A 121,896-nucleotide genomic window follows, 5' to 3' on the forward strand; every position below is an offset into this window, starting at 1 on the left:
GTTTTTCCTTTAGTCTCTGCGCTGAGGTACATTGGGGGAACAGTAGAGCAGGGATGACTGTTAACATAACACCTCTTCTCTCTTTCTTAAGAAGGACCTGTTTTTTGCTGAAGCTTAGGGAGACAAGTGCGGACTACAGCATAACCTATTTCTCTGCGAGAAGTCATTTTTGGCTATCTCTAACTTTAAACAACATTGCATATGGGAGGTTAAGGAGGGTGTGAATAACCTGGTTTCTTTTTTGGAAGAGTGATGCAGATGCAGCACGTTGGATGTCAGGACAGCTTTGTGATTAGTTATGTGTTATCATTACATCTGTACATCACAGTCACAGGTCAGCACCTGGTTCTGTCAGCACGCTACAGACACCATAGGAAGATGTCAGTTGTTGACCTGAAGATCTGTTTTACTCTTAGATTTTGAGAATAAAACAGTTGGATACAGGAAGACGGGACTGTGCAAGGTGACAATTATTGGTGAACAAAATAAGCAGTTCTCATGGTTGCAACCTCTCTGGTAGCAGAGATAATATAAGAAGAGGACTTGAAAGTGGCTTTGTGAATGCTTATGAGGGAGCTGTGCCCAGGTGAAACAAGCAAGTAGTAAAGAAAAGGGATAGATAACTCTTCAGATAATATGTGGTTTTTTTTTTTTAAATTTAATTTAGGTTGCCTCCCAAAAGAGTTGCTCCAGAACGCTGACTCTAAGTCTTCTGGGGTTAAAATTAGCATTTGAGTTTGGACCAGGAGTGAACTTTTGAAGCAAACCTTCTGATTGTCCCCACTTAGTGCACATTGGTTTACACTGCAGACTGGTCACAGAGCACATGAATTGGATTCTTTTTGAGTGAAACTAAATCAGAAATATGTTCCATCGGCCTGCCAATGAGCAGGTCAGATGTACAGAACCAGACAAGAGTTAATCTAAAATAATTTAAACACCCCCCCCCCCCCCAATATAGTTAGGATGTAGTCAAGGTCCTCAAAACCACATGCTTTACAGATCCTCTCCAATTGCACGGTACTACTTGCTAGTGTAGACATAAGTTATCTGGTTTCTTTCATATTTTTTGTTGAAAGGAATACAGCTTTTTTGATAGACGTTCAAGTGCTCTTTGCTTATATTTCAGAAGTATGCCGATATCCTATCATCTGTAACACCTCAGTGGCATTTGCTCAGGTAACATTGTATGCTTTGCTTAGTATTTGCAATGAAATTACACCTATTTTGGGACAAAGTTTCTAGATTCACAGTAAGCATCTTGTAAGCTAAAATGGTGTATAGAAGGTAAATCTGAAATGCCTACTCAGCATTTTGGCAGTGGCACATATGGAAACAAACAGTTAAAGATAGTAAAGGTCAGAAATTCTGTCTCAGGGGATTTTTTTTTTTTTTACTTGAAATGTGAGAATTTTAAAAAATATGTTACAGGTTCTAACAGAACATTTGGAAACACTTTTCCCTCTTTCCCATGTGTGGCCATAGAGTCATTCATCAGTCTCTCCTCCCCACTTACTTGGCTCCACAATGGAAATATCTAGGGGCAGTATACTGTTGATCTTGTATGTGTTTTATTAAGGCCTAACACATTTTCAGATCCTACAGAAAAGTTCAAAAGAGAAATATTCTGGTAACATGTGGAACACACAGAGGTGGTGGGCAGAAATGTGGAAACATTCCCCTCTCTCCATACGCTCAGGGAGAGGGAAGGGAGGAATTTACCACAAGTTGTTAAGGCGTAACGTAGCACACTCTCAAAATCAACCACAGGGAAAAGGAGGGCCCCAGAGAGGTGAGGCCTGGTTCTTCCCTCAGACGTTACTTGGACTGGTTCAGCTACCCACAGCCTCTCCTGTAGTCTTTGTCTTAAGGCTTATAAATGTATGAGATGGTGGTCAGAGAGGGTGGTCACAGAAGAATCACAGTTTATTTGGGACTGAACTCCTGCAAGAATTAGGGACAATAAATTTCACCTCCTGTCATCACAAATCCCAGGCACAGTTATTCAACAAAGCCTTTGAAATACAATATAAATAAATAGGAACATAGGCACTTAATAACAAGGGAAAAAAAAAAGTGATGATAACGTTAAAAGCACGGAAACCTCCTCCTAAGAAAGGATAAGAGAATACTAATGCGCATGTTACAAGTGCCAGGTCACACTTGTAATTAATTCTTAAAAGGACTTCAAAAATGTGCTATGAAGACAATAAAACTGTTTTAATAGAATAGAATCCTGAAAATACATTATATCTGAGTAGTATTTTTCTAAGCAACTGGTAATGGCATTAAGTGTGTTGTTCACCTAATAGTACAAAATTAAGTCTCTATGTAAAGACCAGGTAGGGCAGCATGTGGTTTTGCCATGACGACATTTTTTTTTTCAGACATCACCTTGCCCCTTTTTGTCTGGGATAAGAGCAGCTTGCAGGAAACCTGAAGAAGTGCCATAGTAACTACTGTGTCAGAGGAAAGCAGCTGTTGCCACTGAAGTCTTGCAAGTGCTGGGCAGCAAGCTGGTTTGGGAGTTGGTGCCATACAGGAAGGCACAACACTGTTCAGGATTCTCATTTCTTTGTGTTTAGAACACAGCAGGACCTTGATAATGCCTACTAGGTGATCTTTCTGCATAAGGCACAGGCTTCCAAATGGGTCTTGGATCAGACCCCTGCTAACAGGGTATTGTTTGGTCACTTCAGAAATTCTAACTAGCAGAGAGAATTTGTGTTAAAAGAAAAGAGAACGAACCCAAACCCTTTTTGACACAGTTGTTGCTGCTGAGCTAAGAGAAAAGAAAAAGAGAAGGAGACCCCTTACAAATGTTAGTGAATATGCTGTATAGCAACTAACTTTTGGTTTATTGCATAGAATAATGCTGAAATACACATAGGGGTTACAGCGTGCTGCAAACTAATTTTCTCTTTGGAAAGTGAAGGCTAGAAGTACTGAAGAGTATATCTCTGCCTGCAGCTGGGTGAAGACATATCTAACTAACCTTTACACTGGCAAGTGCCGTGGAGTTCTGTGAAGGTGGGCAATTGGCTGTATTTCTAGATTTTTTTTTAAGATATGAAATATATGGGTTTGTGCGTGTGTGTGCGTGCACATGCATTACTTTCCACCCAAGCTGTCCACTTCTCCCCAAAAAGAAGCGGATGTAGAAAGAACAAGCAAAGAAATGTGGAAGAAGCACAGCTCCCATAGCTAAAAGATGATGTTTCTTCTTGTGATGTCCCGAGTTACGTTTTGTTTGCTGAAGGGTGAACTATGAGAGAACCTCTGTGCCATTTTGCTCAAGAAAAAGAAAACCCATTGAATGAGTCCATAACACAATATTGCACAAGATAGCAATGCTTCCTGCCAGCATTTAGATTAGCAAGCAGAGGGAAGAAAGCAGTGTAGCAGAAAGATGAGGCAAGAGACTGTTGTAATCACTGTTTTTTTCCCAGGTATCTTGTTTGGTAGCTTTCAGGCCAGCAAAGGTTATCGTCTTTATGACTGGTCCTGCAGTACAGGGAGTCTGATGTTAAAGCAAATGATATCCATGGCAGATGCTGTCTGTCAAGTTGTCAACAATTGATACAGTTAGTTCATTTTCTGTTGGTCTTCTGCTCTTGTTCTCTACATCCCTTTCAGTAAGGACTCTTCCCTCTCTGCTTCTGGCAGGGGGTTTCAGGTACATCCAGGGACTCTCACTTGTCTTGCTATTTATATTGGAGAACCTCCATTCTCCCACAATTACCCAAATTTGAAATTGCTGAACCAAGCGTTGGGAAAACAGAATCAGAATTTTGGAGCCATTCTCCTCAAGAGAGTGGCAAACCCATTAAGTAAGTCCACAGCATAGTATCGCACAATGGGAGCTTCACGGTCCTTGTAGGTTGTTAGTGCAACAGGAGATAATACAAGACCTCGGACAGGCAGAACAGGATTTTAACATACAATCTTCTGAGTAAGTTGATTCTGCCCGTTCACACTGTCATGCCCCCATACTTGCAAGCACTAAGACGTGCATGCCCGAGCAATTTTGCCAGGATCACCTGTATGTCATATGGTTGGCAACAGCAAATAGCTTTCAGGTCGTCACTACATTTCTTGGGTTCCTCTTCATTGCTGATGATAAATTTGGTTTGGACAGGTTTTTATACTCTTTAGGAGACAACAGTTATTATGAGACAATCTTTTTGGTTCACAACCTTGTTTATTTTATCCTCAATAATTCTTCAGTGAGGTTGCTGCCTGTTCTGTTGGCTTCTTCATTTCACACACCTTTATGATTATGGTCTGTCTTAATGTTGAGATAACAGGAAGGGAATGGCTCTTCCACTGCGATGTTGCTTTGCCACTTTGCTCCATTGTTTCTTCTGGTGCTTTCACACGCACATGTCCATCCAGACCAATTCTAGGATTTCTGTTACATATCTTTACACCTTGTAATGGCAAACAAGTTTTTCCACCATTCACTGTAAAGAAACTTAAAGTCCATCTCGGCTTACTAGAGTACTGAGAATCCGGGGGCACGGCCTCAGAAATCTTGGGGCTGCATGCAAGTGTTGCTTTCAAGTGCATTGCCTCTAGGGACATCATTTGAGTGTAAATGATTATTACTGTGCAATGAAGTCAGCTGAAGGTCTTTTCGCATGCCTGGATACTTGCCTTTGACCCAAGGCTACTACTCCCACTTTCTAACCAATATTCTTCCCAGTATTACAAAGAAGAAAGTGGGGGAATGCCTCACAGCTTGTATGAAGATACAAAGCTTATATGAAGAAGTAATACTTTTTATTAGCATAACTGGGAATAAAAAAGAGATAAGCATTGAAGCTCAAAGCTCTTTCAGCAGGTCACTCAGGGTACAAAAACACTTTAATGATGACTAACATAAGCCTTGCAAATATGTATTCCAAGCTGTTTCTTCTTGCTGCATATATTCAGGGGTGCAGATGTACTAGGTCAGGTCAGCTGTAGAATAAGATGAAACATTTCATACCTTTTTCCAAGTTGTTCATTTTTAGGGCATGTGAAGAAATTTTGATAATGACCTTTTAAAATCGATACTGCCTTATTTTCTCCTAACATTAAGCACAATAGGTTTTGATGCTTTTTCAATTATTATAGGTTATTGACCATCTCAAGCTGACACTCATTATCTCTGGAAATAAAAGAGTATTCAGTTCCAATTCCAATAAATTTTACTCACAAGACAGCAATTGCCAATACGAAAGAGATCTACCTCTGAAAGATAATAATTCTAATTCTTTTTTTTTTTTTTTTTTTCAATTTCTTTGCCTGATGGAAAATATTTTGTCATCTGGAATATGGAATTTGTCGTCCTGGCTTGAATCAGTCTAGTGCAGCTCTGTCTTCATCAAATGCATCTAGCCAAGTAATGAAGGACTGTGGAGCCAAAGGGAGTAGTTTTTCTTTTATGACTCTTACAAATGATTGGTTTATTTGATTAGGTTTAATAAAGTGGCATGCAACCAGTTAGTAGCCACTAAAATTACACAGCACTTAAAAAAACGTTGGTGCAGTAACTAACTTGGTGATCAGCTGCAGAGTTTAACTCTGCATTTATTCCCCTTGATTTTGCAAAATTGTAGTTTAAGTCTTAGATACACATTCAGTAAAGAAATAGCTGCCAACAATATAAATTGTTATTGACCAGCTCTTTGTTGTTGTCCTTCTGCTAGAGGTGAACACAACCATATTTCCCACATCCTTCCCTGTCGAATCAGTAAAGCAAAATGGTCTTTCAGCCTGTTTGATGTGAAATCTAGTAGTCTAGTAATAGAACTCAAATTACTGTGAGAGGCAGTGGATGCTGAGCTTCCAGATTTCACATGATGTTGGCTTGGGAACACTTAAAAATTACTTGTAAGAGGTTTGGAAGAGATAACTGGGGCTGGGCAGGGAGGGGAGTAAGGATTGGCAACATCTTAAATCACTGCAACTGTTTCTTAAGTGAAAAAGCACACAAGCCTTGGAATTCTAGTCTACCATCACAGTAATTATTGTACAACCACTTTTTGTCGCCCTCTAAAATCCCTTGGAAGTGCTGATAAGAGTGTTCAGAATAGACAGGCTGCTTACTTACATCTGTTCCAGAAGTATGGCCATTAGTCACTCAGGAGACAGTTTAAGAAAAGGTTTGGCTTTTCCACTGTATTAAAAAGGAGATAGTATTTGATTTCTGCCTTGAAATGCAGCTTTCAAAATGTTGAGTTAGAAAATCCATGTGAGGAATGCAAGGCTAGAAGTTCATTGATTCCAAAATTTAACAGGCTATTTTTTTGTCCCAAAAATTGTCAGTTGTTCTCAATGTGAGGTAAAAGAATGTGTAAAGGCCTCCCTGGATTTAATACATTGTAATTGATAGCATGCTAAGGCCATAGAACACCTTCACAGAAATGCAGCTAGGAGCAAAACCATTCGCCAATAAAAAGCCACTGGGCCAAAGAAGTTTTGAGCTTGAGTGAAAAAAAGAGGTGCTACACTTCCCAATCAGCACAGCATAACATCCACAGAAATCTGAGGAGGAAAACTGTCCCGAAAAAAATAGCAGTTATCTTCCACTGTAATTTTAGTGTGGGAACATTGCCAGACAGCATCACTCAGCAGCCTCCCATAGCGTTCTTTGCTTCAACCAGACAATCTGAAAAACGAAGCAATGACTTTGCACTCATGCTTGTGCCGAGGAAGCAGCAGGAAGTTTTCCATCCTTGCTTAGCGCAGTTAGTGGTACTGAGAGCTGTATTTGTCCACAGCTTTGCGTTGCTCTTGGTATCACGTCTGTTACCCTTGCTCCCGAGGTTTCTGCTGGCAGCACTGTACATGCTAAAACTGCTAACAACACTGCAGCTGAATCACTGAGCAAAATTCTTTAATGTGCACCACGCTCGAGAGGACTCAAAATAGCAGTGATGCACTGTCATCAAAAAGTGTCTGCAAGTAGAAGAGATATCATTAAGGCTGGCCAGAAGCTGCCCAGTGTGAACGGCTATGCTTCTTGTGCCTAGATGGGGTAGATCGTAGAGTTCTCTTTTCCATACAGTAGCTTTGTCTGGAAGGCTGCATTTATTTGGAATATGCACAAGTACACACCATCAAGGGTGGAAACGGGAAAATACATTCGGTAGGAGATTTTTAGTGGTGCTGTAGTATTCACCTTTCCTTCACCAGCTGTAGGAGCACGGTCAGGTCACACAGCTCATGCCTTCTCTACCCTGAAGGCAAAGACATAAGCATAGCTAGCTTGAGGCTAGCTAGAGACACTATAAAAGGCGTTGCTCCATAGGTCAGTAGAGGCTGCAAAGCCTGTTTAAGTACCCAGGTAAAAGTTTGCATAGCTGGCTATACTGAGCTGCTACAATATCTTTCTCCAAACCACCTGCCCAGAAATTAACTCCAGACTGTCCCTGCAAGCTGCAGTCACATACTGATTGCAGTCTGGGCGCATATTCTATTTTATTCAGTACTTTTAGTGGCCAAGCTCTCTATGAGTTCATCAGGGTTGACTGGCAATCAGAAACTATTTGTTAATGAGGATTTTATATCCTCTCCCCAGGGGACTCTATTGACACAGGATTATTCTGAAACTATGTGTAGAATAAGAGTGCCGCCTTCTGCATTAGTATATTCAACTTCGGAGTAATACAACATTAGCAAGGCATTCATAATTCTGTAGTAGTCATGGAGTTCCTCTGAAGAACTAGCCTGCAGATTCTCACTCTGTTTTACTCCAGTCTCATTTGCAGGTTCCCTGGTTGGAAGGAGGTAGAGCACTGTTACTTCTCAACCAGCTCCCCAAAACTTTTTCATTTCTTCGAAAATACCTTGATATGGCTTCCTCCATATATCTCCCTCTTGGCAGACCCTGACTGAAGGGTCGTGTCTCTTTCTGCTGGGAATTCAGGACCATTCTTTGCTGTAGGCCCTGTCCAAGACTTTCTGTCTATGCAATTTATTAAAGACATCATTTGCTACCCGATTAAGACATTTGCCTGCTCCCTTACACCTGCCAGCAGTAACCTTTCTGTGCTATGTGAGCTTTAGTGGCTTGCTTGAGAGCCGAAATGTGTGTCTGGGTCGGAGCAGGCAGGTATTTTGGAGGAAAGCAGCAGGCTCTTATTTCACTACAGATCCCCTCAGCCTTCTTCCACCTCCAGAGAAAGACCCTACACTTTCATCCTCGTCCCGTGCTAGCCAGAGCCGGATTGGCACTCCTGCTCTGCGGCAACTAACCAAAGTGGCATCTCTCATAATGCTGCCAAGTGAGACAGCCACAAGGACGATAAATGCCTGCAGTTCATGCTCTGCCTCGGGCGGGGAGGAACAAGAATGCCAAGGATCTGGCTGGATCCTAACACAGCCCTGCCCAGGCAGGTGCTCCAACCCCCAGCCCAGGAGGTGCACCCGGGAGGTGTCCCCGCAGGACACTGGCCCCGCTGAGCCAGCTCTGGGGGCAACCCCAGGCCACTGGCAGGGCCTCCCCAGACACCCCTCGGTAGTGCTCGGGAGGGCATCCAGTACCACCTTACACTAAAAAATGGTTAGAACACCTCGTACGCTGCAGGATTTGATCTTAGCCATCTGTATAAACACGTGTAGTCTGTCCTTTTTCGCTGGCCATAAGCATTTGTAATTTACATACCTGCTCAAGTTTTTTTCCTTTGCTTTCCAGAGTATTGAACCCAAGTGATGTTTGTATTGAAATGATCTAAAGGGTAATGATAAACAGAAAGTTGCAAAATTATACCAACATTAATTTCCACCTTGTCACCAACTTCCATTAGCTGGGGTCTCAAGTGGAAAGAACTTTGCCTTCCTCCCAAAACCCTCTCACTGCCCTTGACAGGAGGCAATTTTATTTAATGAAGACAGCCATACTCCAGTATAAAGGTGTCAAGTGAATTATTCATAAGCTCCTTTATCTCCAAAGCATTCCAGCTGCTTGATTTCATTGTAAAATTTTAAAAGAAAATTAAAGTTTTTTGTGTAAGTGCAGCTGTTGCTTTGAAAAGCATCTGTTTACCAACTAATACTGGGAGGCAGTAACATCCTCAGCTTCTGCTGTCAAGTGGCAGAAGTAAAAGACCAACAGAACTGGGCAAACAGATACACTGGAGAGAAACAAGCATAACTGATAACATCAGCACTGTGAGGAAATCAATATTCAGATATTTTTAGGTGGCTCATTTTCTGCAATTAACGTCTTGAGCAGTGCTGAAAAAATGAAGCAGCTGAGCTTTTCCCCCCCTCTGTATTTTTTAACATATGATTGTTCTTTACTGTGAGGTATTTCATTACAGACCAGCCCTGTCATTAGTGCAGTATGTTGATATGTATCTTTACTCACGAGGAAACCAATATAGTCAGCGCGGCTATACGTGAGCACAACGGTCTTTGCTTTCCATCTAATTTCAGAGCTGAGATCCACATACGATGATTCAATTACAGAGTAGCTGTACACTGCAGCAACCATGGGCCTTATTCTTACTTCACTGGCTGCACATTTAAATTCGCACAGATGTGCAGAAGCGTTGCATAAGAAATGATCTTTTTTTTTTTTTTTTTTCATTGCTGGTATTTTAGTATTGTGGAAATAGAAGTAAGCTATATTTCAAAATATGGTTACAAAATCACCATACCCTTAGAAGTCAGACCAGGCTACATATAAGCAGCTTGCTGAACTTACTATAGCACTCTAGAGGTCCGTGAGAGCAAGCACGCTACAAGCTTTTGCCCTTTATTTCACCAACTACATCCTTCAATATTGTGGACAGAGTTCTGGTTTGAAAGACAAGTTACCCTGATTTATACTTTCACCTCTTCTTCTTTACAACCTTATTGTTAAGTATTTTCTCATAATCGTTTAATCATAAAGAAAGTGCACCTCTGTGCCTATGCATATTTTTACAGAGTAAGGTCGCGTGTACCTAATAGCAGATAATCTGCTACATTCCATCACTATTTAGCAAATATAGCTGAATATTAAAGGATTCATTTTTACCTTTCATTTATCAGCCTTTGCGCCTGTAACAGGACAAAAATAACATTGTATAGGCTATCTTGCTTGTGACATTTCCCAATCTTGGGGCACTTTATTTTTTAATCTCAATATTTATTTTTGTATAGGATGTTTTATCTAGAACAGTGCTAATACAATGGTGTCTATCCTCAGATACCATCTTCTGTTATCAAACCAAAGTAACATTTAAAAATGTGATCAGCATCTTAAAGGCTGAAACATAAGAAAATACATAATCATAAAAAAATTACTCTCTTCAGCGCAGAAGTAGATTGCAATTACTCCTAATTAATTCTGGTGCTGCTGAGATTGGTATCTGCTTTAATGTAGCTGCCTTGCCAACTGGATGCTAATTTCTTCCTCCTGAGCATGAAGATTCTCATAGCACATGATTTGGCTAATAGCTGCTATGGCAGCTATAGTGCTTTTTCTCCCTGTTATATATGATGCTAAATTTCACAGATGATCAGGAGAAGCTACAAGCAAGTGCTTCTTGAATTTGAGCAACACCCATCTGCCAAGCTTGCGAGACAGAACTTCAGGAAAGGAAAGAGGGATAAACAGGCTGATTCTTTTCCGTCAGTAATCACTGGACTGCAGAAAGCAAGGAAAAACTGATGGATCTACCAAGGAAGAAAAAACTGTTTTGATAATAATGTTAAGAGATTGCTGTGCACTGGCTTGAGCGACTGCACCAAGTAAAAGGTAACGCCAACGCCTTCAAGTCTTCAGAAGAGAAGAACCTTTTTGACTAAGGCTTTCTGCCAGTGTTGTGAAGATAGAGACAGACCAAAACAGTGCTCTCACTGGGGACAGCCTGTGGTCTTCCTTCAACCCCTTGTGGGCACCCACATATCTGGACAAGAGAGAAATGTGGTAAAACCTCAAAACTTCAGAAACTCTGTTTCTCACAATATATATATATTTTATTTTTTAATTAGGAATGCTGATAACAAAATTACTTTCCATTCACATATCTTTGCTGAGTTTTCTCAGGTTAAGATATTAGCATTTTCCTGCATCTATAGGATCATCAAGGATCACTAGAGCCGACATTAAGAAAACCACAAAAGGGAATCTGTCCTTCTTGCGAGCATCAGCAGCTATAACATTACTTGTATGGTTTTGATTTGTAAAGTACTCCAAGCTCAGACTGCCTCTGAACATCTGTTCACTGAATGGCCCAGAGAGACTGGTTTTGTACTGCAAATTTCAAGCATCTCGGATATTACCATGAAATTCCAGCATCTTTGCTCCCCTTGCTGAAACATTTTTAATGTAGATAAAGTACAAGAAATATATTTGTCTGAAAGCTGATAAATTCCTACATATTTTTTAAATTCCTACTTATTTTTAAAATTCCTGCATATTTTTGAAATCTTGAAGGATTTTGCAAAGCTCATACGCAGTCATCCTGCTTAGCTACTCTTTTTAGCTTTCTCTTTTCTTTGTATAATTTTATTTCCATGGCATTTCTTGTAACTGGAAAAGTTGTTTGACTTTTTAGATGATGACTTTTCATTTAGATGCCTGCTCAGGAGGCACTCTTTCTTTACAGCTTCAAAGACAATTTACTAAAGTAGAAATTTATATTTTAATGTTTAAGACCAGGCCCTATCTGGCACACTCATTTATTGCAAATCTTTACAGCGCTATCTATCTTACAGTAAATATTTAGGCCATTATCATGCAGGTGCCTAACTTTGCAACTGTGTGTGGCCCTGTGTAAATTCAGTGTTCTTTCATGGATTTTAAAGGCAAGGTAGTACAAAGAGATCTGGCCCTCAAGCCATGGGATTACCTGGCTGTGTTTATGTAGCAAGAGTTAGCACAGGAAAGACTCAGTTATACTACAAAGTATAGTAAAATTCCCCCCAAAACTCAGTGTAGCCATGCGCTGGTTTTGACGGTAGATCTTCGTACTTTATGAACTTTTTCATATTGTTTTATCTCAATACTGCAAGTTAATAAATATGACATCGATATCATAAACTTTTCTGGAAATGATTAGAATACACTCTTCTGTAAATATATTAGGATATAAACTTCAGAAAAATTTATCTTGTTTGCCTTGCATGACCGAAAGAAAAATAAATTAGCAATCAAAAAGGAAGAAACAAAAACCGTAGGAGCTCTCTCAACAACTCTTACTCCTTCAATCAATTACACTGCAAGTAAGTATGCTCATTAAATTACAAACAATACACTTGAAATGTTCCTCCCTTAAACTATCCTTAGTTTTAGAGAACACAAGACTTGCCAAATGTCTATTATTTGAACTATGTGGAAAGTACAACAGTATTCAAAAGTACAGCTGTTCAAAAATGCTTGTCCACTTGCTAAAAAGCAGAGGGTACATATTCACAATGAACCCAGGGATTCTAGAAGCGAGGGCTTTGCTTTTGAGCTGTCCTACTTCAAAATGGTTCTTCTCTGGCTTCATCAGATCCCTTTAATGCTTCCACAAGGCTGCAAGATGCAGACACTGTTTAACCGGTTCATATCTAACAGCAAAACCCTCGGACATCCCTAGGAGTTTTAACTTAGAATGGCAATCTTTTGTAAACCTTTTTGTCTATAGCTGTGCTTTTTTAGGACAGACTAATCCTGAGTTTCGCTGCCTGTTCCTGCACCCAAACAGGGGGGACTGCAATATCGGTTATGAGCAGAACTGAAGCGTTGTTTTCGGAAATATTTGTAAAACATCTAACTGACCAAGCGCAAGAGAGTAGCTACACATCCTGTGGCCCAACTCTCATTGTTTTTCTAATATTGGGGCCAGGAGCAGTTGATGTACCACACCCAGAGCAGTAAACAGGAAAGGCTGCATCTATCACTTTGTTCTGCAGCGCTGCGTGACAAGGGGAGACACGGGATACGTCCAGGCAGATCCATGCAGGCAGACATGAGCTTTTTCAGTGCTATGCTCAGAGCTGACAGAGACAGCAGGCAGGAGAATGGTTGCAGCAGTGCACCTAGGCAGCTTCCTGATCACGACTACTTTGTGTCCAGTTAACCTGGGGGAAAGGCAGAGAGCTTAAACTCTGCCTGCACCTCTATGCATAGATGTCCTTTCAGACAGACTTCTGTCCTTGCTTCCTCCTTCCTCTCTCTCTCTCCTCCCCTCCCCTCTCTTCCTCCCTTTCTCCCTTTTCCTTCTTTCCTTCTTTCCTGCCCTGGCTGATTTCCAGTGTTACAATTTTGCTGCAATTTAGAGCTGAATATTCAAAGGGGGCATCAGCCATAGATTCCAAGTGATGCACTCGGGCACAGAAGCAGGATTTTCTAATCTAAGGGGCTGTTTCCTCTGATAGATGTGAAGAGAGTCCCCTAGCGCTTGCAAAGAAAGGGAAGAGGAGGGAAGGTACCTTGTGGGGGGAGGTTCAGCAAGGGAAGGTAAGGAACACAATGGTAAGTCACTGGCAAGGAGGATGAGACAGGGATGGTAGGAGGGGTCCCAGGTCACTCACAGCCAGGGCAGGGGAGAGTGGGATCACTTAAAGGAGGGAGATGAAATAGGGCAGGGGAAGCTTGGGAGATGCTCTTCACTTCTTTTATTTGAAAGATACTTCTAAAACCTGATCTCTGCTTTTTACTGTGCCACTGATCATTCTTCCGTCTAGAGCTCTCCTTGTAGGTGTTGTATTCCCGTGCTTCTCCATGGGAAGCTTCTCCGGTGTGCAAACTACTCCTGACTCACATCTGTGTGACACTGCTGGGCAACACTGGAAATCCTGTAGCTAGCACCAAAGAGCTGGTATGTCACCACAGCCCAGCCCAGTCCTGTTCACAGAGGGCAGTTTGGACCCCGGCAGGGTAACTTAGCCATTAGCCTTCTTCACCTGGGCTTGCCATCTCAGGCACGGGCAGTTGTACCACTTTGCTCTGCAAGCTAGCGCATCTGGCTCCTGCACGGGATCTCTGAACTTAACTGTATCGTGAGCCTGGCTGGCTGCACAGAAAATGGAAATAACTTCTGCAGCATGTAATCAAATCCTGCGTTTCACCAACTTATTTCCAATTAGTCACTGTCATCACACCTGAAGTTGCTCCAAAGTCAGTCAGGAATAATCTACTGATTGCTAGTCCTACACGGAGTTTATCCGCTTCCCGTCACCATTTCAGAGCATCTGAATGCCCAACAATTGCCTGCTGTACGATTAGAAAATATTGTCTTTGTGCTACTAACAAAGAATGTCTGCAGGGCTGCATGGGAAATGTAGCAAAGGTAGGAGCAGTACCAGATTTTTCTGAGCCTCACTAAGATACATTCCTCCGTCACAAGACTGTAATTTATCTTCCTTACACGCACCTTCCTCCTCCACCATGATGAGATTTAATATCTAATCTCTATACTGAATAATAATGTATCAGCTGTCAACTGGAATTCTTACACTGGAGGAAAAAATGAAGAACATATATAACTGGCAAAGCAAATAGTTTTCTAACAATGTTTAGTCTTTGCCAGTCAATACTGGCAATCAGAACACATGTAACTAAAAATCTAAGGTTTTGTATAACAATCGACATGATGTTGTCTCAATAACATAAAATGTACATATGCACAGACTAGCCTTTATTTTAGGCCTGATCCTATTCCTGTTTTAAATTCTGGCTTTAGATACTTCTACAGCAAATCTATAAAGGACTCTACGCACAGTGAGTTGCAAACAACATAAGCCATTTCTTTTCTCACACTGCTATAAATGAAGAATAACTTTGGTGAAGCTGCTGTGGCAGCAGCAAAGGCCAGTGAGTGAGGAAGCAAGCCGTACTCTGGAAGGAGGCGGTCAGCCAGCCCTATTCCCTTCTGAAGCCTGTAAGCAGGAAACAAAGCTTGAAGAGGGGTCTGGGAAGAGCATCTTGCTCTACTCTGCAAGACGCTCCAAGGGGAGAGCAGCTCCCGGGGACATGCTGTAAACCCTCTTGTGCTCTGTCTTTATTGTGGCCCAGGTCAAGCTGTACAATCCATGTGTGATCTCTTGTGTTCAGCTCCACAGCTCTGCCTTCTGCGTGAGAGATGCGCAATAAATTACCTCTGTGGTACCTTCCCCTGCTTGCTGGCTGCCTACCAGGAACAGGCTGGTGACGTTTGGGCTAGCAGTGATGTTGAGAGTCCAGCTGTGGGCTGTGTTATTTTCCTTGTGCAGTCTCCTGTTTGTGGCTTCAGGGGCTCTGACAGTCACAGGCTACCCCTGCCATAGAAGGGCTCTACCGGAAAACGAGAAGACCTTCTCCTGTGCTGCTGAGAAACAATGCCTGATCCAAGCCAACATCACTCAGGTCTCTCAGGTTTCTTTTCTTTGAAAGCAATATCCCAAGTGTGTGTTGCAAGCCTGGGGGGATGGGAGAAGGGAAAGGAGGTTCCCACATGATGGAGCGGTGGCTGTGCCACCAGGCTGCAGCTGGCCCACCTCTGAGCTGTGCCACCCAGCCCGTCCCTGCTGCCAGAGCGCGTGCTCCACCACCCTGCGCCAGGCGCAGCTGCCCAGCTCCGGACAAACCCTACCTGGTGAGAGAGGTTATGAAGAGGTAGAGAGGCCACAGCGTGGTGCTGCGGATGAGGGAGGTGCGGCTCTGGCTGCTGGGGAATACGAGCCAGCTGTGCCTTTCTCCGTCTTTGCACGGGAGAGCTGAGGGCTGGAGGTTGCTATCACATTGCAGGCCAGGCTGCAGCGACAGCGGCTTTTGCATAACGAGCGATGCAGTGAAAGTACTGCCCTTCTCAAACTGATGCTGAATGAAAAAGCTTTGTCACGTGCAGGTTACAAGCTTTACGGCATAGTGCATGTTCCTGCAGAAAATGCCTTCCACGATACTTTCTGCAACTGCAAGGACATTGTTGTAGCTGTATTTGGTCTGAGAAAATCAGTCGCAAATAGAATTCACTGTTGGTTTATCCCCACTGCGTGTGCTAACAGCAGGAGCTGTAACATATTGCAGCTGATTTGTTTGTGGTTTATACTGAGTTCATGAATCAACTAGAGGACAAGGTGGGCCATTTGCTGTGTTAAAATGTAACTAGGAAAATACCATAAGGGCATACGATTTGCCTTAAAGGGAACTTATTTAGGTCAAAACTGCATATGAAGCATGAGACTGCAGAGGCAGCACTGAAAGCCCTTGTTTGGTCAATAGGTTATCTCATAACCGAACACTTCTTAAAATTGTTTTCCAAGTCTGAAGGCAAAATTTTTGAGAGGCAAATTAGCTGAAGGACACACAGAACAGTGAATGTGTTGCGATTTTTTTACTTAATTGTTATTTCTTCAAATGGAAAATATGCATTTCACTTTGCATTAATGGCTTCATTGTCGTGATTAATGTCACTGTGCCTTTCTGTGATTATTTTTCACTTAAGAGTGTGGTTGCCAGTAACAGTTTGTTAAAAGGAACAAGTGATGGAACATTAGCCGCCTCCCCAAGCACTGAGAAATTTTCTTTAATTATAATCTGCGCTCTTGTAATAGCCCCTTCTGCCTGACATGCATTTCCCTCCTTGTCCATCAGAACACAGTTAACTTCCAGGATATACTGCAAGATCTATCTCTTATCTTGTGTCTGTGGGAGAAGACAGTCACAGGTCCCTCTTTTATTTTTAGCTTTTCTGTGCATGACTTCCAGGGTCATGTAGACCTTCCTCTGGCAGCATTTCTTGGTTCAGGCTTTCAAGTCTGCTGCTGATATGACCTTTAGGAACCATTGCCCTGCAACACAGTAAGGTCGGGTGTATTCCGGTTGAAACTGGGTGTTTGGATAGTTGCTGAAGGCTTTGTGAAATTCCTAAGTTAAAGCACAAATGATAGAGGAATGATATTTTCTAATGCTTGGTTTGTTGAGTGACCTTTTCCATCTACGGAATATAAAAGTAAGTGGATAATCTTTCAAAACTAAAACTAAAAAAATAACAAATATGCACCTAAAATACTTTTTTTTTTTTTCAATTTCACGTGAAGCTTTTATTTTAAAAGAAATAAAATGCCAGGGGCTTTGATGGAAATTAATGGAAAAGAGGCTGTACTTACCTGGAAAGTTACCTAAAAAGCAGTATTTGATTTTTGGCCTTGCTCTTACAAAGATGCGTGCATGGGCTTAGCCTTATGCCACTAAAGCTCACACTACATGCATAAATCTTTATAAAAGGACTCGGTAAAAAGCCTCTTCAAAACCAACTGGTTGTGCTATCATTATAAGTTACAAAACTTCCCTGTAACTAAGAAACTGTACATACCAGTAAGTCAAAACAATTCAAGTATTTATTGTTTGCTAGAAAAAAATAATGTCGGTTATGTAAACTGGATTGAAATTTGACTTACGAAAGTATGGTTTAGAACTGTGTGTGGTCCTCCTTCCCTCCCCACCCAAATAATACATATATGGATATTTGTCAGATATTCCATGACACCAGCTGTTATTCTCTGTTATGTACTCAGTTGCTTACAGGAAAAACCTGTCAGGATCTGCATCTCCCACAATCTGCTCAGAGAAGGCAGTTTTCACCTATGATGCCATCTAATTTTTGAAAACAATGAATTGGTCAGAGCTAGGAAACAGCAACTATTTCTTAGAGGTTTCTCATGCATTAGAGGTATTAACAAGCTGAAAAACAGGGAATCAAATTTTACAGTTCAGTAACCATTTCTCCTGTTTTTCTTAGAGATGGGATATCTTCATGCAAGCAACAATGTGAAGAACAATAAGAGTATTCACACACTGAATCGATACATGAAAAAGACAAGCTTGTCAATTATATTCCAAGCATGTCTGATGGCATGGCTGGGAAACCTGCCTCACCAGTTGCTTGTCACCAAAGTCTTCTTTTATTTTGCAAAGAGTGTAAATAAAAAGAATTGTTATTAGGAACAATGATTTGGGAAAAGCCAAATCACACTTTTCCAGCCAACCATTTGCAAGTGTTTCTGAAGCTTCTCTCGGTGATATGTGGGGTGTTTTCACTGTCAATGGAAAGCAGCTGCTAGCCAGATCTCATGCCTTCTGGGCCAGGGCAAGTTTGACATGATCTAAACCATAAGACCAGTGAAAAAACAAACAAATTTGAGTGACTGGTCTTTGGTTGTGTTGCTCACATAAAAATACTTCCCAGGATCCCCTAAATACTAAAATATAGGGAAGGATATTTTATTGGTGATTATGTATTATAGGCCATATCATAGAATCATAGAATACCAGGTTTGAAGGACCTCAAGGATCATCTAGTCCAACCTTTCAAGGTAAAAATATGGTTTAAATTATATGGCCCAGCACCCTGTCAAGCTGAGTCTTAAAACTGTCCAATGTAGGAGAATCCACCACTTCCCTTGGGAGATTATTCGAATGTCAAATTGTCTTCATGGTGAAAAAGTTTCTTCTGGAGTCCAATCAGAATCTCCCCAGAAGTAACTCATATCCATTACCCCTTGTCTTTTCCACGTGACTCCTCGTAAAAAGGGAGTCTCCATCTTCTTGGTAGCCACCCTTTATGTACTGGTACGTGGTAATAAGGTCTCCCTTAAGCCTTCTCTTCTCAATGCTGAACAAACCCCGTTTTCTCAGCCTTTTTTCATATGGCAGGTCTTCCAGTCCTCTGGTCATCTTCGTGGCCCTTCTCTTGACCCTCTCCAGCTTGTCTGCATCTTTTTCATATAGCAGGGACCAAAACTGAATGCAGTACTCCAGGTGTGGTCTGACCAGTGCTGAGAAGAGTGGGATAATGACTTCTTTATCTCTGCTGGTGATGCCCTTGTTAATGCAACCCAGCATCCTCTTGGCTTTCTTTGCCACTGCAGCACAGTGTTAACTCATGTTGACCTTGTCGTCCACCAAGACCCCCGGTCCCTTTCCACAGGCCTGCTCTCCAGCCAGGTGGATCCCAGTCTGAGCTGCATTCCTGGGTTATATATTCCCAGGTGCAAGACCTTACACTTGTGCCCATTGAACTTCATAAGGTTCCTGCTAGCCCACTCTTCCAGCCTGTCCAGGTCTTCCTGGAGGGTGGCTCTCCCTTCTACAGTGTCAGCTACCCCACTCATTTCGGTGTCATCTGCAAACTTCATCAGGATGCTCTTGATCCCAACATCCAAATCACTTATGAAGATATTAAACAGCGTTGGGCCAAATACTGATCCTTCCGGGACCCCACTTGTGACTGGTTGACAGTTTGACAATGAACTACTTACTACCACCCTCTGGGTACGCCCTGTCAGCCAGTTCCCCACCCACCGCACAGACCACTTGTCTAGGTCGTAATGTGTCAGTTTTTCCAGGAGGAGGCTGTGGGGGACCATGTCAAAAGCCTTGGAGAAGTCCAGGTAGACAACGTCCACCGCTCACTCTGCATCAAATGAGCGGGTTACTTTGTTGTAGGAAGCGATCAGGTTTGTCAAGCACAATTTGCCCCTGGTGAATCCACGTTGGCTTTTCCCAAACACATGCTTCAGTTTACTTGTGATAGACCCCAGGAGGATTTGCTCCATAACTTTCCCAGGGATTGACGTGAGGCTAATGGGTCTATAATTACCTGTGTCCTCCTTGGAACCCTTCTTGTCCATAGGGGTGACATTAGCCTTCTTCCAGTCTTCAGGCACATCTCCCGATCTCCACGACTTCTCAAAGATTATAGAGAGTGGCCTCACAACAACACCAGCCAGCTCTCTTAACACCCTTGGGTGGATGGCATCCGAGCCCATTGATTTGTACGGGTCAAGTGCTTGTAACAGTTGACACACCAACTCTTCCTTCACTGGCGGCGGGTCTGTGTCTGCATCAATCTGGATTTTTGCTCCTGCGGCCTGGGACCCAACAGCACTGGTAAAGACAGAGGTGACAGAGCTTTTGCTTTCCTACCTGCATCTCTGCATACCCTGGCAATGCCTTTGTAATTTTCAACAGGTAATGTTCCACTTTTCCATTTCTGGTACGATTCCCTTTTGGTTCTGAGCAGACCCAGAAGCTCGCAGTTAAGCCAGGGGGGTCTCTTACTCCGCCCACTTCCCTTGCCTTTAGAGTGAATGAACTGGTTATTACACATGACAATTTATACCGGTGATTTCATCCTGAAGAAAAATAAACTTACTACACACATTACTATTATTCCTACTAACATGTCTTGGGAAGTAGGGGGGTGTTGTTATTATTTTTTTTTTAATACGACTTCGGTCTCACTCCCACACATGATCACACAATTGTTTGCAGGACTGCTGCTGGCTGGGTTTAGAGTAAGTAATTTCGTTGTTATTATTTGGGTGGGGAGCAAAGGAGGAAAAGACGACCACACACAGATCTAAACCATACTTTGATAAGTCAGATTTCAATCCAGTTTACATTACTGACTTCATTTTTTTCCGGCAAATAATAAATACTTGAATTGTTCTGATTTACTGATATGTTGCATTTCTTAGTTATAGCAAAGTTTTGTAACCTGTAGTGACATCACAACTTCCCTGTAAACAGGAAGGTTGAATCTCTCTTCCTATGATACTTGTATGGCTTCTGTTATCATGAAGTGCCTCTCAGTCTGAACTAGTGTACCCTCACCAGAACTTTAAAGCACGCAAGGACCATCAATGCCACTGCACAAGGTGCACTGGATGATACAGAAAGTGGCTGTGGCACCCAGTGTGGATTGAAGCCTCCTGTAAGTGGGAGGTGTCAGCAGAGTAAGTCAGTGTTGTCGGCACTGCTAAGTGCCGAAGGATGCCTGCAATTCAGAGGTGGCAGGCAGACTCCTGAGCCCCCCCACCCCATTCCCTAAAGGTGTGCTCATGCCCACAGGGTGTTCAGTTCACACCTATTACACACATAAGCTCACATTTATTTTGCAGAAATAAGAGGCACGGATTTCCCTGACTCCTCCCTCGGCTTGTGGGGGTTCATTTCTTTAGTGTCTTGGAGATGGCATGTTGGAGATTACAATACTGGAGGTAGACTGCTTTTGAACACAGCCACTGTGTCGTTTCTGACAAGAGTGGGATGTATGGAGTGAGGAATGCAAGTTTTACAGGTCAAGGAAGAAGAGAAAATTCTCCAAAGGAAAAAAAAAAACCCACAACAAAAAAACCCCAGCTGTGTTTGTTTGCAGTAAAAGAGGCGTGGCTGGTAAAACAGACTATTGTGTTCTGGGACAGTGGGTGTTTCCAGTATCTTCCTGCCATGGTCCACCTTAGAAAAACTTTACTGAAGCCAACACATCAACAAAGCTAAACAGGGTCTGCTGGCTGTTGGAGAAGGGAGTGTTTGTTGTGATGAGACATTAGCATCACAAGTATTGAGCTGGTCAGTTGTCAATGGGCATCTTCAGGCACAGGAAAATCCACAATTAGCACAAATTGTTGACAGTGTTTTCCTTTACTCGTCAGCATAACATCTCTCTTGTTCAAGTTCAGCTGTAAGACAGCTGTTCTTCCACAAGCTAGTCTGAAGGTATCACCCTATTTTCATGATAGTCCTATAGCTAAATATGGCAATAGTTAGGTGAGGCACTATGTCATCTCCATGTGGCTGGTACCATTTCCTCTGACCGGTATCTTGTACCTGACTGAAGATACAGAAAAGGTCCAGCGACATCTTAGGACTCTCCAGGTGAAGAACCTAGCAGTTGAGGTGTTGTTCACTTTCTGCTCTGCAGAGCCTTCTGAAAAGGACTCACAGCATTTTTCTGAGCTACTGCAGGTCTTTGACGCTTTAAGTTGGGCTACAACTTCTGAAATATACTGGCTCTCCTTTGAAACAATGCATTTAAAAATGAGAAAATACCATGACAATCCGCTGTCCCTAAAGGAACAAAGATTTCTCCGTAACACTCCATCCTTAAACACAATCATCCATTATTTACCCACCAATAACTGCAACTAACAACCCATTCAGCGTCCCTCACATTGAGAAAACAGGCACAGACCTTCATTTTGGATTAGGGGAATTAAAGGTCTGCATGTTTTGTGCAGATGAGAAGGAGACACATATACATAGTGTGGAGAGGATAAAGTAGTTTTAAAAATATTTTAAAAAGAGATAATGGATCTTGGTTAACAAGGACAGAGGCGATGAGCTAGTAAATTTTTTTTTGGCTTTACAGACCATAAATTAAACTGACAGCAATTTTAACTGAAGTAACCCTAACCAGGTATTTTCTAGTAAAAACATTTTGTAAAATTATTACGTTTGGATTTTATATTTCGCCAGAATTAATAGTTAACAAGCACATAAAAATTAAACTACATCGACTTCCTAAATGTGTTGTGTTTAGGAACACGGCTAACAACATTATCCACATGTTGCTAACAGTACAGGACTGCAAGCAAACAGCGGGTAACCTGGTTTCTCCGGGGCCGGGCTGTATCTCAGCAGCAAAGCTGCTGCAAAGAGAACTGTCGACTCTTCTGCGTGACCCCGGCATTGACAAGGATCACCTCCAGGTCGGTCACCTTACTCCTTGAAATGCCCCAAAGAACTGCCTGGAGGAAAAGCTCCGAAAACCAGCCTTGAGCCCACAAACATCCTCTTCGCTGGGACGTACTCAGCTCTCCCGCCTCGGGTCGTGACCTGCCTGAACTGTCGCGGTGGTGTGTGACCGGGAAGGGGCCGCTGCTGACAGGGGAGTCATAAAGAGGACTCTCGTCTCCATAAACAAGGGGCTCGTTGCCCTTCGTGTTAAAGCAAAACCTACAGACCGCACGGCGAGACGCTTCTCTGTTAAACTATCATGGCTGATCCATCAGGACTCACCTCCGGGTATCGCCTTTCCTCACTGCGGCACCCGCGCTGCATTCCCAGCGGCAGGTGGTACTTTTGGAAACGCTACTACTGACGAGGGCCCCGGGGAGGAAAACGAGACTGCCGAGCGCCCTGAGCGCAGCCCCCGAAGCCGGGCAGGGGTGGGGAGCCCAGGAGGGGCGCGGCAAAGATGGGCACCGGGTGGCCGCGGCGCGGGCCGGGCCCACAGGGGTCACCCAGCCGCCCGAGGGGCTCTGCCGCCTCGGCACCCGCCCGGCGGCGGCGCTGGGCCCCTCGGTGCCCGTGGGTCTGCCCCGCGGCACCCAGATCCCGGCGCTGGCCGCAAGCGCAGGCGAACTGTGCTGAAGATGAAAACCAAAAAAAAAGGCGCCAGGCGAGGGCCGGGGAGGGCGCGGGGGAGCCGTGAGGGGCCGCGGCCGGCGGGATCCCTACCCAGGGCCGCTGGGTGCGGGGCGGAGCGGCGGGTCGAGGCGGAGCCGGGAGGGGAGGGGAGGCGGCGGGAGAGGCTCCCGGCGGCGGCCAGGGCACTGCGGCCGGGGCGCCGCGCCCGCACCGGGCGGGGGCTGCACCTTCCCCGCCGCAGCGCGGCACCGCCTCCCGCCCGCCCGCCGCACCTCCCCATTCCCCCCCGCCCCCCCCCATCCCCCCAACCGGCGGCGCGGCACCCGGTGCCCCGTCGCACGGCTCTGCCTGCACCGCCCCGCCATGGAGCAGGGGCCGGCGGGGGGGTCCGCCGCTGCCACTACAACCAGCACTGCCGCCGGCCCCGGGGGTCTGCTCCTGCCGCTGAGCGAGAGCGAGCAGCAGCGTTACTCCGAGCTCTTCTCGCGGTGCTGCCCGCCCCCCGAGGCGGCCGCCGGGGGCAGCACCGTGGGCGAGCTGTTCCGGGCCTCCCAGCTGCCCCCGGACACGCTGCACCAGGTGGGTCGGGAGGGGGCGGCCGGCTCGCCCCGAAGTTTGCGGGGTGCGGTGAGGTGTGTGTGTGGGGGCGACGGGATGGGACGGGACCCGCTCCCTCAGCCCTACGGGTGAGGGGCTGGCGCTGCCTCCGCCGGAAAGTTCGGGGCTGCGCCGAGGGGGGGGGGGGGGGCGTGCGCCGGCGCCCCTGCCCTGCCGGCGGGGCGGGAGCGGGCGGCGGCTCCGTGCCGGGTGAGGAGCGGGGCGCTGCCGGCGCCCAGAGGCCGCGGGAGAGGGGCGCGTCTTCTCACGGCAGCGGCGTGGGTTGGCGGTGTGTCCGGGGCTGCTTTGGGTCCGTTTGATCCGCCTTTCAGGCGAGCTGCTGACAGTGCCGGTGTGCCGCGGTCGTGCCCCTCGCAGGTGCGTGTGTGAGGGACCGGCGGCGGTTCTGCTGGTCCGCGCTTTGACACGCCGCGCTGGGCGTGGGGCGGTGCGGGGTGGCCCTTTGGCGCCTGTGCGCGGCCTCCCGGGTCAGGCTGGTCATGTCATTAACTTCCTCAGAAGGGCCCCCGAGTGTCATAAAGACAGTTGTGTTCGCAGAGCTGTAAAGGACACGCGATGTGTTCGGTTCCTGGCTTAATACTGTTTTGTTTGTTGGGGTTTTTTTTTTTAAGTGTTGTTTCAGTGGGCAAAAAATCTGTAGGTAAAGTGAAGTTGTGGTGTTTATATGTCTGTTCTTGAGAGCAAATCCCTTTAGGTAAGAAGTAGGAGGCTCTCGCACCATCGGAGCAGCAGAGTCCCAGAAGAAGGTCCCCAACAGAGGCTGTGAGGCAAAACCCTGCTGAGTTCCGAGGAGGAGCTTGGTCAGGGTGTGAGAAGGCGTGTGCCATCCAGTTTCCAGTGGCAGGGGAGAACCAGGCTTGTGCTCTTCTCCACCTGTAGATTAGTAATTGACTAAGGCACTGTAGTTGCATAATACTTCTGACAATAAACTAAACAGAAGTAGGGTATTGCTGTTTTATTTTAATTTACAGGAATTCTGCTGTTCACTAGTCTGTCTTTATCAAGCAGAAAAAAAAGTTATGTTGAAATGGAGCTGAAGAACAGTTATACCACATGAGGGTACTAAACTACTCTACTGCTTTCCTCATAGCTGTCAGGACATCTTATAATGACTCAAATTCATATTTCACAGGTGAATCTGAACAAAAATGATGATATTTCAAGGAAATTTTTCCTCTCCTACTTGAGCTATTTACCAGTTCTGTAAAACAAAAATGTTACTGAGCACTGTAATACTACCTCATTCTGAGCCACATTGGTCTTGCAGGTGAATTGCACAGTCAAAGCAGAGATTTTGCTAGATCTAACACCAAGAGTACGTCTTTTGCAAAGAGGAAGAGGAGGGCATTTAATTTCAAGTAAGAAGGCATATTTAAGAAACTTGTTAAAGCCCTATTAGTAAATTTGTGTGACTTTGGTATTAGTCACTTAATTTTCCAAAGAAGTATTGAGAATAACTTTCTTTTGCTATGTAGTTCCTTACCCTATCATTGAAGCGAAATTTATTATCATATTATTATTGTAGTCTGTTTTGGAGGTCATTTTGGTAGTAATGTGTGACTTATGCCTGGAAATGTTGGGGTCTTTTTTAAAGTTCTTATTGTTTTTTACTATTTTAGATTATTTCTAGGTATATTTATGCTCTGAGGAGAATGTTACTGGCAAACAAGACTGTAATTAGCTTCAGGAATATTCAGATAATAAGGCCTGTGGGATCTGGCACTGTTTCTTTTTTCCTCCTTCCTGCCCTCCTCCTCTTGTTTATATGGCACTAACCACAGTGGAGTTCTGCTCTACGGCTGGAGTGCCTGTCCTCAAAACCCACCGCTGTCAGGTATTCTCGCTAACATTTACTGGGGCTTGAGAAAAAAAATTAATTAATGTAATTAAAAAAAAAAAATTGGAAATGTGGATGTTTTTGTAGGGAAAACCCCACAACGTTGTTTGAGATATTTGCTGGTGTATTTTTTTTATCGTCCTTCAAAATGCAATCTAATAATTTCTGATTAAAAAAAAACCTTTCTAACAATTCTGGGAACAAGGCATAGAGGTTCATGGTATAAGTTTTCTGCTGGTACAGGGAACACCTATTTTAGTCAGAGGCAGCTCATTTGGGTTAAGATAACATATTTGCTTTGAAATAATTGTTGACCATGAAATTTTTTTTTAAATGCTTTTAAAAATCCACGTCTGTCACAATTAGTGCTTAGTATGCAGGCATCCGTGCTGATCAACTGAGAAATGGTCATGCTGAGTTTTGCCATGTCAGAAATGGGGAGATTTGGATTGGCAACCAGTTCTGGGTTTCTACTAAACAGAGCCTGCACAGTCCAGAAGGTACTTAGCACCATTCCCTGGCCCTTGTGTGGGCTACAGCAAGAGGCAGCAATGGACCATTTTGTAAGCAATGTGTGATTTACAACGCTTTATTCTCAAGGTGTTCGTTGAGGAGCAGTTTTACAGATCAGTGTGCTTCCAAGACTGGCATTTAGTGCCGTGGCAAAGTCTCAAATCTGTGCTGTTGTCTTCAGGGATTTGTACTTGTGTAATAAGTGGGATAAATCTTTGAGAAAGCAGGAGCCTTTCCTTGTACAGTCTTTGAGATTTCGTGTTGATCAGGAAGATGCTCACAAGCATCACAGGAAACCTCCTTCTGCCTTCCTTAACTGTAATGGCAGGGTCTGTGGTCTAAACAAAAATCTTGTGGGTGCATCCCGGCTGGAGTGCTGCTGTTGAATATGTCAATCAGTTCCTGTGGGAAAAGCAGTGACATGTGCTCCCAAACAGCAAACAGGCAAGGGTTTTCTTTGGTTTAAAGGTTAGTTGGCTTGATCCAGGAGGTTATTTAGGTGAAAGAGGCTAGGTAACAGAGAGCAGGTAGGGAATGCGAGAGCATGTGCCAGAGGAGGAAATGCAGGAATAAATGGAAAAAATCCAAGAGCAGCCAGGTCAGTAGGAGCAGATGGTGTGCACCCGAGAGCCCCGGGTCTTGCTAAGAGTGAAGTGATTGAACACAGATTCATTACACCCAGGCTCATTAAAGCCAGCTATGCTGCTGGGCCATAGGGTACAGCAGAGATTGTACCTATTTAACTTTCCTTAAAGAAGGGATCAAAGAATGAACTCAGCAGGAGTTATTTCTGTTCTGGAAAAATGGTCGAAGTTAGCACTAAAATTAAAAATGTCAGACACTTCACAGGATGGAGGAGGGCATGACAGGGACAGGACAGCGTGGTTTTTGCAGACTGTATAATCATACCTCCCTTGTGCACTGAAAGTCTTCGACTAGCCATATAGTGTGGTTAAAGGCAGAACCATTAAGATTTTATTTAGACTTGCACAAATCCTGTGGCAGATCTTTCACTGGAGGCTTTTAAAGTGACTCTGTAAAATGTCTGTAATCTCTTGCCTGCAAGATCTGTGCTAGGATTATTTTTATTTTTTACAATATTTATGTCAAAGGAGGAAGGAGCAGACTAGTCATGCACCAAGCAGTTATGTAGACTGTCAGAAATAGAAGAAATGCAACAGCATCAGCCAGATTTATATTTACCTATGTTGGTCAAGTTGAAAGTGGTGTTCCCTATGCTTTGGCTCCTAAGAAAGGGAAAAAGAACTGAATTTCTGTGAACAACAACAAAAAAATCCTGAAAAAATAAACATTTTGAAGTCACCGGGGCTGCAAAAATATTGCTGAAGCAAAGGCAATCCCACATACTTTGTTACATAGATCAATATCGTTTAACACTTTTTAGGAGGGGAGAAGGCAGGCAGAGGTAGGCTAGCAGTTGGGAGGAAGGGGGAAGTGACTGCATCTTTGGGCTGGAGGCACCACTGATGGCTGTCTGTAGGTGACAGCGACCGGTTCGTGTGCCCACAAGGGCAAACTCTCTTTGGGGTTTCTGGCCTTCTCCTAGGAGGAACTGGTTTGATTATGCTCCCTGTGTGTATTGAGATGTCAGTGCTCCACACTAACCACGGTGCCACAGGTGGCGATGGCGGCTGGTTTGCCTTGTCTCATTTTGGGCAATCAGTTTGTGACCCCATTTTGAAGCTGGCCACCAGCGAGTAGAGTCTCTGCTCCTTGAGTCCGAGACACCAAAGTGCGTTGGTTACAGGTGCCAAGTACCAACGGGCTGGTGAATGCGTGGATGTCAGATAAAAGAGTGCTTTACAGAGTCATCGCCCACTGGTCAGCAAAGGAGAGGTACCATGTGCTAGTTCTAGTGTTTGTTGGTATTACTGTGGTCTCTGAAGATTTTGTCTTAAGAAATTAGGGAGCAGGATTGAACTCGAGATTTACACTGAAATACTTACCTCTTTTTATTAGTTTCTGACTTATTTGATTAATTCTCACTTGGTTATCTGATGCTATCTTTAATTCCTGGTTTTATAAACCTTAATCTTATTTGTGGACTTGCGCTATCGGCACAGAGGTCCAATTTTCTTAAGAAAATGCATTCTCTCCTCTGCAAACGAACACACTGCGTTATTTTGAGCTCCGAGGATGACAAGTACTAATTGTATGATGCTGGAGCTACACAGACGCCGCATTTTTTAGCTGGGACTTTCCTTCCAGCTCTATGTGAATAGGGAACACAGACTGGCAATCTTGCTTTTCTTCCACAGGCTTCGTGGGTTAATTTGTGTTTATCATTACTTGTCTCTATAGTTACAGCTCTACAGTTTAACTGTATTTTTGTGTTCAAAAAGCAGAAGTACAAATAGATTAAAAAAAATTTGCTAAGTTGATATTTATTTGGAATAAGGCCAGTACTTTTTTTTATTCCATAAGCATAAATTAGTACCTGCATGATAGCTGAGATGGGTTTAACTGTCTGCCTTAAAGAAGCAGAAAAGATTAAGAACTGTGGCAGTTAAACTAGGAACTTCTTAAGTGAGGAAACTCTGGACTTAGTGTTACTTTAAAAAAGATAAAATTTGCTCTGTTGTGCCCCTTGACAGAATTTGGCTTTATGCTAGTGCTGGAAATGGGATTTAGCTGACTGAATAAGAGTAAGTCCATCACAAAGTGATGTTAGGTTAGAGTACACATGGAGAAATTACGTCCTACTGATGTCTTCAAGTCAGGAAGAAAGAAAAGGAGGGCTACATCTTCATGTGACTGGTACAGCAAGAAGAGGGAAGGAAACTGGTGTTTCAGTATTGGTACTTCTGGCCACAATCCCCCAAACTGTCATTGCCTTTCTAGAGTCACAAACAAACTTGTGTTTATGTAGTAGGAACATGGAATATCCAGATGTAAAATACACAGTAGTATTATTTGTATATTAAAAAAATATCTAAATTATACAAAAGTAAAGGGTGAAACTTCACCTGAAGCAATCTTGATGATATATTCCATTAAAAAAAAATTTGTGGTCCTAGTACATCTTCAAACAATTGTTTAGCATTTAAACTATCATTTAGTAGTCACTGCTTACAAGATTAGTAGTTTTGAGTGCCTCAACGTTGAGATACACGGTAAAAGATTCGTAGGAGCTGTTCCTTCCTCCTTCCCAAGTGCGTTTCAAATCACTCTCTCAAAGCCAGAGACTCCTAGACCTGCTTGTCACAGACATTCAGTGGGATGGTCCAAATTAGCCTGGTCAAGGCCTGCAGCCTTCAGTAATTAACCCTCATTACAACCAAGTACGAATTAATTAGTTCATTTTCCAATAAAATAATGCTTTGTTGCGCAGTGATTTAAAATAATTCTACAAGAGGGATGGAGGGAAAAGATCATTGGGATGAAAATGAATAACTCTCACAAGAGATTGCTGCAGTATGAAGCAGTGATGATGAAGAATGGGTTTTTTGAATAAGTGGTTTTGTCATGTTACTTACATAAGCGCAGTGGGTTCGCTAAGCAGTTGAGTATAACCTCTTTTATTCATGCATGTATCTACTAATACACAGAATTCACCTGCTTCAGTGGGGGAATCTAGCGCAGGCACCCCCTGCAAAAGAGGGTTGGTTTAAACTCTGAAAACGTGAGTTTAGCTGAGCTGCAAAACTTATCCAAGATGGATTCATGAAAGGCAGAAGAAGCGTTTCTGTGAGAAGGAATCAGGATAAATAACCTATTTGAATTTAAAATACTATGAACTGAGAAATAAGTTTGAGATAATATTTGTAAAGCAAGATTCTTTGATGTATTAACATCTAAACATACCAACAGTATGGTAAAATAAAACATTAATGAGCGATACATGCTAGTTCAACTTTTGAAGACAAACAGTTGAACAGCTGAGTTAGTGAATAATTACCTAGAAGAGGTTGCTGGAGTAGAAAACCAGATGTGGACTAATAATCCTCTCTTCCTGAACAGAGGGAATATTTTCTTTTCTCAGTGTATTCAGGAGCATTATTTGGTGACCGCTGTATAAAATTTGAGAACTGTGTTGGGAAGGCTGTGGAGGGTTTTTTTTGTTGGTTGTGGGGTTTTTTGTTGTGGGTTTTTTTTTTTTTAATTGTTTTTTTTTTTTTTTTCCCTGCACTTTAGATAGGATGATGAGGTGGAAGGGTGGAGGGGATGAAATCCATTCATTCTGTTATCTGGTAGGACACAGTGACCAGATATAATCAGCTAAATCGCTAAGTTTATTTACCAAAGTGTTTAAAAGACAAACCATGTTTTTATAAACTTCTAAATGTTTATATACATAAGAAATGTGTGGGTTTTGTTTTCTAGCAGATGAAGGTGGTCTGTGCATTTTAAAATGCATTCCAATTTTCATCTAAATTTAACTTTGCGTATGTCACATGTACCTACACAAGCTGATAACAGAGCACATTTCTTATGAATTAAAAGTTAAGCTGTATATTAAGCTATGCAGTTGCTTAAATGTTATTTAAAATATTACTTGTTGGTAAACCTCAAAATGTTACCATATTTATTAAAAAAAAAATAAATCTTGCTTTAATGATGACCAGCTGATGAGACAGATCTTTAGAAAAGTACGAAATTAGGGTCTTGTCTCTTTGGACTTAAAAAATGTTTTAAATAGCTTATTTCTCCCATGAATTTGCCTTGCAAACATTAGGGTTAAGATGCTTTGTGCAGCCTGTTGTGTTTGACTGGGTGGTGTGTTTGGAGGGGAGTGTCGAAGCTCTCTGACAAGTGTTCCCCCAGCGGGTTGTCCCCCGTGCAGAGCATGCCTGTGGCATGTGGTGGGCTCTCTCCAGCTGGGACTAGGCCTGCTTAAAACTACCCCAAGGTTACACCCTGCCTGTTAAATTGTCTGTTGTACCTGGATGAGTCATTCAGTGGCCTTCCTAATGAACATAAATTTCTGAGCAGAGCTACAGGAGTGCCCTACTTAACAGCAGCAGGATAGGAAATGTCTTTAAAAAGAGAAAAGGGTCTTGAGAAACTTTAGATAGCCTGACTACCGAAGCACATCTTCAGTGTTTTCTTCAGCTTCTTTATTTTTGATCTCTGTGGGATTTTTTCTGCCCAGAGCAGTCTTTCCCCATCCAGAAAGGCTGCAAATGGTTCTTTTAGTAGCTTAGCCTTGCACCTGCGTAGTCCTGCAATCTGAACGTGCACCTCTGTTAGTCCTCTTCTCTGACGGGAGGTAGTGGGGAGCTACTCCTTTGAGCAGGGCCATACTTGAGATGCTGGGTTCAGACCTTGTAATTCCCACTGGCTTGGTGGTGGCACTGAAAATTTTGAGGCGGCTAATGGGGAACACTTGGCTGAGCTTGAATTTAATCTGTCTGAACATGGCCCATGGTGTCTGCTCACTCACTACGGTCTGAGTCATGAAGCTGAATTCTACTTTCAATAGCAAATGTCTGTAGCGTTACTTTATTATTATTATTACTATAAATTTCATGTGCGTTTTGGCATAAGCCTTTCAAATTCATTTACCATTGTTGTGGTTTTTTTTTTTTAAATCCTTTCTTCTTCTTAAAGTTTCTCTTTCCACACCAAGAAACATTAGATCAGCTTTGGCATAGGTAACATTTCACATTTCATGCATTATTTACTTCTGGCATAATTTATACAATGATGTCCAATGGAAGCCAAGATGATGGTCTTTCAGAATAAAACAATGTGTCTAATCGTTTGCAAAACAGGATGACTGCTATGAGCTAACAAATACAGTCAGAATTAGTTTGTTACCAACAGTAACAGCAGTGGAGCAGTAAAAGGTGAAGTACTTGGAGGTTTCAAATGCCAGAAATAACAATAAATGGGGCGGGAAGCAAAATGAACTTGATAGTGTGATTTATGTATTTATTTAATATTTTTTTGCTTTCCCTCCTCTTAATAATTGCTGTCTTTATAAGAACATCCTTATGATTTAATAGCCATAAGCTGCTTTTCCTTTACTATGTACAGATAGAAATGCAAATACAAGTTGTGATATAAAATGTGCTATAAAATGCTGACGTACTCTGCATGGGCACTGGAGACGATGTCGTCTTTGACTCTGTCTGACGTTGCTGCTTTGAAGTCCTGTGCTCTTTAGCTGAATTGAGGACAAATGCTTGGTTTAGATGCAAACAAGTCGGTTCTCACTGGCTGAATGACGCATTTCAACAGATAAGGTGCAAGCTTGTTGGGTGAAATGGTGATAATTTTAGGGTTTTGTTTAGTGATGTGGAAGAGGGGAAAAAACTAAGCTGCTTTTCCAAGTGATGTGTTGATTCAAACTAGAGGTAAATGGGGTATAAAATCAAGGAAGGGCAGGAGCAACGAAGTTAGCTACAAAGGTGTACCCTTAGTTAAGAAGTCTTTTGACAACTCTTCATTCTTATAAAAATAATCTGTAACTCTCAAGTAAACAAGGGTTTTAGTTTGTGTTATTAAGATAACTGCACAGCTTTAGAAGATGGTTTGGGTGTTTGCTGTGTTGCCTTTAAAAGTAACTGCTGTAGTTGTAAGTGCTAGGGAGACGAACTCGGGAAAGGTGCCAAATGTGATAAAATAGTGATGGGTACAGGGAGCATCAAGGTTTTTTTGGGGGGTAGCCAGTCTAGAAAATCGTATCACAGTAACTACTGAAGAAAGAAGCTCATTTTAGGAAAAAAATTATTTTGAAGAAATGGGAGTTAAGTCTCTAAGAAATTTCTGTTTGTGGCAAAAAAGCATCTTATGTCACAGAGTCTCTGTTTTCTTCTATATTAGTAGGATCTCAGTTTGTCTACAAAGTGGAACAAACCCCAGAATTGTGTTTTTGTGGGACGTGCCGGAATTTCTTCCAGTCTTCTAGGGCAAAGTTAGATGTAAGAAATGTTCACAAGGGAAGTTGATTTGGCAATTTAAAAACCATATAATTTGTAGAACTAAATCAAAACACTTTGTTTTGAACTGTTTAGGTGTTAGAGCTCTGTGACATCTCAAATAAATAATTTTTGGGAAAGAGGTCATTCATGTACATCATCCCTTGTTCCTTTATGTTAGTTAGACTAATTCTGCCATTACATGTACCAGTGATGGTGGCCAGGCAGCTTGTTCCAAAGGGAGCCCTTGGTGCCTCATAAATGTCATCTGCTGAGGAATTGCAAGGGTGTGAATCATCAAAACTACAGCTTCCACGAGACTGTATTGTACCTTTGTATTAAGGCAACCTGGAACAAAATATTTAATTTTCTGGCAGAAATTGAAAAAGGCTCATTAGAATCTGAGTGGGTTTTTCTCAGGAAGAAACTCGAGATTTTGTAATATTTTCAAATAATCAGTTCAGGATGACTAGATCTGGTGGCTGCTATCAAGCTGGGGAGGATTTGTCAGGGTTTCTGCATGTGTTCTTTATCACTTCTTGGATACTAACTCGTGATTTTTAGCAGCTTGAATCATTTTCTGCCACTGCTTTCAGAATGTCCCATATCTTTATTTTTTTTTTTTTGTTCTGCTGTTACTATTTCAGGTATAAAAGATGGAGGACCAGGAGACACCAAAAGTCAGATATGCCGTGCAGAGTTGTTCATAATTAATTCTCATTCTGAGAAGTGAGAAGCAAATAGTTTAAATCTCTGAAGAGTGAGTTTTTCTATCACTGTTGGAATTTGTAGAAGATCTAGAAGCTTGTAGCTGTTTTCCTATTTAGCTATGTAGACATGTTCCATATGCCCTGGCCATATATTCTTCTCTTCTGTAAACTCTGCATGCAGAAATAATGGTAAAAAGGGGTCATGAAAATCTTCATTTTGACCCAAACTACAGTAATTCTCTTCTTAAACACAGTAAGTGGAAGAAATGGAATACAAGGCTATTCCAAAGTGAGAGTACGTTTCTGTGTAGATCATTGTGGGCTGACTTCTAGGTTACTGGCCTGGTTACTTTGTGGGTTTAGTAACTGTGACATTCGTGCATCCCAGCAGCTTTTTGTGCTTCTGGTACTCACATGGGATCCTTTACAGTTCTAGTAGGAAACATAAAAGAACGGATAGGCTGAAACCAGTTTCCCATTATAAGAACTTAAGACAAGTGGGGACCTTCTGAGGATCAGGGAGCTGGGAGGTAGTAGAAGCAGGACAGCAGTGAATCTCATTGCAAGCAGTGGTTGTGAACGAGACTGGAGAAGAGGCTTGAAAGAGTCAGCCTGGTGGCCAGTGTGTGTTTTGGGGGATATCTGGTTTGGGAGAAGATCAGAAGGCAAAAATAAATAAATCCCCATTACGTTGTTAGCTGTTGTTCTCTGTTGTTGAGTAATAAAAGGCAGGAACCAGGAAGCTGCTTGTTTCTGGTTTTTATTAGATGCTTTAGATAGCATGGTGATGAGCAGGTTATAAATACAAATGCTGCAGATAGAAGGTGAAACAGGCTAGGACCTGGTAACCTTTAAAAAGGGGTAATGTAAGGTTTAAAATTATGCTGATGTCTGAAGCTTCCTACAGAGTCCTTGAGTAGTCTCATGAAAAGCCCGTCAATAGCAAAACACCCAACCCCCAAACAAATAAACAACCCCCAAAACCTCCACAAAACAAAACAATTAAAAATTACAAAGCCAAAATCTTACCTGGTTTTTACATTGAGTTTCTCATGAGATGCCACCGAAGTTGGAAATTACAAGAGCCTCAGCTTTCTGTTTTCTACACCTGGTACGTGATGGAGGTGTGCCACAGTAGCAAATAGTATGCTTGGGGTTTTTTTGCGCTTGTATTGTAACCTGCTGCTCCCTTGCTTAACCTCACTGTTTTTTAGAAACACCACTAAATTATTATTCTGGAGATACAGTATACTTATAGATGTGAAGTCATGCCTGTCAAAACATGTTTTGAGTGTTGTGAGAGGAAGGAACCAGGATGGGAGCATGGGGGTGATGATGTTACAGCACCAGGTACCTCGCAGCATGGCAGGTCCTGGGTTCACTGGTGAGAGCAAATATTGTTTCAGGACAAAAAAGAGCAGCACTGGGCAGTGCTGATGTCGGCAGGAAAATAATTCTCCATGTTATTTACATCAAGTTATCAGTCCCTTATTTTTCTTCTTTCTCTTTCCATCCTCCCTTCCACACCCCCCCCCCCCCCCCCCCAGCTACATTATAGCAATTATATCTTTTATTTGATCTAATCTAAATCAAGTATGTCTTGAGGAAGATATTCTCCAAAGGAATCTTTTTTCCTTAGGAAATACTCATTAGCTGTTTTTAGACTGCATTATTTACCATGCATATATTTGATTCCAGGGGAGGTGTGCAAGGGGTAAAGCTTTAAGTTAAGTCTAGCAAAGCACTTCATTTTAGTAGAACTGCGGAATGTAAGACATGCAACAAAATCGAGCACTCTGGAATTGGAGTAGAGGTCTTCTGTTCAGATACTGGACAGGTCTTAAAATAAATATCTCTGAGTAGGGGAAACACCCAAAAGGACAAAAGTAGAGGATAAGTTTGTGAGATTTATTTTCCCCCACCATATAGTTTAAATGATTTGGCAATATCTAAGTGCAGATGTTAGTAACAACCAAATTAATACTGAGACAGGCACAGTAATAATTGGATTGTCCCTTTAGTAACTTGGTCACTGAGGGTAAGTTGAGTTTCAAACGATGAGTGTTTGACATTTTGATGAAGAGAAAGAAGAGCAACGTGTCAAGGGCTGTACGTGTGAAATGCATTTAAAGAAGGATGAATAGTGCTGTCTAGTTTCCCATGTTCCTGATTCCCTTCCATGTGGAGAATTCTGGTAAAATACAGTGCCTTAAATAGATAGTTGCAGGACTGTCCTATGGTCAAATTTGCCCAGAACATCATTTCTACAGTTTCCACAGCATTCTCTAGTTGGGTGGCATAGTTCGTACGTGACACAACCGAGGACAGAGAAGAACTTAAATTGGAGCAGCGAAATTATTTGGGCCAGCTCGAAATACTTGAAATTGTGCTTTGCTTCCTGATGGCTATTGAAAGACAACACGTCTTGCAAGCAAAGCTGTACAGCGGTTTTCATTTGTAGAACATTAAGCCATTTCAAAATCAATTCACCATTGCTGTAAAATGGACAGGGCTATAGTTTTATAGTGAAAAGGCATACTGGAGTTGTGTAGTTCCAAGGACAGCCAGGTTTGAACCATAAACTAATACACATTACCCTAGTGAATGATTTCCCGAACTTAACGCTTAAAGAATTTTAACCTACAATGACTTTTCTATCTCCTGAAATGTGAAGTATAAAATGTTTCATTTGCTTTGCTGCTGATGTTTCTGTTCTGTTAGAAGTCTGTCCGTGCAGTTGATACCTTTTTAAGATATGTTTTGTTCTCTGTTGAGTTAACCTTTCTTGCAGACTGTCTGGGAGAACCGCTACAAGCGTAGTGCTAGAAGTACTCATTTGCAATAGTAACACTCGGTTTACCTCTCCATGGCAGCAGTACCTCATTTATTACCAAGCAGACTATGAAAGCTAGTTATGTCCTTGTGTGAACGCCCATCAGTCTCATTAACCATTAAATAGTCAAATGGCTGAAGCACGTTTGAGTTTCTGAATGTGTAATGTACATTACGGGGAAGGCATCCTTCCTCTGGTTCTCCATTAGGGGCTTGCTTAACATGTCACCCCGCTCTTTATGCAACCCAAGGTTTCATCTCCTGCTGGGAATGCCCTACCAACTAACTGTCTTTTTGTCGTCATTAAATGGCTAACCACAGGCTTATATTCCTGAAAGGCTGTGCCATTTCCTACACAACTGCGTGATTTCAGCTCAAAAATGAGCACAAAATTGTGACGGTCTCCTTTATTACTGCTTATTTCATTTCATCTTTCTTAATGTAATCTAAAATTTGCCAATTTCCCCTGTCATGGGTTGGGATTTTTTTTGGCCTGTTTTTCAAAAGAAATGAGGCTTGTGCAATGATGCTGTTAATTCGGCCCAGTAATAACTTCTGAATCTGTTAACTATTTCAACAACATTTCAAGAAAATTGAGAGACTTGGAAGAGTTCCTGAGAGTTATGTGAAAGACCTAAGTCGTTTGGTAAAAGAAAACCCTGTTAATTTTCCTGCTGAGGGAGAGGTCCTGGAGTGAACTTGGCCTATGTTAAACATTAAAGAATGCACAGAGGAATGTCACCTCAAGACAAGGGTCCAGAGAAAGCTGGGATTTGTCAGTTCTGCTGCTCAAAGGCAACTTCTTATTAGAACCAATGCAGTTATTAAACAGTGGCGTGAGCATGAGATAAAAGATGGATGTAGAGTAGCATTTTAAAAATTACCGTGATAGCGAAGGGGAGTTTCCATATCTGCTCTGTGTCGCTATTTTTGTGCCCCTCATTGCCCCCCCTGTCTCTTCCCACGCGGCTCCACCTGCGCTGCTCTTTGTTCCCCTTGGTTCCAGCTGGTGACTTCCACCAGCCAAGAGAGCTGCTGGTTCAGCACTTTTCTGCATCTGCCAGGAAATAAATAAATAGTGGGAAGAGAAACGGAAGGGATGTGCTCTTGTTCTTTTTGTCAGCTTTACTTTGGGCTTTTTTTTTTTTTTTTTTTTTTTTTTTTTTAAATTGTACATCTTGCAAAAATGTACTACTGTGAGAAAATTTCCTTCAAACCAGAGCTGAATTGTATCACCTCCTTGGTTTCCTTAGTTTTCTGGCATTAAGAAAAATGCAAGTGCTTCAACACTGATGCGTTGGAGTTCGATTCTCATTTATAGGGCTATTAAATGTGCCACTGCCATTGGGAGGTTTAATGTAGTTCCCTAAGGGCTTGCCAGGCGTTGTGTTTTGTTTGCATGCACCCCTTGCTCATGCAGTGCTTTGCAAGGTGTGCTGCACCTGCGTACCTGCAGGTAGCTGCAGCCCAAATTTAATCGCTGTGGGGCTTGGGAGCTGTTTGCCCCTCTGTCTTATAAATTCCCTTTAACTCCTCGGGAAGTAAAGACAATGTGCCGGCACTATTTTCACTCCTTTTGTGCCAGTACTTTCTCCTAGTGTTTCCAACCTTTATGGCTGCCAGCTGCCTGGGTGCTGGAGAGAATATGCACATTCCTTTTTTTTTTTTTTTTTTTTTTTTTTCCTCCTCAATTGTACTTAGGCTCAGGTTCGCTGTGACACCATGTGATGTCTCATCTTATGTCAGGGATTCAGATGAACAGGTGGATTATGCTTGGCACAACAAGCAGGTGAGCACCTGACAATGTGACAGCTCAGCACCTCACAATTGATAGCTGCTTCTAAATTAAATACCCAGCTTCTTTGCCATTTGCTCATTCCTCATTTGTTTGTGAAAGGAGGCATTAATTTCTTCAGCCATGTCTAAAAAGACTAGATCATTTAGCAGTGGTTTCCCTTCAGGAAGTTTCACTGCTTGTGGTGCAGGAACTGCCCTCGTTGCACTGGTGTGCAGGAGAGGCTGCCTGATTAGAGCCTTTACAGCAAGGTTATGTCTTTACACAAAATATTTCTCTTGCTGTGGATGTATTTCATTAATTATCTCCGTATCTATTACATTCTTAATTAAGAGGATAGTGTCACTTTCTGAAAGTATTTACAGGTTTTTGTTTATGCATGTTTATAAAACTCAGTGGGTTTTATTGGGAGTAAAAATGAGCAGTAGACTTTCCTTAATTTATTGCTATGTCTCTGCTCTCTGTTTTTTCTCAGCTTGGAAGGAAAATGTGTGTATTTTCAAACTTTCATTACAGAAATGTTTGCAGGGAAATACTTGTACAAAAACTGTACAACTGTTTCCAGTGGAATTTAAAAATAAACACCACCATTCGTCTCATTGCAGAAGCGTTTCTGCTGATACTAATACTTGGAAAAAGATTATTTAAAAATATCTAATTATGAGCTAAACTTTACTTGACCATGTACCTTTTGACTTTGTAAATGTGTTTGAGGTCTTAAGCTACACAAAATGTTTGGTATACCAAACTGTGATGTGGTTTGCTTGAAACACTATGTAGAATGCAAAATAATTTCACAGGGTGTGAAATCGTGTATGCTTGTGTTTAACCAGCTTGCCCAGTCTAGAGAGAGCTTCATGCACGTTCTAAAAACAGCAGAACACGAGCAATGGCCCGTACACACCTTCATCCCTGTAGTCCTGGCCAGCTAGGTTGAACATTTCTCTGCTTCTTTACTGACTCTGCTACTTTCAGAGCAAGAAACTGGTAGAGAGGAGCACCAGTCTGGAGTGATCCTGGATTCCTTTAATATACAAAAGGAAGAGGGTTTGATCATCGATGAGAGAGGCTGCACAGTGAGACTGGGCTTTGTAATTTTTACTTTTCAAGGTGTGACAGGGATTAAAAGAAAGGATAACCAGCAAAAGCACATCTAAGGTTTTCGTAGGTGTTAGGAGCCACTCAAAATTAATGATGTTTCTGTAGTTTTTTCATGAAACAGCAACTGAGGTAGGGACCAGTGGACACGGTCTTGTCTTACAGTACTCAGCACTCTTGTGCTGAGAGTTGCCCCTGAGGTGCCGTCCCTCCCCTGCTCCTGGCTTTGCACGCTGCCTTTTTTCCAGGAAAAAGGCAAGTGGCAGCGTGAGCACTGCGTAGCGCTTTTCGTGGGCCAGTGGTAGCATAAACATTAACTTATTCAGAAACAACCCGTGCCCTGACTCGCTACCTGATGGCTGCGTCAGCACGAAGAAGGGGCTGAGCTGCGTCAGCGATACTGATAAGACCTGTAAAAATCAGAGGCTGGGAAATGCATTTCTCTGACGCCTCTGCCCTTCTTTCAAACCAAATGGACCCCAAAGCTGATGGGCTTTGAAAAGTATTGGGGAGTGGGTTTGGTGCGGTGTGATCACATCAGCCTCATCTTTATAGCAGGCTGGATTATCTACAAGCGTGGAAAGGACCTTGGACCATCCCTAGACACACTGTCCTGTCCACAGCAAAATCCCATTTCTGTATTATTCTTGAGCAATTTGTTAATCCCTGGTGATAACTCTAACTTTTATAGGCAATGTACTGTACTGCTGCCTTGTCTTTAGATTTAAGAAGGTTGTTTTTAAGCCTTATGTTGTTCATGACCTGTCTACAGACAATATGAAGAACAGATTATTCCTCTCCCTTTTCAAGGCGACTGCTATCTTGCCTCCTTTTAGTTTAATGTTGCAAACTGTCATTTACACGTTTGGACATTTCTGCAGCAAGTCTTGGAAAAACGAAAGTAGAGAAAATTTTTCTTCAAGAATCTTGAGATATTATTTCCTAATAAGATAGATAACAGTAGAAATGGTCACATCAGGCATAAGAATAAAAGCCATATGGGCATGATTCTTCAGAGAAGGGGGAATTTCAGTGCAGCTTTCCTTTGGGCTCTGAACAGGGGCTTCCTTGTGCCTGAGGCGTGCTGGTATGTTTTCAAAGGCTCCTGGGAGCTGTGGTGCTGGCAGAGGCCCTCTGTATGGACTGGGCTATGCCACCTGGTCACGGGTCTGCTGTGTGCCTGGATGGCACTGCTGACCACGACCCCCAAGGCAGCAAAAACACACGGCCCGAGACCATCCTCTCACCCCAGTGGGCTAATCCATAAAGAATTGATGAAGATTTTGATGTTCATAAAAACATCTTAGTTTCCACCAAGGATTGAAGGTAGAGTTCCTACAGATGCGTCGAAATGGTGGATTGTATTGCATAGTGTGTTTGCCAGTGCTTTTTTTTCCTTTCATTTGAAGTCTAGTTTTAAAAACATGATTCCTACTGCTGGTGGCTTCCACTTGTGGTCACGTATGCTCTTTGCCCTTGAAACCAACCTTAGCTGTGGACCAGAAAAGAAGGCCTGTTATCAAAAGCCAGATTTCAAAGGACTCTTGTTGGAAATACTGGCACCACTCTGTACAAAAAACCAAAGAACTGCCCCCCCCCCCCCCCTTAAGGGAATGAATTCACAGTAAATGGCTTGTTGAGTAGGAAATGTTTCTTATTCATTCCTTGAAAAATGAGCCATATATGAAGCTCATGGGGGCAAGATAAGTTGGATTGTTGCCATCTGAACTGTCTGTCAAGACTTATAGAAGATCAGCAATTACCATGAAAACAATTTCATTACAGAATGCATTTTAAGGAGACTTAGAAAAAATTATGAACTCTTGAGTGGCTTGTTTTGTTACCTTTCCTTCTGCTCCTCTGGGACTTCTGTTCTCAACGTTTCGTTCAATGTCAGCTTGTTCAATGTGTTGTTTTTTTATAGGCTGTGCTCTCATCTGTGGGCCATGTTGTAGGTTTGGACCTAAACGGACTGTAAATACCTTGCACAGGAATCCAAGTCGAATAGTTTCCAAAGTTTTTGTAGAAAATCAATTTCCTGTGGGGAGTGTCAAGATTTGTAAGGTTAATACTCCATGGAAACGCCTCCAGCTTTTTTAGCAAGCTGGAAAAAATTAAATCTGGTATTCTTATGCAATCTAAATTTAATTTGTACTCTTGATGTGCAATAAGTACAATTATATACCTCATTAAAATTTCTTATTTGAAAGGACAAAAGGTTTTGTATTCTTTCAGTTTGAATTAATTGCTTTTGACGTTGAAGTGTGGTGCCAAAGATTTTCAGTGTTGTGAGAATTATTATTATGAAAGCAGTTCTGAGGGATTTAAAAACAATGAGAGCCTAGGGTATGATGCCCAAATATTGTGACATTAAAAAGAAAGGTACAGAATACAAATATATTCCATTATAAATTGTAATTTAATTGGGTAATTTTTGCATGACTTGCTCATTGTGAACAGAAGGTTTTCCGTGTTTCTGAAACTGGGAGAATGAAATGTACAGGTAAACATAGGTTTCTAAAAGGGCATGGCTATTCTAAGAAATCATAGTTATTTTTCTGAAAAATAGTTTTTAATATGTTGTTCATATTATTGTGGTATTTTGCATGCTTTTGCTGTTTAATGGAACATTTGCAATTGTCAAAATTTTTCTGTGATTGTTTGCATAGAAAGATACAACTAGTAGATTTATATATTTGTCGCTGTTTATTTGGGAGAAAAAGGTAACACAGTTTGTCTTCATTTGTCAGAATTAAAATCATGCTGGTTTTGTATATACCTCAAGATCACCTGAATCTACAGGCATACAGTTCTTCAAAGCTGTATTTTATCTGTCGGTAGTAAATGCCTCCTTGGTATTAGTAAGGTATGTACAGTGTAGAGATTCAGAATTATTTGTGACATCAATTCCAAACATGGTTTTGAAATTGTAGTGAGTTTATGCAATATATCTGCCATACATGTTGAGAAAAGCCCCCCCCCCAATATTTTAAGAATTTGTATTCACTAGAAACTTTTTGGAGAATTAGGAACTTTACATTTTAAATTGTATAATGTGCAGTACTGTATTTAGTTTTCTTGTTACTAGTTAGAGCAGGCAAGTTGTTTTAATTTAGAACTAACATAGTAGCACAGATTATTTTAAAAATCACTTTACCTTGATGTAGCATTTTCTATAAAATCTGAGAGTCTTTCAGATAATGTTATGAAATATGTATGCACTGGTTTTTAGACGAAAAAGTGCTTGTGGGTAAAAGTGTTGAGCTTTTTTGTGCTTGAAACATTTGTTGTTTCTAGAGGCTGAAAATGCTTTGTACATGTGTTACAGAACAATTTTCTTAGAAAGTTAGTATGTCTAAGAAGTTGAAGACAGACAAAACTCCTGTTCGTGCTCGTCAGCAGTGCGCCCGCAGCTGTGGTGAGAAGCAGGTCACCCACCGATGGAGGTGGTTTATTCGTGAATTGGTGGATGGGTCGTCCAGGAGAGCAGATGTAAAACTGGTGTTTCTCCCCTGCCCCTATGTAAGCCCCAGCAACTTGTAAGGCAGAAAACCCCCAAACCACCATGTTATCTTACCTCAACTCTTCTTCCCCTCTTTTCTCCCCTCAGCCTACCCCCAAAACCAGTGATGAAATGCAATCTAAATAAGTACTCACACATGGAAAAAACTACATCTGCTTTTTGACTGAAGACCTAGTTTCAAAGGCAAAATAAAACTAAACCACAGTTGAAATATTTAAAATGAATAAATGTAGCGATAAGGTGTTTTCTGCTTCCTTTAAATATTTTTGCTGTTATATTTAAACTTACTTTCTGTAAGCTGTCAATAATAACATCTGAAATTCAGCTTCCTCACTGTAGAATAAAACTTGAGCCATCCCAAGTTGACAGGACTTTTTGTAGCAACGCTCTTGCCGGGCAGCAGCCAAGAAGGTAGAGCAATAATTTGTTAGGTGGAGTGTTGGGAATAGGGCTTCCCTTGTTATCTTGCTTCTCATGCGTAACAAAGTGGTGGTTGTAAGTCTACTAAGCCAACAGATTCCTGTGCAAAAGCATGGAGGGAATTAAAAGCTTAAGTGGTTCGTGCACCCTCAAGAGTTTAAATGGTTTAGTCAAGGAAAATAGGGGAAAGAGTATATATTTGTTAATGCTTTTAGAACACTAATGCTTTTGCGTGTTCTCAGTTACGCTCCAAACTAACAAAACAGTTAAGAAACTTGGGGGTTTTCAGCCCATGAGCTTTGCTAGTGAATTCACATGAGGCTGTTTAACGTGAATCTCAGAGAGAGAAATCTTTTGAATTGTGCAGCTCTTACAGAAGAAAAGGTTTTCTAGCTCAGTCATACAGACAGTACGTGCTTTCTAAAATACAATTTTTTAAAGTCTTCTGTGGTTTTGCTTTTGTTAAAGCTGCTGCACTTTGGCCCCATTTTGTGAACATCTTGTAGGGTTTAATTGCACAATAAACTATTTGCTCTGCAAAGACTTCTCTTTCATTTAGTGCAGAAATTGTGCAAAGTGTAAGGGAGAGAGGCTGCTGCCTTTAAGACATGAATTGGCACGCAACGCAAGCTCAGTTTTTGGTATCCAGCTTTCATTTACTTTAAGCAATAATTCGCCTTAAAGACTTCTGCTTAAAATATAAAACTTAACAGTGTTAAAGAACAAGAAAGAAAATAAAGCAATTGAAAGGAAAAATGATTGCTAAATAGTTCATTCACTGTCCTGGTGCATAGGCTTAATTTTCAATACCGAAGCAAAGTAATGCTAAAAATGAACAGAAAAGCTGCATGTGACAGGCTTTTACAAATCCTTTTTATTCTAATATGTAGTAATGTGTACAGATGTCTTTTTGTTTTTCTAGATTAACTCCAGAAAGCCCTATGAAAGTCATAAAAGCCTCACAGCTAATATTTTTAAATGCTTTGCCTGCTGTGTGTTCTGTCCCAGTAATGGAGGTATATTAAAAAAGTGTGTCATTAGTTGTTGCATTAAGACCAAAGAAATGAGAAACTCCAAATAATTCAGCATTTCAACTATGTCGTGAGCTCCTCTTGCACGCACCACCGTGCCGAGAGCTGGAGAAGGTGTTTCTGTGGTAGCCGTGGGTGGGACTGGTACACGGCCACTCTTTCCCAGTGCATCTCCACTGAGCTCCTTTTCTTTGAATGGTGGACCAATGCAAAATAATTGCTTAGTATAGCCATTATTAGAGCAGATTGTGATTACTGTGCAGCCCAGCAGGCTTTGTGAAGAGAAGCACAGAGCTTTCTTCCTAAGGCAAATGCAGATTTATCGCCCTGTTTTCAGACAGTGTCCAAACATGGGTGATCCTTGGTTCGTGAATTGTTGCGTTTGGTTGCAGGAGGATTTCTTGCAGGCTTAAAGATAAGTGCTAGCTGATGTACCTTGTGTGAAACGAGACCTGGATCACAAACAGCTATGTTCATATTCTTATAAAATTGGCCTGTGGGAAGGAAAGGCAGGGGTAGAAGCTTTCAGTTGCTTGGTGCAAAAATGGAAGAATGTTACTTGTGAATGTGGAGGAGGAAGCACAGACATAGGAATTATTTTTGAAACAGTCGTAGTATTTTGTGTAGAAAAGAGTGGAAATCTTTCATAAAATCAGTGTGTGTGGGGTTTCCACTACTAGAAGAAAATCGCTAAGATTTTGTTGGACGTTTCCTTCTTGCTTTGCAGATAGTAGTATATGTCTCTTGTGGTGATCACTGGTGCCTTTGGAGATCTGAAATCAAGATGCAATACCAGTCATGGATGACTTTCCATTTTATCCATCTCTTCAGCATCAAATCATCAGTCTTTTCTCTGCCTAATGTATTATGTTATTCCTTATTAAATTGCTATTCTGAGCCATAAATGTTTGTTGAAAGTTGTGCCAAGAACTTAGAAATTAAACAGGGTTTTGCATACCTATTGCAAATCTCAGCTGTTGGGTTGCTCCCCTCAGCTGTGCAAGCCTGTGCAGTTCCCTGGTGCAGTGCAGCAGATACCCTGTGTGGAGAAAGGGTTGTTAGAGGGATACTTGCGGTATTTGATTGAAGTCTTGGAAGTCCAAAGCAATTTTCAACAGTCTCTTGCTAGTGCAAGCTATGCTATCATTATCTTTATCTGAGGACAGGAGAGAAAGGTTGAGCAGAAATCGCTGTGGCAGTGATGTGTGATGGATCATGCAGCATCTGTGATAGATGAGAAATAGGCTGCGCCATTAGTGACTTTTGTCTTTCCAGAGTGAAGCAGCCTCAGCTGTTCCACACAAATTGCCACTGACCTGGTGGTTAGAAAATCCTTTTACAGAATTTCACTCCAGGCTTACCTCTCTGTCAGTGAATTATCCTCATTTCGATTGAGTGCGATGCTCCTAATAACATGTCAATTAATTTTAAATTGCACAAATCTTCACTCTGCTACCAAGACTCGGAAAACAAGCTTCATCAATTGCTCCCTCTGGGACTTTGGAAAAGACGTGATTTAAAGCACTCTGTATGACTTTTGGTCTCCTGTTTTTAATGTGCAGAATTTGATTTTGTGAGTGGTTTTGGATTTAAAAAAAAAAGAGCAAAGAATAGTTTTGTGAAATAGTTTGCTGAATCTTTAAGCCCATGTTGCTAAAAGTTAATACTGTATAATAATCTCTCTGTGTAGTGCCACAGAAGATTTTGCAAGAGAGCTGTGATTCTTGAGTGGTGTGTTATTTATTTTTGCATATCATGATATTTGAGTCTTACAGTTGTTTTAAGCAATTAAAGATTAGGGAGGAAAGGCTAATGGAAACAAGCATAAAAGTGTTTCTGAACTGAGTGTTTAAGCACTTGTGTGTATTGCACTGGCCAGAGCTAAAAAATCTGGGGATAAAAGGTGAATGATGTAATTTGTGTTAGACATCAATGTATAAGAAAAGCTTTCTTCTTCTTTTTCTTCACTGGAACCAAGGCCCACTGAAAACAAATAGATCCAGAGGGATTAACTTGAGTTTTGTCTTGCAGAGAAATCTTGCTGTGAACCTTGTCTTGTATGGGGGAGGCCATCCTGCTTTGATCCATGTGCCAGGCTTTCTGCAGTAAAATCCAGAAACCTGCAGCTAGTAACTTTGCTGCTGTAGTTTTTTGGCTAGCTCTGCTACATATCAGTTGCTGGTTGGGTTTGGGTCGCTGTAGTTTTGTGGGGTCCGGGAATATTTCCCAGGTGCATGCCCTGGGAACGCCCTGTGCGTGGAAGCACTGGGAGGTGCTCCAGAAGCTGGCCTCTCCTGCTGCCCTGTCTCTGGGCTGCCTGCCTGCCCTCGGAACCAGCTGTGGCCATGCCGAGCGGGTTTTCAGCAGGGCAGCTTGCGGATCCCGTGGGTAGCCGGAGCTAATGGCAGTCATGCAACCTATCCACGGCTCAGCATGGCTGCAGAAAATTTGAATTTCAGCTCAGTTTAGGGTCACCACATCTGCTTATTTTTCCAAGACTGCTCTTATTTCTTTCACTAGTTGTTGAAGGCGGTTACCTCTCCTGGATTTTAAAGGGTTTGTCCCAAAAGTCATGGGAAAGCTGAATCAGTTAATCACATAGTTTTTAAGAGCAAAGCTGAGCAATGTTTGCTTTAACCCTTTGACTGCGTGTCTCCAAGTGAGGGGCTTTCCAGACTGCTCTGAAAACCCTCACTCAGGGACATGAGCCCATGGAGGGGGAGGGTCTGTGGCCGGGCAGGTGCTTTCGGGTACTGCCCTGCTGCTTGTCCCCTGAGCTGCTGAGAGCATTGTGGAAAGGCTTCAGCGGTGGCAGAGCGGGAAGGAGAAGTGGGCGTCTCTTGAGCTTTGGACAAGGATTTTGTAAGAGTTTGTGGGAGGAAACCTGAAGGATGGCTTAACACACTTGCAGCTTGTGGTGCTACTTCTGCTTATGGCCAAAAGAGCTTGGCCAAAATGAGGCAAAATACGGATGGTATCAGAGGAGGGTTTTGTTTTCTGCCTCTCCCAGTGGCTGGACTGACTGCATCTGAGCCATATCTGCCTATGGCTTTTTTGTTTCCCAGACTACCTCATTACTCAATCTCAAACGGCAGAAATTCATGTTTACACAGAAACTTCAAAAGATTCTGGATTTCCTCACAGACCTTGTACAGTAATGATGTGAGCCATCACTGAAATGTAAAAATGTAAATGTTAGATGCTGTTCTATAATCTTTCTAGTCAACTGTAGGTATCCTCTGTGTTTGATCTCTTGTCATCTACAACCAGTTTGATCTCACAGAGGTACTGTGAGTTAAACCATGGCCCATGGGGCTCAGCGTCTGAGTGTCTTGTCCCCATGCAGAGGGGAAGCAAGCAAGGCGCCTTGTTCAATTATGATCCGAGATGAAGAATTTATTTACGTCTAATTTGGCTGAGGTATGTGACTGGGTGCGTCTGGAGTGCAACGGTGCCTGGAAGTGTTGTGTCCCGTCAACATGTAGAAGTGCACTTGCTGAGAAGAAAAGGCTGTTTGCCTTCCAGAATAAGTAGATAAATGTTTTTGCCTGGATATGTAAAGATAACAGTGACTGTCATGAGGTTTGCTGTTGGTTGCTCCTGGTATGCTTTCAGCTGTGAAAACGCCTACAAATGGAACAGATCGTAAAGTTATCCTGGCATAGTATCTGAGAGTGAAACTCCTGAAGTATTTCCTTGTAGTTGCAAAGAAATGTGGAAATAATAAGGCAGCTGTTGTGGAGGCAGCAGAAGTGTACTGCGGTACCATCTGTAGGCAGTCATGTAGACCTCTCGATGGTAACAGCAAGTTAAAATAGCTTTGTTTTCCAGGGTTCACCCCTAGCCATGCAGTGTACTCTGATAGAATGAAGTCTTTAAACGTTGCCATTGAGTGAGAAAAGAAAGATTTGACTGGAAAGATTTGACTGAAAAGGTCCATGTTTTGCATAGCCTTGGCTTAACAGTGGAAATATTAAAAGAGACTTCTGAGAGCAATTAATTTTTATACATTTGCAAAGGAGATTATGTGCCTTTCTGCCCATTTTCCTCTTTGTACTTTGACTTTAGCATTTATCTCTAAGTTTTTTTCTGTTGTTTTTCCTTAGGTGCTAAGAGTCTCTGAATTTGAGAAGATATTTTGGTTGTCTATTCATAAAATGTTGCAGCGTGTCCACAGGAGTTGTTATTTCCTTAATGTTAAGCTCAAAGCTGGTAACTTTTTCAGCTGTTTCAAGTTACTTTCTGTGCCTTTGGTGAGATTGGAGAGCTTCTTTATGGGTGATGGGGGAGGTATTTTCACAAACCGAGTTACTTATACTGATGCTTTTTATGATGATATTTTAACATGAGAACAAAATGCAATTGTATGGCTGAGCTTTGTAAGTCATCTCACTTATTGAAGAGTAAGTCGCAACAAAGAATTGCTGTTAGCTTCTTCAGAGGGTAAGGTAGATCCTGTCTAACAACGCTTCATGATGTGTAAAAATTAAATGGATTTTTCTGTAATACACGTTTGTTTTGAGTAATACCCAAACTGAAATTTGGCTTCACAAACAAAATTACTTAAACCCAAACCAGTGGGAATTCCCCCCTCCCCCCACCCCCCCCCCCCCAATAATCTGTTTCTTAGTCCATGGCATGCTGTTAAGAGACTGAAATTTGACAGAAGTGGAATAGGATAAGAATTCTCTCTATGAGTAACAAAGTGCAAGATTCAGTCAAATGTTTTTAAGCAGGCCTGAGAGTCCTGCATTGTAAGCGGCTTCATGCTCCATTATAAAATCTCAGTGTTTTCAATTTTTTTTTCTTTTAAAAACTTATGATGCAGGTTTTAATCCATATCGTGAACTGCAGCAATGGAGAGACCATTCTTCCTTTTATGAAAAAAGCTTGGAGAGATTGAAGAGACCTTTCCTACAAAGGTTTGATTGTTAGGGTTGAGCTTCAAGTTACATTTAATTTCAGTTTTGTGTGTGTATATATATATTTATACACACACACAGAGTGTTTTAAATGGATTTTAAAAAATAACTGTATTGAAATGCATTGGAGTTCATAATAAACATCATTCTAATAATGAACTCAAGCTTATAAATGAGTGCCATATTTTAAGTCAGTGAAAATGTACTCTCAAGATGAAAATATGCCAATGGAAATGATGCTCGTGTAGAGTATTCATTGACATAATTAACAACTTGGTTGCTGAAGTGGTCTAAAATGCTAAAAACGCAAGGATGTACTACCTTTCCCTAAAATCTGTCCTTGATAAAAAGTGTTGTCCTTCAATGTTGCTGTGGTCGTCCTGGTGCAGCTCCTGTGCAAAACACGGTGTTTCTGCTTGAGCTAAAAAGGAACTCTCCATTCACTCTCGCTAGTAGGAAGATTTAGATAGTATTTTCAGTTCAGCCTCCAGAAAATGGAAGGTTTAGGAACAGATGCATATTTTGGTTGGTCCAGTGCCAGCCCTGGCCAAATTCCAGTGTGGATGGTTTTATCCTGCCCCCATCAAGCTCCTCTTGCAATGTCAGTTGCTTATGGGTAAGGGGGTTCAGGATAATGTCTCCACTGAGCAGGCAAGAGTTGGAGGATCTGGGTTCTCTTCTTTTGTGTCCTGGACCTTCTCTGTGTTATGTCCCTAGATACATTGTTGGAAGAGAAGAGGTGAGCAGGAAAATGAACAGAAATCCTTGGAATGACTAGTGCCTTTAAAGAAGCATATTTGCAATGTATAAAATGTATAGTATTAACCATCTGTAGGATGGGCTTTGCAGAACTCTTGTCTCATGTCCAAGAGAATGAAATGCTCTTGGCAGGGACTTGCATCAGAAGAAATTTGGGTAAGCCCTGTGGAAACTTCATGCAATCTACTTGTTTGGATGGGGCGGTGTGACAGCTCTGTACTTGCGTTTTACTAGGTCCATTATGGTTATTCCCTTTCTTCTACAGTAAGATTTGAAAAGCAGATAAAACATCCATAACCCAATTCTGTGTGCTGTGCAGATTTCTATGGGATTTCAGGTCTTAATAGTGATTTTTGGCAAGGCTGTGTGTGCAGCACTTCAGAGAGTGACCTGCTGAATATCTGCGTTTCCATATCCAGATGCTGAAGAACTGATTACCTACAAAGAATGTCAAGCAGTTCGGTGAATAAGTGGACTCATAAAAATCCGTACTCCTTGTCGGTATCCTTATGCCAAGTTCTTAAACCTGGAGTAACCTGTTCTCAGGCTTTTTTGTTTTTGTGTTCCAAGTGTTACAAGCTTTATTAAAATTTCACTCATAATCTTACACAAATTTATTGGCACGAGCTGTATTTATTCACCTGGATAGTTTTTTATATGAATTTGATACAAACTAGTGAATCTGAAACACAGCTAGAACAATTTTAGGTGGATGAATGCTGTTCTTGGAGCATTCATTTTCCAAATAGTGAAAAGAAAAAAAGCAAGGAGGTTTTGAAAATAATTTGCTTCATCTCTTTTTTTTTCCCCTGCAGGCTTTTTACATGCTTCTAAAGGCATGTTTTTAGTGAAGATGATGTTAGGTTTTTCTTTCAAAGGAAAACAGAATGAAATATCAGCAAATGTGTATAACAACCTCTGACCTAATTCTGAAGGCCCTGCTGTCGTGAAAATAATTTGCTTGGCATGGAGACTGTCAGATATTTCTCAGGCATGGTGGTTATTAAACCTCCCAATAAGTTGCACGTTACATCAAAGTGTCCATCTTTTCCACATCACAAGCAGATAGAGGATCCATTAGCGTTTGTGTATTAAAGACAAAAGGTTGAGCATAGGAGATGGGATTTCTTTCAGGTATACTTCAATGCTTATAAATATTAGCAGGCATCAGCAGCCTTTATTCCCTGGCAGAGTTTTTCCAGCCAACACTCCTTAATAAGTGAAATCTTTTGATTAACAGTGCTGACTCACATGTCCTGGTAGCTGCACAATTCAGATCAATATTTTTTGTAACTTGTGGTGTGCTGGCATTGCCAGTCTTCCTGCTTGAAGAGAAGTACTGCGTGATTCGCATGCTTGAGTTTCTGTAGGCATCTGCAGCTGAGTGTTGTATGAGAGAGAGGACTTGACTGACCCTTGCACTGACCAAGTATGAATGCCCTGCTCCTGCTCTGCCTGGTCACAAGACCCTTTACTGATTGAAAACAGTCGGGTTTGGGTTGTTGTGTTTTGCTTTTTTGTGTGGTGTTTTTTATTTTTTTAACATCTGCTCAGGAACCTACTTTTTCTAGTATGTAAAATATTTCTGCTGTTAGGCTTCAATGCGAGAGTTGTTTGAAGATGGTTTTCGTGTTTGTTTCATGCGATTCTATTCATGGCTGCATGCATGTGTGTGCACACAAGTGTGCACTCAGTCATAAGCCTTGTCGTTCTCGGTGTTGGCATAAAATGTTCTGCTTGGAGCCTCTGGAAAAGTGTTTACCTGTTCCTGAAGTGAAGTGCTTTCCCACCTAGATGTGCAAAGGTGCGATGGCACGTGGAGCAGCAGCGTGCACAGACGTGAATGGTTCTGGGTCGTGCCAGGAGGGGGGAGTTTGGGGAACGCCTGGCAGTGCTATCAGCAGGCTTTTGCCTAACCGAAGTGGTTGCTCTCTGTTGGTTTTACTGCTGTGTTAACTGAAGTTGCTAAGCTTTGGTGGCTTATCAGTAGCTTGCCTTGCAACTTAAAATTATGTTGTTCTTTAATGTAAAGTGATGATCATGCAGAGCTTAAATGGTGAGAATGTTTTGTAGCTAGGTCTTTAAAAATACACTATGAATGTATATGTTGTCTTGTGTGCCATGAACTAAGCTGTTTTAAGTTCCTTTTCTTTTAGATGTTGGAACCCTGCTTGCTCAATACAGCTAGATTTTTAGTAAGCGTTTCAGGTGATGTTTTAAAAAGTATGAAATAGATAAAACATCTGTTTTTAAAAGATGACAGAATAAAATACATAGTTACAGAAATACCACTGATATGAAGGACCAGAGCTAAAGAACCTAATCCATTGCAGAGCCTCTTCCTCTGCACAGCTGGGTATGTAACTGTTCCAGCATGTTCCTCTTCCTATTGCTTTCCCAGGCAGTAATCCTCCTGGATCCATGATGTGTTGTTTATTATTTCACTTTAAATAATGAAGAGATAGGTACGTAGCCCCAGGCTCCAGGTGGCGTTACAGATATCTGAACAATGATCAATTCAGAAAGAAATACCTGTTTAAGAATGTAGCAAAACTCGTCTGTAACAAGCACGTTGAAGACTCTGTAAACACAAATTTTAAAAAAAAAAAAAAGGTGAAGTGGGTCAGGTGCATGATACAGTTTTGAGAAAAGCTGTTGATAAGCCACTGCAACAAATATTTGTCTTTGAAACAGTTATAAGAGTGTGGTTGATCCAGAAGGGAGCCTGGGGTTGCTCCGTGGTTGAAGTCTGAGGCTGGTTGTCCTGAGACCGTTGGGTGAGGTGTGCATGGGCTAATGGCAGAACGTTTTCAGCAAGTTCCTTAAAACGTAGAAGCAGTTGATGGACTAGGAAATCTTTCTACCTCATTATAGCTTGAGCAAGGACAAGTGAACAAATCGTGCTTTCTGGGGTTGGGCTGAGATGGAAGGTGCCATGAGAAAATTTCTGACGGAGGAACCAGTGATGCTCATTTTCTTTTTCTTTCCAAATAAGCTGAGTGTGCGTTCAGCTTACACGTGTTCCTCACCAACTCTCACAACCTGCACAGAAATTTGAGCGTCTTTGGCCTGGGTTTGCCCACAAATGACGAGCAGTGACCATCTATGTAGTAGGTAGCAACAGGGGAGCAGAACAGAAAAATACTGTGTGCCTGCTAGATACAGAGGATGCTGTAGCAGCATTAATGGCTGAATGAAAAAGCAAAAATCCCAGCTCTGTCTTTGCCTTACAGCTGAACACCTTTCCCTTGAGGCTGCAGGATGGTCATCTCAGCCTGTCCCATAGGATTGTGGAATAGTTGTTTCTGATTTTACCTCTTGCTCTACTTATGGAAAACAAACTTCAGCGCTAGGCTCACATTCAGTTCCTGAAGTTTAGCTCTTGCGATCTAAATTAGACCTGCCCAGGGTGTTTGAGAGAGACTGCAGTGGAAACTTGTTTAGAGGGAAATGGGGAGAGCTGGAGCAATGTCAGATTGTGCTGAGAAAAGCTGCTTCATGTGGGATGTCTTCAAGGGGCAATTACAAAAATAACACTCGCTGTCAGCTGATAGAGCAGAGCAGTGAGTGGGTAATAAATACAAAAATCTGCTTTGTGTTCCAGCACCTCAAGATTTAAAGCTTTTCTGTTAGAAGTTTGTATGGAGAATGGTAATCTAGAACAGCTACTCTCCCGAACAGCTTGTAGCTACATTTTAAAAAAAGTATATATATTTTACAATACTATTTATATCAATGAAAGAACTTCTGGACTGTCAGAAGGTGTGCAGGCATCTAGATCTTGCTCTTTCTCCCCTTCTTATGGCTGCTTGATGGGGAACGTTGTGCAATTCATGTACAGAATGTGTATTTTAAGGCTACCTGCTGAAATTCCATTGAACTGAGAGGTGGTGTTCCAGGACTGACTGAGAACAAACACAAGATTAGACTCTACAAGTTTCCATCCTTCTCTTGAGAAATGTTGTTTTCACATCTTGGGTGAAATGAACTTTTTTCCTTAACTGGCAAATGACCTGTGAAATTGTTTCATATAAGCAGTTACAGTTTGCAGTGGATTTAAACTCCATTTTAGTCCACTCAGCATCGTGTTCTTGCCTCGCAAACCGTTGAATAGATAATTTGATTAATTCTATTTATCATCTTGAGGTTAGATTTGGCAAGCAACATCTGTAACATGCCACCATGAAAAATTATTTCCAACATGTTCTTCATTAAACTTTTCTTCAATATTTGGCTGTCACTGGAGGATTACAGGTTTTTTTCTGAAGAATTAAACAAAAAAAAAATGCAATGAAAAGAGACAGTCATTAGTTCTGTATTAAAAACCTTTGAAGTACCAAGGTATGAGAGTTGTTTTGATTTACATGTGTGTCTGTTTAGCAGTGCATGAAGAGAAAATATCAGTTCTTTCCTTGCTAGCTTGCTGAAAAGTATGAAACACAAACTGACAACAGGAAAGGATAGAAAGAATTTGGTTTTAAACATCAGTTTGAATGAAATGCAGTGAATGAAAGCAGAACTGATGTTTCCCCTGTATTTCCAGGGATATTTTCGTATGTCTTAGTTCCAAAGTGCTCTCTCTTTTATTAGAGAAAGAGTTTAGTTTCAGCTTGAAAAAATATCACATCACATTCATATACAATGCCTTTAATTCAGATGGATCTTGGAGACTCTTAATAGTATATCACACAAACTAGCTTAATTTCAGTATTGCATATCACTAAATGGAATCTGCCCATCGAGAGGCTATGTGTGCTGACCCTGCAAAAGATAAAACCGGGAAACAAAAAAATAATGCAGTATTCAGTTTAAGCTGCTGTGGAAATTTGAGCAGGCAGCATGTTCTGAGGAATTAATTTTGGATAAAGGCTAATCTGCCACCTACCTCTGCGGTTGCTGGAGAGAGGGGCTGCTTCTCTTAGCAACTCTAAGCAGGGTCCTGATGTAGGTAGTATGAAATGCTGTCTGGAAGGAACCCAAGACCCTCTCCTTTTACTGTACAAGGAATCTGATAAGAGTCAATGCCCATACCTGCGATTAATCTGTATGAATACCTACAATTCATTGTGTAATAAGTTTGTCAGCTTGCACCTTTTGCTCTGGGCCATTAACAAAGAGATCAGGATTTAGTTGCACAAATAACACAGAGGAGCTTATGCCTACAAAATATATTTCTGTTTTTACCATCAAAAAGCAAAATTACAGAGAGAGTTTCAGGTTGGTTAGCTGTACGTGTGCTTGAGAAACAACACCGTATTTTTGAGAGATGGTGTATCCTTGATAAAAATTTTTAGTCTGCTTGATCAGAATAAATTGTTCATGTTTCTGTGTTGGGAGCAAGGAGAGCATTTACGGCATTCAGCAACCTTAATATTTCAACGTATAGAAAAAAGGTATGGAAAGCTAACTCTTGGTACCTTTTCAGGACGGTGATAGCATCACAAATCCCTCTGTGAAAGTCCCAGTTGCTTGGTGGGTCATGCAGGAGGTGAGCACCCTCACCCCTCCATGGGAGGTGCTGGCCTTTGTTTAACAAACCTCTCCCATAACAAACCAGGGCTGTGCACCCAGATTGAATTGCAGCTTGGTTGTGCCCCTTGTCTGCCTGCTTCTCCCCAGGTTGTTGAATTTGTGCAGCTGGGACATGCAGCAAGCCCCTGGCTGGTGGCTTCCCATGTACCTACTGCGGCAGCCTGGTCCCCAGAGCTGTCAGGGTCTGCCGTACCTGGGTGGCTGTGCCCGTGGGGAGCCATCTGGGCTGCAGCCGCAGTATGTGCTCCGTGTCCTAGGTCAAACCTGGTCGGCTGTGCCCCATCGTGCTGCGTCAGGCAGAGCCGGGGCTGCTGGTGGGGAAGGACCGTGCAGGAGTGGGAGGTGTGGGCAGCAGGATGGAGTGCATTAGGAGCATCCAGGGATGAGGGGAAGGAACCTGCTTTGGAGTTCAACAATGGTACCAATGCTCTGCCCAGCCTGCCCGAAACAGTGCCGGTACTGCCATTGGCTGTCCCGGCAGCACGCCCACGCCGCAGGCAGGCAGCCAGGTGCTGCTCCTACAGCACAGTGGGCATCCGCCTGTCCTGTCAGCTTCTGCCATGAGACCCCAGTAGGCTGCTGTCGGGGGACCCACTGATGCAACGGGACCCTACAGCAGACAGCGTTGCTGCCTACGGCAGCGGGAAGCCCTCTGCAACACTGGGGTCTACATGGTGCCATCCACCGAGGTGGATGCGATGTGCTTGGCTACTTCCCGTGCCCAGACAAGGCGCAGCTCTCCTCCAAGGAGTTCCCTCCATGTGTTCCTCCCTCCCCAGCACACTGCCAGTTTTAATCATGCTTCGGCACCGTTCATCTCGGGCACATGCCAAGTGCCCTGCGTTCCCACCGGAAAACAAAAGTAGCGAGGCCAGCAATGGGGGGGGACGGGGGATAAAAAATAAGTAAAGGCCAGAGTGACTTCAGAAAAAAGATACATAGAGGAAGGGAATAGCAAATGCTGCTGGTTAATTGAAACTGTCCTCATACAGAGAATCAGTCTCTCTTTTCATCAAGTAGTAGGAGAAAAGAAAGCTGCTTGATACATCTTGTGATCAAGGAATTAAGCCACACATCTCTGAAACTTGCAGGAAGAGAAGGAAGCCAGAGCTCATTCAGTCAAAGCAGAAGCTGCATCTAGAGAAGAAAGAGTTTGCTTGAAGATAATTTTCTTTGAATAGTAAAAATTACCATTCCAAAACATTTGGGTTTTTTTCAGTATTTGTTTCACCTGACATTTTGCCACTGTGTACATTTATATGTGTGTGTGTGTGTGTGTGTGTGTATATACACACACACACACATATAAAGATAAATTAGAAAAGTAGACTATTTGTTTGTGCTGTTTGTTTGTACACATGACATGGGAATAGTTTCTGTCATGCTGTTGTAGCTTGGGAGCAATTCACGGACAGGGTTTTCCAGAGAGCAGCACTTGAAGAACCGGCACAGCTGTACTCTCATCTTGCGTGCAGGCATTTCACCTCACCAGCCAGGAGACATTGCTAATCTAGGTGTATTTTCATAAAACAATTTTGGGCTTCCCTTTACGTCTGGGGTGGATGGGGTTCTGTTCTAACTTCAGTGCCTGCCTGAGTGTTGTTTGTGAACATCTGGGAGCTCCAGGCATGGGAGAATTGGCGCCTGTGCTTAAAACCTGCTGATAGCTGTTGTTTGTTTAGGTGTTGTCTGAGTGTGTGAATGTGGAGCTGTTTGCTTCATAGAGGTGGCTGAGTGAAGCAAACAGTGAAGTTAATATAGAAATTAAGCTTCAGTGCTGAGACCATGTTAATTTTTCACAGAGTGTTCTGCTCAAGTGGTGCAATGGGCTATTTCTTTGGTTGCATCTATGTTCCCGTTACAGTAGTTGTCTGAACTGTTGTTGTAAGGGCTAATACTAAGTACAATTTTCTGTGAATACTACAGCTTCTGTGATGGAAATGTTTTACTGGACAGTGTACTTAAGTTATCGCTTCACCTGCTATTAAAATCATACGTAGTATGAAAACCCATAAGTTGTTCGAGGACAGTAGTGTTACCCAGCAGTGCTTCTGAAAATCTTAACAATTGCCTACCTGTCTAAGGGGAATGTGATCAGATAGCAATGTCCTGAATTGAAACAAATAGGCTTAATAGAAAGCTTTAAATACAACAAGCGGTTTGCATTTTTAAAGATTATTTTTCTTTGTTTGTGTGGAGGTGTTTACATTCCCTGGAAGAGTGAAATGCATTTAACCAACAATGTGTCTCTTCTCTCTTAGATTACAGAAGTTTGTGGAGCCAAGCGCGTGGGTTATTTTGGCCCTGCTCAATTTTATATTGCTTTGAAGTTGATTGCGGCAGCGCAGTCAGGGTTCCCGGTACGGATTGAGAGCATTAAGAATGGTAAGTAGCAAATTTTCCTTGCGGCACTATGCACTTGTTTCTCACCTTCTTTAATGCTTGTCAGCTCTCCGTGGTGGTAAACTTTTTCTTCTAATGTGTCTGTGAAACAATTGTATTTTGAGGTGCAGGAGGAGAGTAGAAGGTAGTGTTACATTCTCTAAATGACTGGTAGAAAATTGTAGTGAATTACATGTATGGCAAAGCTGAGATGGCATTCCCCTCTGGAAAAGGCATTACCAAAGGAATGGCACGAGTGACAGCTGATCAGTGCTGAGAATGCATTTTTCTTTCACCTTCAGCCTCTAATCTTGACAGCTGTCCAGAGTGAGAGCTGATAGCTGCTTTGGGTGGAGGCATGTTGTGGGGGATGTGGGCAGGTCACGGGTCCCCCTGTGCAGGGCAGCTTGCAACACTCATCTGTTTTAGCAAATAATTCTGCTGAAATAAATGGATAATGGTGACAGAATCATCATGGTTCCTATCAGTAGGTATGAAAACGTGTATTAGACGTAATTTAAAACAGCTTTGTTCTTCCCGGTGAATTGACAGTAATATTAAATGTACCATTTTTGATGGAGAAAAGTGCTTCTTAAAAGAGGCTTATCAAACTCAAGTGATGGAGAGAGAAAGCAGGTCCCTTTTAGCTGCGAAACCTTGATAGCAATTAAATGGAAGAAACTCAATGTTCTTGCCTTGGTGATGCATGCTCTGCCTTGCTGGTGCGCGCTCTGCCTCAGCACGGCTCAGGCTTCAAAACACGAGACTTTTTGCTTGGGCTTCAAGGTTTGCCCCCTGAGCTCCCATATCCTAGGCGGGTGTTCGAACTGTGTCGTGAGGCTGTGCTCTGAGCAAGAGTGCTTGCCACCGTCCCGCTGAAGGCAGCGGTGCGACCGTCCGCGAGATCGGAGGGGAGGTAGGAAAGGCAGGACTTACCCATGGCCTCGCAATCGGGTCGCTGCTCCCAGCGCAGTGTCTGCTCTGCTGTCCCTGCGAAGGGCAATGAAATGTAAAATTCACCTATGTTAGAAGGCAGAGGGAGGGGGTTCCCAGGTCTGCCCCATCCTGGTGGGGGGAAGCCAGGCTGGCAAACACATGCAGACCTGTGTGAGCTGAGCTCCTGCAGTGCACAGCTCCTGACCAAGTGGAGGGGGTCGGATGCAGCCGGCATGGTTTGGTTTGGTGCCTCACTGGCAGGGGAGTTTAAACCAGGGGTGAAGCGGGGCAGCCTGGGTTTGTCTGTCAGTTTTCCTTACAGACAGCTTGTGCACTCTGTCTTGCATTGCAGTCTTTAAGGATGTTAATTTGAAAAAAATCAAAACAAAACACCAACAAAACCCAACAAACTCTATTAGAAACTCAAAAATAAGTGAGATTTACTGTATATGTTTTACAAGTACAGCATCTGCAAATAAGCCACAAATTTGAGTGAAGAAGGGTACTTGCAGTCCTTGTATTGATATCCTGCTTGCTTACTGTTACCGAAATGCTTCCAGCGCTAATTACATTTTCTCTTGAAATGCGTGAGTGCCTTTAGAGTGGGGTGAGTAACATGCACAAAACTCCAATTGATTTCTTTTTCTTCCTGGTAGTAGCTGTAGGTGATTTGTAGCTGTAAGTGTAGATGATTACAGAGTGGATGTGTGGCTTTGCTAGTTTTGAGCATTCTGTTAATTTTAATTGTATTGATTTTTCAGGGTGACTGTGCACAAAAATAAATGGTGTTTCTTCAAAATAATAGTGAATTGTCTTAAAGAGTGTCAAAGTGTTGCTCTTCTGCTCTGCAGAGCAGATGTGACATGGGACCTTTTGACACAGTCGTCTCACCAGGCCTCAGCGTGATCTCTGAACCCTACCATTTTCAATTTGTTCCTTTTATGATGGCAGTGTTGTGGATACTGTGATCCTGACTGATTAATTCATCAGTTCCACAGTTTCTGTGAGAAACTATTCTTTTCATGACAGACAACGTTTTGAAGGCAGGAAATGAGTTTGCTGCTTGCTTTAATAACGTGCAGAAGGCGTATTGCTTTCTCTTTGCATGGAGAGATTATAGATTAAGCTAGTGAATGTAGCTTTGTGTAACATTCACTTTTTTTATTAAGACATAAAATAATCACAGGAGTTCCACACTTACAAACATTACAAAATATAAATAGTACTCTTCTATAGATAAACTCTTCGTTGGTTTTACAAGACAATACTGCTTAAAGTACTTCTAATGTTCTGTAGTCTCAATTGAATTTTTCTCTCTTTTAATGAAGAATTGCCTCTGCCGCGGTTTATGGCACTGAAAAATGACAGTGAAGTACGTTACGGGACTACAGCAGAACTCCATGGAGTTAAATTTCAGGTTCCACATGCAACTTTGGAAAAAAATTCCTACAAAAGAACAGATGAAGGGGACAAACAGGTAACAGGCCCGTCTCCTTCAGGCCAATGTGTCGTTATGCGTCCCCCTTTGGGATCCAGTCCTGTAAATTGATTACACTCATGTGGGCTTACTCAGTTTTGCGGTACTAGACAGGAGATGAGCTCCTGGTGTGCAAATAGTCTCCATTTGGGCTGTGCTCTGATTTTGATTCGTCCCAGTTGCATCCCTGAAGGGAATGTCTCTACACGAGTGCGTATAAAGCTGTCGGCCCTGTAACATTCTGTATAAGCTCTTTCAGTGTTGTCCTCCCACTCAGTCCAGCACTGTTTCTTGGAGAGGACTAGGGGAAGAGCAGCAAATAGAAATCTCTGTGAAACAGAACAGGAAAGCGAGCAATTTCTCGTGGCCAGTATGATCCTTAGTCACTACAGAAACATTCAATTGGAGAAGAGGTATTGAATCATGAGCCACCATTTCTGTGTAGGATAACGCCACCAGGTTTTCTTCCATTCTAGTCTCCCCCAGGAGTAGTCCAGACGAAATCTGCTTTTCTTTTGTCCTCAGTGAAACATCGTCCCAGAGTCTGTTGTTCTGAGTTGCCAATTTAATAAAGCTGTCTAAGGGAGATTTATATTACCTCTATTTAGGAGAGTTGAGAGTGCTTATTCAGATACGAGTGGCTTCACAGTACAGCCTTGATTTTCATAATTTTCCCCAGGGCTGACACCTTCTCTTCTGGTGCCATATCAGGTTGCGTTGTAAATGCCTGATGGCAGATGCTTTATCTTCCCATAGCGTGCACACACATTTATCACACAATGTGTTGGCATGAGTAATGGTGTTCCCAGCCTGAGGTCAACCAACAGGAATGAGCTGATGACAAGATACACGGGTGGAATAACAGGATGAGGAAGAAGAACATGTATGCCTGTCTGCCTGTGTGTACTGACACTGAAGCAGAACGCTACCCTCAAACCCCTGGCTCCATCTAGGTTATCTCTGTTGTGTTATATTTTCCTTTTTTATTCATTGAACTGTTTCAGGATCGCATCATCTTCTCAAACAATCTGTAAGTCAAGGTAAAGACAACGCTGTAGGATAGATACCCAGTAACACCTACAAATCCAGAGAGTGCTTAAAATACCAAATTGGAGATTTAATTTAATTGTGTTTTATATGAAAAATGCTCTCCCACAAAGAATGCGCTCACCCTAACTAAACGTATTGCTTGAATTCAAAGATACCCACTCACATTCAGCATTCTACATATACTTCTTCAGGCATCTTTTGGAAGTAAAATTCCTTAAGCTGTTCACTGTAAAGCTTTGCTATGACATTGCCATGCTTTACCCCTAGAAGGCTCGATAGCAGATTCTATCTTTACAGACAGAAAAAACCTTTTGTTTTTTAAAAATCCTTTTACTGGAAATATAGAGCCTCAGGGAACTACAGTGTTTGCTTTTTCTTTGTCCATCACGCTGTATGCGTTCAGATTGCCATGCAGAATTACTTGGTTGTTTTGCTGTTGTCTCAGAATTCCATTTTTGTGTTGGTGTGTTTTTGACATAGGAACCCAAGTCTCCACCGATGTCTCCAATCTGCTCGCCTCCTGCTTCTCCATCTACTTACCAGAGAATACCCTTAAGTTATGGATATGGTAAATCAAGAGCTGGGCTGGAGCAGCAGCATGGAGGTAGGATAAAAATTGGGATGTGCACATTGTATTAGATTTTTTTTTTGTTTTTTTTCCTCAAAAGCATCCAGATTTCAAATTCAACTGACAATCAGCCTAATGATTTTAACATTTAATTAAACTGTATTTTGGAAAACGATTCAGTTGCCTAATTTTATTTTGATTGTTCAGTCCTGTTTGTGAATATTTTCAGAGTGCATGATGCTTGTGGTTTTATTAGAGGGGAAGAAAAGCCCACTCCTGATTTCAGTAACTGCTGTATTAGTTTTGAGATTGGCAGTGAACCTTCCTTTGAAGGAAAGGATGATAATCTTTCTGGTTTTGTAATGGAAATAACAGTAGGACATGAATGTAAAAACAGTCTCACAATGTAACTTAGGCAAAACAGACAAAAATAAGGCACTACATAGATGCTCTGTCCTTGATCTCACTGCCATTAGAGTAGATGGCAAAGCATTCTGATTTCAGTAAGAGGGTAGTGGGGTGGAAGGCAGTTTTACTAGGGCTTTACAACCTCCTTGTTAATAGTAAGTTGCCTGGGTTTGCATAATCGCAACGTCTTGTGACCAAGATGCTGGCCATAGTAGGCATTGGTGTATACCATCTCTCTCCACCATCCCTCCTGCTTTCAGTTAGTGCGTTTGCAGTGAGGAGTGGAGCAGGCTAGTCCTCTAGCTGTTGTCCTTGTTTACAGATGTGTGAAAAACCAGAGCTATTACAACATTTTGAAACTCACTACGACCATGATAAGAATGTGTTCAACACTATGAAGTGGCCTCACATGAAAAAATCATGCCAGCACTGAGTCACAGCCATTCGTTTGCTGGTTAGGTAAACTGCTGCTTGTTCAGAGAGAAGATTTTTCCCCACCCGACCCTTGGCATAACTGATCAAAACAGTGATGGTTGACTTCTGAAATAAGCAACACTATTGAGGTCGTCTTCTGGTACGACACATGTTCTGGTTCAGTGAAGAAGGCATGGCAGATAGCTCACACCCTGAAGAGCCGTGCAGGAGGCGGCCATCAGGAGCGGCCGACAGTGTTACACATCATGCGCTCTGCTGTTCTCTGGGACTCTTGTCCCGGATCTGTCAGTGTTGCGGAGAGTATTTTGGGTGTTTGGGTTTTTTAAATTTTCCTCTGAATTTGATTGCAGTCATAACTTTGGTGAAATTTCTCATGGAGTCAGTGGCTGTGCAAAGTGGGTAGACAGAGCAGCGTCCAATCCAGTTGTCAACTTCTCCTAAAATGAGTTATTCAACTGCTTGAATTTTGAAGGTGATAAAATCCTAGAGGTATAGAACACTATGCTTATTTTCCAGAAAGGGATTCTCTCCTATTTTAATCCCACTGGGGATACTTCAGGCAAATGTGTTGTCAGTTGCAGTAAGCAGGTAACATTTTATGGCCCATGCTGTACCAAGTGCCAGGCTAGGTACCTACTGATTCTTCCTGGCCTTTAAGGTGTGGACCCTTCCAGTTTTCTGAAGACCACTCGAAAAGGTGGGTCTGAAAGCCACTGCGTTAGTGTTACACACAGGAGGTGCTAGGGCCACGGTGCTGAGCTGGGTGGGCTGTTCTGTACTGCAGGTCTGACCCTGAAACTGGACAGTCTGTCTTCAGGAGCAGCCTTTCGCACTGCAACTGTGACTATATACCTTTTTCTTGATAGTTTTGGAAGTTTCTCTTGCTAGCAAACACGCAGCAGTGTGGCCTTGTACTTAAGTCTCTCCAAGGGCATCTGTATTTTTCCCAACTTCCTTCCCATGTTTTTTTCTGAAACTGGAAGTTACTCATACAGGAATAAAAATAGATACCAATACAGGACAAGACCACTTAGGAAAGCAAAGGAGTTAGGAGTATAATTTTTAAGGTCATCCTGAGCTTAAAATTTTTAAGTGGGTTTTTTTTTTTTTTGGTCTCACTTTTCATCAAGAATCTTTTGGGTTATGTCTCTCTAATGCAGCTTGTCTTTGTAGTGCTAAATTTTAAATAGGCTGGCAGCAGAAGTCCTCAGCTCTGTAAGGGTTTGCAAGTGAGTTACCTTTGTGTTTGCATACTTGACCTATTTTAAAACATTTTTCCTAAATGTGCTGTTATGTCACCACTTACTGTATTTGTTGCACTGGAATGTAAGTGAATTATTTTAGCAAAAGTAGTAGTAATTGTTGCTTTTCTTTATACTAACTTTACTGTGAATAATGCGAAGTGGTGAGTCGTGTATTTTGATTTTCAACAGAAATTAGGGAAGAGGGTAGAAAAGTATATGGAAAATTGGTGATTTACTATTTGATATCATTATCAAAGCATTTTTTTTTTTTGCAGCTCAGTTGAATTATTTCTTCTTATTTGTAATGTGTTCTTGTGCTTTATATGGTTGTAAGTATACAAAATGTGCAAATATATAAACAGAGTATATAAATATATATTTCCACATGATGAACAGTTATTTCTGTTATCTAGTAATATATGACAGTTTCTATCAGTAACATCTGAAGACTGATGTAACATGAAAGACAAGTATGTGACTGGAATTTTGCTGCAGAAGACAAAATGGATTTTGATACTGGGTTCACAAGCTAGATTCTTTACCTTGTGGTATTTGATTATTTCCTTTAGCCAAGTAGAATCTTTCTGATTGTCCTTTCGTTTATATACTTTATTTTAAATGTCTGTAGCTCCTTATGAAGTCAGACACTCTACTCACCAGCAAGATGGACCATCATCAGGGAGTTATGGAGCCAAACCTGCACTTACCTGTTCAACTCCTAATCGGGTAACGAATTGCATGTTTTTCTTTGGTAGTACTACTAATAAAACAACAGAGAAAAAAAGGCGGAAGAATTCGCACTTCAAAAGTAAAAAGTGTTCTCCATGGTGCTTTTAGACTAGAGGCTGAAGTGTGCTTTTTTATTATATGAAAAAGAAAAAAACCAAGGCTGATGGGAAGGAGAAATTAAATTAAATAATCCAATTAATTAAACTGCTGAAGCTAAATTGTCTACATTTAGCCCATATCTGGGGCTGAACTGTAACAGTTGCTCTGTCACCTGATGACCTCTCACCAGCCAGGAAGGGGAATTGAGAAAGGGAGAGCAGACCTGTGGGTTGAAGTGAAAACAGATTTAATGAAATAGCACTACTACCAACAAAGGTATACAAGGTTATACTCGGCCCCATGAATACCCAGTGGTTGCGGTCGAAAGGAGAGCAGTCCTCAGGAGCAGGGAGAAGCCAGAGGAAGCGTGGGAGGAACCCCATAGGAGCTCCCCTTCCTCAGCAAACCTTCCCCCTTTATGATGACCATGACATTAGGGTACGGGCTACACCTGTAGCTCACTCAGGTCAGCTGCCCTGGCTGACTCAAAACTGCTGACATCCTGCCCAGCACGGCTGGGCTGTGATTCTAACCCAGCCAAACCAGGACATAAGCAGAATGAGAAGCACCAAATAGCATATATAGGAAAACTAGACTGAGAATCTTCATTAAAAAAAATTGAGGTTATCCTAGCAAAAGTAAAACATACTGATTTAAAATACATGAGGTTTCACTGAGATTCCTGCTTGATTTAGAATGCCATCTGTAACACACGCACAGAATTTATGGCCCAATATTCTGCGTGTTCTGTTTTTTTCACCCCAGTTGGTTAAATCACATCTCAAACAGAATAAATGAATTTCTGGATATTTGTTTGCTTTTATGAGATGGGTCCTATGTTTTCCTGCTGGTTGTAAAAGCAGATCTTTCTGATGTTCCAGTGTGCCTGCTGTGCACTGACTATTAAAACAGGTAGTGTCTCCTAAGGGACAGCTTTTTCTGAGTAAGTAAGACTCAGAGACTCTGTACCTTTTGCTGACTGCTTAGCACCCCACACCCATAACAAAATGTCACCTGGAGCCTCAGGAAAAGATATACAGGTAGTGTCACATAATTTGTGCTAACTTGAAATGAAATTGGGTGCGTTTGTGTAGCACTTTGAAGTGAAAATTAATTTACAACTTTATGATCTTGCCTGTTTTGGGGAGCTTTTGATGTATTTTAGAACTGGTGTTTTGGGTTTGATTCCTAGGAAATGGATAGCTATGTCAGAGAAAGGGCTGCGGAGCTGTTGGAGCCTGATTATTGTTCATTCTTGTCCTCCCTCTTTAAGACTATTGTCATCCAGGCTTAAATCTTGAATGCTAAGTCATTCCAGTGTTACAAAGGCACTAATTGTACTGGCAGCCCTCTTCTAGACACCACCCCCCAACCTACCAAACATACAGACCTCCCTTAAAAAGTCAATCAGAAAGTAAAGACATAAATGGGTAAAATGTCCTTCTCCTCCAGAATATTCTTTTTCCCAAAGTAGGATTTTTACTAAACTGTGGGAAGTGACAGAAGGTGGAGGTGGTCTCTAGGGGTTTGCATGTCTTCCTGGCTTGGTGTAAAGCATGCTGAGTTACCTGGGTGAGTGGAGGGTCCAGAAGCAGTATAGCTCCATAGTTACAGCACCACTTCTAGACTAAATACATAGTTTCTTAGCAAAGCTAAATTTTCATGCACGATGCTGCATAAATACAGCTTTAGGTCCTTTACTGGTTCCATCCGTTTCAGGTGTACAGTGTGCAGTTCAGGGTTGTAATGCATAGCAGCCAAAAGGAACCCCCAGAGTGAATCCAGAGGTAATAAAGTATGACTTGGACTTTCCTTTTTTGTGGTCAGCAGGAGTAAGATTTCCTTTTTCTTTTAGCTTTGGTCATGTAAAACTTCCTTTAATTGCCTGGGTAAAGATACCTAATATGAGCCTCGGCTTTAACAGGTAACTAGTGGGATGGTAATCAGTGTGGCTGTTTCTGCTTGTCTTTTTAAAGTATGTGTCTGCTAATAGAACAGAGTGAATCTGGTTTCTTGAGGTTCCCAGTGCCCTTCTGGCCCCCGGCCTGCGGCCGGTGCCAGCGTCCCTCCCTTCAGTCTCTTTCAGCGGAGCGGGAGCAGCAGGACAGCAGTTCCCACTATGCGGATGACCCTTGGAGGATAACGGAGGAGCAGCGAGACTACTATGTCAACCAGTTCAGGTCCCTGCAGCCTGACCTGAACTCCTTTATTTCAGGTAATTTTTACCCAACACCGTGCGTGTTGAGTATAGGGACCAGGCTGAGAAGTGTTAAGTAGGTAAATTAATTAGTTTTTCTCTCTGTAGTGAGTTTATAAGAAAGGGTTGATTGTGTTTTCTCTTTAAAGGCAGACAACTCAAAAGAGCAAACCAGTACTGTGGCCATTATATTTTTTCCTAAATGTCTTGATTTTAGAAAAATCCTTGCATCTAAGGGAGAAGTGTTGGCAATTCAGTAAAAGTTGAAATGAGCTCTCTGTATTTTATCCATGATATTTATGAATCACACCTGCAGTGTATATTGAGCTGAAAAACCTCTTAGGATTGTGCTTGCTTTCCCAGCAGAAATGTGTCAGTGTCCGTGTGATGAAAGTGAAGTGTGCAGTTAACTGTCCCGTGTGGTCAAGCTGGAGTGTTTATGGCTCTGAGGGACTGAGATTTTGGTGATTAAAAGCAAATCCTGGAGAGCACACAGGTGGTAACAGTTTTGTTAACAGCATATTGAGATTACATTTCCATCCTGAATCGGAGTATCAGGCTGCTCCTGAGGGGAGCTGCTGTGGGTACAGACAGTTGGTCTGGCAAAGTCTTAAGTTGAGGTGGGTTTACTGAGCCCTGCTGTATTACTGGGCTTCAGGAGGCTTGGGCCAGCCAAAAGTTTAAATAAATTACCTGGTGCTGACAGAAATTAGTGTTTTGCCAGTTCTTTGCCTCAGTTAAGCCTCCTCCACAGAATTTGCTTGAAAGAGAACATGGTTGTTCAACAACATTGTATTTCCTCACTGACTTATATATGTGTATATGCATGTATCCTGTATACATGCATATAGAGGCTCTTGGGTAGTTGTGCACTTTTCTTTATGTTGAGCAAGGTTCTTGGGCAGTCCTTGCCCATCCAGAATTACTGTTTATAAATTATAAATGTGAGCTTCCACAACATCCTAAAATAATTAAGCTTGCTGCAGGGCGATAGAGATGCTAGAGGTTTACCCAAATTTAAGAAGTTATTTGAGAAATCTGTGATTGAAAAATCTGTCAGAAGTTATTGAATATTTAAGTGCTACCACTGATTGAGAAAGTTCCTGAATCACAGGGGTGATCAGAGGTTGGAGGATATTCTGGAGCTACATTATTATGATGTGGCTTTGTTATGGTCACGCTCTCCTCTCTTGGCATCCGGTGTGGGAGAGGACATGCTGTGCTAGGTGAGTCTTAGACCTGCCCCAGCGACAGATTTTCTTACGTACTGCAGTGGGTGATCTGACCTGAATGCCCAAGGGCAAGAGGACTATAGACTTAGAAGTCTGTGTTTTATGTTGCCTTACATTTTGTAAGCCAGTATCCCAGAGGGGCTTCCAAGGTACCCCAAATAACCTTGGCATGTGAAGAAGTGGATTTGTTAGCTAGAAGAAGAATGAGAAGGGCTGTAGTGGCAGGGTGAGTGAGGATGCCTGCAACAGGACAGTAGCTATATGCTATCTGAATCTCCTGGGGTAGTTTTTCTTTTTGGTTTTTTGTTTGTTTGTTTTTTTGATAAAATTGGAGCCACTACAGGGAGAAGTCATGGTTGAAGCAGCATCTTGGGAGAGCAGTGCAGATGCTACAGCGCTGTAGTGCCACATATATGGCTTCTGGGTGAAGCAGAGCCGTTTGTGTCTGCTCTTTCATCATTGATGACTTACTAATTATGCTGGTTAGAATCACTAGTGCTAAAGTGTGTTTTCCTTTATTTGTTTTTCTGATATGGAGGGAATGGGGAAATGAGGTCAACAGCTCTGTCTGGCTTTCTCTGTCACTTATTCAGCAAGAGACAAATGGTCCAACAGTTATATTAGCATCCAGTTAATCTGAGTGTCTCTTGGATGTAAAGTAACCAGCTGCTGCTAGCACGACAGCCCTAGCCAAAGGTAAATAATTGGAGAATTAGTTTCCAATGGTTGATAAGGCATGGTTTCCCAACAGGTTCCGTGGCAAAGAATTTCTTCACAAAATCAAAGCTGCCCATCCCGGAGCTTTCTCACATCTGGTAAGTACTGTAATAGTGTTGGGGATGTGTATCTTGTTTTTTTAAAAGATGCCTAATTCAAGAGTTCTTGTTAAATTTTGAAAAGTGTCTTCAGTTATAATTATTTCTCTTATCTCCAGAATCACTTTCAGGCCCAAGCAGCAGGGTTCTCATTGATCTTCCCGACACGCTTGTTTTCTGGAGAGATGTTCGCCTACTCAGCAGGACTGGGAAGGTTTGAACAGAGATATAACCGAGAGCTGTTCTTAAGTATATTGTAAGCAACATCATTAGCTCAACAAACTGACATTTTTCATGAAAAAACACAGAGGAGAGCACCTCTGGAATGTTTTAGATGTGCTGTTGGGTTTATGTTTCTGGCTGTGTTTTGTCAGAGGAGGCCTAATTAATGCCTAATTTTTAGTAAGTACAACTACATAATTCATCAGTGCTTTTCTAATGAACCAGTACACTTACTTTTAATGAGCTTATTTAGAAATGATTGCAGATGGAACTGTACATGATAAAATTTGACAAGGATTCTATTATATTTTCATAAACACCATGGTGCTTTGTAGTTCAGCGTCATCCTTACATCTCAGATAGGAAGAACAAACAGTTTTAAATGTTGATCAGAAATGCTGATGGAGGTTTTACTTTTATATATGCTTTTATGAAGAGAGATGAGAAGAAAAGCTTGCAAGAGCCTAAACATCTGTTGGGGTCAAAGAATATGTCTGGAATCTTTTCAAAGCGGATTGTCAGTTGGGAAAATAAAAAAACCCAAACAACTGAAGAAACATAGTGTTGGGGGAAGTGAATATTGGAATTTAAACTTAAGCTTACTGAAGAAAAATGGATTAACCCACTATGTTAACAAAACACATTTTATTTCTACTGTGGATGCAAGTTATTTTCTGGGCAAAATTTAAAGAAAAGTATACTTTGCTAGTAGATAACTGTAATTTTGTGATGATGTGATTTTTCAGGTTGTGTTGCTGTGTTAAACACATAGGGTATTTCAGTCTTTGTCACTATAACCTCAACAGCTTGAAAAATGCTTATTATTACTTTGCAAGAGTAGGATGTATTATGTTTATTTATTTTAGTCCATGTACTTGTGATAAAATATTACTCAATTCTTGCAAAAAGTTAATTTATAAAGTTGAATTCTTGAATTTCTGAAGTGCATTTTTAATGTTTCAGAACCATCCTAGAATTAAAGAGAGGACCACTTCAGTGTGAAGTTAACAGTAACATTTAAACTTGTCAAGAGCATTAATTTGGCTCTTTCCTTGAGGCTAGTCAATGGTGCTAGGTAACCGTTGCTGAAGTCCATTTTTAACTTTTTTTGATTGAATTGTTTTGAGATCCTGCATGGATTGTCCAAAAGTGCTTCCAACCATTGGAAAGTTAATTTCACCCTTGGAAGTACAGGATATGTATTTCATGTTACAACATACACATACCATCATATTGTACAGTATGATGTATAACAAAAAATGTACTTTATTAAAACAGAAAAAAGTGACAAGTCAGTATTAGAAAATGAGCTTGCTTCCACTTCCCCGAGACAAACGTACGAGCTAGGATCAAGTGCAAATGACAGAGATGCTTGTCTTGTATTAAAATACCCCTTGTCAACGTTGCATTTCTGCCTCCCCTGTGATTGCACGCGTTATGTTTCCCTGAGGTAGCGGCTTGCGAAACGTGTGCCTGTTGTACCCACAGGGAGCTGAGTGACGTGGATTGCGACGGGGCACTGACACTCCCGGAGTTTTGTGCCGCCTTCCACCTCGTGGTTGCGAGGAAGAATGGTTACCAGCTGCCGGAGAAGCTGCCGGAGACGCTGCTGCCAGAGTACCTTCAAGCAGGTAACGTCCCTGCGGCAGGTCGTGGTCCTGTAGCCATCTCAGAAACCCAGTGTGCACGTAAGGTTTCATTTTCCATCCTGCAGGTAGGACGGGGTTCTACGCTGGGTAATGGCTCTCCAGTTGCTTTTTAATGCATGCATTTTTAATTGTGCTTACGAGGCGAAGGCTGAAGAAGGGCTATATAAAAGCCCAAAGTAACGATGCAAAACATAGCAGTTACCTGCCTCTTAATGTCTGCTTCTTTGCTCCAGTGTGCTTCAGGTGCCATTATAGCTAAAGTGGCAGATGATTGCCTGTAGCAAAGATAATCTAACAAGACTTACATGGCTTTTAACTCTTTTGCTGATTTTTCCCTTAAGTATCTCTTTCTTGAAGATGTGTTGAAAATGATACTGGACAGTTTTAGAACTTCTTATGTTAATATATATTGTTAGATGCAGTTACTGGTTGTATCAAAGGTTGAATTTTTTTGTAATTCATTTTATGTAATCCACAGAATCTTCTGTAAGTAACTTGCAGTAATGACGGGGGGATTACAACAGTTTGTGTAGCACAAGAATGAATTAATCCAAAATGTAATGTACAGTAACAATGTGCAGTGAGAGACCTGCCCTTTCATTTGTTCTTTTCAGTTTTGTCTCTTTTAATTATAAATGAACATTGAAATATATACTGTTCCATCTAAAAAATGTGCATGACTTTCTAGGGCAAGGAGGATTAATCACAGATGATAATTACAGCGCTAAGGGATAATATTTAAGACCTAATAAAATCTCCATTAAATTTGATGACACTGACTATATTAAAAGACAGGAAAAGAGCAAATCAAGCTGCAGTTAGGAAAATTAAATGTTCACCCTGTATCAGATTTGTGAAGTAATTTCTGGTGGAGTCATGTTCCTTATAATCCACTATCTTCATATCCAAAGCGAGAAGCTCCTGTAAAACCTGCACTTCTAAGTCTTCATCACTTTTAGTCTCTCTAATTACATTCCCCTGCCGGTACTACAAGTACCCTTTTCCCTCCAGGACCACCACTTTGGTCGCTACTCTTGCTCCTGTTCTGATAAATTAGCTTGTGAACTCCTCCATGCAGGTTCATGTTGATGTGTCTTCACATTAAGCCTTTTTGGGTAAAACTGCGATGGAAATAACTATCTATAGTAGTAGGGAATCATTATATCAATGGGAGGAAGAGCATGGTAAGCTGTGGTTGTTTGCTGGGAGTCCTCTTTTTTCCTAATTTGTCCCTTTCAGCACTGGAGTCTTTGCCATTTTCTTAGATGATTATTGTTTGATTGTGTTGCACACAAGCAAGCGCTTCAAGCTGATCTACGCGGAAGAGCTGAAGTGACTAATTAGCTAATATGCTAATTCTGGTTAGCTTGAGGGTCTGAAAATGTCTCGAGCTTGTTCTGCTACCTAGCCAGGATTCAGAAATCTCTCTTTTGAAAGACTTGCATTAATAAAACGCAGAACATCTCAATATGCTAACACCATGAATCACAAGAAAGTTTAGAGCCCTGGTTGTGTCAACTTCTGAAATAAAGCATTTGTTAAGTAAGCAAGTGCCTCATACACTTACCTAAAATGTCAAAAGAAATTTTCAAGAGAAACTGTTTGTTTTCATGTTTTCGTAATTTGATTTCTGTGAAACTTAATTTATTTCTAAAAATTTTTTTTTTTTGGCTTGTTAGGAAGTCAGTGAAGATTACTGGAAACTGTTTTTCATTAGGTGGTTGTATAGTTTCAGAATGAGGCAGACTTTGGTTCAAATGAAATATTTGCATCTGATAAGAGTGTTAAAGCTTCAATTAAAGTGACTTGGAGCATAAGACAGAGCATTTAAGAATGAATGCGCTGGTCTAAATGCTATCCTGGCACAGCTCCATTGACAATTTGACCCACCACCTTTTCTGAAAGTTTTTATTAAAACTAATTTGCAGAATCTGTAAAGGTATTTGCCCTGTATGTAACCCACTGTACTGTAAATTAAGACAGATTTGGAAGAGCTTAATTTATTCAAAAAAACTAGATGCTAGCCAGAAACTAGTAATTTGATGTGAGAACTGATCATTCTGCCTTTCAATATATCCATCTTTAAGAAAAGCTGTTTTGCAGCTGTTAAGGCAGATTTATCTCAGAGGAACTAATCCCAGAATGATATCAGCAGAAGGACCTGAGCTTGTGGAATAGAAATGAGGTTCTTGTGACTATTCCTATGAGAAGTTAGAGTTGGTTTTTCCCCCCTGCTTTTTTTTTCTCCGTGCTTTTAATGCTGTTTCGTTAAAGACAGTATATACTGCAAGCATGTACCATGTTTAGTGTCCTTGCTTTTTTGCTGGCCTTCAATTCTAGTGTATAATGTAGATTCTACTATACTTTTCAGTATTCAAAATGTCAAAAATTGGTGTTGAAGGCTTGGTAAATACCTTTAACATTCCTAAGACAGCAAGGTATAAATATATAAGGCCAACTAAGTTGATGCTGGACTGGGAGAAGGAAGAATGCAAATCAGTGGTTGGTTTTTGGTAGCTGATGTTTGCTAAGAATCACTTCTCCCAAATTCCACAATTATTTCTACAAAAGAAGTTACACAAGCTATCCCTTTCATGACATTGACTTACTCAAAATACAAGATAGAAAAATGTTCTTCATGATGTTTGTCATCCGTGGCTTATAGATCAGTTCTGATGTGTAGAAATGAAGGGCAAAATGATGCTGAAACAGGTTTTTAAGAAGTGTATGTTAACCAAAGACTTGGCGTGTCTCTTTCTGGTTTTGTTCTGTTTTTTTTTTTTTTTTTTTCTTTCTTTTTCTTTCCCCTGCAGCTTCTTTGAAGCCCATGCGTGACTGTGCACTATTTGATTCTTATTCTGAGTCATTGCCAGGCGGTCAGCAGACTCGGGACTTCAGTCGGACGGAGGTGAGAAAGCATAAGCTGGGTAGTTACCTGGCAGAGTGCAGAGGAATAGGCCAGCCTCACAATGACTATGGTATGCGTAGCAGCTGAACTGTGAGTCTCTGAGAGGACTTCAGGAGTCTCTAAGATTCCCATTAAGTCATCTGAAACCCCTCTCTCAGCAATTTCTTCGGTGTGTGGAAAGGTCTGACAGGCTTTTCAAAAGATATTCCCACGTAACAGAGTTCAGTAGACATCGAGGGACTCCAGCCTTGTGTGATGTTGGAGTCTGCAGGGAAATACACCTTACCTGTTCGAGTCCCGTGGGGCTGCGTTTGGTCCTCTGGTGTTGGGAGCCAGCCATGAGGGGCAGAGCCTGTGCTGCAGGAGGGGCAGTGTCAGTGACTACAAGGACAGTAGTCAGGTGAAATATCTCCCGAATTAGAATTGGTTGAAAACATGAAGCTTAAGGCGCAGACCTTGTTCTAATCAGGCATGCCTGACTGTGTAGCTCTTGAGTCTTTCTTCCATTTACAGTGCTCTGTTTCCACACTCACTTCACCAGTTTTGATGATGAGAAGAAGAATGCCTTGGCTTGTCCTGATTCCTTGTACTTTTGCTTCTTTGGAGGCTGAAACCATCCCGGATTTTGTACAGTATGGACATGCATAGTTCTGTTCTAAGTGATTTAGTCTCCCACTTTAGTGTCTAGTCTTATCTAAGGTATAGTTAGTGATTGTAAGGGGCTGGGAAGAATGTTTTGTGGGAAAAATGGAGATCCATTGTAGCGATATCACAAGAGATACCAGCCTTGTAATGAAAGGCTGTTGCGAGCAAAACTAAAGTAAGCAGAAGAGTTTATCATGGAGGTTATAAAGAGAAAATTTAAAGATCCTTTGAAGCTGAACTAACCATGGCCACTGAGTTGTGCCTGGATGTTGCAACTCTGAATATAAAGGTTTGGTATTTAAGGTAGTGAATCAAATGGCAGACTGACTGCAAGAATGGGCCCTTCCAAGTTAAAAAGTAAGGGTATGTCATGGCAGCTCAGCAAGGCAGTTCTCCAGTTACTTCCTCCCTAAGCCTTGCTCTGGGGAATTCCTGGGTCAGAACTCAGCTGTTCCCTCGTCAAATTCAGCTCCGTAGCGGTACCACCAAACAGACTCTCCTAAGCTGCTGCAGAGTGCGACGTTCACTGTGGGCAATGCTGCAGCCAACGCTTTGAGCATCCAGTTTGTCTTTTGGAACTGTTTGCACGCATGCGGTCTCCCTGAGGGGTATTGCTCTTTGTACAGCAGCTTGGCCAAAGTACAGCAGTTGTGCTGGATTTTGAAAGCAGCGCTGCTCTTCTGCTAGCGGGGGCTGCTGCTACGTTGGCAGTGTAGTCAGGTCCTTTACCGTAGCAGAACAGCCTTGTCCCTTGCATATGCCCTGATTTTGGGAGGGTGGTTCACAGGGGGTTGCAAGACTGTGCCGCAGGCCATGCTGTGCTACCACTTCTTCAGTGTGCGGTTGTGGGGCAAAGCTCCACAGTCCCTTGAGAGTGTGCCTTGTTACCATATATGCGTATTGATTTGCAATTTAAACAAGCATAAGAGGCAAAATTCAGGGCGATTTGCATTGAAAAATCATTTGCTGATGTCAGCGTGTATATGTATGTGTATACATAACTCCTTTTCCAGACTGCAGTAAGAGTCAAGTGAGTATTTGAGTTAACTCACTGCCTCAGCATAAGATATTAGTTTTTAGAGAGAATTATTTGTCTGCTGATTAAAAACGGTCATATCCCTGCAGATGTTTTTTTATTGGTAGGCACGACCCCTCAGTGTCAACTTCTGGTTTTCACTTGCATTTTCATATGCGTATACAGATACACATGCATATATGGAAAAAGATAGAATATATAATTAAATTATATTAACACCATAAATATATAGTTACATATCTTTCATACACATAATTAAAAAGCTTCCGTTTATGTAAAACTTCTTGACTTCCGGATCTGCTTCAGTATCTCTGTGGCCTAGAGAGTCCTTGTTTTTGTTAGGAAGCTGGCTTCACAAGTGGTTACCCAGGTATGCAAAGTGGTCTTTGGTTATTGCAGAGTTGTGAGGAAGTTTGCTCTTTATTAGCACAGCCTTGGGACTGTGAGATGAGAATGTTCTTTTATATATTTCAGAAAGCTCAGAAGTCTTGCTTTCAGAGTCATCTTGTGTTTCTTAGAAATAAAATGTCATTTCAATAACCTAACCAGTACCATTTTATAATCTTATTAAATGTCTGGGTTTTAGGTTTTTCTTGTTTGTGGTCCTTGAGTATATGTGCAGAGTAAGGCTAAATCTATGAGAAGATGATTTCCTAAGCAATTAAATTATATGTTTTTTGCTTTTTAGGTTTTTCTGCTGCAGTGGAGATGATAATAGTAGGAATACTGTAGTAATAATTAAATAGCTGTAGAGCATGTACAGCAGAAAATGTAAAAAACCCAAACAAGCAATAAATCCCCCATTTTATGTTTAATTTTAATTGAATTTTCAGCAGTTAAGCTTTCAGACCTCTTCTGCCTTATCTCTGCGCTCTCCTCCTGAGGCATTCTCACCATAACTGCCAATAACTTGCAGTTTACTGTGCTGTCTTTGTAGTCAGATAGTGTTCTTGGGAAACAGCTGGATCTTCTGCTCCGTTCCTAGGTTCTGCACGGTGGCAGAATGTTCTGCAAAATCAGGGTGTTTTTTATGGCTAGGTTGAAAACGAAGAAGAATCTGCAGCACGATTACCTGCTGGCTAAGCACAGATAGTATTTCCTGACTATATCACAATGGTTTGACTGGTTTTGCTCCATTTCTTTACTGTCCTAGACATGCAGGGCAAAGCTCTCAATTAGTTTGTTTCAGGGCCTTATTATTTTGGTCCTTTGTCATCCAAGATTAATGGACTAGAAAATTTCATCTCAAAACTGATTTGAGTATGATTTTGACTTTTTTTTTGTTCTTCAACTGATATTTTGATGTTCAGAATTAATCCGCTGAATGAGTATCTTTTAGAAGGTCAGTAATTCGTCTCCCATTAATCTCTCTCTGTGGGAAGTTCAGTAATTCAGTGTTGCAATTTAGTTTGTAGCTTGGCTACTTGAGGAAATAGTATAGATACTTGATCACTACATTAAAAATATTAAATTATCAATGCAGTCTGTTATGCATTATCTCCATGTCTTTGTCTCTTTCCACCTGTCATCCATTCTGGCTGTTTAATTTAATTTCAGAAGAACCATTTTTACTGTGACTGCTGAACTACAGTGCTGCAACACAATGGAAACAGTTCTTGAGTGCATCTGTAAAGACAGTAATGTCAGGAGACAGGTCACCTGAATGCTGGGCTTTGTTAAACTTAAAAAACGCACAAGGACTGAGAATGACAAGGGTGACTGCTTTTTGTTAACCAGGGAGGTTTTGTCTTTCCAATTTGTTTTCTCAGGTTTTTGTCTCCCACTCTGGTTCTGGCTTTTTTTTTTTTTTTTTCCTCTCTCTCCATTCCTTTGGCTCTTTTCCACAAGCTTTCTCACTGCCAAAAGCTTAAAGATAAAGCACAAGATTTCGCACTATATGCATAAAATGATTGGCTGGGGTTGCTCTAAACTCTCTCAGAAATGTCATTTTTACAGTTCATTGAAATTTGTGAGAGCCATTCCGTTGATTCAAGCACGCACTGAATTAGGTCTTTAGTCTGACGCTCTTCACTTTAGAGTGTCAGGGCTAGCTATGGGTGTGAAGCATTTTGTTGATACATTTTTCAGAGTCCTCAAGCCATGTTTTTGCTATGTTGCTTCCTCAGAAGCATTAGGGAATCCCACATGCGACTATATAAAGCAGATATCATAGCCCTTTACTCTGGACTTGGCCTTATTGAATTACTGACTTGATATTTTTGGTTGGTGGTTTTTTTGTCTTATGTGTGTGTTTTGGTTTGGTTTGGTTTGGTTTTTTTAATGTCTACAAAGTCTGTGTTTCTGAATTAATTTTTTTAGGCCCAATGGATTTCAGGCCATTTTTAGTCCAACCTCTTCAACGCTCCATGGGGAAAAACCCAGCATCATTTAATATTTAGTGAAGCTTGGAGTTTTTGAAGTTCACTTTATTGTTGTTTTGGTTGCAGAGTGTATCCTTGTTCTTACAGATAATAGAGGTAGAATTTGTTCCTGGTTCCTTCTTTTGAGCTGCACAGCAGAAGTTACAAGAACAACAAATGCCTATAAGTCTCTGCTGAAATAAAGAAAAGTTAAGGAGTAAGACTGGGGAGAAGTTCCCTGTTTTCCCATCAGAGGCCTGAATGGGCCTCCAACAGACATGCTAATAAAATTTGGTTTTCGGTCTCAATGACTGCATGTTGAAAGAAAAGAGTAGTTCAAGGATCAGCTGGCTCAGCCAGAAGTCTTTAAATGCAGAACTACTGGGTTCTGCAATATGGCTGGAGTTTTGGCTAGAGAGGCTGTTCTGATGAAGAGTGACTCTTGTGAAGGGGCTGGAGAAGGTTTCCTCAACCCTAACACTGGTGTTACACCCAAAGAGAAAGGAAAACATAGAATGACATTGCTCTGTTGTGAGAAGTCTCTCCTTGCATATAGTCTTTAGCTCCTTGCGATTCGCTGTTTAAATGCTTCTCTAACTAATTTCAGGTGTACCTTGAAAAGCAGAGTTATATCTGACAAAGCAAACTGTGATGCTTTTATTTGTGTGGATCTGTGTTCTTAAATACTTGACTGTGGAAACTTGCAAGCTATATTGATCAGTATAATAAATAAATCTTCTTTCTTTAAGGAGACATCAGTTGAAGAGGTACCTGATAACTCTGCCCTGTTACAAGATGGAAAGAAAGATAACAACAAACAAGGTATTCAGATAAATAACTTTTTTTTTTTTTTTTTCCATTACAGGTTAAATTCTATGTGGTTTTAGTAATCCTATATATTTGCTGACAGAAGCAATGGTATGTTTAATTTCTAAGCTGGCTGTGTGTGGCTGTAAATTCGAAGACAACTCATTGACAGCAGCTGAGTTGAAGACAAATAAATGAATGGGTTTGCTTCAAAAGTAGTTCTGTCATGTGTGAATAATATGAAAGGCACCTTCTAAAATCTATCTAGTCCTAAGGCAATTAATGTTGCACTTATTTTAACAAAGTTGTAATTGTTGTTACCACAACTTTTGTAAGAGTAAAAACTACATTGTGCCAAATTTTGGGTTCCCCTTTTTGCAGGAAGTAGCAACACTTCACAATTAGTTTTTATTCCTATTTAAAAAATTATCTGTATTTTCTTGGAAAACAAAAGTTTTGGACAAGCTGGATGGAAAAGACTTGATTCATATATTTCATTTGAAATCCATCAGGAGCAAGCCCTGTGAAACTGAAGTGATCTTTTTCCATACAGTAGCTTCTAGGGCTTCCAGAATCGGCACTGGATCACCACACAGTCATTCATTCCCTTTTATATTCCCTTTTCCCAGCCTTTCAGGTTCTCACTTGCTGTCCCTGAGTTGTGGAAACAAAACAGTTGTGGGTATTTTGTTGTCTGATTCTCAGAGCTGTGGATTACACATTAGTTAAAAAAAAAAAAAAAAAATAGATCTTGACCTCCCAGCTGTCCACATGTTAAGGTTGCATCAAAGCTGTGAGACCAGGTAGTCCACATTCCTGGATCACCTTCCACACTCAGGTGTGACCAAGTTTGGCAGATTCCCAGTGTCCCTGCTTCAAAGAAAGGTTGTCAGAGCTGATGGGTGTTTGTAAAACATTTTGACATGTCAGCATATTCCGATAGATTAATGTTTTGTTGACAAGGTTTGTTTTGCTGTAAAATTCATAATGAACTGGAGAAGAACTTGAACCTTGAAGGTTATTGCTTTGAAACGTCTAGGGAAGATATACTTTTTACTAAGGCAATTTTTTTAATCTTTGCTGTTTAGGTGAAGAACTTGTGCTTTGCTTTTTGTAGCTGACATGTTAAGTCAGATGGGACGTTGTTTTGGTACACGCAGGGCTGAAGATTTACTGTATTTGACACAGATTCCTGCCTTTTCAGCCAAAGAACAAATGCTCGTGTTTTACCATTTATCCTCATGAATGTAAGAGCAGATCTCTCTTCTGACTGAAGAGATCTCCCCAGCAGTCAAGAACCTGTAGTTCAGGACTGTAGAAACAAATTTTCCTGCATCTTCAAAACTACACAAGTAGATTAGCTCAACCTGTCAGATTATAATATAGTTAAATATGGAACATAATGTAAATAGAACTGGATCATGAGAACCAGACTTTCCCCACGTATTTTATTTGATAAAGGCAGATGGAGATGAGAGACTTAATTCCAAGTGGTCATTTATAATACTGTGTATTACAGTATATTATAATACACTGTAGTGCATTAAGAAGGCCTTAAGAGAAGTCACTAATAAAGGATGTGTAGGCATTGGTGGAAGGAGAATAAGCAAAGATTGGGATTTCCTAAATTTTAACCCTGGCTCTGTTGGTGCCATATGACGTTCACTGGGGCAGGTGGGTGAGGTTTCAGTTGCCAGAAGCAGCCAGTCTCTTGGGTGCCCTGGCTTTCTAGGTTTGTAACTTGGGAGAGATGAGTCTCAGCTCTGCTAAGTGTCACCAGCTGCTCTCTCTGTGAGCGTGCTACGTCTCTGAAACAGAAGTCATCCTTGGTTTTAGGCATTCAACCCCCCAAATTATCAAAATTTGAGATTATTTGGCAACTTGGGCATAGACCTTTCTGTTCTTCTCTTTTGTACTCTTAGAAATTGTTAGTTTTTTGAATGCTTGGGTGTTCTGAAGGTATTTTACTGCTTTTTAAGTATGCTCCTCGTTATTAGAAGTTCTAACTAATGCTAGTTTAGATGCTCCTTTCTCAGAGCTGATACCTGTAGATTTTACCTGCACATACTTGAAATAATTCTAATTGTTTCTTTTGTTGTTGTTGTTGTTTTTTATTAAGCTCTTAAAGTAAGCACTGCTCTCAAAACGATACCAAAGGAATTTCAGCACTTGACTGTGAAAACAGGTAAGAAGAAAAAAAATTTCATTTGTTACTTCCATTATAATTTTGATCAAGTATTTTTCTATCACAATAAGCCTAAATGAGTGTAATTTGATTAATTTTTTTAAAGAACCTTTTGATCTAATGCTGTTTTACTATTGAAATTAGCTTTTGCCTCATAATGGCTAGTGGTTGCAAGATAAATATTAATTACTGCTTCAGGTTGTTAAAAGATTTTCGTGCTTTCTTTCCTTCATTGTTACTGTATGTGTTCTTCACCTGTGGGAAGTGTTTTTAACGTAGCATTTTTTAAGGATTCTGAAGTTTTTCTGTGCTACAAATAAGATGCAAGAGCACAAATAATTGTATCTCTTGGTAAAACCACTTCTAAGGTGTTGAATAACTATGTGATGTTTCAGTAACTATTCTGAAATGGCCTGATTCTTTGTGAAAACTGAGCCTTCATATTTTCTGTCCAGGAGTTTAAGGGTAGATAGATAGCCTTTTGGCAACACAGACCTTGAGACATTTTCAGCACTGATGCAAGCTCTTGATTCAGGGAGGTGTTTCTTTGTTGAAACCACCCCTGATTTTTCTCTCTCCAGCTCCAACATACACCTCTTGTTCCTGTGGTACTGGAAAATGTTATTTCTGGAACAGCATGTGTCAAAATTACTTAGTTTCTGCAGAAACTTTCCATGCATTTAGTTCAATTCATCAGACCTCCCTTGCTTTCTGCTTTGTTAATATCTTTCCTAGAGTGGTAAAGAGTGTTTGCAAGCCCTGGTCGTGGTCAAGCTAAAATCCGGACTTGCTTTCCTTTCCTTTTGCGTAAATGTTTTTACTTGCGAAGATATTCTTTATTAAGAAAACTGACCCCACGTGTCTGTCACAGCAGTTTTGTCTTGTAGCTCCACTTATTCATGGCTGCTCAACAGCTGCATGCCTCATTTCCCAACTCTTTTTTTTTTTTTTTTTTTTTTCTCCTGGCTTCTTCCCAAACACTTGGCAGCTGCCAGGTTTCCTATCTTCAGCTCCTATTCTAAAACGATTGCTGCTTCTCCTTCACACACACACACTCTTACACTTCCCTCTCAGAGGGAGAGAAGGATGCTTGCAAGACTTTCAGTTCTGTTCTCCTCCCTGCCCCGGTTTTGCCCAGGAGCACCCCAGGGAGTTTTATTTTCAGTTCAGTAAATCTATCTTCTGTACACTTAGGAAAAAAAACTACTGTCACCTGCCCATCTCCTTTGCCACCAACCTCTTTTCCCCATGTTCTTCATCTCATAGTCAGGGAGATCTTCCTGATGCTGCTGTGCTCCTCCAGAAGCATTGCTGTGTTTACATGCCGTTGGGCACAGGGGCAGAATTTCACCCCATTGTCATGATTCCTGTCGTTGTAGACGTTTGACCGTTGTTGTCCTGCACGTTGAGGGTTTGAGTGGGCACATTATCAGGTTGCGTGATACGATTGATGTTAGAAGTAAAAATGTTTATCTATCCAGTGGGCTAGCTACAGCACAGTAATTAAGTGGTTATTTCAGAATCAGTCACCGTTCTGAAAGGTCATTGTAATCATTAACCTTCGGGATAAAAACTCAGTTGGGATGAAGTGGGAGAAATTTTAAATCCTTCTTTGGTTATTCATTTGGGCTGTTTATGTAAATTCAGGAAAGATGATACTACTGTGCTTCATTTTGGGAAAGTTTTCTTTGCCATCAGAAGGACTAGAAATTTGAAGCCAGCGAAAACTTCATATGCTCAGCTTCTCCGAATATCTGGATCGTTTATGTAGGCTCCTAAGTGCAAGAGCATTGCTGGCCCTAGACATTTAAAGGATTGAGGGCCAAGTTTGCGAGCATTAAAATTGTACATTTCTGCCTAGGCCACCGTTAAGAGATGAGTCAGTGGGGGCGATTTAGACTAGTGGGGAATTCTTTGTTGTTTTTTTTTTTTTCCTTAGCCATGTGGCATAGTTGCACTTTTTATGGTACAGTTTTCTACCCAGTCTTCAGTCTGTAAAGCAAGGAGGCAGCAGCTGAGTATAAGGTGTTAGGCTACAGCCAAAAGTTACTGAATCATCATCCTTTGGAATGTTAAAGTTGTATTAGAAGAGAGGCGTGGGAGTTAAACATCAAAAACGGGAACCTTCACGCTCTCCTGTGAATGAATAAATAAGAGCTCATGATCATATATGACTTTAGTGCAGACCAAGCTGTTGAGTTTATCACGCTTTACTGCTCCAGGAATTGTACAAGCTTCTAAATAATAGATGTAATTAATTTACCCAACAGCTTTAACGTTTTATCAGTTGCATATGTAACATATATCAGTTAGGCTTATGCATCCATAGCAATAGAAATAACTGGATAAATAGATTTGTATAGTCTTGAATGATTATATTGTGTATGTGTATAAATCTGCACCTCAAACACAAAGTATGCACAGGCTGAGCACATGAAAATAACTGCATGTTTCATGGAAATTATTTGTATGTCCTAATAATGAATTACCTGCTTTGTAATTTTTTTTATATTATACTACTCCTTTTTTGAAAGGTAAAGCTAAGTCTGGGTGTTGTAATTGTAGCCTTGAATTTCCTGATTTTTCAGAAGCTTAAAAGAAAATCCTTGGCAGTAGTATTCCATTGCTATAATTTTTTGTTAGTAGTCACTTTGGGATTCTTTCTTCCTTGTGTGCTTTCCTGTTTACCTCAACAAGATGTCCTTGGAGAGTTTGAATGTCAGTTTTACCTGCAGGTTTTTAGATGAAAGGCTTTCTAAAAGAAGTATGAACAGATTTATGGTCTCCATAAAAGAAGGAAAATTTGAAGTTTCTTAAACATGGCTTAGCTTGGAAACGATTTATACTTCCTATTTCTAAGTGGCATATATTTAATAATTGTGCGTGTAATTTAATAATCAGCAATTTCAGCATTGGAAAAATTGGGTCATATGGCTGTAGGGAAGCAGTGTCTGAAGATGTATTCTCTGGGAGTTTGACAGAGGGAGAGAGGAGGATTATCACCACTGCATATTTTAATAATAATTCCCTCTCCCTTCTTTAGTTGCTAGGAAAATTTTGTTGCATAGAAATATGGAATGACTGTGAGCCAGTTTGGTGGTGACAATAATCTACTAGAACTTGATTTGTAAGTGTCACTGCCAGCTGTATTTGCGTTTATTCCATCCAAAGCACCAACTAGAACTGCGTGACCCTTAAAGCAGTTTCTTTTATGAAGAAATAGTGTGTGGCTATGCATGTGCCATATGCTGCTGCTTGTCTTCTGTGGACCTGAAGCCTCTTATAGAAGGTCTATGCAGTAGTGCAATGCAAGCCATTAAAAAGTCAGTATCTGCCAGCAGCTACCACAGGTAGCTCCTGCTCTGTATTTTGGAGAATCTGTTGTTTTCTCAGGTAGATCTGTATGGTAGCTGGTGATAAATGTCTGACTTGGAAGTAGGCATATATCTGAAGGAAGCTAGAAACTCTGAGATTTCCCCCCCCCCCCCCCCCAACCTACATGCTTCTCTTAAGTGTTGTACCTTGATTAGGAGAATAATGGGAAAAGTACAAGGATTCACTTTGTGTGTGCATTGGGATCATTGATGCTGCTGTACTACCTTGAGGATATCTCAGTGGGCTGAATTTCAAAGCAGTCACACAGATACATGTTTTCTCAAAATTATCTGATGTTAGTAAGGAGAGTAACAGAAAAGTCACAAAAAGAGAGTAACAGAAAAGTCACAAAAAGACTATGTAACTAAGGAACAGCCTCAAGGAATTACCCAGAGAAGTCAGCACTGTTGTTTTCCTATCACATAAAACCTGCACATGGCAGGATATTTGTAATTCATCCAAATAAAAGAAACTGATTTTTACATTGATAGAAATGTGTTTGATCAACATGTAGCCTGTAAAGCTTTCTACCTTCAAATAGCTTTCCTTCCCAATGTCAGAGTAATCTCAACCTGATGTATTAATATTTTTTTATGAGTCAAGATGATGTACTTTTATACTAATTAGTTAAAGTATTTAGGAAGGACATAAACCTTTGTGCTTCGGGAAGCAGGGCAACTAATAGATATCTGGACTACGAGCAAGATGTTTTCTGTGGAAAGTTTATGCTGTTTCTAATGTAGCTTTGTCACAACTACACCCAGGAGTACAGGTCAGAGCTGTCAGACCTATTGCTTTTCCTGTGTTCTGGTGACTAAAGTAAAAGGTGAAGCTCTGACCATGTGGGCTTTTGAATTCTTAGGACATTCGCACACTACAAGAATAAAGGGGAAGCAGAAGCGAAAATCAATCCCTGTTGCTCATGTGAGATAAGCATACTCTCACATCTACATTTGTAACACTCACATGTTTAATGAACTGATTCTGCGGCTAAAGGCGTTTATTTAAAATACAATATTTTAGCAGTTCTTTTTTCTTTTCTATTCCAGCTGCTCAGGAATCTAATGCACTTAAACCCAGACCACGATCCAGGTACTGCTTTCATTTCTATTTCAGGAGAAGACATATGTTCCCCTGTGTTAGATACAAGGTATAAGAGCTGGTGTTGCATTTTTTTATTGGTGTGAGGGGTTGCTTTGTTTTGGTTTGTTTTGTTTTAAATTGGTGTTGTGCTGGAAGTACAGCTCAGATCAGACAGATTTACCAGGAGGGATCTGTAAGCTGTAGACCATACATAAGTACTGCCCTAGGGCCCTGTGATCTCTGGTCATAAGGCACTGGGACTTTTGCCTGTCTGCCCAGCCCCTTTGCCTTGTCAGGGTGGTGACTGCCTCCAGCCCAGCCCCAGGGGCATTGTGGTGGGACAGCAGGGACCACCCCATTGCAGGGAACGTTCTCAGCAGTTTTGTGCTGTTGAAACCTGCACAGTGGTGGCATATGGAGGGAGACACTGCGCGCTCCCACAGAAACAGCAATAGTAGCTCAGCTCTCAGATGTGGGTGAGTGAATCCTTTCGTTGGCGTGCGTGTACTTGACTATGGCTGGTTGGTGTGTGATGGAAGGATTTACAGACTGGCACTCTTGTGTGCTAGGAATGACACTGCTGAATTTGGATGGTTGAAAGAAAAGGGAAACCTGTGCTGGAAAATATTGTGTATAGATGGATTATGTGTTGGGTTCGGCTGTTCACCATTCTGGTGTATAGCCATATCGTGCATTCACCTTCAAACTTTTTTTTTTTTTTTTTGGTCCTCGTTAGAGGGCTTAATTTTTTTTCTTAGGTAATGAGAGTGTAATCAGGGGCTCCCTCCTTACAAGCTTGTCAAAGCCTGCTAATAAGAGAAGATCAGGTATAAGCATGATGAATGCAGATTGAAATCCTTTGTTCTTAGGACCTATATCCAGGAAGGCTGAACTGCCTCGTGTGCTATTTTTCTGCTGCTAGCCAACACTTTTTAGTTTTCATACTGTTTTAAATTTTCTTGATGTGTTACTGAATCAGAAATTGCAAATATGCAAAAAATGTATTTTGTGCAAAAATGCATAAAATAGCAAATGCCTGCCTGAACAAGTTTGAAAAAAGTCACTTGAATGTGACTGCTGTGTCACATATGACTATCTCACATCTGACTATATGTCACTGCTTCAAGGCAGAAGTTGAGACTACAGATTCCTGAGCACATCCTTGAACTTAGACCTTCTGCTGGGCTTGTCCTGCGTAGCCTGGGGGGCTCTGTAACCCTGAGGGTCTCTGTCTTCAGGTGTGCCTGACCACTGCAGGCTACAATTCGAGTCTGTTACAGTTCTCTGCTCTGGAGCCTGGCTTTCTAGCTTAAGCTGTGCAGATTGTAAGCTGCTGACTCTTAATTTACTTTGAGGTGCCAGGTCCTTCTGCTGCAAGCCAACGATTCACTGTCACAGGGCTCTGTGTTGGCACTGCTGGGGCAGGCATATATTTGCCTCGTAGCTGCTATCTTACTGGATCTTTAAAAAAAACAATTAAAAATCTTGAAATTAGATTGTACAATTTTAATGGAAATAAAATATACACTGCATAATATGGTAAGTAAAAGTATAAAATCTTAAGATCCGGATTCAAAGCTTGCCTGTTTATTTGGGGGGGGATGGGTTAGTCTGATATGATAAGGCTATGGAATTCAAAACTCTACCAAGATAAAAAATTCAGCATCAGCAGAGGTTTTTGTGTCACATGTAAATTTTGAAGCAATTATGGCTTTCACTCCTGTATTTGTTAAAGTTTACATCAGAAACATAGGATCAGCGTTGCCAAATGTCTGTCCTGCTAAAGAGCTGTTTTCTAACAACACCCTATTTGGCAAAAAAACCAATCCGTTTCCCATTAGTGGGAGTTGTTTCTGTTCTACTCAAATGTGTTTTTGGTCTTTGCCTGTCATGCATAATGTGCTACAGTAAGTGTAACATCTCACATTGTCAATGCTCATTTTGAACAAAGCTCTCGGTCTTGCAGAAAAAGTGGTAACTACAACAGCTGAAAAATATTGGACACTATTCAGCAAAATCAAAATTCTTAGCAAATGCACCGCCTTGGGATTAATGTGGTGTGGAAGGGCCTGGAAAGATGTACTGAGACATGTATTTGACCAGTTTTGGCCGCTTTGGAGCCGTTCAGTTTTTTTCTGGGTTTTGTGGAATTTGATGACTGTTTGCTATGAAAAATTTATTCTAATAGTTAGAATATTATAAATTACAAAATGTGTACTTGCAAGAGGTAGGTTGAAGCTATTCCTGTATAAACACTACCCTCGAAGTTGGGAAAGGCAACAGAAACTGTAGGGGGGGGGCGGAGGGCAGGAATTTTACTCAGGTTTATTCACAATAGTTGCTACAAATATCCTGTTGACAGCAAAAGTTATGTAAGAAGGCCTGAAGCTGTGATATAAAAGGCCTTAAAAAATACTAGCCCTGTAAGCATGACTTGTTCTTTCTTCAGGTGCTTAGGTCCCTCTGTAGCCAAATAAATCTGTCTTGTTATGAGGGGGAACTTTTAGTTATTAGGGCAAGGAATTTCCACCATGAACGTGAGATCTTGTCAGTGTATTTTTAGGTACTGTTCAATGTAGTTGTTTAAAATGAATTTCTGAAATAAAGTATTTTCTGCTTTTTTTTTTCACTCTCTCTCTTTCCTTAGGTCTTACTCTAGCACATCAATAGAAGATGCCATGAAAAAGGGAGAAGAGCCCCCTACTCCACCACCAAGGCCACAGAAATCACATTCCAGAGCTTCCTCTTTGGATCTGAACAAAATATTTCAACAAAGCACACAAGGTAAAGTTTGCTTTCTTTCCTTCTTTTTAGACCATTTAGGTTAGCTGCATACTTGATCTGTTTGCACAAATGCTTGACAATATGGGCACATGCTCGCCTTTGCTATAGACAGAAATACACTACAGAACAGAAGAAGTTGCACTTTCTTGCGTTACATCGCCACTGAGGGGAAAAATAACTGTTGCTATAATTAAGGTGATTATAACGTTTTCTGGCACGATAATGGCTTAACATATGGTAGTCTGTCATCACTGACTGTTTATAACTAGTCTGGCTGTTTAGACAATTCTCATCAGTAACTAAAATATATTTGATTTTTATTACTATTTATTTTTTGTAGTTCAGAAGCAGGATGAAAACCCTTAATGTTTAAACTGGGAGAAAATGAAATTTCTCGTGTGCAAACATTTTTGATGTTGAAGTCTTCCATATGCTTGGGGGCAGTCAGAAACCATTCTTTGAGTAAAAAGAAAGGGTAATGTCTTTTGACATGGGTGCATGTTGAAGGGAGAGAAAGAAAATGTAGAATAGTAGCTGGAGTGAATTGAAAGAAAACCTCTCTGCAGTGTGTTAGTGTTTGAACGGTCCTTTTGCCTTGCACAGTGAGTGGTAGAAAGAGGAGCTGCTTGGGCAGCAGTCACCCAGCATTACTGTTGTAGCAGTGTCCTTGAACCAGACCCGAGCTTTATGCGGTGCACACCAATAATCTGATTCAAGGACTGGGTTAAAATATGGTCGTGTTTATGCTTCAGAAGAAATCCAAAGTTTAACTGTGTCAAGGAGTGTTTTAACTGGGCTCTCTAATGTGGTTGTTGGAGTAGAAAAGAAAGAGTTTCACCTCTTGCTGTATGAGAATATTTTTGTGCAAACGTCAGGCAATTCAAGAGTCCTGCTATGTGTGCTGAACCCTGAACCTCAATAGAAATAATGCACCCCCTTTAATTTTTTTTCCCTCCTTTTTTTTCTGCCTTACACAGAGAACAAATTCCTGATCTTTGACTGAGATTCATATTCAGGGATCTATTGCCTCCAATTTTGATTTCATTATACATCAAAATAAAACCCAAACTGAGCCAAGTACACATTTTCTAAGGCAGCAAATTCTCTTAGAATCCAGATAAAAAGTATAACTGGAAGGAAATAAACTTGGATTTAAGTTTTTCTTGGAACACAAATGAAAGGAGAATGTAAATTCTCAGTCATTCTGTGAATGAAAAGTAACATCTTGCTTTTGAAATGGGTCGTTTTGAAAGTCACCATTACTTTTGAAGTAACATAACAATTTCTTCTGAGCAACTTAACAAACTGACAGTGTTACAGTGAGTGTGGGAAACGATAACTCATCCTATCAATGCTTTTTGGAGGGTTTCCTCACTGGAAGTAGGGCAAGTAAGTAAGGGTAACCGGTTGACTGGTTGCAAAGAAAGTGCTCTAGTCACCCTTACACTGTCCATCATATTTGGTTCAAATTTACAGCTATTTATAATTTGAACAAAAACTGGCTGTGGGTTGACAAAGCCTGAAGTATAGTGTGCTACCGAACTGCAGAAATGTAGAAGGTCTCCCAGAGGTTCAGCTTCCTCCTGTACCTGCAGGGTTCTGGTCTGTCATTTTTTGCTCTCTTGAATGTCCCCTGCTGGCAGTGCTAAATATTTGTGGTGGTCGTCTTCCTCTAATGGAGCTGTTCTATTTTGTGTCAAAAATGTAAATACTTACTGGGAAAGAACAAGGAAGAACTTGTAGCCTTGAAGAATTCAAGGAAGAACTTGTTAAACAATTTGTAACCCACCCTGAAGAAGGGTTTCATTTCAAATAAACCTGCATCATCAGAAGGAGGGGATTAAATCAACTCATCCCAGTGCACCCAAGCATCATGGTACACTTACCTTGCTCTGCTTTGAAGTAAAATGTCTGCATTGGAAGTCATATTTCCAGCTCTTCGTTCTAGGAAGAAACATGTACACACTCTTCCCTGTCATTAAGCCCTGAATAGTTGTTATCCTATTGATAACATGATTTTCTATATCTGCTTTCTTTTCTTCCACTTACCTTGGTTTGATCACCTCACTTTTTTCATCCTTTTTTTTCATCCTTTTCCCTACTGATCTTGCTCCGACAGTTTGTAGGAAGACAGGGGGATTGAGCACTCATACCTTGAACGGAAGAGCCTTGCTGAAAAGAAAGAGTGTGTGCGTGTTTGAGTGAAGTAAATTGCACACAGTTGTATAATAACAAGCTGTATTCTTATTTCTGCTGACAGTATAAAAAAATGAAGTTAGGATAGTTTCCATCTGCTGTCGGATGATACAGTTAGAGTTACAATATAGATGACATGGTGGCAATGTACTATTTCAGTTTCTTGGCTATTTGGATAAAACAGTCTGGCGTAAATATTGAACCTGATGTGTTTCTGTCTGCAGGTCAGTTGATTACTTTCTGTCCTAATGTATTCTTGACTGAATTTTTGCTTTACGTTTTCTCCCTGCCTTCCTTCCTATGTTTTCAAAAATAGTCTTATTGTCACAGCTGAACCACAAAAATTAGCAGGAATGATCATCCCTTCTAGCACCACTGTATTGCCTGTTGTCAGTACAGAAAACCAGACTGTAAAACCGACCATTTTAATAGCTCTTGGGGTATTTCCAACATGATTAGAATAATCCCATTTTGGTACATTAGTTTTTGTCCTACTAATTCTTGTTCAGAAATAATCCTGATTTTGTGAGTTTGGTAGATAATCTGCTCCCACACCTGCTTAGTACTATGGAGTTTTATTTTCAGTTCCTCGTTGGTCTTGCTGATCTGTAGGTATCACTTCTTTAATTGTAAAGCCACCAGTGGTTTGGAGATTTTTTTTGTTTACTTCATTTTTAAAGGATAGAAAAAGAAAAATCTCTTTTCTTCAGGTAAATTCAGCCAAAGACCGTGTCAGATCCTTGTTGCAGGCACTGGGTTTTGGGGGTGGTTTTGTTTGTTTTTCATTTACTGCCACTGTATCATGTTTGCCACTATCTTATGATGCTTCTCTCCTGGCAAGTATACACAGAGGACATTTGTCCGTGATGGCTGGGATGTCCAGCAATGCATTAGCCACAGAAACCGTGCTTTAAAATTATTGAATTGGGACATAATTGCACTTGAAGGAGGTGCCTTCATTCATACTCCATAGCTGCACTCTTCTAGGATGCTATAACTAGTGTTACCCAGGAAAAACAAAAAAAACAAGAGAACTTAGTGAAAGGCCCCACCTTCTGAAATGTCCGTATGTGAATTTCTGTTAAGAGATGTTGAGAGACAGAAATCTCTTCTATTTTTTTTTTTTTAATCATGTAGTCTTTACGTTAACATCTGAGAAAAATTCAGTACTGCTAGATTCTCAATGTATTTCTTTTTATTGAATATATAATCTCTGGCATTTGGCCTACATACATATTAACAAAATACTTGGCTAGGTTTTAAGCATTCCTGGAAAGACAACAGCAGGTTTTAAGTAGAAACAAAAATGTCGGTTTAAATGCATACATGACTTGCTTTACATCTTGATTTCTTCTCTAGCCCACTGTCTAGTCGGATACAAGCCAAGAGCTCCCAGAGGAAGACTGGGATCCTGTGGCCCGCAAAGCTTTTCTGCAGTGTTCACAAAGGTCATTTGCAGAATTAGTTGCTCTCTGAGGCTCCTTGTGCTCCCTTCTGTCTGTCCTGCAGTCTGGATGAGGGAGCAGGTATTGAGGAAGCCAGAATTGGCACAGCTTGGAGCCTGGCTGTCCAGCCACCTTTAACCCTCAGCAGCAGTAAGCTAGGATCTCCCTCGGGGTAACTCTGGGACTAGGGCAAATCTCAGTTTAAGTATTAAAACCCAAAAATGCATCCATTGTCTTCTAGTGTTTTGCATAGTTACATTTTCTGCCCATGACAACTACTATGGAATTTATTTCTGGGCAATTAGAGGCAGTGACAGCAGTCTGTGTCTTGTTAGATTGATACAGATGCCTCTGAAATACACTTCGTTTCCCATTTAGTTTCATTTCTGAATTAAATAACTTGTTTTAATTAACAGTTCTGTGGAACAAAGGATACTTATTTGGAAAAGAGAATTTGCTTTGATGAAACAACAGAATTGTCATAAACAGTGTAGTTTCATGTTGATATGGAAGGAGATTTGATATCTCTGTGTAATTCATCAAAACAGCCATATAACTATTTAGAAATGAATTTTTGACTGAAAGTTTTCAGCACTCATTTGCTTTTGTAACTCGCCTCCTGCTGCGGCTGTCCCTGCAGTGAAGAACGCGTGGAATGCAGGCAGCGTTTCTTATGCTGACTTGTAAGCAAATACTCCCTGTAACCTGGATTCGCTCCTTCGGGGGTGCTGGTTTCAGCCAGCAATGTGGGGCTAGTATTTTGGGGTTTTTTTTTAATACCTTTTAACATGTGAGCTGTTAAGTTAGCATTTTATTGTAAGCACGGTGTTTTCTGTTACAGGTGATGTTCCTAACTACAGTCAGGTCTGTACCCTCTACTTATTTCTGCTGGGCTAGTGATGGCTGCCCAACAAGAAAACGTCCCCATTGCGCTCAATGTAGTGTTCACAGTAAAGGAACAAGGGAACAGATTAATCGGTGTGCATCAGCATTCCCATAAGTGATATAAATGTATTGCCACATCACTTCTGTATTTCTTCATATACATGTTTCCCATGCAATTTACAGTGGTACTTTTATCATAAGACTCAGTCGGTACAAACTTCTTCCTGCACCCTTTCGTTTTTGTTAGTGCTTGAGGAAGAGTGGTGTTCAGCATCACATTTTAACCTTTTTTTAATACCTTTGGAAAAGACTCTGTTACTTCCTTTACGTCATCAAACCTTCATTACTTCATTCAATTACACAACCTTTCCTTGAATATGCAGCCTTGGTGGGTTTTATTTGTCAAGTGTAGAGATTTCTGGATAGTAAGTGTGTGTTGAGGTTTCTTTGGTTTTCATATTTGCCCAACCACAGCCAAATTTTATGTATTTCTGAATTTTTTCAGTCCACGCATCAAATAAAACAGTTCTGTAATTGTGTAGGAAAGAGGATTTGGAGAAGTAAAACGATGGTTGCTCCATTGGCATACACGTTTTGATACGAGCAGGTCCAAATAATTACGCTAATACTATTTCCAGTTGTTTTCAGCGATCTGTTTTCAGCTACCTCATATTTTTAGCTTAGTGAGCCAAATGCAGGTGACTTTTCCCTTTTGGGCACATGGAACTATACTGAGTATGAAAAAAACCTGCCAAACTTAACCTAGATGTGTTTACTGCATTATTTTCTGTATTCTTTTATGCTTAACTAATAATTTTATGCTTAATTGGGTCACAGCAATCCCATGCAATGCTACAGGCTTGGAGAAGAGTGGCTGCAAACTGCTTGGCAGAAAAGGACCTGGGGGCTGAACATGAGCAGGCAGAGTGCCCAGGTGGCCAAGGCAGCCAACAGCATCCTGGCCGGTATCAGAAATAGTGTGGCCAGCAGGACTAAGGCAGAGATTGTCCCCCTGTACTCGGCACTGGTGAGGCCGCACCTCGAATACTGTGTGTGGTTCTGGGCCCCTCACTACAAGAAGGACCCTGAGGTGCTGGAGCGTGTCCAGAGAAGGGCAACGAAGCTGGTGAAGGGCCTGGAGAACAGGTCTGATGAGGAGCAGCTGAGGGAACTGGGGTTGTTCAGCCTGGAGAAGAGGAGGCTGAGGGGAGACCTTATCGCTCTCTACAGCTGCCTGAGAGGAGGTTGTAGTGAGGTGGGGGTTGGTCTCTTCTCCCAAGTAACAAGGGATAGGACGGGAGGAAATGACCTCAAGTTTTTTGAGGAAGTGGTGGAGTCACCATCCCTGGAGGTGTTTAAAAGACATGTAGATGTGGCACTTAGGGAGATGGTTTAGTGATGGACTAGCCAGTGCTGGGTTAAAGATCAGACTCGGTGGTCTTAAAGGTCTTTCTCAACCTAAATGATTCTGTGATTCTAATTGTATTTGCTAGGAAATATCTGTATCTATTGAGGTTATGCAGGCCATTATGTTATTTGTGTTACCGTAAGTACAGATTTCTCAACTAACTTTCTGGTTCAAAGCTGAAGTGACAAAGGGAACCTGGAATAGTAATGTCCTTTTTAATGTTGAGTTTAGATCACAGTGAATTTAAGTGATTAATTTTCAGGACCCCTTCCTCTCGTTGCTTTTGTATTGGTCTTGATTTAGGGAAATCCAGCTACTTTCTTGGCTAATAGGGCTGGATTTTATCCATGCTGTAGTACTATGCTGTCTTGCGTGTTACTGTGTTGTGTTTATTAATCAGACCAAAACATTAAATTAGGAAGATGACAATTCTGAAGGACCCTTACTTTAGAATAGCACTAAAGGCAAATACCATCAGCAAAACATGACATTTCAATGAATATTGTTTGCACAGTATACAAGAGTTCTAATATTGCCAGCTTCATGGAGTTAAGAGTGCAGAGTGAAGTTAATATCTTTGGTTGTAAGGGCTGTAATAACAGTTGCTATTTAAATTAAAAATCTTTTATGCATAAACCATAGAGAACACAAAATTGAGCTGCTGTTCATACTCTTCTCCGGCACTGTATCACTGCAATGAAAATACTGTGATATGCTTTCTTAACATAAATGTTGCAAAAACATTTTTTTTGAAGCAGAGAATAGTTTTTGTGTTTTTTTTCATTTTTCTTTCGAGACTCAGCTCTTGATCTGTTACTGGACCTGCTGTTTTCTTCTAGTCCTGTTCCCCTTCAGAATATGCGATCACTGAACTGAGCTTATTCTGAATAAAATATGAATGTTTTTCCTCTGATTTGAATGGAAGAGTTTTACGCCTGTCAGCATTTTAGAATTTTTTATGAAGGATTTATGTTTTTACAACTATGTAACATTTCTTTGCCCAACTGGACAAGGACATAATTAAGGTTGAATAGGCTGGAGAAAATAGTGAGGATGTAAATGGATGAATAGTTGTTACATGATAGGAATCTGATTGGATAACTTTTTTCTGTGTTTTTAGATTTTTAAATTTTTAGATCTATCCCTTAAGGGCTGAGTCCAGAGAGTACTTGTGTGCAAACTGGACTTTCAGATGTAATTGTTTCTGACAATTTGTGTGAATGGAACTTCTTTTAGATTATTTTACCCCATTTTTCTAATCTTAGTTCTTGTCTTTCTGGGGCTGAGGAGTGGTTTACGATCTGTATTCATTGTGTTGCCAGTTGTTAAAAATGAAATTTTAATTCAAACCTTCTTGTCTACTGAAAATTGTTAAGGTTGAAATGTTCTTGACTGGTCCTACCAGCCCCACTGACCTATTTTCATTATCCCATGTGGGTTACTCTGTTCCATGAAAAAATGCTGTTCCATCGGAGAACAGCTTTACAGATTAGATAAGAGAGGATCTTCTGTTCCTCATGTGGAACAGAGGGGCAAGTTGCCTCCCTTGTGGGGGAGAATCTGGAGATGCAGATGTCCTCAAGAAGTGTATGAGCTGCAGGTGGGATGGGAGGGGTGCTGGGTGGTAGTCCACTGCTCTTCCCATCTCCCATGTGCCTGCTCTGAGCTGATCTGTGTTGGAAATGGTCACAGATGGCAATTGCTGGAGCCTCCAGCGCTCCCACCAGGATCTCGAGATGTGAGAAATTCTGGCAACATGGATCTGTGGGAGGTAGGTGGAGGGACTGTGCCTCCCTGTGGGTGGAGGATGAAGCTAAATGTGGAATGAGAGGGAACAAAATCACGAATAGTTTCGTTTAAGGGGGAAAGGAGGAGGGAGGAACAGCCCCCAAACAGAAACACACAGAAAAGGAAGGGGTAGAGAAAACAGTAACTAGGAAATTAAATGGTTTAGGGAAAATAAGGGACAGGAAGTTAAAAATATGGATGTTGTGGATATATGATGCAAAAGAGAAAATAGGTGTTTAAAAAAGAATGTTTCACAGATTTTACTTAAAACATACTGAATTTCATGAATAGGGCATTAAAGACATCATAAAAACCGCTTCTAGTGATGTCTTCCTTGAAGTGACCCATCAAATATGTAAGCACAGTGTCCTGAACAAAGTTACACCCGCAAGTTCGTAGTGCAGAAGCATTACTTGCTTAAGGTCTGGCTATATCTCTTCCTATTTACTTGGAAAGTACTTGAATAATTTTCCATGCAATTGAGGTACAAATAATGTTCTTTATGATTAGCACATGAAACAACTGTAACAAGAGTGTGTCTGTGACATCAGGTGTGTGTATCACTCTGTGACGTGTGAAGCTTTGCTGCTGAGTAGGTTGCCAAAACTAACTGTGAGAGGAGAGGTCATTCTGGTGCTGGTGATGCTTTCTATGGTCTCTCTACAAACCTGATAACAAAATTAGTATTAGGAGTCTAAAATCTTTTTTTTGCATTGCTATTACCTTCTGAGGAGACATTAGTAAGAATTATTGAAACATGTCCCTGGATAAATAGATATTTTACAACCACCTTGCTAGAATCCTTCAGTAAATTTACATTCCTGGCTACAGCTTTAAAATTTTTTTTCTTGTTACAACTTTTTTGCAGACATAGTAGTAAGAATTAGTAAATCAGATCTCTTGAAAAACAGTTATTTCGCAATCACCTTACTAACACTGTTGTCAGGAATGTAAATAAATGAAGGAGTGCAGAGAACAGTATCAGTATTATGGGATATCAAAGTACCAATTTCAGTGAACAAGAAGGGAAGTTTTGTAAGAAGGAGGTAAACAGAAACCAGCTTAGACACAGAACTTTTCTGTGGTCTGCCTTTGGCAACAGAAGCAGGAAAAATATCTCAAAAAACTCTCCAAAATAGCGTCGGAGTGGAAGGGTCAAAACGCCGGCTTCCCAAACTCCCCAAGGAACTGAACCTTAGGTAGTTTGGGGAACTGAAAAGTAATTCATTTTGTTGGCTTGTCTTTTTTGAACTGTTTCAGTATTGTAGAACCTTTGCTTCCTGATAAAATTAATTGGTTGGTCTTTTGTTAAACCTGATCTGGGAGCTAAGCGCTCTGAAGCAGTGTAAACTGATGTAAATCTGCCATGCAACCAGCCTCTCCTTTGATCCAACAGTGCGATAGCATCCACTTGAAAAATACCACACATCAGCCAGACTCTATTGAGGAACCCTATCAGAGTTTTCTCCCAGTTTAAGTCCCTGGATGGTCCCCACCCAATTGCAGAAGTGGTGGTGATGGTGGTGGGGAAGCAGAACAGAAGGTAGAACCTTGGTTTAGGCCATCTGGATCTGGGTCGGCCTGGATTTAGGCTGAGTTTGGTTAGGGCTGCACCCTTTGTGTGAGCTGAGAAGCACAGGCCTCTTTCGCTCTTTGGGAATGGTGACCAAAATAAGAGGAGTGACCAAACTCTGCGTGCCCTCTTGATCATGGGATGAAAGATGTGTAGGGTTTTGATGTGAGATGAGATCAGCCTCCTTTGGTAGGCAGTATCTAGTTTCGATTTGACTAGAAAGGCACAAAATGGCCCTTGACTCAGGAAAACCACCCTTTTTTCAGGACACTGCTTATGTACGTATTCAATTCAGATGAGAAAAAGGAGTACTCCTTTTTTTTTTTTTTTTTTTTTCCCACCGATAGGTTTAACTTCTCTGAGGTGATACCCAGAGTAAGGTGATAGGCGTACAAAATCAAGAAGGAAGACGGCTGCAAAGAATGGAGATGAAATAAATACCTGGCATGGAAATGTTTCAGGAAGTGTAGTTTTATATGCTGCTTTTTCAATATTAATTAGTTGTTAAAACCAACATGCATCCAGAAAATCAGTGTATTATGGTAGTTTTCTTCAATACTAAGAAACAAGAGGACAAGTGACTGTCATTGGATGAGAGAGGTGCAGCGTGTTGCTCTTACAGATTGGTCTAAAGGATCCCATGGTGCCAAATTTGTTCCACCCTGATTTTGACAACCTCCTCTGCTGCTGTGCCTGGTGAGCTAAAGACGTTCTTCCCATAGGTTTGACTGGACTATGATAATTTTATGTTTTCCCTTGGTCTCCTCTTCATAGATCAAATAAGTCAAGTAAAAGGAGCTATTTGGATGGTCACCATGATTGATATTTTTCACTGCCAGGGGTAATGAAAGTGCTGAGGGTTTGTGGAGTTTGCTAGGGAGGCTGAAAGCAGAGCGGTGTGGCCAGATAGGATGGCATGGCCTGTTCTCAGAGTGTGCACTTATAGCCTGCTGTTTGTTTTAAAATATTAATCTAGCTTCAGATTGGAAACCCTGGTTTTTAATCTAGTGTGGTGTCCTGTTGGTGCTATCAGACCTTTGTAATTGCCAAAATAGGGTAGTAAAATGGTCCTGGAAGCTTTCCATGCAGATAATATGCCATAAAGCGTAAACATGCTAAGTAAAGAGCCATGATGTTTCAACTGAAAGCCTTATCACTACCTTTGCGGGAGTAGCTAGTGCATGAAAATGCTATCATTTACAGGAATGCATGTGATATGGATACTGGATGTACTTAAGTCTTATTTTACTCATACCTGTATGGCCTTTCCACAGTGCTGTCCATGAGATTTGCTTTACGTGGCTCACCCTGGTTTGAATGAGAGCAAGCTGCTCTGTAACAAGGCAAACTGTGTGAGGCCCATCCCCTTCCCTTGGCTCCCTCTGCTTTTGTGCAGGGTGTGAAGACTTGTTTTCAAAGAGCAAAGGCGTGCAGCTTATCCAAGCTCTGAGGTGTGCACCTGGAAATACGACATTTGTCTGGTTGCTGCTCGGTCCCAGGGTACTTGCTTTCATTTTGGAAACAGGCCTCCCCCTCTAGTCTCAGAGCTAACATAGTGATGCAGTCTCCAACAGCAAGAGCTGATCTGTGCGGGGAAGTCTCCCAGGAAGGAAGGTATTCTGGAATAGCCTAATGGCACAAGTCACCTGCTGATACACGTAAAAACCTACGAATATCTGTTAATACCATCCTCTTTTAGGGTAGTTACACTAGAGAAGGCTGAAACATGCAGCATCTGTCAATTTTTTCTTCATTGTCCTGTGGGGAAAAAAAAGTGAGGTTTTTTTAGAAGTTGTTACGAGTCCTCAAAAGTCAACTAACTCTTGTCTAGCGGTTGTGCTCACATAAGCATGGTTTCCTTTTAACAACAGGCTGAAGATGTTCTGCAACAGCAGGAATTTTATAAATATTTCATGAGTAGCTTAACTTAGAATTTGCAGGATTAAAAAGAGGAAACTGGGTCAAATGCACATGGTGTAAGCATCTAACTTCTTTAATGCTAAATTCATATATGTTCTTTTTGAAAGCTGAAGAAGCATTTTTTGGGGGGTGAGGTTTTTTAGTGTGTGGGTTTTTTGTTTTGTTTTCTTTTTTTTTTTTTTTTAATATGTCCATCTTATGGAAAAATTATTTTTCCCTGTGGAATTTTGTGGGCCAAATCCCAGAAGACTTGTGGAGTTTCACAGTGTGTGTATCCGCTTTAGGAGATGCTTTTCCAGCAAGCCCAGTGCCTTTCTGCATAAAGACTGCACTGCTACTTTCCTAGGTGTATCACTGGTTTGTGAAGAATCAGGGAGTGAGGACAGTAAGTGCTGTATCCTCTAGACCTGAAGTTGAGGCGAGTCCTCAGTGGGTGCAGCTCTTGCAGTAAAGCTGTTGAGGGCCTGCCAAAGCATGAACCAGCAAATACAAAAGCGTTGGGTCTTGGAGGGAGCTGTGTATATGGGGAAGGGCGGAGGGAGCCACTGGGGCTGGTGCCTGCCTACAGCACCGATGGCCACCCCAGACCGACGTGCCCCTTCCAGGGACCCCCGTGCTTGTGGCAGCAGTGAACACCATAGCTTTGTGTTTGGGCTGCTGGGGGCTCATTAGGAAGTGTGCATGGTTTGTGCTCCCCCGTGACATTAGAGCTGTTTGGAGAGCAGAGATGGTACCCTCGCAGTGATGAGCACTGGCGGGAGGATGAGGTGCATGCGGGTGTTTTCCATGGAGCATTGCAGCACAGCTCTCACAAGGTTTCCTGAAGAGAAGCATATCATGTTTAAAGGTCCCTTCCAACCCAAACTATTCTATGATTCTGTTGAGCATAGTACTTGTCGGCTATTAGAGCGTGCAGCTGATGGACCTACAGAGCGCTGGTGTTTGAGTTAGATGGTGTTTTCAAATATTGTTATGAGCTGTAATTGCCAAAGCCGCTGCCAGTGCTCAGATAAATGAAGTCATAACCTGAAGTTCAGACTAAAGGAAAGGAAGGTTTCTTACTCCACTATTCATTTCTAAAGATCGGTTGCGCAGAAGAGATGCGGTATGTAATGATGACGTTGTGCTGGTATTGCAGTGGTCTTATAAACAGGACTAATTAAATGCAAGAGAAAGGATCCTAATGACCATGTTTTTTCAAATCTTTTACACCTGTAGGTGTGTTAGTGGCTCCCTTGCTTAACTTCAGTTGGATTTTAATTGTTCTACCTCTCTCTGGCATTGTGTGCAGTGATACTAGGCTTCATTTTGATTCAAGAGATGATGATACAGAAGAGGTAAAAAACCCCTATGTATTATAAGCTTCTTTGGAGCTGTATGTAGTCAGTATGACTGTTCTCAATGTTTTCACCCACACATTTTTACTCTAATGTCACAGTTGTCCTTAATGGTTAATATCTTTTGTCTTCGTATTTTAAACCATGTAGACATTTTTAGACTTGGTGTATAAAATATGTAAATGGCTAAGCTATAGCAAGGTTCATAATGGTCTTTGTGGCTTTTAAAAATATGGATGGAAATAAAAAGTGTATAAATGTAATTGCTTGCTTAGCATTATTGTGGTAAAAGGCATTTGTAAGTTTAATATTGTTGAGGTTTTTTGCTATACAAATAACCACCAGTGCAAGATGGACTGTCTGGTATCTTTTCCAGTGCAGGTGCTGAGCACGCAATGTGACATGAGCTTGGGGAGGGTAACCCACCTAAGGACTCCCACTGGCTCTGGTTGATGTCTCTGTGCGATCCTAGGCCTCCTCTCTGCAGCTGCCTTTGGAAGCCATCATCTGTCATGTAGTTTTGTCCCATGATGGGTTTTAGGTATTTTAAGGAAACTGAGAAATACAGTGGCTGGACTTCCATGACACTTACCCTCCCTTTGTGCTGGCTCAGACCAAAAGCTGACGTTGCATTATGGTAAAGGGGCCTGAACTAACTATTAGGATTTGCCTTCCCCCCCTTTCTTCTCCTCCTCCCTCCAAAGTACTCCCAATGAGTAATAACATGCAAATACAAAACATAAAGCCAAATAAATGGATTTCTTTTTGGTTCACTTAGGCTTTTGTCCTATTGATTCCATGGCAGATGTTTTCTTTTTAAGGCTGCACTCCATCACACAGTGTGTTTTATCTGGAGTGAAAGCTAATGTCTACATTGGACGCTAAAGCATCACTTTTTAAAAGGCAATAATGTAGAGTGAAGTCGCAAGGACAAGTAGATCCTGTTTCTGGGGTTCTTTAACTAGAATTGGATTGCTTTAGCTACAGCTTTTGTGGCTGACTGCCTTCCTTCTCTGCTTTTTATCATAACATTGTGGAGTTTTACAGCAATTAAATCACTACTCATTGACTACTTGTGAAGGTATTTCAAACAAGGTTTTGCTCAATAAAGATTGAGTTTGGTTTCTGTTATTAAAATGTTGAATAATGCCTTTTCAGTAGGAATTATCATGGAAAGTAACTCTGGTTTTATTTGGAATTAAATTGATGTGGTTTTGTTTGGTTGGGTTTTTTTTTAATCATCTTCTTTTCTCACTGTTCAGCTGTGAGGTCTGGCTGGCTGCCCCCACCACCGCCTGCGCTGCCCCCTCGACCTTCTGTATCTCAGGTATGGACAAAGGTTTAGCACTTTGCTGTGTGTTATTTGCCTATTTAACTGTTGCAGTGGTTAGCACAAGTTGGCTTGGACACGGCAGTTGTTCTTGCTTCTGGGTTAATGCAAAACTGCAGTTCCATACATGTCCTTCTTTGTTGGTCTGTCTAGCCGGTGATTGCAGTGTCAAAGTACAGACTAATTAAATCTCTTTGTAGTGGAGCTGACATGCACCCACTAGACAAAACTGTAAATTAAAGGCTAGTAAGGCTAGTCAACTAATAAGTTTCATGCCTGAAAGGCATGGGCTTGATACCTGCTATTTGCTTCTCAAGCTTCAAATGCTCAGAGGGCATCTGCTAAGGGAGCCACAGCATGCAAAAGTGTATTTCACCCATGGGTTTAAAAAATTATGCTGAAAGGAAGCAAATGCCATGTCAGTTATGTTGTTAAGTTTCAAACCATTAGTGCTGTGCTTTTGTTTTGCTTTTTGGATGCGTTTTTGTTTGTTTGTTTTTAGAGCATCGCACAAGCACAGCACAATGCAAATTGACTAAATCGTGCGTATCTACATCCAGGTACTTCTTCATGTTTTAGGAAATGATAGAGGATCGTCATCTTTTTCTTTTTATGTTGTTGGCTCTGTTAAGTCTTAGGCAGCAGTATGCTTCTGATATTACTCCTTTAGGTGAAAAGTATAATAGAAAACAAGTCCACAGGGTAGCTAACAGCCCATTACCAGTATAAAAACTTGGTGAAAGTTCTTCCTTGTGCCAGCAACAGTCCTCATTTGAGTTTTGGATCTACTCTTAAGAGTCTGCTGTTGAACACCTCCTGCTGCACAGTGCTTATGACAGAAATGATAAAAGGCTTGTTGCCACCCCCAGCTCCACCAGCAGCCTGTTGCTCTCTTTCTCTCCCCAGCCCTTTTTAGCATCTGAGTGCAGCAACTTTCTGCCAGGAGGACTGTAGCACATTCTGGTTTGAGCTTGCCTGCTTCCCCTGAGTCAGTAGGGCATTAGCCATACAGCTAACACCACATGCTCTTTAGTGCACACTTCCCATTGTGTAAGTGTCCCTGGAGAGCAGTGTTTCCCTCTGGCTTCCCTCGTCCTGTGGCACAGGTCCCTGCCTCCCTGCGGCCCTCCTGCCGCTGCTGAGGCTTGCTTGCCACAGCGCACCGACTCCGTGCAGTGCAAGCCCTCTCACTGCCATCAGGAAAAGCAGTAAGTATAACAAATCCTGTTCTTGGGGAAAAAGCCCATTGTTTTCAACGCTAATTTTTCATTTTCTTGTCCTATGGTAGATTTGTGTTTCCTTAGCAGAAGAGATGTTAATTTATTTATGCATGTCCATCAGCTTCCTTACCACATCACAAATGCTGAACCAACTGCTCATCCTACACTGGGCCGTGCAGAATATGGGGTTGTTCTAAAATGATAAACATGGGAGTCTCATGTGAAATTCTTGATCCAGTCCTCTCCAATACAAAAGTCTGCTTTCTGGAAAAAAAAAAAAAAAGCGGCTTCTGTATCTACTCAGTAATTAATATATAGCTGATGCTTTACTTACATGCATCACTTACATTTACTTAATTTATTTCTGATGATTTTTAAAGATATTTAATCAAATATCTCATAAAATAATTTTGTTCTGACATCCATGTCAGATGACGAACTGTACATAAAACCTGTCCTTGAAAACATAATAAACTTCACGCTTGTCACATTGTTTATTTTCTCTCCAAGAGTGCCTTTCTGTGATAAAGGTAACAGACAGGGAAGTATGTGTGACGGGGTCATAATTCAGCTGAGCTGAACCTCACGAATACCATGTAAGCAATAGTAATCATATGGATTACAGTAGTCCAGTGGGGCCCGTGACTTAAAGAGCATGAAAAAGTTAGACAGGGATCTGCTTTCAAAACTGAGGCAGGAGCAAGAACTGAAGAAAAGGCATGATGCTGAAGTGACACATTCAGCATTTTCCTGTTTCAAGATTTACCAAACTCTTCTTAAATTTCTGTTTCAACTTATTTTTCAACAATGTTATTGAAAATCCTTTTTTATTGCTGCAACATTTTGCTATGTGCCTGCAGTTAAGCACTGTGAATGACAAATATAGCTTGGAAATGAAGCGAACCCCACGTATTTCAGGTGGCTGTGCACCATGTAAGTATGCTCGTGGTGTGATTATTTTGGCTCAGCTTTGGAAATCAGTTGATGGAGGAGGAGAGGGAAATAATTTCTTCTGAGGACTACAGTTTTCTCTGGATGGCTGAGAAGCAGCCTGGACCAGTTGGCTCATTAGAGTGAGATTAAAGGACTCATGGGATGTAAAGGCCAAAGTGCATAAAAGACGTACCGCGGGTAGATATTACGTTTCAGTGGAGCAGAAGTCCTCCTGTGAGCTTAATCAATAGCAATATAGAAATGGCATCTTGACTTTGGTCCTGGGTTGCTGCTGGTTTTTGTAGCATTTGCTTCAGCCTTTAGGAAAACATTATTTTTCCTGTCAGAACCTCCAAGGTAATCAAGCTCGCTAAGTTACTGAAACACTGATTATTCAGAGCATGCCAAATGACTCTAGTCATATCACAAACTTACTGAATTACGTCCGCGTCCAATTCTGCCTCCATAGTGCAGTCAGCTGAATAACAAGGGAGAAGGATGGGATCGCTGGGTGAGCATAGCATGAAGGAAAACTTAGAGCTAATGCTGCTGTGGCCTTGGCTCCAGCGCTCAGTGGATGCACAGGCTTACTGTGGGAGGCTCAAGTCTTGGGGTCCTGCAAGGACTTGGCTGGTTTATGGGGAAACAGCCGCAGGGCTGGCGCCTCTGCTCTGGGTTGCTGCTGCCAGCCCGTGCCATTCAACGCCTCTGGTAGGTAGACACCTTACAGGCGTGGCTGCATCTCTTCTTACCTCTGTGACAGATTTTAGAGTTGGTGGATTCACTGTGTGTTGCTTGCTTGCTTGCCTCTAAAGGCTAGGGTGGCTCCATCTCCTCGGGATTTTTCTCCATTGCCAAAGTCAGTGTTGTATTGACTTTGTATCAGTCCCCAAAGTGTACCTGAGTTTTCCTTGGAGATTTCACCCGACTTTTCTCTGATCTCTTTCATCTGAGGTCCCTATGGTGACTGTAAATAAATTTATTAAAGATAGACAAAAGGCAAGTTTACATAATTGGATACACCATTATCTCAAATTTATGATCTTTTAACCCAAATTCCAGCCCGTATCTGTCTGTGCCACAAGCCATTTTTCCTCATAATAAGTTATTTTGAAGTGTTTTACTGGTGTGTCTGTGTGTAACTTCACTGACACCTTCTGTAATCCCTAGTAGCACATCTCACACTTAGAAAGTTGGCAGTAGCTGCTTGGATTTAAGACTAATTTTATCTGTATCAGTTTCCCTATTTCTTCAGACCATAAGTATTTTATATGCTGCAAGCTATTGTACAGACTTAGGACACTGGCAATGCCTTACCTCTCTTACTCACTTCCTGTGACATGCTATAGTTACGGCTTTTCCACTCTTTTTTTAAAAATTTTTTTTTTGAGGGTTTTTAAGATTTTATACGTTTTTTTGTGTCATCCTCACTGTCATCCCCCTCCCACGAGTGATGATATATAGAACAGATAACCTGTAGCTTGTTGAAATACCTACTGTGGTTTTTTTCTGGGCTTGTAGAGGACTGGGCTCAGGTAATTTTCCTGATCCCATGTTCCTAACTTAATGGTAAACTTAAGTCATCAAGGAGAAATGCCATAAAGGTGGCCCCAGAACGTTTCTCCAGACCCATAGAAAATTTTTGTAACTTGGAGGTTGTAAGACTCATGGCAGGAATGCAATAGCTATGTAGCTGATTTGCAGTGACACAGATTTCAGACAGAAAATAACTTTGGGTGCTCATGAATAACGCTCCACTGGAACCAAACACGTGTATGCCCATCTCAATAAGCCTCTGTTGTGTTTTGTTGGGTTTTTTTTTTTAATGGAAGACAAAATAGTACTTTATTACTGTTGGCTTTTAAGCCTACAGAAGTCATTTACCACAGCTGCTTACTGTAGGAGATTTAGTAACATGTTTATGTTAACAGGAATTACGGATGAACATTGAAGAGGAAATACAACTTTAGGATTTTGTCCAATATCAGCTCACTATCTGCAACATTGCCCAGTTAGATCAACATTCCTTTATTTAAGTTACTCTATTTCAGTACCTTCCTGTCCAGTAATGAAGGCGTATCTTCAATCCTGCCTGTGCTGCGTAAGGGGATTTGAAAACAGTGGGACTGGAAGAAAACCCTGTATATCTTGGCTGAAAAAACCTGATGTCTCTTTTCCCAGAGTCTAAATTTTAGGCCTGTTTGTTTTGTAATTTCATACTGGTTTGTGCTGGACTTTTATTTCTGAAGATCGTGGGACCTGGTTTGCCCGCTGGTTCCATGCTGGCAGATTTGACAGGCAGTGAAAAAATTATGGGCAAAAGCAAAGTGTTAAAAGTGAAGTGGAGTAGGTAGGCAGCTGTTAACATTATCAAATTAAAGTATTCTGAATGCAGTGCAGCTCTGAAGATTAAAATCTCACTGTGTTATATGAGCTCAGAATTAGGCTGTCAGTTTAGTGGCCATCGTTACCGTTAGATGTTATTGATTTAGTGAAATCATGGAAACAAAGTGCTGTGAGGGATGATGGGTGGGTTACCCTGCCCAGTCACAGGCACCTGGTGGTGTTGGAAAGTGAAGGTGTTACTCTTTTAACATATTTAATGTTCCACTCTCCAAATGTTACTTGGTATTTCATAGTTCCTTGAAGCTTTTTGGCCATGCATCATCCAGAATTACAAGTAAAAACTGGGACCCAGTTCAAGAAGTTGTCTTTACTGACATGCCCTCCAAGTTCTGCCGAATCCACAGAGAGCCACCAGCATGGGGTACACTCAGGCTGGGTCTGTAACCATCAGTTACACCTGCCCACGCTGATCTGCGGATCTGCGTCGCAGAGGCCAAGAGGTGGGGAGGGGCTTCCGTCTGTCCTGCTGAGAGACCTCTCAGCCGGCTAAGCGGGATGGCCATGTGCAGGCTGTGTGCTAGGAGCTGTTCCAGGGGTCCCCCCACTGCCAATGTCTTTGGGTAAACCCAAGATACATGGAGGATGAGGTAGGGTTTGCTTGCCTGTGTTACGACGTTATTTGGAGAAAATATTCAGCCAACTGAGGTGTTGCCTTACCGTTTAAAATTACGTGAGGCAGGACACCTGGAGTTTTACAGGAAGGAACTTTTTTGTTATAGAAATACTACCAGAAAAAAAAGTGAAGATTTTACTTTTGGTAGCATGCTTTTTGTACACGTGATGGTATTCTGCTGGGCAACCATTTTATATTAAACCAAAGGAATACTTTTTTAGCTTGCATTTACAACCACTGTGCAAGAAGAGGCTGGGTTTTTTGATCATCTCCATGGTTTTCGCTGCAGAATAACATATGTTGTATAATCAGTGCAATAGGTGCGGAAGAAGCCTGTAACTGTAATAAAACTGAAAGTCTTCTATAACATGAAAGTTTTTACCATCTGTCACTTTATTATAATACAAGTGGATTATGTTCCTCTCATGAAAATTGTATATTAAATCTAAAACAGCCAGACAAAATAAATTATGCTTTAAGAAGTGGTGGAAAGTAGCACAGTTAAAATCGAATTTGGGGAGTAGTTGATGGATGCCATAAAATTCTTTCTAAAGAGGTTTCTGGGAGAATAGAAGGCAGGGAGTATCTTAATTAAAATGTGTTGTAATAAATTTTGAATTTAGCTTCACATTTATCGTAAAAACAACAACAAAAAAAGCTAAGAATCCGATGCCTATATCTCTAGTGGAATGCACATACTCCTTTCTAGCTTACGTTAATCTGGTTTTGTGGAAGTGGAGTATTAAAACAGATTGTTAATGCTTCCATCTGTGTCCTATTCTTTCCTTGCGAATGGGCTGAACATTGCAGCAATTTGTTTGTATTTACTGCCTTTTTCCTCAACCTTATCACCAGCCCTCAGATAGCTCCGGGAAATAAAAAGCTTATCAAAACTTCAGGGCTGCACAGCACTGAGAAAGCAGGCAGCACACTAAGACCCTGGCAGCTTGTTGCATTTGCATCCCTATGGGTTTTCTTTCTGTCTTACCATTTTCAGTTTCTGTAACAAGCAATAAAAAGAATTGATGATTCAGTGTGGGATGCACAAAACTCACAGAAACTGGAATTGAGACATCTTGACTTCTTAGAAATGGGCATTAAGCGCAAAAATATGAATGTTTAGAAAGGAGCAAAATACCTCTTAAATGAAGTTGTGTAGAGAAGATAGAAGATTGCAATGGGTACATAACTGAGCATTAAGCATATTTAGTATCCTACTTTTTCTTACAGATAAGCTGTTCTCAATACTCTTTTTTTTTGCAAAGCTAAGCAGTGGCACTATATAGGTAAGGATTATGGGCTATTCCAGTGACTGCACAGAGATGACTTAATTTCTGTAAGTAGTGCCATTAACTACAATGAGACTATTTCTATGTGTAAACTTAGCCTGGAGCATAAGCGTGGGTGAGATTGAATTGTGGGAAGGATTGGAATATATATTTCACCTCTTGCAAAAAGACTCTTGGGTAACAAATGTGAAAGCTTGGTGTAGACCTTCTGTTCTGGAAGATCAGTTATGGATTGTCTTGAAAAGTGGGTGTGAAATCTACATATAATCCAGCATTGCAAAGCAAAAGAACTGGAAATGTAAGCGAAGAATCAGTTGTTAAGGTAATATGTTCTCTTACAGCTACGAAAATCTTTCATCTGAGTCTTTCAAAGCCCTTAGTGCTTAAGGGAGCGTTACATATTCTTTTAGAAAGGTGGCTGTTAAGTATTGTCACATGGAGCAGTCAGGAGATTATGAATGGCTGGTCAAGGATCATGCGATGAAATAATAAGCATTTGCGATTCCTAATGCTGTCCTTAACAATGAGGAATTATCTATCCTAATGCTCAATATTGGCAGTTGGCCACAGGTTGGTCTCTGGCCGTGGCTGTTGTACAGAAACTTTGTTGGCCAGTTTTATCTTCTGCCTGAAAGAATGAGGAGGGTATGGCTGTTCCTAGAAAATACGAGACTGCACTGGGGAAGAAGGAGATACTGCCTGTTAGTAACTAGACTTTGGTCTTTGCAAAGAGAAGCTCTTCAGGAGATTTGGAGTAGGACACTGTCTTCTTCTTTTCTGTGATCACTTACTCTTCTTCCCAAAATCAAGATACTTTTAGGCCTGATCTGCAAACTCTCTTTTGCACTGCTGGTAGTGCACATGGGCAAGATATTCTTTGCCCAACTACTGTAACCATGGATGTGGACCCAGCCATACCAGCCAGCACAGCAGCAGTTCCTATGTCAGTAGCTTAGTCCGTTCTGTGGACGTGAGTGGGACGCACCCATTGAAGCACTTCTACGTTATTATTGCTGAATTTTCCTTTGGAAGACCATATTGCATAATGTGTAATCCTTCAGTTTTATAAACCAGTGGTGAAGAAGTTTAAACCCTAATATAATGGTGAGAGCTTTCCAAGATGTGGGAAAACTTTAAGACATTTATTGCTGAGATAAAGGGAGGCAGTTTGTTGCTGTGTTTCTGCATGAGAAATGGGTTGCTGTTGCAGTTTAACCCCAAGGTGTTCAGCCATCTCCAGGAAAGCAGGGCTCCATCACACATAACGGTGACTTGGGAGGACAAATACCATCACTCTGAATGTCCCCCGCTTCCTCCTCCTTCCCCCAGCTTTATATGCTGAGCATGACGTCATATGGTGTGGGATATCCCTTTGGTCAGGCGGGGTCAGCTGTCCTGGCTGTGCACCCCCAGCCTGCTCACTGGTGGGGTGGTGTGAGAAGCAGAAAAGCCTTGACCCTGTGTAAGCCCTGCTCAGCAGTAACGAAAATACCCCTTTGTTATGAACACTGTTTTCAGCACAAATCCAAACATAGCCCCATACCAGCTACCATGAAAAAAATTAACTCTACTCCAGACAAAACCAGCACAGTTGCCCAAAGACTATACTAAGCATGATACAATAACAATGAAGGACTAAGGGGAGCCCACCTCAGCTGCATCTGATGGATCACCTTTTCCTTATGCATCTCTATAGGAGCTTGGGCTGGAGTGTCCTTGAGCCAGTCTCACTCTGCCTATGACCAGAAGGCTACAGGGACTGGCTTTCACCCCACATCCAAATCTGTGACGGGAAGGAAATCTGTGAAGATTCTCTTTGCCAAAAGAAAAAACAGGAGTTACTTTTCCTTTAAAATTTATGTGGGGCCAATGCGGGAAGACATCAGCTTGGAAATGTGTTTGTAGAGCCTCTCAGGCCCTGGCTAGAGGACTTTGTTGGGTTAGCTGAATCAGCAAACCTTCTTTGCGTTGATGCGCATGTCAGTTAACAAAAGATTTTTGCTTGTGTTAAATGCTGTCGGTCCCTGAACAAAATCCCCTGCAACAGCATACTGATTTTTTTTTTTTTTTATTTTTATTATTTTTTTTTTTATGCTTGGGAACTCCTGTCAGAGGCACGTTGCTCTGAGGAGTGCAGATCTTTCTTTCATAGAGGAGAACTTGTAGTTCTGATGGCACATCATTAATGTGTAGATCTGGCTTACCGTGCCCAGTCCGGCTGTCTGCCCACCCTGTGGAGCAGGCTCAGTCTGCAGGCTCGGAATAATGCAGGCAGCTATTTTTTTGGCAATCTCTAAGCAAAGCACTCAGAAATGCCTCTCCCTTATGCCACTAGGTGGCACTTTAGGGACATGGCAGTCACTTGGTTTTATTCATTATGCATGAGCTGTATCATCAGAACTAGTTTGTTGTTCGTTGTTCCCCCCCCCCCCCCCCCCCGTCAAATGTAACTATTTATTTTTACCACCTGCCCGCTCTAGCCAGCCCCCACCCGACTGGCCGCTGGTCTTTGCCATCCTGGCGTCCTGGCAGCGGGGAGGAGAGGCCAGCCCAGTGGGTACCAGGGCCCTGCAGCACACAGCTGTTATGCTGACAGCCACATCACAGCACTCGGCTAGTAAAAAATGTCTCTTGCATCAGTAGGAGCTGTGATATCGAACTGTTGGAAATTTTGAAATCTTACCCTTTTTGGCATCAGCACTCCAATTCATATTTGCTTCCACCTGAACACAAAGTTTACACTTTTTTTTCCCTTTTCAGTTCCCTTCAGTTTTAAAAGAGTATTTTCCTGCAATGAGACCATTAAAAAAAAAAAGGGGTGGGGGGGAGTGTTTCTACAAAAGTTTGGGTGTTGTGTCCCCCTCCCAGGTCCTTTATCTTACTGTGTTTTCACTTTTCCTGTGTATTTGCAATTGACATTGCAGAGTACCTGTGTGTTTAGTTACTTCTACACTCTTCGAAAACGTTGGTTCTTGAAAAGCTGCATTTTATCTATACATAAATAACGTTGGGTTTGTCACCTTATCTTTTCGTTCTGTGGAATAAGTTAATATTTCCTTTCTTTTGATGCAAGGTTTACTGTAGACTCCGGCAAGAGTGTGAGCACCAGAAACTGCCCGCCTGGCCAGGTTAGGGGAGTCTGTAGTGCTCCCTGCACAAGAAGGGTCATAAGCGCCGGCTCTCCTTTACCTCTGTCATTGCCCTGTATTGTGCAGCAAAGCTATACCATGAGGACTTTATGGTATATGAATTATGTGGCTGTCTGAAAGATTGTGTTTACTCTTGCTGTCCCTAAGTGAATGGTTTGTCAAAGTGATGTGGTTTGGGCCTAAATTTATCGTATATCTCTGTGGGGTATTTGATCTTCACTATTCCCGAATCATTCATGAAAGCCTCATGGACTTTGGCAGGCTACTGTTACCAGTGCTTAGAGCCTTCATTTCTTTCAAATGTGTAAAACGTGGTTGTAGAAATCAGGGAGGTCATGGGCTATTCAACTTGCTGATAAAGAAGTGCTCTGTTGCATTAAATGGACTTTTAGAGATTTTTGATTTTTGTAGACAGAAAAAAAAAATGCTTTTTCTATTTCAGTCTCCTGTTTGTACCAGAAATCTACAGTTACAGAAGAAGCACTTCGACCCATGAAAAGCTCTCCAGAATTCAAATGTTATTATCCAAGAGTTACTAAAATCCAAATATTTAAGATATCAGTATTCAAATACTGAAAAATTACAAGGTGAATTGCTTTTTTTAACCATCAGATAACACTACAGATGTAGCATGCTTAGAAGAGGGGGAGAGAGAAATCTTGCTGGCCAAAACACCTTTTCCTTCTCTCCTGAGGAATTTCACATGCATTTTAAAAAAAGATCCCAAATCTCCCTCCTTTGTGCGTGTGTTTGACACCATAGAGTTGGAGAACAGCAGCAACCTGACACAACCACATTTCCCCTGCACCTTTCTGTATAGCTCGTACTGTCTCTGGAAGAAATGGAAGTGGTACGAGAAAGTTCCTCCTTTTTAAATATAGCAAATTCTGTACTTTCTGTCATTTTTGTTTGACTTATAGTTGAGCACTGGGAAACTTGTGACTGCTGTAGAGCTTGTTGGACCTATGCAGGAACAACAGCGGATTAGGTTCTTCAGTGTGTGACAGGTTATTGTTGTTGTTACTGTTATTATGGCTAAAATCCTGGCCCCTTAAAAGGTTTGAGGTTTGCCCTGTACTTGGTTTTAAATGCAAGGTTTCACCTGTGTAGAAATGAGCCTCTTCTGAGGAGGGAGCGGGATGGCAGGTTGCCTCTCCTGCCTGGGGCTGTTGTCAGCATGGCTCCAACTTGGCAGAAGCTGGGAAAGAAAAGAAGAGGCAGTTTGCCAGTGCCAAGTGCCCTCAGCTTCCCGCTCCTGCCTGCCTTCCCTGTCTTGCAGAGACAGCCTGTGCTTTCTGGACAGAAAACAGACGCACCATGTTTATACCGTGTTTGCTGCTGCATGCCCGGGGACAAGGCAGCTCCAAACCTTGCCGCCCTCCCTTAGCTGATGTGCTGTGCCCTGTCTTGGTGAAGCAAATTGAAAGATGTGGGAAGATTTCGGGAGAGGCAAAGCAAGGGATTAACCCTCTGTTTTAATTTGCTGCTTGGTCAGATATGCTGGGGGGGAGGGTGTTTTGCTTAGCCGAAGTGTAGACCTGTGTGGTGAGTGTTTGGCTTGGTTTCTGTTGGAAACGTGAGAAGGGAGGAGGAAAGATTTATTTGACTTTTTTTATGGCTTGTGTTTTCAGTAACTTTACTGGAATTTTTGGTATAATTCAGACTTTCTCACTTCAGCCTTGCAAACTTCAAAGACAGAGGCTTACTCCAATGAATTTTCATCGGTTTCAGGACATAGTAAGGTGACAGGGTGCATCTGAGATCTTTCTAGCTTTTATCCACCTCCCTTAGTCTTTTTTTGAGTATTTAGGCCGTAAGGGTAACTCTAGAAGAAGTTCTGGCTACTAGGTCATTCACATTCAGATACACGGTTCCTAACACTTCACAGAAAAACTTTTCTCTTGTTTTCCGAGCACAATAAAACGCAAGAAAACAGTTTCATTAAAAATCTGCAAAAGACATATGTCATCCATTCAGCTGTCACCCTAGATCTCCATTTCCCCTACTGCTGAATTGTTAAAGTAACTTTTCTTTTGCGTATAATGTTTCCTTTCATTGACTTTATTGTATGTGACTGCTAGTCGTTTTCTGGGTGTAGCAATGACTGGTTTGTTGTTGCAGACAGAGCAACCATCTGAGGTTGAATTACATCCTCAGATGAATAGACCCCCGTCGCAGGCAGAAGAAAACAGTTCAGCAAAAAAGGTGAGACCTGCAAACGTTGTACCACTGTGGAGTGATTTGCCTTCATCAACAAATGTGGTTATTTTAAGTTTTAAAGCAATTAAACAGAGGCTTAGGGTTACATTTTTACATGTTTACCTTCTCTGGAGGTCAAGATGCTAGACAGAGCCAGGATCGGGTGTGACATCGGCTCAGATAAATCATTAAGAAAGCTCTTAGTACGTACACATTGATGCATGTGCTTTAAGAGAGGCAGCTTGCCATTTGTTTCAAATCGATAGGGGCTTGTGGAGCCTTAGGGAAGACAAAAAAAGAGTTTGATTTTACTCAACCCCTGTCTTGCTCTAATTCTTCTAAATTGTAATGGAATTCTTGCTTCCAGTCAGTGAGGGTTTGGTTTAGATGTAAACACACCTGTTGCTAGAGGTGAGGATCTCCCACTAAATGTACATAGACTGGGAGAGGTTCTCTCAAGATGTGCAGTTTCTAATATGTTTTTGTAGGAACATGTCATTTGTATAAAGTAAGCACCGAAATGGCGATGGCAGTCTTCAGAGGGCCACGCTTAGGGACAGAGTGGCCTTAGCAGTGGCTGTGAGCATTTCCCTACTCCTGGTCACACTCCCACTGCCTCCTTCCACCAGCCCCAGCCAGAGCAGGTTTTGATGGAGGGCAAATGCAGATCCTCCCTGCTCCAGCCCCTCCCGCAGCCAGAGGGCACCTGCAAGACCTTTGCTTAGCCCAACCAAGAACTGTTGGCAGATGCTGTATGTAGTAGGTACCTTGCCCAGGGAGCATCATCACACTTCTTACCTTAACCGGGGGCACAGACAAATGTTTGGTGTTGTTCCCTATACATGATAGGGATTTCTAGGCAGCGTCACTGCTCCGCTTGTACTCACCGCTTGCTATTTCTAGCCTGGCCCTGCCTCTTCCTTGCTCTGCTTTGCAGCCCTGCTGGGGAAATGAAATCCCTTGTGGTCTACCTACTTCATGCTCACCCTTGTCCCACCTGGATCCCTAAAATACAGAGAAGCCCCAGGCTGTGGGGCACAGAAGCAGGTTGTTGGCACAGTGGTGACCCACCTTCCAAAGCCTGGTGCAATGGCAGCCAGCCAAAGAGCTCCCTGCAGAGGGCTCTGCTTTTAGGTATCGGATCATTTCTGTCGGTATTGCATTTGAAATGGAAAAGGGATTTATCCTATGGATTTGGTAGGTTTGGGGCAGTTTAAGGTAGACTGGGATGGTGCATTTGGCATCCCACCAGTTTATAGTTGTAGAAGGCATTGCTGTACATCATATATTTGCAGGGAGCCACACATATGCGTAGGATTTCAGAGCACGGTATTATCTGAGATCTGTGCAGTGCTGATGTGCTGGTGTCCTGATCAAAAGATCTCATTTTTAGATTTTTTTTTTTTCAGTAACGACTGAACTGGTTTTTAATGTTGAAACCCCTTGTTTCCTTATAATTCTAATTCCTCTAATAGTTGTAATCGTTCTAATACTAATTATTAATGATCTTACGTTGATTTCATTCTGTATAGCTCATAGTCTCTTCTGCTGAATCAGGATGCTTACTACAGCATTGGGTTTTTTCCTTGTGATTTCTGGGTCATTAAATGCTTCCTCATTAAAATTTTCCTTTTTAAATTTTTTTTTTCTTCTTTTATTAGCATTTGGCCAAAACACAGTAAAATGTGCACTGTGCAAGTGATAATAAAATTTGGTCTACAGTCTTGGCTGTGACACTAAATGTATTACCTTTGTCAAGTCCCATGGTCTCCCTGTTAAGTCACATCATCTCCCTTCTCTAGAAGGGTCTAGAGAAACAAGTCCTATGAGGAGCAGCTGAGGGAACTGGGGTTGTTCAGCCTGGAGGAAGGGAGGCTGAGGGGAGACCTTATCGCTCTCTACAGCTGCCTGAGAGGAGGTTGTAGTGAGGTGGGGGTCTATCTCTTCTCCCAAGTACACAAGCGATAAGATGGGAGGAAACGGCCTCAGGTTACGCCAGGGGAGGTTTAGGTTGGACATTAGGAAACATTTCTTTACTGAAGGAGTGGTCAAGCACTGGAACAGGCTGCCCAGGGAGATGGCCGAGTCCCCATCCCTGGAGGTATTTAAAAGACATGTAGATGAGGCACTTAGTGATGTGGTTTAGTGGGGGACTTGGCAGTGCTAGGTTAACAGTTGGACTGGATGATCTTAAAGGCCTTTTCCAACCTAAATGGTTCTATTATCTTTTTGAGTCTTAGCTTTCTCATTCATGAAATGGGGTAGTAATAGTTATATCCCTTGTAAAAGAGATCTAATAATAAAATACACTGAAAAGGAGATATTTATATTTCAGATTTAAAACAGCTATAAGGCATTAAAACTACGTGTTATTGCAAAAGAAAAAATGACTTAATTTAAAATAATGAAAACACTTCTTACCACTGAAGTCATAAAAATCCAAGACTCTTTGTTTTACCTACAAACCAGACTATTTCTTTGATGTAGCTTATCAAGAGAAATAACTGGTCTCCTACACGTCGAACATGTTAATTTTGCATGGATAATTTTACACATTTGTTTTTCTAAGCTATATTCAGTGTTCCTTCATGTAAGAGAGGAGGGGAGAAGGGAGAGACTCCATGCCAGATGGGTGAGGTAGTAAGTTGGGATGAAAGTGGTTCATTATTGATTCTTACTGACTGAGCATAATAAAAAGTAAATCTTGTTTTGATTTTAATGCTTTTGGGTCAATTTGGGGCTAGTATATGTATTTATACCCCTCCCTCTCTGCCCCCCCCCCCCCCCCCAAAATGTGCCCCAGAACTGTACAACTCAGTTCTGAAGAGCCTGCCATCTAGATGAAGACAAAACAAAAGTATGATCACTTCATTCATTAAGGGATTGCAGGAGTTACAGTTCCTTTCTTTCAAAGTCAGAAACCTGAGAGGCTATTACCAGATTTGAATTAAGTCTGTACCTCTGCAAATTATGAAATCTTATGCCAGCTGTAAGCAATTTCTGTGTCACAAGTATTCCCCGGCCTAATGACGGGATGCGTGTGGCCTGACTTAACATTGCTGTGCTTCTCCCTTGCAGGAGGTTGTTCTCGTTCAGCCGCCCTCCAAACCCAGCCGCAGGAAGCTCCGGACAGAGGCACAGGGGCTGGAGACCCCCGAGCTTTCTCCCACTATAAATGTGGCTTCTTCCATGCCAGCAGTCAAGTCTCACCTCCCAGTCCAAAAGTAAAAACCTGTACCAAGCACGCCAAACTGTACCATGAGATCTGATGTGGCAGGGTTTGCTCTTTGCATAAATTTGTGCTTAATAGTTCTGGTTTTGAGAATGCTTAACAAGATGCAGGTCTCTGAAATCTACATCTGTCTTCTCAAATGCAGACTGGGTCTGTAGTGACTGTGTAAGTTGGTAATATTTGATTGATAGCCTCTTCAGAGGTATCCTACCTCTGTATCTGGTACACATGTCTGAAGAGCAAGCCTAGGTGTTCAACCAGCATCTCTAACACAACCCATTTTAGCTTTGTGGGTGTGTGGTTTTGCCTTGCACATACCTTCTGGAATTTTGCTCATTCATGTGGACAGATACAACCAGATAAATATTCAGGAAACCAAGTCATGGAATGCTTGATGTTGGTCATATCGTTGTGATATTTCTTCATCGCAAGGCAGGTTGGAAATGAGCTCGCCACTGGTAAGAGCTGAGCCATAGACCACTTGTGATAATCCAATAATTGCCAAACCCAGCATGTGTTGTTTGCTATCATAAATATAGCTGTCGAAGCTGTCAGCAGCAAAGTCTTGTACGGATTTCACTATATGTTTATTTAATAGCAGTGGAGAAGGGGCTGTACAAATGGTAAGCAAAGGCGCCTGAAGCCCTATTGGATCTATACATCTCCCTCAGCTGGAACAGTGTGCAAAAATTATAGCTCACCTTCACCCAAAGCCTTGCAAAGACATCTGATTCAGTCTGAAACAAAACCAAGCTGCCCAAATCAGTTGAGTGGTTCTTGGCAAACTGTTTATCAGTAGACTGAATCTGTGCTGCATAATTGGAGATTAGAATAAGTAATAAGACGCCTAGGATGCCCTTAAAAAGTGCTATTTTATTCTTTGGGAGTGCATATTCCATAGTGATTCAAAGAAAGATAACAGCATTTATTAGCATCTCAACTTAATCCTGTCTTGTCTACATCTTTCCTCAAATGTTTAAATGACCATGGAGGTATATATCACCCTGTTTCTTTTTTTCCCCTATCATTATTACTTTATAGCCTATGGAGAGTAGTTCGAAGCAAAACAGTGGAGCAGAAAACTGACAGGTCACTGGAAGATAACAGCATAAAGACCTGTCTGTGCTGCGGAACAGATGCTGTTGCAAAGATCAGTGCCATCAGCTCTGTTAAGAGAAAAGAGCTAATGGGGACTGTGTACCACTATGGACCTTATTTAAATAAGGTTTAATTTAATCTACCTGTTGTAGATCAAATTTGTCATTAAAGAGCTCCTGATGCCTCATGTAAGACTTTACAGTTTGGAAAAGGGCTTGGATATTCAGCCAGTTTTTTCTGTATTTTCTTTCCTTGTTCCTGTTGTTACCTCTGTTTCTCAGAATAGGTTGGTCCTTATGTACAGAGCTGTCTCTTTTTGTACCTGTCTGCCTAACTAATTTCCTCCAGATCAGTTACCGTGGGCTATAAAGCAATAATAATAATAGGAGAGAAATCTTTTATTTAAGCAGCAAAAAAGATGAGGAAAGTCCATAAGCCATCTACCTGTTCCTGTTTGTGACATCAGATGGTTTTGGTGGAAATGACTGCTTTGAATGAAGAAAGATTAATTTCTGAAGTAAAGAAACATCAGAATCAGCAGTGGCCCCCCAAAATCTGAGACAGTATTTTCATGCATTCTTTCCACATAGAATGATTTTTGTATTTTCTATTAACCACTCCTGAATCTTTAAACTCTGCAAGTATCAGCAAACAGCTAATGCAAAGATGCTGCAATAAGCACAGCTATGCAGGGATTATTCTTAAGCTGAACTAGAATGCAATGATTTTGAAATAATTGAGACAGCCTAGAATGTTTCCGTCATTCAGGTTAACAAGTATGACCGTTTTACTTTCAAATAGCCTGATTCAGCCGTCTCATTTCAGTGTTACGTTTTTCTTCTCTTAAATCTGTAGATCGTACCTTCTCTTTGAAGTGTAGTCCAGAGTGTATAGAGTACAGATGCGCAAAATGGATGGCTGGCCTTCTGGCATCAGCCACTGTTGAGGCTTTTAATTGAAATGTTCTGTATTTACCTGTCTGGCAGACAGTCTTCCAAGCAGAAAAGGGCTATTCAGACTGCTATACGAAAAAACAAAGAAGCCAATGCTGTGCTCGCCAGGTTGAACAGTGAGCTCCAGCAGCAGCTGAAGGTAAGGAATGCATTGAAAATCTGTGACGAAGCTCCCTGCAATCAGTTACGTGTCGCCTCCCGCAGAGAATCTTGCTCATCCTCTCAGATGAGACCTGTTGCATTGCTTCCCCCTTTCTGGAAGGGAATAACTGTAGTGGGTAGGATGAGGCTTTCTGGGAAAAGTTAGAACCTATGGGCCTACAGCTCCACTGGCAGTTAGAGTAAGTCAAAAGAGTGAACTGTGTCTTTCTGAAAAGTTTGATAATGTGATGGTGTCACTTAGCGCAGAAGAGCAACTCAAGCGTAGCGTTCTTGTCTTCTGATCAGCTGTGCTACATAACTGTCTCTTGGAGTCAGGCATTTGATATACATGGACTGGCTAAACCATACTTTGCGTGACTTGCCTTTTAACATGTTCTCAAGGGGCTGTTTTCTTATAAATATCAATTCGTGTTTTTCTGTTTTTGTAATCCAAAGATAGTACAGACTTTAGTTTTTCATCTGCTACAGCTTTTTCTTCCTTGCATGTTATGAACACGCTTGTCTGGAAAGGGAGGTGAACCTCCAGTTGCGCTTTTTCATCAGTCAAGGTGAAAGTTTGATTGCATATTCAACTCTGCTTAACGTAGTATCTTAACTGCTTTTCAAGGGTCTCCCAGGAGAGATGCAGGGTCGATGCTCTGTACTGAAATCATAGCAAAATATAGGACAGCAATTGAAATAAGCATGGAGATGAAAGCTTTTAATGACAGCACATTGCCATCGTTCCTTGGCTCAGGTCTTATTTGCTTCTGTGCACTATTTTCAGCATGCTTAAACTCCCCAACCTTACAGAGCAGTCCAATGCTGTTACCTGTATTCTATAGCAGAGTGGAAGAAACATGGAAAGACAGATTTGCCTAAGTTCACACAAGAGCAGAAAACTGAACTTGTCCTTCAAGTCATATTGCTGCCTGGAAGCTTTCTGATGGAGCAGGGCTTTGCTGTTTTTATGGAGACTAGAAGACTTGATGGGTACCCCTGAGGCACAGCTTACCCTGAGGCACAGGGAGGGTTCAAGTGCACTCCCGTGCTGGGGTTCTCAGCCTGCCCAAATGGGGTATCTGGAGGAGTCATAGGTCAGCCTGGCTCCTACACTGGTCAGGGAGCCCTTTGGTGGGAGGTCAGTGAGAGCAGGGTGCCCCTCAACACAGCGGAAGCTTCGAGAGCAGGAGAGACTTTTGCAAAGTCAGTGATCCCCCAAGCCTTCACGGTTAACTTCTGATCAAGACTGATTGCAAAGCCTGTGTCATCTTAGAAAGGCTAAGTCTTACTCATTTCCGCAAGGAAAGACGTTGTTTGCATGAACCAGAAATTCTCAAAAAGCTGTTTAGAGGGAAATGTGATTTCAAAATAACCTGATTTTCTTTGGTGAAAATGGCCAGTTTGGGCCAGCTTCGCTGTATCCCAAGCTATTCCACTGGCCAGTGGATGTCTGCTCGTCTCCATGATCACCTGAACAAGTGATTGAGCCTCCATATTGCCACACTGTAAGGAAGAGGCAGTAGGCAGCTGTGCGAGGTGGTTGTGTGGCATTTGTACGGTGTCTTGAGATCACAAGGAGAGTTACTTAAACAGCAGAGCCCCAAGCCTCCAGTCAATGCCAGTGGTTTGCCTGGCTGCTCTTCACTGAAGCGGGGTGGTACATGTGAGCATCCCAAAAGTTACAGCACATCTCTCCCTCCTGCAGGAGGTTCACAAGGAACGAATTGCCTTGGAAACGCAGCTGGAGCAGCTACGTCCCGTCACCGTCTTGTGACTTCCCGCACAGCCGTGCGTCGGCAAGAGCGGAGCACGTGTCTGGACAGCCTTGCAAGGAGAGGAGCGCACCGTGGCTGAGCAGGGTTTCTGCCAAGGTGGTGGCTGTGGGGTGGACCGGCTTGTCGGGTCTCCCTTCACCCCACTGTGCACGTTTGCCTTTGCAGGTGAAGAAGGTACAGGAAACAAATGTCTTGACTGCTGGGTATTTCTGAGCGGGGGGATGCTTCGCCTTCTTTTCCTCCCTCTTCCCAGCCTAACGTGTAAATGCAGTTTATCACTGAAATGAATAAGCTGAGAGTATTTTATTTATGTAAAGAATTTCTGATTTGTACTCGTTCTGGCAGCACCTCCTGCCCTGATCATTGAGAGGTACAGCATTCCTGAATTCTTGCTTAAATTTAAAACCCATCCTCTGAGATGGGCTTCTGTATGTTACTGATTCCTGTAGGATTGTGTCATGGTAGAGTACCTGTGGGTTTAATGTACTCCAGGAATAAACTCACTAGACGTACAGTCTTTATCCGCAATCACATGTCAGATAATTATTTTCTTAGTACTGTTTATTATGCAATCATGGATGTATTTTAATGTTAGAGAACTTGTATTTTATAAGTTCAAATCATATGAGAGAAGACTAAAAAATACTAAAAATTAATTATTTTGGAAATTACAAAAGAAAAAATCTGGTTTTTGAGCTATATCTGTTTCCTATCACCAGTGTTTGATCACTTGCTTGCAAGTGCCGGTGTCTCTGCATACTTATAGCATGTTTGAGATGACTAGCGTTTTTTTTTCTTTTTT

The 121,896-nt window shown here is 41.5% G+C and overlaps 1 protein-coding gene across 2 annotated transcripts; it reads left to right on the top strand.

Moving 5' to 3' along the window:
• Nucleotides 1–23,315: 23,315 nt before the first annotated feature.
• On the top strand, nucleotides 23,316–121,093 carry REPS2 (RALBP1 associated Eps domain containing 2). Of its 2 annotated transcripts, none has more exons than XM_086464470.1 (18): nucleotides 23,316–23,680; nucleotides 57,837–57,960; nucleotides 60,222–60,370; nucleotides 61,901–62,024; nucleotides 64,704–64,801; nucleotides 66,980–67,118; nucleotides 69,084–69,147; nucleotides 70,858–71,000; nucleotides 73,832–73,926; nucleotides 78,717–78,789; nucleotides 80,894–80,959; nucleotides 85,384–85,426; nucleotides 88,065–88,201; nucleotides 102,016–102,080; nucleotides 113,815–113,898; nucleotides 116,971–117,116; nucleotides 119,209–119,314; nucleotides 121,025–121,093. In XM_086464470.1, exons 1-18 carry the CDS (start codon nucleotides 23,465–23,467, stop codon nucleotides 121,091–121,093), a joined length of 1,941 nt encoding a protein of 646 aa, XP_086320596.1. In that variant the 5' UTR covers nucleotides 23,316–23,464. The 2 variants fall into 2 exon arrangements, with proteins under 2 accessions (XP_086320596.1, XP_086320537.1); XM_086464411.1 differs by having other exon boundaries at nucleotides 23,465–23,680; nucleotides 78,720–78,789.
• The last annotated feature ends 803 nt before the right edge of the window (nucleotides 121,094–121,896 follow it).

The sequence above is a fragment of the Leptosomus discolor genome, chromosome 1 (genome assembly GCF_034619465.1).
Source record: "Leptosomus discolor isolate bLepDis1 chromosome 1, bLepDis1.hap2, whole genome shotgun sequence".
Taxonomy (NCBI): Eukaryota; Metazoa; Chordata; class Aves; order Leptosomiformes; family Leptosomidae; genus Leptosomus; species Leptosomus discolor.

What these genes read in the sequence shown, in the direction of transcription:
- REPS2 (XM_086464470.1), top strand. Translation starts at nt 23,465, where the DNA reads ATGGAGCAGGGGCCGGCGGGGGGGTCCGCCGCTGCCACTACAACCAGC. An exon ending in GCTGGAGCAGCAGCATGGAG is followed by an intron (nt 62,025 to 64,703) that starts GTAGGATAAAAA and finishes AAATGTCTGTAG; the next exon opens with CTCCTTATGAAGTCAGACAC. An exon ending in GCCAGAGTACCTTCAAGCAG is followed by an intron (nt 71,001 to 73,831) that starts GTAACGTCCCTG and finishes TTTCCCCTGCAG; the next exon opens with CTTCTTTGAAGCCCATGCGT.